General features: G+C 40.5%; 1 protein-coding gene across 3 annotated transcripts; it reads right to left on the reverse strand.

Annotated features, from left to right (window-relative positions):
- Nucleotides 1-4,402: 4,402 nt before the first annotated feature.
- SEMA6A (semaphorin 6A) lies at nt 4,403-120,365 on the reverse strand. Of its 3 annotated transcripts, none has more exons than XM_085305392.1 (19): nt 119,833-120,365; nt 68,788-68,925; nt 65,936-66,053; nt 60,113-60,173; nt 58,499-58,561; nt 57,555-57,656; nt 54,682-54,772; nt 51,621-51,740; nt 50,454-50,542; nt 49,335-49,552; nt 46,011-46,142; nt 43,016-43,171; nt 41,033-41,209; nt 40,153-40,293; nt 39,966-40,046; nt 38,306-38,364; nt 36,479-36,499; nt 28,902-29,066; nt 4,403-6,921 (listed from the first exon to the last, which is right to left on the reverse strand). In XM_085305392.1, the coding sequence occupies exons 2-19, from the start codon at nt 68,885-68,887 to the stop codon at nt 5,732-5,734; spliced, it is 3,084 nt and encodes a 1,027-aa protein (XP_085161518.1). In that variant the 5' UTR covers nt 68,888-68,925; nt 119,833-120,365; the 3' UTR covers nt 4,403-5,731. The 3 variants fall into 3 exon arrangements, with proteins under 3 accessions (XP_085161518.1, XP_085161519.1, XP_085161520.1); XM_085305393.1 differs by lacking the exon at nt 119,833-120,365 and adding an exon at nt 118,246-118,535; XM_085305394.1 differs by lacking the exon at nt 28,902-29,066.
- Between the last annotated feature and the right edge of the window lie 16,205 nt (nt 120,366-136,570).

Raw genomic sequence — 136,570 nt, forward strand, 5'->3', positions numbered from 1 at the left:
GTCCCGGCCCGCGGAGGGAAGCACTGCTCTAATCGCATTAACGGCGGTGCTGCTAGCCTTAATAGAGTTTGTCGGGAACCACTAAGCAGATGCGACAGCGATCTGGGCCGGCCGCTTTTTTTGTCCCCTCTCCCGGCTGCGGTAACTGCTGGCCAGATCAGCGGGGAGGACGGCTGCCCGCCGCCGGCCACGGTCCCTGCGGCCAGGGTGAGGCACAGACTCGAGTAGCGGCAATTCTGATCATCAGATTTGATCAGAATTACATTCGGGTTAAAAAAAAAAAAACAAAAAACCCTTGGCTAATTAAAACGAGATGCAGATGGTACTGCCACCTAGCAATTTTCACCTCGCTCGCTCTGACGCCAATTATAGCCTTTCCCTACTGACTTGCACTGTTTAAATTACAAAGCAGTCAGAAGGTAGGTGACTATTTACCTGGCTCCGCTCATACGAAGCCGCCTAACACTTCGCCCGGTTCCCGCACAAGGCACCTGACGGTGGTCTGAAAAGACAAGTCTCTCTGCTCTTCAGAAAACAGGAATCGAACGATAACGAGAGGACYGGGCAGGGGCCCCCCGGCATCGGCGGGCAGCGTGTGAGCGCTGCGCAGCGCCGTGCGCCCTTTTCACGCCCGCCGGCGGAGCAGGTGCCGCGCTTTGGGGAAACGCGCTTTAACTGGGTAAATAGAAACCGGGCCTTAGCGAAGCTGCCCCAACGCCCTTTCTTCGCTTCTTGTTATTTTTCTTGCGACACGCCAAGGAGCTCGATGGTGCTCCCCGGGGGGCCTCGTCTTCKCCCCCTGCTCACACCAAGCGGTTCGACAAGCAGCTGTTGAGAAGGCGGCAGATTTGCTTGATCCTGCCGTAGGGCAGCGGYGCACACCAGGCGCCCACTCGAGCTCTCCCCGCTGCTTTCAACGAGCAACGGGGGGGAGGCCCCGGCCAGCCTGGGGCGGGASCAGGAGGTGATCCTCCTGCAGGGGCTAACGTTGTGCCGCACCAATCCGGATCTGCATCCCATAAAGGATTTTGGCCACCAGCCCCGAGCTGCCCATGCCAGCGCCCAGTCTGCCTCCCCCCCCCCGCAAGGACCGGTCGGGAGCAAAGCGTTTGCAGAGCGTTGCCTAAACACATTTGAAAAGCTACATCTGATGGAGGGAGGCGAGGGATATGATAGTGGATCAGGATTTATCTACAAAAACCTATTATATTCAGTCACCCAGCTACCTTTATTTACACTTTTTTTGTAAAAATGTGTGTGCAGATTACTGCAGACGATTGGTAAGGTGCGGCTGTGCCTCCTCAGAGAGGCACGTGCTAATCGAGGGCACCGTGAGCACCATTAGTGCAATGAGTGCTGTGYCATTAATTTGATTAAACTGCTCAAAGCACCCCTGTCTTCTCCYGGGTGTCTTCTTCTTCGACCTGTACAAGGCAGGGAATTTCTGCCTGGYGGCAGCGGCAGTTCCTCTAGGCTTCTGGTGTCCTTGGCAAGTTGGTCGGCTCGGAGCGCAGCTCTCCCTTCCCAGCTCAGAGCTGCTGTAGTGGGTCAGCCCTATGGAGACCGAACGGTGCGCGGAGGCTGCTTCGCGGGGCTCCTGGAAGGGCTGAGGTGGGCGGCGTGGCTGCAGAGCCGGCACGGCTCATGACCCCGGGCACCTCCCGTCCCGCTCRCCCGTGGTTTACGGTGCCCTGCCTCGTGCGGGCAACAGCTGCGGGAGCTTTACATGGAGTTTGCCATGGCCACCGCTAGTGCAAGCACTGTCGGTGGCACTTGGCCTCGCTCCTCCGGGCTGAGCATCGCTGCTGGGAAYGACTGCGAAACTGTCCGGAAACAGAACGTGCAGCTCACAGATACGTTCAGCAAGCGCCGGGATTATTTAATGTTAAAAAAAGGGGGGACACCCCCAAGCAAACAATAAGGAATCGAGARCAAGCGTGCCAGGATCAGAACCAGCAGCCTGTGACTGGACAGAGAGGAACAGTGAGAAACTTCAGTTTTTGAACAGTTCCCCTAGGTGCTGCTTACGTACAGGTGGTTTAAACAAACCTAGGCTGGCGGCCTGCAGGGCACCGAGCGGGACGGGGAGCTGCGGGGAGCCTCGCGGCTTCCTGAGGACCCTTGTTAAATCCGCGGCCCCTTCCACCACRAGGAAGACTAGCAGGCCAGCGCCTTCTGCCGAGCCACTGCCAGGATTACGGGTGGCGCGAGGCAGCGGGTCTGGAAGGAGGCGTGCTGGCAGCGCAGGGGAGCCCGTGACGCGGCGCGAGCCCAGGTCGCTACGCCTGGTTGCTGAAGCAACTGCGAGTTCAGCTGCGCTTTAACGCCTTCGCGTAAGTGGGCCACATTTACAGACATTTCACRTGGAGGATGCAGGCATGTTTTACTAACTCCTGGGACCAAGGAGATGATTACACATACACTCTTTTGTTATTTATCTGTTTGCTACAATTTTCTTGCAAAATTGGCGTTTCAGGCAACATCCTCTAAATCTGGCCTGCAAAGCGCAATAGAGTTATGGCTGCTAGAAGAAAACACGGACTCTCCCATTATTAATATGTAAAACACAGAGATGAAGGCACAGCTGAATGATGATCTATTTTGGTGGACCATGCGTGCTTAAATCCCAGCCTTGATCTCTTAAACTATCAAGTCTGCCATAAATACTTGATGATGAACAAGCTCATAAAAAGAAAATGCGGAATATGAATAGAGGGAGAGCAAATGTGTGATTCAATTTTTAATTACCATCACCTCACTCTAAAGTCAAGTTCATCTTCTGCAAGAGATAGGAAATAACGAAGAATTTGCTTTCTTACTGTAGCCTGCTTTAAAAGATCAGCATCACATCTGTTCAGGTTTTGAAGGAAAAGGATAAATCATCATGGAAACAAAAGAACAAGGACACAAGAACTAAGGTAGAACAGTCTGATTTTATTACCTTATGTAATCAAGAGCTTTTCTTTCCCCTTTTCCTTCTCTCTTTTCCTTTCTTATTTTTTTCTTTTTTTTCCTTTTTTTTTTTTTTTACAACATACATTAAGTTGTGAATCAGATGTTAGGGGGAGTGTGGAAATGAAGGGAAACCGGTGACATCACAATATTTTACAACTTTACAACAAATGAGAGTCTGAATCTGTTGCATCTACCAGTGTATAGCAAGGGTGAAAAGCAAAGGCACACGTAGGTCTACGAGCCCCTCAGCCCGGCGGCTGGGGGGGACCGGGGGGCAGGGGAGGGACTGAAACGGAAGACCCACCGAGCACAAAATGAGCATTTCAAGGTCAGCGCGGTGACCGGTGTGCTGCGTATCGCCAAGGCAGATCGCTGCACAAGCTGTTGCAGTGATTATTCACTTCTGCACGGTGACAGAGTGCTTTGCTGCCTCATAGCAGTGGGCTCTGCACATTTGGTACTCGAGGGGTYTGGCGCTCCATAAAAAGGTTGCAAGTTGGTTCTTCAAAAAAATTACCTTGCTACCTACTATTTTCAAAGGGATTTTTGTTTTTATTAAAAACAGCAACATTGCTTTGGATACAGATCTATCTACTCCAGTCTGCATAGTTCACTAAGGGTGAACAAATCTGTTTCATAAAGAAGCCATGATGAAATGAAAGAACATGCAAGCACCCTTGTTACACACTTTGGTCTAGACCATCCAGACTTCCTATATACCATCTACAAGCTACCGGACTTGAAATCTTTCTTTTCAGTCATTCAGAAACAAAACCGAAACCCTGAAAAACAAATGAAGTATAAAATTTAAAAAAACAAATTGAAACAAAACAACCACCTTACTCGAACATACTGTCCAGTAGAGATATATATATATATATAAAAAAAAAAAAGCTCAGAAACAACCCCCCTCATTTTTCTACAGTATGTTGACACAGTTATTGTAACAGATTAAAAAYAAATCTACCTTTGTGCATAAACTCAAAAACTGGAAAAGAACTTGCACACCGGCGCGCGCACACACAGACACCCCCGCTCTGCGCGCACACACACTCGCACGCTAGCTACATGCACAGCCACACTGAAGAAAAAAAGGGGAAACACCCCCCCCACAATTTCCCCCGAAGAAGTGTATGCAGCGTCCTTCCGGCCGGCTTTCGGGCAGCAGGGAGCTGCAGCAGGAGCCTGCCTGCCTGCTCCAGCTGCCCGAGCCCTGCGCCCGTGCCCAGCCAGGGGACCGGGGGCCGGGGGTGCTTGTCGCCCCGCAGCCGTGCCGTAAGTAGGGGGGCAGAGGGAGGCGGGGAGGCAGAACCAGCACCCAGAGYGCGGCGCCGCCACTTGTGGGTGGCTTGAGGGAAGAATTGGCACGACTAGAAAGTCAAACTGGGTACAGCGCTAAGCCTGATTTCGGGAGGGACATGGCRTTATGACAATAACCACTACATCCTTCAAATTGAATGTTTTACTCCAATTCTTCAGGGGGCTCGGAGGGAGGATCAATAAATATTTGCGTTATTCAAAGGGGAAAAGAAAAAGGTTTTACATACTACAGCTCACAATTATACACAACTGAGGGTGTAAGGCACAAATTTACATGTGGAAGAAAACAGGCTATTCACAGATATATTCCCACGAAAAACCCGTGTGATAAGACCATAATTTATGCATGGTAACAGCCGGCATATTAACTAGTTCACACCGTTTGTGGATTTTGTTTGCCGTCTCACATGCAAGGTGAAATGAGATGGCACATCACAAGCTGGTGCCTTCACAGAAAGTATTAGCTACTGACAAAGCCATGTTGATAGCAATGGTGCACAAATGTGCAGCTTTTAAGAGTTTCTCTTGCAGTTGCGTTAGAAGTTATGAACTTGGGGGATTTGTTTGTTGCTGTCTTAGGTCAGAGGCCCAGCCAGCGAATTAACTGAGATTTAAATAAATATTCCCCTTTTTTCAGCTAATCAGACAGTCCAAACACAAAGTTCAGAATTCCAGCTCCATCTTATTTAACTCAGTGAATTTATTGGAAAAATAAAAGAGTTTTAATTACTCCAGTTAATGGATTTCACGTTAAATAGGAATAACTTTCAATGTACTTTTCTGAAGAGCTGCTCATAGGATGATATGCAGAAGTCATTTCCTTAGGAAAAACAAAAGTTGAACAATAAATAATAGGAGTTACTTGCGTTATTAACAGTCACACATTATTCATTAAAAGAGAAGAGTAGCAGAAATCTATGACATAGTTTGCCCAACATGGCATTTAACTGCTATAACCAAATGGCTGTAACACTGATGGGCATTTCACAGTACCTGCACATAGTAAACTTCTGCCATTGTTAAGTCAGAGTTAGCTTTATCAACGGATTCTTTTTTTGTGTTTTTTTTGTTTTTGCTTTTTTGTTTTTAATTGTTTGTTTTGCTTTTCAGAGCACTCTTTCCCAGTTCAGGAATGCACTGTGCAGTTGAGGGGGTGAAATGTCACAGTCATCTTTCACCTGTGTGCTTTTGGCTCAATGTTTGTGATGGAGAGTTAGTCTTTTGAGCAACGAACTGGCGGGCTGTGGGGGCGAGTCCTGCAATTGCAAACCTTTAACCATGGATCATATGGCTCGGGTTTAAAAAAATATTCCACTTTTCCCAGAGAGCAGAATCAACACTTCCTCAGCTTAGCAACAACCGTCTTCTCAGAGGAGTGAGTGATACAGTTGCAGAACTGGCTTTCAAGGGCAACCTCTGCTTAATTGCTGTTCTCCCCCCCCACACCCCACTGTGATTATGTACATGCGTCATTGGGCTTCATGGACGTGGAGAGCGGGGCAAAGGAAGGTTTGGGAGGTACGTCTGGCTTTAGCGAGGGCGTACGTTTCAAGCCCGACCTCGTCAGCGAGTTGTATGCGGTGAGACTAGGCTGTCTAGATACAGTCACAGCCTGTGCCTGAGCAGCGTGGACCTGTATAGAGTCCACTCGCTGCGGGGCAGGCGGGGGGTTGTCACCCCTGCCGAAGCTCTGATTTCGGGAGAGGTGGGACGAATTAGAGGAGTTAGTATTGTTTCTTTTGAGAGTCGATGTCTGGTGACTTCTCGTGAGCGAGTTCGTAGGGTAGTTTCTCTTGTAGTCCACACTGTAAGCAGAGGAATGCATTTCCAGCCTCTTGCTCAGCCCGCTCTGAGATAGAGAGGTGCTTGGGGGTCCCAGGGAAGCTTCCCGCTGGGGTACTTTTGGTGGCATGCTGTCGAGATTTTCCACCAGGTTAACCCCGTGGTTGGGGCTTTTGCTACTGAGATGGTCCTTGATGGTTTTGTACTCAAGGGTGGCATTCTGGTCCTCCACCGCCATCTGAGCCACATCACTCATTTTCGGCTGATCAACATATTCGTGCTGGTAGCCTTGCTGGGAGATGGGCAGGACCACCACGCTGGGGATGTGGCTGGGAGAAGCCCTGAGGGGCAGGTCAGTCGGGATCACGGGCGAGGCCATTGGGGGGATCTCTTTTGTGCAGGCGTTGATGAGGTTCTGGTTTCTTTCCCATTCCCTGCTGCCACGGCTGGGCTTCCTCTTCTGTTGCAGGGTTGGAGTAGACTCCGGGGTTGGCAGGGCGGCCAAGTCCAGATGGTGCTGGTCGGCTTTGATTAGCATTTTGGCAGTGCTGCCTGGGGTAGTCAGTTTGCCATTGTGCATTAGAGGTGTGAGGATAGCTTCAGGCTTTGGCTCCTTGGACTGAGCATCTCCAAAGAGGCCACTGAGCTTGGTAACACTGCTCATGGAGCCGCGGCGGGAGTGGGTCAGCTCCTTCTCCTTCCTCTGCACAACAGCCACGTCTCTGCGGCGATGGTCACAGATGCAGTACACTACGATTCCCGAAAAGATGGCCCCCATGACAAAAGCAAGAATAACTGCAATGGCCAACAGGGTGACCGGCACCAGCTGATCATGACCCTTCAGATAACTCTCGCGAATCACTCCTGCAATAGACAGCACACAGTGGTTAAACAAGTCAAGGACAGGGCAATGCTATTTATCATTAGCTGCTCCATTCAAAGCACTGCCTGAGAGGTTTGCTTGTGGTTTGCAAGGTGAATTTTAAAAGCTTGCCCAAATTTAGAGACACACTTTTGCTTGGGCAAATTTCCCTTAACTTCAAGAGGGCCAGCGCTATTACTTCTTCTCCTCTGATATACTGCTCATCGTCTAATTTTTACTATTGTAAATTGTTCTCACTGAAAAAGCTTTAAATCAAAGAGACAGAAGCTCTACAAACATGAGAGAAGCGCATCCCACGTTGTTTTAGGCTTCTTTCTCTCCTCGTCAGTCTGTTATCATTGTCATGTGTTTTAGAAGTCAGTGTCACATGCCTGAGCTTCAGGAGGATGCTTAAATAACTATATCAAAGATAGAAGACAGTGCTGAAATGTACTGAGCCGTCCAGATTTCAGTTGTCTTTGCTAGGTTAATTTTAAATGTTCTCTCTTGTTCTGGACAGATGAACAAGGTGACCTCTGTGCTGAGGCTTATGCTTTTTCAGCTGAAAGCTCTAACCATGAGGTCGATGACAATGACCACTTTGTGGCCCTGAGCTCAGAGACTACCGTCAAGTCTTCCTCGGCCCTCCTGGCACTCACTGTCAGAGAAGGCATCTTTGGCAGAGTACATCTTTGCAATTTGATGTCTGTAACAGAGCATTAATCAACACCCTGAATTTCTAAAGAAAGTTGTTTTTCTGACATAGTTATGTACTAAGCCAGCAGTGTTAATGAAATATGAGTGCCGAGCATCTAGTTTGCTTTTTTCATTTCTGTTTTTGTTCTTAATGCTGAACAGAGAGCAGTCAGTGCCTKACGAGGAGCTGAAGGAGCATCTCCCCCACTCCCTTCTCCAGAGAGTGTGCAAATGCAAGGGCATTAAAAGCCTGACATGCTCAGAGGAAATGTAAACTATGTCCTTATTACAGGAGAGACACCAAGACAGCAAATGTACCTCAAAGGCCCTCCTGAGACTTTGGGAAGATGCAAATCTTTCATGTCATAGATCAGCTCTTTCTGGAAGAATGGCTTTTTATGTATTTGGCAGACAAGGTATTAGTGGCCCAGAATTAGAACCAAATGCAAAACACTTCTCAGCAAACTATGTTAAAAGAGCATTGAAAAGTTGCCACTGGTTCACTGAAACCTTGGGTAAGTATTCTGTCTGGATACAATATTGCTCCTATAGTATGTTTTTCTCTCTGTTTGATAACAGCAATTTGGTGGACAAGTGCTATTTGCACACAACACAGGAACTTTGTATTTAAAAGCAGCGTCGTAATCCCCTGCTTGTGACATCACAGCTGGTTGCCATGGGAATTCCTGCGCGGCGACAAATCGAGGATTATGGTTTCACAAGGAGAATAAATAGCAAGAGCAGACGACCCCTTAAGAAACTACGATCCTGCCTTCATATAAACGAGTAAAAGAGTAAGGGGAAGAAAATAAACCTCGGATTGGTTCTATGAGTAGAATCAGTCTTCAAATTAAAGGATTCTGTGAGCATCCTCCTTTAAAGCCCAGCAGTTTTTTAAGAGGCAGATTTTTCTGTTCTTTGCCTTGAGCACTTAACACAAAGCAGCAGAATACAGCCCTGTAATTTAAATCTACAGACAATGTTGCTTTATATAGACAAGAAGCATGATTTAGTGGTTAAAGCACCATTAGTGGAACTGCATTTAACTGCATAGGCTTGGTCTCCTATGGCCCTACAGCAGCTATTTACAGGCCTGACTCTCTAGCATTTTGAGACCCAATTTATTCACGCTTGTAAAACTGTCTGCAGTCATTAGCTGGAGAATCAGAAATTGAGAGTCTTGAATGGATGTCAAGGATGGTCAGGGAAGTGTTAAGCCTTGTCCAGAAATGCATTGCTGGGCATGAAATTAAGGAAAGCTTCAACTTGCAAAGCCCTCAACTTACAGTGCCCAACTAGGCACTTACAGTGCCTAATTTCACGGGCATAAAATTCTCAGAGAAATGCCACTTTCAGCACTGAAGTCCAATGTTTTTTGGATAACAAAGACTTTCGAAATCCCTGCTCAATGCCCATCTACTTGTGGAAGTGCTTACAGTCATTAAGAATCTCTGTGTCTGGAAGCATGTACACACTATCCATGTCCCAGGAAGAGGGAACAGGACTTCTAGCTTATGTATTTTAACGTTTTAGTACTCATTTGCAGTTGTGGCACAGAGGTGGAAAACAGCAGCTTTGTTTTCAAAAAGCCACTCTGCCTGGTTTTGCAGAGGAACCCATACGACCTAAGTTACAGGAATGTTGCTCTAATCCCCACATGGGACAAAAGCTAAGCGCCCAGTCACTGAGAGGGAGGTTTCTCTCTTTTTTCTATACCTCTTTCTAGCAAGAGATTACAGCAGAGAAGGCGGCATGCACTCAGGAAGCTCATCCAACCTACTTGGAGCTCAGTCTTAAACTAATAAGCACAGATGGATGCTCCACTCCTTGTGCTTCCTACTGGCCAAGTGAGATTGTTCTCCCTGCTCAGCTTTCACCCTTAGGCCAAGTCCTAGTCTATGATAACATGTATGAATGATAGCATGTAAAATGCAAACTATCATCACTGCATGCCACCTTGGAATCAGTTTCACATTACCAAGGGACTGATTTTTACAACTTGCAGATTGAGTGATCATGTGCATTCAACACAAGGGTAGCTGAAATGATGTAGCTCATGTTGCAGGTGTTTCATGAACAGAAATTTATGAGGGCCTTCAAACAGCCTGATTCCAGCTAGTTCCTCTTGAGTCCAAACCTTCTGGAAGACTATGATGTTTTCTATAATAGACTTAAAAGATATATAACATTACTGGCTTTGCTTTAGGCAAGGGAATCCTCCCTGGACACAATGTCAAGCTAATGAGATAATTTATTTTTATTGTGGATCACATTTAAGTGTCTTTACTTACGTAAGCAACCCCATCAACTTTAACTTAAATCATATGACTTAAGATGGGCAAGATTTGATCCTCTTTAATAATGTTTATGGAGCAGATAAAATTAAGTAATGAAAAAGTATGAGGAATATTCCGCATCCTACTATCATGACTACAGTGGGGGGAAAATCTAATGTGAAATAGGTTGACAATTGCAGTTGCTGCCAATCAACATCCAAAATTGTTGGCACCATTAGTGATTGCCTTCATACACTGGGATGAATAAGTGTGTGATCCCAATTATGCTCCAGAAATGTGCCAGTTTGGAAGCAAGCAGTGTTTGTGTCACTTTACATACTGCACCGTGTGTGCTTTTACAGATCCTGCAGTTCTCAACAGAAAATGCAGTTGCCTAGACTCAGTCCAGCATCATTCATTAGCATTCATTATTCAAAGAACTAAAATAAATGGAAAAACTCATGGGAAAAAATGAAGAGTGTACCTTTTTAAAAGTCAAGTAAAGTACGAAATATTCAGACCCCCAGTTTTGAGGAACATCTATTACTGAAAAATCTTATTGCTGTACGTTTTCTGACATCTTTCTTAGACATTATAAATTGGAAAACTGACTGGGCTGGCTGCATAAAATGGTATGCAACCAAACTGAAAAATCTGATTGATAGAGACACTGTTATTTTTATCATGAACAATAAAACAATTATTCTGAATAAAACAATTTTACTTTTAGAATATTCTGTTTTGCACTTTGCTCTTTGCAAATTGTTCTTTCCAAACGTGAAAATCCATGACATGATTTTATGTGGTTTGAATTTTTCATACGTACCCTTCACTATTTTCTATAGTATATGGGGACATATCACCATAGATAACAACCTGCAGTTCTCTGGAAAGGATACAGGTTTACCTGTATGAACACTGCACTTATGAAATATCTGATAGTAACAGCTGTAGTAAAACTCAACAAGCTCCAAAGACAGTTGAGGTTAAAACTTTGCACCTGTGAGGATCAGAGCTTATATGTAGCTAATGCCACAAGCATGCTGACACTTACATGGCTCCTTGAAGTTTTCTAGTTAAATCCAGCTCTGTCCATTGCAAATTACAGCTGGGCTTACTACTCCATGGTCTTCTCACATGTGATGTACTACTACATCTGGTTACCAAAAGGGCCGGGCTAGTCACCTGATATCCTCTAATTTTCATGGCTATTCTACTTCCTATAAACAACCTGATCCTTCCTCCTGTTCCACTGACCTACGGTAATTCCACCCTGTGTCCTTTTTTCTGCATCTCTGAACATCCTCATTCATTTTCGCAGACTGTATGGCCTGTATTGAAACAGTCTGGAACACGTAAAATCCTCTCTTCTTACTCATCTAATGAGAGAGAAGACCTGACACAGCTCTATACAACTCATTCTTTCTTCTGGCGGAACTTGTCGTAAGGTACAGAAAAGTGCCTTGGTTGAGAGGAGATTAAGAAAAATGTTTCCAAATCTTCAAAGTGTTTCAGTTCTGACATGAGCTTGCACTTGGGTAAATCAAAAAACCAGACTATTGACCCAGCTTGTTCACTAAGATAGCTGGGGAAAAAGCAAGGAGATGTTCATTTTTATGTCAATAACACATACACTTTTTCTGAAGTTCTGCGAAAAAAAAGACTTGTTGAATGTCTCTGGGTGAAGATAAAAGAGAAAAGAACAGGAGTGATACAATGGTACAGATTTACTGTAGACGAGATAATCATAACAAGGAAGGAGATAAGGTTTCTTCTTCTGAGCAACTAACAAAAGTATTCAAAATAATTAGGACTCTACCTGTACGCCTGTTTAAAAGCAGTATAACAATATTTGCTCTGTGCTGAAGGCATTATTGTATGAAAATGCTGATGAAGCTATTCTGGGCATCTTCTGCTACATCTAATTGCAATAGGAAAGAACTTTTGAGGACAGAAATGTAATTAGGATGAAATAATCACAAATGAAATAGAGTTTACTAAAGAATACATAGCATGAGCATAACAGAATAAGGATAATGGATGTTGGAACAGCAAACTTTAATAAAGGATGACAAATAATGAGAGACAGGGACTGAAGCATTTACTGCCTTCCCTGCTTCACTTCATCAAAAATCTCCAGCCTTACCTGTGATCAGAAATGTAACAAAATTGGGCAAAGGAGTGCTGACCAGAATAAAGAAAAGGGGCATGAATATCTAGATCTTGTTGATGTTTAAAAGTGTCTAATGGAATTCATCCAGACTAGATGAGGAACTAGCCTAAGCAAACTCTAGACTCCGTGGAACACCTCGGAGAATGCTGGAGGAAGTACCGGAATCAAGAGTTCTGGAAAAGGACAAACGTATCCATCTTTGAGCTGGGCCAAAGGGAGGACCTGACAAATAACAGATCTGTCAGTCTAATTTTTAGAGTGAAAATGACATTAGAACAAATGATTAAACTATCAATTTTACGAGCATCTGAAGGATAACGAAGTGATTATAAAAAAGCCGAAGTAAAATTGCCAAGAATACTTTACACTAAGCCAGCCAAACTTCCTTCCTGAACAAGATAAATGGCTTACTTTTTAAGGGGAAACATTACTGATGATATACTTTGATTTCTGAAAGACTTTCATTTTCTCAGAAGCAAATGATAGTGGCCCAAAACCTATGGAAAAGTTGCACTTGAAAAGTATTGATCAAAGTTCTACCTGGAAAAAGATTTGAAGTAAAGTGCCCTCCGTAGATTCCCTGCATTAGACAAAAGAGAATCTGAGGAATAACTGCTAACCTGTGCTTAAGCATTTTGATTCTGCCGAAGTTGGCGCAAACTTCCACGAGGGTGTAATCAGCACCAGATGGCGCAAGTATGACAAAACAAAGAACCCAAATCAACTTTGAACAATGACTGAGCAGCATTAAAAAATGGAAAGGTTCCATACAGATACTTATTTACTCTTGGATCACTAGCTTCCTTATTTCTATTTTGGATGAATGTGTTCATCTCAGGAGAACAACAATTAACACGCATCTGCAGAAAGGGACCTTGTGTCCAGAGATCCAGCAAAAGAGCCTATATTCTCTTTAGCACATGCAGTATAAAAAGAAATCTCCCATGCTGAAGCCTAAATTTGTCTCGTCTGTGATCAGGCATAGTGATGGCAAAACATCAAGGAAAGCCCCACAGTCACATTCTTCTAAATCTACGTTCTGGTGTATGCTTTACAGTGAACAAAAATTCGAAGTCCAGCTTATAACCCTCACAACTGCTTGAGGAAAAAAAAAAAAAAAAAAAAAAAAAAAAAAAAAAAAAAAAAAAAAAAAAAAAAAAAGGCTCCTTCCTGGTTTGAATAGTTTAATGTGAGACTGTTTTAGTAATACAATAGGCTGGATGTTGCTCTGTTTTACAACCAAGTTAAAGTTGGTGAGAATAACAAGTGCAGGCCAGAGAACAATATCTGGTCCCATTATTACAAGTTCCTATGTGTACCTGTCACCAAAACAATGTATTTTTGTTTGAGTACTACAGTTAGCTATAGGGTGGGTACAAAGACACCTCTGTTCTGGAAATGAATGATGGCCTCCAGAAGTGCACCCTGGATACTAAGATGACCACATCCCAGGTGCATTAAGACCGCCCTGTGATCATTTCTGCAATGAGCTGTCTTACTCATCTGCAACAGATGGTGCAGTAATAATACAAAATGGTGGCACAAACAAAATTTAGGCATAGTAGGTGGGAAATGAAGAATGATGCTTTGGTAGGGAAGTAGAGGGAGCCACTACCAGGGAAAAAGGTAGTATTTATGCCTAGGCCATACATAATAGCAGGCAGGGAGTGAGAACCATTGCTCTCTTAAACTTCACCTCTCTAGCTAAATGGAAATCAGCCCGCTCCTATCTCCAGTACCTACAGAATCACTTGAGACTTTCCACAAAACAAGTCAGAGTTGTGCAAGGCCTGATAGTGTCTTTGTTGTTGATGTTCAAGGGGAAAACTTTGCAGTTCATTTCTTTTCTCAGAGTAAGCTTTTCTGTCTGATTACATCTTTCTTTCCTTAGACTTCGGATAACTGAGAATGCTGGTATAAACTCACTATGATTGGAGGTTTTTATAGGCTTCAGAATATCTTTTTTAAATACCACTGAATACGTTTTCAACATGTGTCTCCAGGTGTTAGAACAGTGTTTACAGGCAGTCTCATGCTGATAAGAGACTATTTCAACCTCGAAAATCCCTGCAGCTTTCTTCTNAAAAAAAAAAAAAAAAAAAAAAAAAAAAAAAAGTTGGACTGGACACACAGATTTTAAGATTTAAAGTGACAGTAAATTCAGGAATAAGTAGAGTGTCCCATGCATTTCTGAGACTTTATCTCATTACTTTTCTTCAATCAATAATTTCAACTTCTTCACACAAAACAACTGCATTAGAATCCCAATGATTTATGTTTGACACTTCACTGGAATTTCTACTTTGCTGAAACAAGTTAGCAGCCTATCTCCTTCATCTTCCTCCTGGCTAGCAGGGCCTTGTTCTGTTGGCTCAATGCAATTCTACCTGGTAACCATTTTTCTAGACTCTCTTTTCAGTTAGAAAAAACACCATCTCAAAAATTCACTGTTAAAACTGCTGGCAAATGCTTTCCCCTCACCCCCCTGTAACAGCTGGACTGTCAACTTATAAAGGTCTGTAAATGTAAATAAGTTTTGCTGACTGTGCTAAGAAGAGACTGATCATCTCCATAAGACTGTCAAAGGCAACTGCCCAAGCCAACAGTCTGAGATATCCAGCAACAGCAAAAGAGGGTATATGTGCTTGAAGACAAGAATGAATTTAGTACAGAAAAAGCATTAAGTTACAAAAGGCCCATGGATCATTAGAGGTACGAGGAGAAAACATATTTCAAAAATATGAAAAGAAAAATCAGTACATAACATGTCTGAAGTAACATGCAACAAAGCCTGAAAAGGATGTAAGCAATCAGATCAGCCATAACGGGCACTGTCAAGGTTTTCTGGCTCTTAATCAGACTGAGTCCAGAAGCAACCACTTAATGATGGGTTCATCTACTGATTTTTGAAGATGTTATTATTTCTCCTCTGAACTGGTCCAAATTACATTACCTCTCCCCATTCTTGATGGATGACTGTAAACATGACTCTCCATTGACAAAGAAGGTTGCAACTTAATCAAGGACGAGATCAACCTACAGCTTTGCTCACAACAGGAAGAATTAATTCTTGTATTTTTTATAAGCCAGATAGGTTAAGCAAGATAGCTTAAAGAAATGACACCACCACGTCCGCATGAGAGGTAAACCTCCAAGTAACTTATTCAAAACGGATTTCAGAGTCCCATTTTTAGTTCAACTATGGACATGCAGTCTAATTTTTCTGCAAGTCACAGTGGCCATACAAAGCTGTATCATGGTCATACTTGTGAATTTTGAGAGACTAAAAAGAAGCAGCTCTCTTCTGAAAGGGAGTATTATAGACAAAAATTAAGAGCCCTGAACTAGCACTCCATACTCAGACAACGTCCACCTCACCTCAATATGAAGAGGAGACAGATCTGAAAAAGACTGCAAGTAAGCTTGTAAACTTTAAAATAATGGTTGATACCACTAAGCAGTATCTTTCTAAACAAACCAGTTTAGTAAATTTGTAGGTATGAGAAGTTTGAGATACACAACTTCCTGGATTTATTATATAACGATGAAAAAGATTACAGTCCTGCAGCCAGCCTAATTTAATTTGTCCCAGTGGCTAGGCTCAAGGCCATCTCCTGCACTAGAAAGTGCTTGAAAACATTTCTCCTACTGGTAGGGGGTATTCAGTGGCTGTTCATTTTGAACTTTCCTGATTTCAGTACTTTCTTTCACCTCTCACCCTCTCCTAGTGAGCAATGATAATTTTAGATGTGTGTTATGGGCAATAGGCAGACACAGTAGATCCCTCATAAAAAGTAAAACRCATAGATTGCAGTAGTTATAACAAGATGTATAAATCCAAATGTCAAGGAAAATTAATTCTTTTGTAGCTTGTCTCAGTAGAGGCAAACTTTATGCTGCTTTGCATCTTAAAACACAAATTTCCTTTAGAGTCTGCTGCATTTCCTCCGGTGACGTAAAAGAATCTCAATGCATGTTTAAGGACCTTTCCACTATGCCTGGGATAAGCTTGAACATATCCAGCTGTTCTTTATTAGTTTATTTCAGAGGGTCTTTCACAGCTGGGTTAAACCAGATTTACATATGTTTTGTTGAATATGCATGATTTCAGGGCTCCAGAGAAGCTGCTGTAGCCTGCAACGTGAATCTCTCATCTCCACAGCTCCCATTTCACTGCACCAAGCTCCTCTGATGGCATAGAACAAATGGTGGTGTATTTTTTTTTCTTTTCCTGGTGTGGGCATTATGTATTCTGGGCAGCCCAGTGCCTTTCTGGAAGTAGCTTTTATGTACAGTGTCAGGGAAAGTGAAGCTGTCACTGAGAAATTCTGTAGCTCTCCTCCTTTCTTACAGCCTATTTTGAACTATGGCCTCTCTGCACAAGAGAAAAAAAGTCAAGTTTGCTGAATGTCAACATAAGCAGCTCTGCTTAGCAGACTGCTAAGCAGCTCAAAGCAGGCATATGGAAGAAGTAGGGTTAATTTTCAAACATTATGTATATGGCCAGAAACCATAAATTGTTTAATCAGCTCCAATCTTCTTTAAAGATACAAAAATGGAAATGCTAGTTTTAAGCTACTTGTGTAACTGAACATGCCACAGCTGAACTAACAAAAGAGCCATCTATTAAACATCTAGGACATTTAAATAGTAAGACTGTGCCCTATACATCCTATTCCCAGAGGTCCTTGGAAAGAACTATTAAGCTGTCAAACAACTATGTGACCAAGCCAAYAAGGTTCACTCGTATACATAGACCTTCTCTGAGATGGTCCTCCTGCCCACATATGGGCTGCTGGTGCATGTTAGGAACATGGCTGGACCATACGTTAGCTCTGCTCGTATAAAGAGGGAGGAATAAAATCAGTTTGTTCATTCAAATCCCAGCACTGTATATGCTGTGTCAGAAAATGAACACTGTGGATTAATTCTTCATTTCTACAATACTCATGAACACTACAGGTTTAGTCAAAAGACCTGGATTTAAGAATTAAAGCATGTTCCCAGAGTTCAGTAGAAAACAGGACTGCTTCTTGTAGAAATATTGGGAGCGGTGGGACTATACTTAGAAAAAAGCTTTTGTATCTATCTGATGCTTGGTTTATTATTTTTCTCCATCTTATGGTCCTATAGCTTCACCTGCCTTTGAATACACTCAGTGACTGAGGAATTACTATGAGTCTGAAGTAGTGGCCATAAGAAGCAGCATGAACAGTTTTACTGCTAGTCCCTTTTCTGTAGCCAGTATTTCCCAATGGGACTTGACCTGGTGCTGCTATCATCTCCCTCTCTCTTACATAATTTTCTTTCTCCTCTGGTGACTTCTTTCATGCATTTTCTTTTTTGTCGGTCAAAATTTATAGTCCTCTGCACTTTTTTACCTACTTTCTCCCTCTTGTATGCAGTGCTTGCATATTTATACTTTGCTGATGTAATTTAGTTGATGCTTCCTGATTGCACGCATTTTTTAACATGTTGGAGCGTTACACTGGCCCACCTGTTTCCCTAGACGAAGCAAAATYGTAAATTTGTCTCAGGAGACATACCATGGTATGCAGGTACCTGACCTAGCTCCAAGAATGTTAGCCTGGAGCCAACAGCAATCTAGCTACAGTAGCATCTGCAAACCAAATTCATCTCTAACATATATTCAGAGCTCACTCAAGCACCCGCTGTCCAGCAGCAGGCCAGGCAGTGGTACCTGCAGCTTTGCTTTATAATGTACCTCACAGACTGCAGTGTTTCCAGAATAAAACTCCCCCAGTCTTCTGCTCGGTTCTGGTTCAAATCTCTCCTTTTTGGATTTACTGTGATGTTTGCTCATTTTCTGCTTATGCTCTTTACTAAGCCAGTATTTTCCCCTGCTGCAGGTGAACCAAGCAGTGTGCGTAACCAGTTAATCAACATGAAGGTAGGTGCTGTAACAAGGAATCTAACTGGCTCTTTTCATATCTGTAGACTAGTTCTCAAGATACATTTACTGAACTACAGGTACAGAAATTTCTATGTGAGAGACTAAAGCCTCGCTTTCTTTCCTGGCATTGGAGCCTTAACAAATTATAACACAATCTCTTTTCTCTCAGTGATACATTCTTTTTCCTCCTTTCTAAATACAGTGCAGGTGGGGCCAAAACTTTTGAGGAAGCATATTTGGTGTTATTGAGTTGTTTTGCCAAGAATAAGTGGTGATAAACTATTGTCTTTGCAGGTCGTGATGCTGGATATCTGAAAGTACTTGGTGATTTGGCATTACTTAGTTCAGTGGCTGAGAACTTCACACTGAGGTATACAAATCCCCCTAGGGTCCACTGGGTATGGAAAATTAATTAGTCTTACTGGATGAGTGCCTAAAGGCATCGTCTCTAGCTTGGCCATATTTAGACAAAAAGCATATAAAGTGTGGTAGGACTATAAGTTCTCTACAAGGCACTGAATAGAGACTAGTGTTTTATAGAGATAAAGCAGGATGTTATCTACAAAAAAAAAGAGCAATGTTCTTTATTATGAGCTGTGATCGCCTAAACCTCTGGGCAGGCTCTGTGGTGAATGCAAGGGGTTTGACAGAGAGAGGACACAGAAGAGGGGACAGAGGGCACCCCTGCTCTGGGCCCTTCTTTGGGACCATCTGATTGGGAGCCATTCAGCAATGAATACACATGACTAATTGTTGAACTATTTGATGGAAGCTATAAACTGATGGCAGAAATTAAATTTCTCCAGTGCTCATAGAAACTACCAACTGCCTATTCTGCATCAAGTGACAAGACTACTTTTGTTAGTGTCTTTAACGTAGTCAGGGGTGTTCACTCTTTAGCTAGCATTATGACTTCCGTTTCACTCACCCAGATCAGCTAGCCAGACCGATGAGTTTGAATTACTAAGCAGAGGTGGGGAGACAGATAGCTTACTCATTTTTTTTTCCATAATTTCTTACAAAATACATTCATTATATTAACTAATGTGAATGACTGTGTTCTAGATTGGGATTTTTTTTCCCCAGGATTACAATTAGGCTCGTTTCCAAACAGGAACTCAGTGAAGTTTTCTGATTTTAAGAATAAGGAAGCAGTAGTAATATGTGTCTCTCAAAAGACTTCTGGAATTATTTTATTGAGGGCTTGGGTGTGCTGCCATTTGAGAGGTATTTCTCTGCACTCCTAAATTCACTGTCTGAGCTGGTACTGTTTGCATTTAGTAATTGCAGAACTTCAGGCTCTCCAAAAAATCCCTCTGTTTCTTCATACAAGAACATGATGGTGAATAACAGTATCTTTGGAGGCCTTTAAAAATGTGCCTGTTCCCCCCCCCTCTTTTTTTTTTAAACAGCTGTTCTTTTATTTTCTACCACAATTGTGAGTAAGATGGGACAGAGCATTATCACGATGGCATATTACTGGCAGCACGCAGCTGGTGTTATTTTCCAATTAAAAAAAAAAAAAACTTCTTGGGCATATGAAAAAGCTGTCTAGTTTGCACAGTTGTGACAATGTTATCAAGTTGCACCTTCACTGAAATTTTATTTCCTAGAAAATAATAATCCTTGGCTGTTGTGGGAAGCGTTATAACTTTATACCCACGGCTAACCATTTGGGTAGACATGGGAGGCTGGAAATGGTCTGGAGACTATCTGTTGGGACTGCTTCAGAGTATTATGGGTATTCTTGCTGAATGGTATAGCTTTGCCAGAAATGTGTCTTAATATTCCCTAAGTAACTTCTTTATAAACTACCCTAGCTCTCCTAAAGTCAATGGAGCTGTTAAAACTTGTTTCAGCAGAGACTCTGACCTATCTGAACTGCTGGGGCACAGAGCTGTCAGACTATCAGTTAGATGGTTAATGCACTTAGTGGTCATAGCACCAATATGCAATGCACATAGAATTGTTCAGGTATTTACTTGCCAAACTGTGACAAGTCTCTTCTGGGTATGGGCAGACTGACGTTTTTCAAAAACTTACAGCTTGGCCAAATTCCACTTGTTTTCCCCTCACGAGGACGTCAAAATGCATGCTATTGATACAATGATAAATTTGCAGTTACCTACTCCAAAACCTCTCCATAAATGCACAGATGACTTCTTTTTGGCAACATGATAATAACATATTTATCCCCACTCTCTTTCTCAGACACTGACATAGAAAAACTCAATACACGTGATTTAAATCTAGCAAAAGTCACAGCAATAGAAACTGAGGTCCAGAGACTATAGTGTCTTACTAAATATCTATTGCAGAGCTCAAAGTAGCACATACCTAACCACCTTGGCTAAACTAAGGATATTCGTAAGAAGGACTAACTTTCCAAATGGAATGACATTTTTTATCTTTTATTTAATATTAAATAAAATTAAGATGGTGAAATCTAAATTATGCCCTCTTAATTTTTTAATTAACTGCGTGCTGTTAATCAGTAGGCTCTGGTCCATCCCGACAAGAAAGAAGTAAGTTTGTCTTTCTTACAGTCTTAAAGAGAACTAAGTACAAAAAGTAAGAGTCAGGATCCTAGGCAGAGAATGGGGTATTGATATTGTTCACTCAAGGCTTATCTACATGAAAAAAAATGTAAGTGGTATTCTGTACAGAGGCAAGCAACTAATAAACAGTCCATAGATCATACTAAAAGTACTCTGAACTAGGACAGTCAACATTTACATTGTCCTAAAATTACTACAGGACATCTTCCCCATTAATTAATATAGTTATTGAATTTAGGCATATCCTATATAAGAAAAATGAATTATTCAAATATCTTCAATTTAACAGTGTATTGACATTTTAATTATACACTGGTATTAAATTAATACCAAAAGGTGCTTTAGGACTCCTTCAACTCTACGATTTTCTGCTATTAAATCCCTTCAAATTTCATAGCTGTTTCAGAAATCTTTTATTTAAAGGGCTAACTTTTTCCTGCTAATTCAGCATCTTTGTATTGCACAAAGTCTCCCTATATTCAATATAAATGCTATAAAAATGGAACTTGGTGTTACTTAACATCCTGTCCACCAATTATTCTCCGTTATTTCCCGACGGAGGAGTGGCCCTGTGGGGCCAGCATACCCTACAGCAAATTCCCAGCTCTTGATAAATATGTCAGCACGACACAGGTCAGCCCAGAGCGCGGGGCGCTCTGTGCTCCTCCGTGGGGCTGTCCTCTCCGGGTGACTGAGGATGAATGCAGCTGGGAATTGCGTCCGGCAGACAATAGCGCTAATGCCCTGAACTCCAAGCAGCTGCCTTGACAAATTAGATGTGGCCTCTTTTATTGAAAAAAGTAGATCAAGGTCCTGGGGCAATGACAGTTTTTCCCTGTTTGACTAAGGCAGGCCTCTATTGCTCATTGCAGTCTGCAAATGGATAGCCTGACTTTAAATCTACACAGGTGGACAATTACAGGTCAAGGATACCTGCTGTTTCCTGCAGCCACATCTGACATTTGATGAGCTCTATTTTAAGACTTACCCTTCTTATACTTGTAGGATCAAGTAATTTGGAGAGGTACTCAGAAAGAAAAGCTCTGTCAATAATTTTCATAAGCACAAGCTGCACACTGAGACAACATCTTCCATTATCAATGCTGTCCTTTTTTTGGTACTATAKAAATGGTAATAAGGTCTAATAAAGGTCTCTTGCCTCTTGCCTTGCTACTTATGGTTCCACTTCTGCTAGTTATACCTGAAATATGTTGCTTCTTACAGCTCACTGCCAGTGGAGTGCAGAAACATTTTCATTTCTGAAAATTTTAAGTTAGCTCCAGTGATGAAGTGTAGATATTTATGTGAGTGGGACACGCAAACTGGTGTGTTTCGGAATAAACCCCCTTATTATCTTGTTTTCCTGAGCCTTGCCCATCTCCCACTGTGGAAAGTGCTCCTCTCCTTACAATTTCAAAGGATCTTACGGAAAATCTGTGAGTAAATGAGCTGGGGACTTTTTGTTCAAGGCTTGAAATGAAAATGAGCCATGGAGAAGACACTCTAAACCACTGCCCTGTATTCTGTTACAATCCCTTTTTGGATTAAAACTCGTTTAAGAATATGGCCCATGGATTTGGTTTCTGTTACCTTTTCTGTGTGCCTAGCATCAGCCTCTTCTTTGTCTCTTCATTCTTGTTCCCATACAAACTTACAAAAATATAGTGAAAACAGGTTTGAAGAAAGTCTGTTGTCAGAAACATGCTTCCATCAGTCATCATCTTTCATCAGTTTCATTTTCCATTTTATTAATTAGCACCTAGTTTTCTATTGCTGCTGCTTAAGCTTGGGTATGCAATCTGAGATGATTAGCTGTCTCTAGCTCTGGGAACAGACAGCTTGTACATGCAAGACAGAACAGACGAAGGATCAGTATACATTTCTCCAGACAAGTCTGTCATGTTCCCTTAGTCCTGACTGCACAGTCCCCTTTTATATGTCACAGGATACCTGCAATTCCAACACAGCGAGCTCACTGGCCTTCTGACACTTTTGCTGGTTATTAGCCTGGTCTTGTCATATAGCTAATCTGACTACTATAAACTCTACTGAAAAATTTGGTCCCATTTAACTGTTAACAATGGTTTTCTGGTGTTTATCTGACATGGAGCGAACAGGTATCCCACACCAGAGGAGCCTGGTATACCATAATTGGTTTCTGAGACATCCTATTCTTGGACAAGTTGCTCATTACAGTCATTCTAGATAAATATGGGCTTGTTTTTAACAGACAAAAATTTAGTATTCCACCTAAGGAGCTACTGTATGTGACAAACATAAGTAATGTCCCCTCTATAGCGCTGTTTACAATAATCTAATGCTAATTCACCTAAGAACATTTTAAGAAAAAAAATCTATAGGGCTTTGTTTAGCACAGACTCATCCAACCAACCTTTGTTTAAATCCCAATTGGGAAAGTAATTAGGTTTAAATCTAAATGTGGATCTATAAAAGTTTAAATGAACTAAATCATGCACCATTTTGTATCATGTACACGAATCCTTTTGTGGAACACTACAGCTCCAAGTAATCAAATCTCTCACTTTCAATCTCAGAGAAATGATACAGAATCATAGATAGTAAGGACTAATTCCATGTTCCCTTTCTCACACCACTCTTGACTAGACTATCGGCAAAATACTTAAAAGCATAGAAAGTGAAGGATCAGGTCTCATCTATCTTCATTGCTTCCTCAGCACCTTAGAGGGCTACTGAACTGCAACATTCAGCTTTGTGTGGACAATGGTTTGAGACATGGAAGAGGGCACCAACAGTAGTATGTGAATTTGTGTAACTTCCTCCAGGCATATATGCTTTGATTTTACAGCTTTTCCCTGGCCCCATCAATGCAGAACTAACTACAGTGCAGCTCCTTCTTTGATTAGCCTAACACATTTTTTTTTAGGATCAGTCAATTRTTTCTGAGATTGCCAGAACTATGATAGGAATCAAATACAGAATATTTACCTTGCCTTGAAAATCCAACCCTCCCCCTCAGACCTGCAAATATTTACTGAAAAGATAGTCTTGACAAATTTTGTGCCACTTTAAATGCCCTTCTGAATTATTACAAAATATCAGCAGGATAATGATGACTTTCCCCTGCTTCCTCAGATAAAACATGTTTGGAATCTTTCAGGTCTTTTTAGGTGTATGTTTAGCATATCATAACATTTTGTGTAAAAATATACTCTGCAAATGTATTTCCTGGTGCAGAACTCAGCCCTCCCGCGATGAACACCAGTTGTTTAATTTATGCAAAAAGTCTGCAGCTTTGCTTTACCACGGAATTTTTTCTTTCATCTCTATTTGTAAAGTATCTTGTTAAATCAGCACTTTACACTCTTTATCGTAACAGCACCTGAAATTTCACATAATTCTGTCTCACCGGAGCTGAATCTGCCCTCACATTTGCAAACTCTCCAGAGACAAGCATTGTCAGCACTTGGCAAACCTTTCAAGTACTGATAATCACAGAAAAAATTAACAACACTGCCACTTGTGTACAATAAGAAACATTTTCAGGAGTCAGATTTTGAAACGAACAGCCTTTGGGCTCCCCAGTAGCAGTCCTCTCCAAACATGTGAGCTGACTATTGTTAATAATGCCTATGAATTCTGTATCAGAGGAAGGGTTGCCGTTGTTAGCAGAAACGTAAGCCATCAGATTTTACCAGACACAGTAGCTATGGTAGAGTTCCTTACATCCAAATACATCAGCAGCTCTAAACTCTATGAACTGTGTGTACCGTGTCCCGCTTTCAGTCAGCCTTCTACCTTCATTATATGGATATTGACAAAGGGTTTGTCTCTCAAAGGAGAGACCACATTGTAATCTTTACTTACAAGAGTGCTGAGACAAGCAAGAAGACAAGTATTAAGCCTGCTGAGAATAACCCTGCATTTTCACTCTGAATACTGCAGAATAGAAATTGTAGCAGAACTGACAAACTATAAGCCACATTTGCAACCAATTTATCAACACCGTGATTAAAGGGTAGGCTCCAGACATCTAGGGAGCGAGTGAGAAAACCAAACAGTTGGCTATGTTTGTGCTAATGAATCCAGGACTTGAAAAGCATCAGGCATTTCTAAAGAAAGGCAGGACGGATAGAAGACAGTAGAGAAGGGCCAGCAGGGTAACGGCAGGGGAGAGGAAGACCAGCTACACCTGAAGAAAATCACTCCATTTTCTTCGTACCGGCCTCTCCAACAGCTACGTGTGGGTACTTCCAGCTTCGTTAGTAGGACTAGGCTACGGAGGCAGAGTGCCAGGGTGCTGTTCAGAGTACAGGGTAAAGCCTTGGAACATTCCACACGGGGAGCCTCTGTATTACCGGGGAGGGACACCAAGTACAATGGCAGCAGAAGGGAAGGTTAGAGTTGGCAAGGTGAGGACAACCGTTTGGACAGAGGTGAGAAACACGCAATTAACACTAAAAACACAGCAAGAAAGAAAACAAAACATAAACATACTCTGGAACATGTGGGGTTTTTTGTTTGTTTGTTCTGCTTTTGTGGAGGAGATGGAGAGGAAAAGGAAAAGGAGGGTGCAGTTTGCCCAATCAGAGCTGATTTTTCATTCTGCAATATGAAGGTCGGATTCCTTAATGGCCAAAATGAAAATGCCAGCGGGATGGCAACACATAGTTCCCACTCTATGGGTTGCACTACACATTTTCATCTTGGCAAGAAATACGATGTAGCTCAGAAACAACAATCCCAGAGTATATTTAGCTACTAAAGCTGTGGCACACAAATGTCACATTCCCATGAGTCAACCATTTTAAAGAACCCCCTCTTCACACCCCCACAGATATTCCCTGAGATGCCTGCACTGAATTAAAAGTGAAGCATATGGATGGATGTGACATCACCAAAGCACCCATGTCACAGAAAAGAAAGCAGCAAGCGGATTCTGTACAATTAGTACGATCAGTTAGAAGTCTTTTGTGAGGTCAGGAAAACACAGTCCAAAGGATTAAACACAACCAATGAAGAACACCACAAAGCACTTTGCAAAACAAAACGTTAAAAAAAAATATTTTTTTTCTTTGTGAATGTGTGAGGGAAAAGAAATCACAGCAAAAGTGAAAACAAAATCCTCATAAAAGGATAGTAAGTTTAACTTTTTTCTGATTTAATTTTGCATTAAGAACTCTTTCCTTTGCCCTTTTAAAGCAACAAATCAATAGTAATTTTGGAGCTGACCGGCTCTGACTGGGCAAGGTAAGGAGTAACAGCACACAAGTAGATGGTAATGGTAAACAACCATGCGGTCACCTCTGCCGCCATTGTTCTGTGTGTAGACTGCTTCCAGCTTTGTCAATATTCATAATTAGGCATCAAAGAATGCATGATATTTAAATGACCCTGTCAAGTGCTAATAAGGCTCTTTGGTAACCATCACTCCCTAGGGAGGGAACTATTCAATATAAGCCACCTAATCAGTCAGTGTACTGAAGTGAAAATGATTAGAATCCAACAGTTATACATTTATTAATATTTTCACTGCATGCTCCTCTGAAAGCTGCTACTGGCATACAAGATGCCTTTAAGAGGTAAGATTCCATCTATTAAGCACTCCTGTAAAAGATCTGTGGGAACCACACACAACAAACAGCGCCATTAAAATGCATAAACATCTCTGCATTCCTCTAGGGCCAGATCTTCCACTACTGGCAATTTTTGACGCAGCTCTGTGACTGACATCAGCAGAAGACCTGGGCTCAAGGATCTCTTCTCTCCTTCCTCATCAAGTCTGCTTAATGACATCCCTTGCTTTCTGCAGGAGGAGAAAGACACCACTATCTTTTGGAAGAGGGAACACTGCATTTTCTAAGAAACGGCCTCTAATCTCAAGCATTTTGAGTATCAGGTATTACCAAGAGATTGGACAGAAAAAAATGCTTATTTTTCTGCTGTCATCGTTGTCACTGATGTATTCCTCAGAGTAAAGAGGAGTGATAGGTAAACTACATGCCATCTTTAGAAAGGCATACAAGTTTTTTGCCTTCCCTTCTCTGCATACATGATACCTAGAAATTGCTTTTTCTCAATTGCCCATCTGAAGCTGAGGGGCAAGGGCTGAGGAATACAGTTCAAATTCAAAAATAAAGTTGGTATCTCAGATTAGCCTCAGGCAGGAAATAAGAATCTGAGCTTTTCCCTTCAACACCCTCAGTCCCTTGCCACGTAAGTTAGAGTTTGAGCTTGGGTACTGCAACTGCCTAAAATTCTGTTTCTGCACAAGCTCAGCAGCCCAATAGTCTGCAGAATGCTGAGAAGCCTGTGCTTAACTCACATCTAAGCTTGATCTAGAAATTTACAGTCTTTGCCCCATAGTTTTTGCAGTTATCTCCAAGTAAGTCTAAAGGATCAGGCTCTGAAAAATACCTCGGAACATTAGCCACTTCTAAATCCCAGCTAAAGGAAGAGGAGAAAATGGCAGTTTCTCCCCCTATCCCCCCCCCCCTTTTTTTTCCCTCCGCAGGAAGGGCTAATTGCTATAAGGTGGGAAACCTGCCTGAGGGAATTCAAACCCTTGTACCCCATTTCCTGCCACCAAGCCTAAAAGCTAGGGCTTCTACATTAATTGTCACCATGACCTCTTAGGAAATATTCTGGATCTCTTGCCCAATTTGACCAGTCTCCTCTGCTGGAAAATGCTTCATGCTCCAGCCCTGCTGGGTCAGCCAGGTGATATACATCGCCTTCATGGCTGGGAACTGTGAAGGTTCTTTGCAGTCAATCCTGGAGAGYCCAGTGAGAAATCCAGGATATTCACAGGATCATGGGAGGCACTGTGCATCTGGAGCAGCTRTAAATTCCAGGCACTACAAATTCATAGTCTGGATCCAGACTGCTGTCAGCTGTTTGTGCAGCTCTGCTAAAAGCTGTTCTGCAATGTTAATGTGCTTATTACCCTCTGCTTAAAGTCTCCACAGTGCATGTAGAGAATTCAGAGATTCAGTGGGTCAGAGAGAGGGGAAGGAGCATGATTTAGAAACGTAGTAGCTTGGGCAGACAACTCAGAGCAGGAGGTCAGGCATACTAGTAGCTTCTCTAAGAACAGCTGATGCTTTTATCTAATGAGTTTTTCATGTAAAATGCATGAACAGTAGAGACTGGAATCCACATTTCAATTAATATTTTAAGTGTTTTATATAAAGTATTCATARCAGCAAGGACTGAAGCCCATGTGTGTCCTCACCCGTGGTGCATACCCTAACACTCAGCAAGTGAGATTTGCTTATAAACATCCTCCTTCTGGCCCACTGCGTACTTAATTAGTCCGTACAGGATGGAACATCTTCAACATAGAAGAGACTGAAAGAACAGACCTGAGAACACCCTAGAGAAGAAAGAAGAGGGAGTCAAATTTCACTAAGCAGAGGAGCTATATGGATCCAAGTCTCCAACTTACAAAGGAACTATTTTAATCTCTGAAATACTGATTAAAAGGAACTGAGAGAATGATGAAGGCCATGATGGACTGAGGGAGCACCATCATCCCTATTTAGGAGGAGAACTTCTTTTCTAAGCAGCTCAAGTGGCAAGTTCAGGCAATTTTCTGCCTAATTCTCCTCATGCATAGCAAAGGAAGACTGGAGGCCAAGTGACAGGGCTGTCACTTGTATTACACAGAAGTATGCTTCAAAGTGGAACACAGCACTGAACACTTTGAAACAACACCTAAATTTTGAGGCTTTAAAAATGCTACACAGAATCTGTCTCCACCAGCAGTCACCTAAGCTTCTTTTGAAATAAGCTAATGATCTCCTTAGCTTTAATTCTCAAAAGTATTTGATGCTCAGATCTCGCTGAAGACATTGGGACCTAGGTCCAGTTACTAGGACCTGTGTTATTTCAACCTCACCAAGTTAAATTAGTACAGACCTTTGTGCTGCCGTACCTATATCTGTCAGTGAGAGTACTATTGCGAAACTCAGACAGAAATAATGCAAAATTAGCAGAGATCTGTTGYGCTGTCCTGGGAAGACAGACAAAAAGGCAATGTAGAAGTGCACACTTAAGAACTATGGAAAGCCACAAATCTTCTGCAGTCAGACAACGGGGAAGATCAAATATAAACAGAGTCCCCACTGTGTTCCTCCTCTCCATTCACACACACAACACACTGCAAAGGCATACACTCCTATTTGTTTTGTGTGGTTCCCTTAGGCAGTGAGTATCTAGGACTGAGTTTGAGATTGGCTATCTAGTTTCTGCTTTACGATAAGCTTTCAACTATAGCGAAGGAGTTCTGAAGGAGTTTTATTATGTTATTCTGAGCCAGCTGGAAGCAGTTACACCTTAGTCCTCCACCCCCCTCCACCACAGGAAGTCATTTCCAAGGCCTTACCCTTCTTGTCTTGATGATTATGGGATGAAACTGCCACATATGGATCTGTATTTTCAGATGAGTCAACCGGATCCTTCCAATCCAGCATGCGTCCCCTAGTATCATAACCCTGTCGAGCGCGAGAGTCAGAGGTGGTGGTGCTTGGAACTAGTGAACTGGAGTGTCCTGTTTACATTATAAATACAGTTAGGGAAGACAAGTCTCATTAGTCACTTACCACGCTATCTCAGGAGTGTAAGCATTGCTTTTCYTCAGTGACGGATGAATGTCTTAGACTGAGTAATGTTTTAAAAAGTCTTTCAAAGCACTGCCCAAAGGAAGTACAGAACTTGAACCTTTCAGATCAGCCAGACAAACCATTGTTAATAGGTATGCACATGCCTTTGGCGGCAGCTGAATTCAAAGCTGTGTGTTTTCACTCAACAGAGTTGAGCGAGAGCAGAACAGTGTGAGTGCACTTCATTTGAATCAAATATTCTTTCAGCTGAATTCAGTATACAGGCTTGACTGACACTGAAATGTAAATCCAAAATGTTTGGCAATTGTTTAGTTAACAAACAATAAAAAACAATTTAAGCATTAAAATGAAACRACTTCTAATAAGGCCAAAACTAAAGGGGAATGCCAGTTGAACTGCAAAATGACGTCATCAGCTGCTCTCTGCCTCCTGTCCCAGAGGGAATAAAAGGCTGCCCAGAACCTGGGYGTTCACGCTGGGGCATTACCCTTTGTATGGCACACGTACAGGGCCTATCAGCACCTCACACCCACGTGTACGCTCTCCGTGGGTCTTGTCCAAGCAGATGTTCTAAAATGGCTCTGGGATAAGCACAGCCAGCAAGAAACCAAACAGTATTTCTGCTTGAATTAACAATGAAGGCAATACCTTACTACATGAATCTGTTCAAGAACTCATAATTCCAGCTCTATAGCCTTCAAATCACACTTGGCTATTAGCCCTCTTCAGGCAGAGATTTGGCATTTTTATTCTTTCTGGACCCCTTCAAACATTCACTTGCCTGTTATAAGGAGAAACGTTCAGAATCTAATCCACCTTGTATTTGTTACGTAGGCACTGGAATTCAGCGCAATCATCTTGACTGCAGAAGTTTAGGAGAAATTTATAGCCCTGTTTCACTAAATTTTACAGCTATCCTACACATCATTATTGCTGTTCTTAATAAGCATGCTGAAGAAATCCCTTCTGACTGAATACACCCTAACAAACACCATGTTTACAGAACATGSCCTGCGGGAAACACAAAGCAATATTAACAGTGGTTTGGCTTGGGCAGAGAGGTATTTGTAAATTAGTATGTCCTTTACAGCTATATCCCAAGAGGTATGTCAGCACCCAAAGTGTGACGTATTTGGAGTCTAGGTCTCTGAATCTGAAGTTTCAGTCTGGAACTCCTGAACTCCACTAACATCACAACATTTTGACCTTAAAATTCTGGGTGTCTCTGAAAGTCCCCTTTTGGCATGTGATCAAAATGAGTCATTTTCAGCAGGACTCAGATAGCTCTAGGCCTAGTTGATTTGACCTGGCATAACTACATTTCCCTTTACCTACTTTCCTGAAAGAACCGGGCAAGACAGGCACTTTCAAAACATGCTCAGACTTAAACCAACAGAATCAGATTGCTCAGATAGAAATTTCTGATAATGCTTTATTCTAAGATCCTGCTAGATAGGCGCATAGCAGTCCTCTTTTGCTCCCTGCTTCTTTTGAACAGCCTAGCAACTTAATTTTCTTTCCTTAGATGGGAGTCTCCCGTAGAGAGCAGTTCACTCACCAGGCTATAGGCTGCCCTAGCAGGGSGGTATTCTATTCCTTCCCTTATGTTGTACCACTGTTCAAGAAAAAAATTCACAACTTTGTAGGGTAAAAACACAGCAACAAMAGGAGCCCAAATTTGGAACCTCGTGGCAACAACACAAGGAACCCAAATTTGGAGCCTCATGGTGAAGACATAGAGGTGGGAAGGAAAAAGACTATGCTTCAGTATTTTATACTAAAATAGTCACTAGATAAAAATAAAGCTTTGAGAAACTGTATCTAGAAAAGGATGATTTTGGTGGCTTCTGGATCTTAAGACATTCCAGACCCTACTCTGAGAARCTTAATTCTCTGCTGTGCATAGAGGGTTGATGTACCTAGGATGCCCAATTCCATTCTAGCAAAAAAAAAAAAATCTAAATGTTGGTCACCAATGTTGCCAAGCTTTTCGATGCACCTATGCCTTAGTTTTATCTAGCCCTTTTAACAGCTTCACAAGATTGAACTACTAATGCATTCAAAAAAAAAAAAAAAAAAAAAAAAGAGAGAAATGTAGCTTCTATTAAGATGTTCCTATGATTTAAGGAAGTCCTGCTGAATTTTAATGACCTTGGAAAAGATGATGTCTGTGCTCCTCCATATACTTTCGAGGGGCCTTTCTGATTTATTGCACAGGATTATACTCTGAATTGTATTTTGGACAGCACTCTGGACTGAATTTTGCATTTTGTTACACTTTGCARGGCAAGTTGGTCAGATTCACAGTGTTTTCACCATGGATCCAGGCTTCAGATGCTACAGCTGATCATTAACATGATTAACATAGCATGGACCTCAAGCTGAAGGCTTAAACTGACAAGGGCACTGTATCATTCTCTGTCCCTCATGACGGAAAGTGTGATTTTCCACCAGCYGTCTTTCTTTAACACTGCAAATTAGAGGCTGTATTTTGTTTGAAGATGAAGTTTTTTAATGTTGCTCAAACTGAAAAGCAAAGCCAAGCAGATTATCCACTTCTAAAAGGTTTCCATAAGCCACAGAGCATGGCTGGATATAGTGGTAACATTTTGATGAATCGATTCCAATCCAAATTTGCTGCCTGCTCTGCGGCAGTTCCACAGGGCTGCCTGTTTCCAACAGGACTGGTACAGATCCAGCTAGAGAAAGCATGTGCTCTCTTGAAGCAAGAATACGTGGAATGGTAAAGCTTTCACTTTTATACCATTTTATGCTTGTCAACTCCTGTACTCATCCCCAAGAAATAAGAGAAGCAACGAGACAAAAAAYAGGCCAGAAAGTGGAAATTATGAGCTTTCCATGTCTTCTTTTCCCTAAAGACTAAACCATACTGCCAGCATTCATGGGGTTCCAGTCTTTGGGTTAATATCTCATTCAACAACCACAATAATGTGTACAATATTTGGTCAGCCTACAAATAGTGCTGCACTCAACATAAGAAAGYAATTAGTCATAGCTTGATAAGGAAGTAGAGGAGAAGAAAGTCTTGCCAAGTAGCAGTCATATTTTATACATGTGTATGATATGCAGTTTATGCCCATATCTCTGTCCAGACACTTTCAATTTAGGTGCGTTCAAGAGGCAATTTTAAGGAAAAGCCGTAAGTATAGCTGAAGAAAAACATTTCTTAATACAGTAATCTAGAGGAAATATATGCCTTAGGGACACATTTTCTGCAAAAAGATTTCCTGAACCATATGCTACAAATACACAGAGAACTCCTTCGTAATGGAAAGCTAGGACTTTGTGACGATATTAATGTGTACCAGATGGTAGTTAGGTAGAGAAGGGTTTCACACAAATGTGAGAAATCAGACTATACGCTTTATTACTAATGTGTTATTCTAGTACACATCAAGAAACAATTTTCCACATGTATTGAGACAAACTTTCTTCCATTTGATTTACTAGAAAGAGGAAGCAGGGCAGGAGAGTTTAATAACCTTTCTCAGTTGTGTGAAGACCATATTCTGCCAACAGTTACTACTGGGCAGTGGCTGATCCCATAAGCAATATTACTGTGTCCCACTGTGTGAAATTCACCTTTAAGCAGAGTGGCACCACAGATGTATGAGCTAGTTAAGTTACTCTCATAAACAAAGACTGAAGTTGCAGGCAACCTAGTCCTGGTCCTTTCACTCACAGCCATTACTAAACCTTCACAACGTGCTGTATAGCTTGCAAAACGTAATGGACCTGTTTTTCATTACACCATTTTTACCACACTGACTACATAAACAGGCTTTGCTGTAATTCAAGGAGGCTTTAGCATGTGTGAGATGCGGCCAATACTTCTATTTGGCATAGGCTAGGTTTTACTGCACCTAAAGAGCTAAAATAACAATTCTGCCTTTGTTTTAAAACAATCCATTGGAAAAAACTGCAGATACAGTGCTTTCTTCTCCATTTAAAGCAARTATGTAAAACAACATACACTTAAAAAAAAACTGTTTTAGGTGCTTCAATTATTCACAAAACTTCTAATTTGGAATGCTGTAATCACAGTAATACACGGAGAGTAAAAATACTTCATGTCTATGAGCATGGATAATGATTCAAAAGGGCTGCACTACGGCTTTCTGAAGTGTACTTGTAAAATATAAGGAGATTTTTCTTCTGCTTTAAAACAAAGACAGGGATTCAATATATATTCGATAGTTGCTCTAATATGCACAAGTCATTAGGATACTAGAGGTTAAGATGTCCACACACTATCCTATTAACAGCTAGAGCAACCTAATTAGACAATTAGAGGGAAAAGCTAAATCAATACTACAGAGGGAGAAAGGAATGTGGCTAGGGGGTAAAATAAGGGCCCAATTCACTAAGAATTCATATTTCCAAACGTAATTGAAGCTGCTTTCAATTTTGCAGAGGAATCTAGCCTAATCTTTTTATTTTAGTCTGTGGCTCTTGCATCATTTCCCTCCTTCAGCAGGCAGACCTTCAGTATGCTATCTTCTCCTTGGGTGTGAAAAGGGAATGTACTTGAAGAGTCATCTCTGGACTCTGCACTTTGTTGCTTGTTTACAACTGATCATGCGATGTTGCCCCAGAAAAGAGAGCCCATCTGCCAAATTCAGGAGGTGGCCGATGCCAAGAATACAAAGATTAAGGTCTTGATTCTCCTTTCATTTACACTGGTACAGATTGGCAGTAAGTCCACTGAAGTGAGCTGATTTATATCGGTATAAATCAAGTGAGAGGAGAATTAGGCCTTAAGACGTCTTTTGCATCTGGAGTTTCAGATGCCTTTGGATATATTTAAACCACCAGATCCAAAGGCACCCTGAGCATGCACTTGATTGACATTCTGGTATACCTCACTCTTCTGAGGTTTAATCCATTATGAAACACCATTTACTTATGCATTTAATTGTACTCAATAACACAAAACCACCATTTATAAAAATTTAGCTTTCTTATGCAAAARAATGACTCAGAGCAGCCATAACAGTTAGCAAACATAAGCATGTTTACTCAGACTAGTTCACTGAGTATTATTGGCTTTTTTTTTTTTTTTAAAAAAAAAACACCTCATGTGGAAGATGAATAGAGGTGACTAACACATTTTCCTTATGTATTTTGCCTGAGTGCACAGTAGGTGAAAAGACTGACTGCCAGCTATGCAGTAACATTAGAACTGGTATTTCAAACAAACTCATAGAAGAGCTGTCTTGCCTAGTGACCATGTATCATGATCTACCCAAGGAATGTCAGTGAAATCACCTGTGAAAGAAACGGCATGAATGGGAACCAAACTTAATGTTGGCTCAGCATTTCTCCATTGCATCTGGTAGCAGGATCCTATTTTAAGAACCTAATTCAGTAAATTGCATCTGTGTTTGGGCTTGACATGCACAGACAGTAGAACTGACTCCTTTTGTTACCTATGYCCTTTGGGACTGTAACTTTTTTCCCTTTGCCTCTCATTTGGCCATTTTCTTGATTCAATATTCAGATGAAAAGATTTGCTTTTGCTAGAGTCCCTACTACTATGGTAGCAGATGGGATCCAGAACTACAGCCCTACAGCTACAACTGGGAAGGCTGTGGGTGAACTTAGAATTGGAATCCTAAGGCATTCCTTGTACATCATTACTATGCCCAAGGCCATTCACTTTTTCTTCAGATTCAGCAGTATGGATTTTATTATTATTATTATTTAATTACTGCTTTGTGTATTGGAAATATAACAATTTTCAACTGCAGGAAAGTACGAGCTATATATTCAGATTAAACCATCAGCATTCCATACATTACAAAGTCTCAACCTGTCTTTGATTTTGTGTATACTGCCTTCACTGGTTTTCATTATCATACTTGCAAACAAGTTTCACCTGCACATTTTCCATTTCCTGATAATAAAAAAGGGGACTTTTATTTTATTTCTTTTTATCACTGAGCAGTATTACTGTGTCTGCAGCTATTTATATTCTGCTTTACTGAGCTGTTGTTGGTTCTGTTTTGTACTTACATATTTCGTAGGCACAAGATGAAGGGATCAATCTAAGGTGTACCATCACCACTGCACATTAACCTATACTTAGTTATGTTCAGCCAAACATATGGTAATTGCCCCAGCTTTGATGGACTGTTAAGTCTTGTACTGCCTTAAAGAAACCTCTGAAGTAAGCTCCCATCCCACACAGAAATTTGCCACTGACTTCACTGGGAGCACTACTACACATCCTCTCAGTTTGTGAGTGCTTGTCTTTGTTCAGGCTGTCTAAAAAGAGAAGCTATTGCAATATAATTCTAGGTTTGAATTTAAAGCAATTATTTATTCTGCAGTAATTCCCCATTTATGTACTTATTCTGCACTCCAAGTGCCTACTTACACTTTAGTGCAATCCACTTCCAAATAGACAGAGCAAAGTGGCACAAATCTGCACTGTGAGTGCAGATTAACAGTTGCCTGGAGGGAGACTACTTCTCTAGGCTACCAGGAATGCTCCTCTTCAGCTCTGGTCATTTAATCTGCTGTGTGAATTGCCTTGTTCTCACAGACCAGAGCACCACCAAAGCATTAAGATATTGCAAGTGCAGATGACATAAATGACTCAGTCTAGTAGTGAGAGAAACCTTTAGGATTCAAGGCATAATCCAGCCACAGCTGACATGGGCAACAGCTCAATTTTCCTCATGAGATCTATTTCTTTAACCCAGGCACAGTTCTGCTCCTTTCCCTGAGGTAGCTGTGACTGGCTGCTGTCGCAGTAAAGACACCAGCCTGGAGTAATTGTGAGTGGGATCCAAAGTGCTATCTTCTTTTTTTCCAGTGAAGAGGTAAAATGTATCACTATACCTAAGTGTTGTTCTCCTGAGTGTTCACATGAAGCATGTTCTTTATCATGTTTGCTGGACTGGTGTTAAAATTGGCCACACATGACTAATTCAACTGAGTTTTGAGGGAAGACTAAGAAAAGAAGGATTGAAAAATCARGAAGTATAGCTTAATCTTATTTGCAATTAGTGAATCAGGCCCTCAAAAAACTAGAAAAAACAAACAAAAAAGGGTAATGACTATTTAAGGACAGGAAATACTAGCTAACACAAAGATCTGGGGAGAATTTTTTAAAACATCCATAAACTGACCATACACTGTGTTGTAAGACATTTCATGATCAGGTGAAGCAGTTGAAATGTCTATGAAAAAAATAAATCAGGAAGAAACATTAAATAAAACAGAAGTGTGGAAATACTTCAAAGTTTAGTAAAAATGATTCCTCCAGAATTGATTTGCTGACAATAAATAATGAAACTAAGAACTTCCTTACCATTCAGGGCTACGAAGGAATCTGAAAGAAAAATAACAGGGGAAAAATCATTATTTCTCTCTTTTTTTTTTCTTGTTAACTGTTTGCTGCTAGTAACCTTTTATGCTTCAGCTGATATTTATACGTATGTGATCAGTACCCTAAGGACCCAGGCAAAACCAACGTTCAGACATACCTGAAAACAGTGTCTGACCTTAAAGTATTCATGACTTGCCCTGTGCAAGGGATATCAAGTTGGAAGACCATTTTTTTCCCTGCCATGGCTTTCTTTGCAAGATCAGTCCTAATTTAACACGAGGCACATTAAGTGATGCAGCCAACAACGTGAGTCAATGAGGACAAAACTCACATGATATAAGATCACATGAAGTAATAAGATCAGCCGGGTTAGCATGGAGTGAAATCTACCCCTGCGCAATGCCAAGGTTCAATGCATCATTCAGGTCTTAAGAGGGATTTAGGCAGGGTATTGGCTTTGTTGTTCCCTGCGCAGGAGTGGATCTCTCTCCATGAGCACAACTTGCTCTTTCTGAATCATTTCCTACTCTCTTTTCATATATAACTGATATTATGTACACTCTACTCCTGTCTTGGCCAAGAAGAACAGAACTAAGTTGATATCTGAAAAGGACAAAATTGTACCAGCTGGGTACTGACCTGATTTTCGTGCTATCCCATTTTACAACAGGCACAGGAGGGACTATGTGTACACTCCATTCAAAAACCAGAGACTACCCAAGTAATCTTATCTTAGGGTAAAAAAACAGAGGGAAGTATAGCTAAGATGGAGAAATGTAGAGGCTGAAATCCTTGAACTCCCTTAAACACAGTGATCACAATAATAAATAACCCTTGAAAAAGAATGTGTAAGGCATGGGAAGGCCCCAGCACTCCCCAAAGAAGCTGGCCTGCACTGTATCCTGGGGCATGCTCTAGCCCTCTGTTATTTTGCTCTCCATTCCCAAAGTAATGACCCACAGTACATTATCTCTTCAGCTTCAGCCCTTTTATTGCATCTACAGGCACCAGCGCAAATGACACCAAAAAGAATGTGATTCTTGGTGTCATGAAGTTTATAAATAATATTTGGGGCTCAGAATTAAACTGAACCTGGCAAGAACATTTGGAACAAGAGCCGTCTTAACACAGCTGTTGGTATTCTTGAAGGCTCAGAATTCAGCACGCAAAGTTTCTTTGCATACAGGGCAAGTGAGGTAAATASCTCAGTGCAAAACATGACTATTTAAAGGATGCTTCCCACTCACTTTGTTAGTGTCTAGGTTTTATCATTAAGGTTCCTTTGGTAGGATCAGTAGTGTCTCACCCTGAACCTCAGCTTATGTGTAAAATCCAGTAAAGGCCCACAAATTAAGTATTTCCCACTTCTTGATTCTGGATGTGAACCAAAAAAGGTATTCTCACTGTCTCCCTGTCTTGCACGGAAGTGCAGTCCAAGTCACCATCTACAACAAGAAACCAAGCCCTTTCTGCACATCTGCATAAACAAACTAGCTCATCCACTGTGGCTGATAAAGAAAATGAATGTTCAGTTCATTGTATCATTGTTATAATTAATATCCTCTAAAGCTAGGGTTTTCTCACCTCGTAACCATTATAAAGTCCGGTGTTTGTATAAATCACACCAACTGGGATATTTTCTTTAAACATGTTTAAACAAATGTTCCTCTTGAACCTGCTTCTTTAGCCACAGTTCATGTCCCCATTGTGCCTTAGACTGCTACGGCACCACCTGACAGGTAATGGTGATTTGAGGCACTCAGAAGGATTCTGTAACACATAGTAAATGGAGAGTAAAAACTTGCTTACTTTGGCAGTCACCCAGGCCATCTGTATTGCCATGTTCTATGTCCTGTTCAAATGCCAGTCTAAATAATAGAAAGAAACATAATGGTATGAATAACAACAGTCACAGACACTACCAGAAATAAATTATCAGACCTACAACTGAAATGAAGACACAGTGAAACTGGCCACTTCCAAACACAGCCTGAAAAATTGCAACGTAGGCATTTATTTGTCATCTCCTAATTATTCTTTTGCTTCTTATGATGCAACCTGCATTTTCAAGGATATTTAGGTACTGCACTGAACTTAAGTTCAGTGCAAGGCCCTAGGCCCAGATTGCAAAAGCACTGAACTTAAACTGTATCTATAAATGCTTACAGGCTTTTCTAGCTGACACCTCTGAGAGGCTTGATTACTCTCATAGGCACCCAGTTCTGGACTCTTAAGTTCTTAAAATTCCTGTTCAACTGCCACCTACTCCAGAAGGGCACCTAAAGACTGTTCCTGTTGGATAATTTAAAGCTCACCAGCCAGCTTAACAGTTGTTCTGGATTTCCTTCATAAAATCTATGCACTGGATTGAGAGCTACCTGCTTAGCTCACCTGTGGACTGCACCACAGCAAGCTGCGCTGTCACTGTCTTCATGGATGTATTGGTAAATACGGGAGCCATTTTGGTGAGTAAGGTACAGAAATCATGAAAATCTTGCTATGGCAAGTGGGAAAAAACCTCAAATACTTTTCAGAATGCTGGTAAGTTTTTTGAGAAAAACTGGTATACGCGCAGATGGACTTTAACATTGTTTTACCAAATGTTCTGTCAGGAACAAGCCACACTTGTAATAATGCATATATAGATATAGCTATAATATCCACACTGGATCATTAACAAAACAATCTAAATTAAAAGAGCAAATTAAGAATCTCACACAAGCATATGAATGATAACTCATCCATCCTGTTTACTGAAGACCAAAACAGAAGCATGGTTAAGCTGGGCTGCTGTAGGGCTATTGAGACTATCTGCTGTTTACACCACACTTATACTACTGTCTTGAGGAAATATAACCATACCTCAAAGCAGGTGAGTGTGAGGCATGTCAGATGTAGCCAAGAAAAGAGAGCTCTGAAGTAGATCTGTTCCCTACAAGGAGGCTTTAGTAACTGTATTTAAGCAAGCTCTCAGAGCCTTTTGTTATTATAAAAAAATAAATTCTACTGTTAAAGCAAAGGGAGATCCAGCACTTCTCTGACTCTGCTTTCAGCTCTTACCATGCTTTGTGATTCCTCTTAGTAATGCACAGTAAATTAGAAGGACTGGTTTTGTTTTCAGTGGACAAACTGCTTCAGTAACCTAATTTAGATTCTATTGCCTCTTTAATCAGCTGTGATGGCTCCAGCATGGGCTGGTCCAGACATACTTATCCAGTTCCCTCCTTTCAACAACACGTGGCCCTTAGCATGGTTCTTTCATTTTCTTCTTCCTCCTCTTTCAACAGTTACCAACCGAGAGTTAGCATGAAAAAACACCAAGAAATTTCAGAGAATGCAAATAAGGCAGAAACAAATACTTCACACATTTTTCTTCCCTGAGAGCCCCACGTTTCAAAGAACTCTGTCCAAATCTGCCTGGCGCCACTGTTAGAGTCTCACAGTCCATCCAGTGAAAGCCATTACTTACTTAGCACCAAGCACCAGCTGTGTGCATGCCCCGTTCTCCTTCACCCAGCCACAGTACGGGTCTCTGGATGCTATGCAGGCCCTTAGGAAAGAAGGAAACAAGGAGGCATTCTTGAGTTCTCTAGCGCTCTGTACACCTGGCATCACGGCTTCTGACAACAGGGCAAGTGCTACCACAAAACACATACTTTTTACATTTGCCATGACGCTCACAACGTCCCAGGGGAACTTTTACGACACATGTAGAGAAGGCAACATAAAGGGCACTGCTTTGTCTGTCAAGCTGCATACCCATAATCCGCTTGTCTTCCACTCCGTCATAACTGCACCTGGTTTGACAAAGTGAGATAATGTTATAAAGGAGTTCTGCTGGGAAACTCGATGACAACGTCATGACTCCTTAAGCTGGAGAGAAACAAACAAACAAACAAACAACAACAACAAAAACTGAGAAAAAGAGAACTGATCAAGGTAAGAATAAAGAATACACAACAGGCATTAGAAATACCAATAAAAAGATATTTAAGCAAGTGTTAAAAAGGCATGGGGCAGGGGAACGAGAAGTAGTAGAAAGGGACTGCACAAGCTCTCTGAGGACCCTTCAGTTTTTGTGTTTTTTCTTCTCCAGCTCTCAAAAGTAGCTGAAGTGTCTGCATGTTTATGGCACACTTCAAAACCTCCCTTGGCATATTTGAGAAAGGCTGAAATCCAGGAAATTTCCCTTGGAGAGTGGCTTGCTGGTTGGTGAGTTGGTTGGAGAAGAATCAGCTTTTTTTTTTTTTTTTTTTTTTAGGATTAGGAAATTAATCTTTTCTTTGATGAGTTTCACTTTTAATTATCCATCAACTGCTGCGTAGGATGGTCTATTTTCTACACATATTGAATAAAAAATATTTTATTTCCATGTAGAGACTCACAACCAGACATCCCCCCCGCCAATGAACATTTGAAACGACTCAAAACACTCTGTTTCTGTAGCCATTTCCCTTTTCATGGGACAACCTGCTCTCTGGGAAATCGGAAGTATCAAAGTCACCGATACATGAGTACAAAGAATCAGATACACACTTTTCAGGATTGTAAATGTTCATCTCCTCCAGGAAAAGGCTATCATTCAGGAAACCGCTGTTTCCTGTCCGGGCCAAGAACTTCAGGATGATTCCCTTCTCTGATCCCAAGAAAACCACAGTGTAGTTCTGATATGGCCCAGCAGCAGCGTCTACTGCAATTTTGGTCAGGCGGTACCTAGAATAACAACACAGCATTCATCACTAGGATTAGGTTGTTATTCATTATATCACCTTTTTCTACTTCAAATAACTTTGTGATAGCTTTCTAGCAACCACATAACATATTTAAGTACTTTTTCTGGTTGAATAACTGTAAGTCAACAGACTGTACCAGCTGGGCTCCCCAAATGGTGGGGAATTTTCATGTGTGTGCATGTCCGTACATGAAATAGCTTGCAGAAGTGTTTGCAGCAGCACTCCTCAAGCAGAATGCAGAAGGGGTGCTAAGAGTCTGAAACTACTTAGCAATTATCCTTCCAACCAAAAGCWAAGCACAAGCCTGATGACTTCTACAGGCAGGAAAAGAAAATTGGTGCAGTGAAACTTTTTAATTTCAAGCTCTGTCACATTAAAAGCAGCAACAGTGATAACAGATCCATAGTCAACTATTTGGCAAGAAAAGCTGTACTAATGCAATACTGAGGAGCTGAATGTTATTTTATCTGACAAAAAATCCTCACACAGCAGCCACTGAGTGTGTTCAGTGCTGAGATGATACTGAATCTTGGGATCACACAACTGCTTGAAAACAAGTACTGGTGATCTGGTACTGATGATTAAAAGAAAGTTCTCTGCAAAGCTTGGTGCCATCTCATTTGGCTAGAGATACATACCTAGAATACAGCAAGACAATATTCCTGAGCTTGAAACTACTACTGGCTCTTTGGAAATTCCACTTACGATACTCTGGTAGCACATCATCTCAGCTGCATGGTTTACTGTGCCCTTGCAACACCTCACCTTTCCTCTTTGTACCAGCAGTCCATAAAGTACAGAATCAAGTTTTCAGTCTATGCTTCAATCTTAAGATGTCCGAGTCCAGGCCCATCTGCTCCCAAATAATGCCTCTGACACAAGGTAACTGGAAGCTAAAGATCACCCAAGTGGGAAGCAGCTTGTCCAGGGCTAGCTTAAAATCCCAGAATCAATTTYCATAAGAGCAAAACATCACCACTTTTTGCTCAGAGCTCAAAGAAAGTTTCCTCGACCTGACTTACCTAACATAAACACCTAACAGAATGTATATTATTAAAACTAAACCATGATTATTATTACAGCTGAACATGACCAAGCACAAAGTTCTATCCTTGTACAGAGGGAGAGAGGAAAATGCAGCAAAAATTAGTCACATTATTTCATTCACAACTGGAAGGTAAACAAGCAGTATAGTGACCACAGCATTATAAAGGAGTGGGAATATATTTTCAGAGGAAGGAGATGGCATGTCTGAGGGTTGTTGATTTATGAGTCTTTGTTTAAATCTCTTCATTATTATTTTTCTCTCGTTGCCATAGAACGGATAGGGATTACGTGATTATTTCTGCTTGCACACTTGTGTAAACAGTGAAACATACCAGTACATATCCCGACAGACATCTTCATATCCTGTGAACATATCCTGGCAGACATCTTTGTATCCTGTGTACCCTGAGATATCTGTTGATCTTTGCCCAAAGTTTTCTACAGAGCTGTCTCAAACACTAACCCATAAGCCAACAGGCAGGGCAACCTTCCCTGCTCTCTATTTTCTCCAAGATCCGGTTTCAGAACAGCGTGGTTGGAAAGGACCGAGGTTTTCTCCAATCTTGAAAGCTGCTCTGGGATTTCTATGGCATCTACTCAGCACTGTCATCTTTCCTAGTTGGATTTAGGCCCGGCACACCAGGGAAGTTTACAGAACTTAACAGTATTCTAAGTATGGTTATTAGCACAACTTGACAGCATGTCACGATGAGGAGAAGAGTCATTTGGAGGTATTTACCTGACCATCGTTCTGAGGAACCAAGGTCGATTGACAATAGAAGGTACAGCCTCATCCATCAGTGGATGTGTTTTGATGAAGTTCAGAGTATCATCCGGGAACTCATTAGAGGTTACATATTTTTCTAGTGATGTAGAGCCAGCACAGCAACCTGGCCTAAATAAAACAAGAGTAGGAAGACAGAACACTTATTTGACACCTAAATGCAAGTCTCCCTTCTGTAAGACCTATAACCAGGCCCTGTTATGAAATCTGAAGTGATTAGAAGGGCTTAAATGAAGGATTGAGGCATCTGTTGGGACTTTCTCAGCCCCTCAGAGAAGCCTAAAATCCTGCTCTATCCTCCACTTAGAAGTACTTCCATGTGTTGCCAACTAAAAGCACACGGACATTTCTTTAGCAGAAGTTGGACCCAGAGTTTGTAGTTCATCTACTCTTCTGGAACCTAATTATTGTATATACATATTTGGCCTTACAGTTCACCAGCACAGATACCTTCTGATTTTTAACCTATCTTACTGCTGTTTCCTGGAATAAAAGCAGTCTCCCTAATATACAGGAGATTTTTTTAAAAAAATGATTGACATAGCAGTGCTTTCAGTACTGTCTAGTAGAAAAAAGGACCATCAGAGAAGACAATCCAACAAACACACACGTAAACATTGTTTTCACCCTTCTTCCATTTGGATGGGAGAACCTCAGTGCTGTAGCACGAACAGGACTCTCACTGAGATGTTATTTAATTGTTCTTGGACAATTTCAGTACAGATTTACACACTATATTTTTAAAAACTGCCTTGCTCTTCTTAGACAGCTTAACTTCCTGCATGGATAGGTGATCTCTAAACAAGGAGTAACAGAGCTCTTTTTCTGTCATTATAATTTTCTGGATTACTTTCTCCAACAAAAGGTTAATTTACTCCCTTTCTCAGATCAGTGTACTTCTTCAGGTTTTGAGCCACAAGGAGATGGGAGGATGAAAGACTGACCATCCACTCATAAATATGCCATAGTGTCCAATCTTCACATGCTCTAAAGTGAGTAGAACCACTGACATCTACAGAGCAATGCTACCTTGAACAGAATGTAATGCTAGTCCTGTCACATCCACTCCTCAGATTTAGATAAATATTCCAACGTTAGGTTACATAATGTTACGTAGGACGGTAACACAGGATAACACAGGGCTGGAGAGGACTAACCGGGTCACTAAATTTGGTTCTGCACAACTCTGCAGTGGACATTACATACAGAGACTGTGCGCTCTGCCTCTCCATATACAAAATACTTTGGTTTTCTTTAACTGCATATACAATTAGCCATAAGGGAAGAGAAGGAGAAATTAAAGGTATCACCAGTCTCCTAGGTCCTTCCAAGGGCACTGATTCATTAGGTGAAATTCCCAGAGAATTCTAGGGAGCAGACTATGTCTTCTGTTCCTGTGGTTCCTGAGATTTCTGTAAATCTGATCCTATTTCTTTCTAAATCCTAATCACATTATTGGATTAACCCTGTTTTAATCTCACCATTGGTTTAATCGAGTAAACACTAAACTGAGTAAACCTTGTCATCTATCTCAGGAAAAAAAAATAAATAAAGAGAGAGAAGCTAGGCCCCTGAAAGATTCTGGTATGATTCTGAGAAACACTAGCATTGATAGAAGCATTAACATTTCTGCCTTAAATTGAGATATCCAAATAAAAATTACTCTATTTCAAAGGGTTCTTTTCCTCCCATCTCTTGTGAACTTCAACATGAGCTACAAGTAGCAATTACTTCTATTACACAGACTGATGGCCAAATGTTGTATGAAACATTACTCATCAATTTAGCTCATGTTATCTGCTAATGACTTACAAGAAGCAGATTATCCCATCTTCCAAAGTAACTGTTAGCCTGCTATCAGACCACAAACTTGCACTGCAACTTTCTCTTCTCCCTTCCCACTGAAAAAAAAACTATTCTTTTTCCCTTTCCCTGTAAGATCCCCTAAATGAAGATGAGTTCCAAATGAATGGTCTTGGAGCTTGTGCGCAGCCTTGTATTGCGAAGGCAGCCCATCATGTCAGTGAGTTGTTCAAACACTACAAAAAGTAGAACAAAATCCAGGAATAATGCTAGCAGGCGCCTTACTATGGCTCAGGCTGAAAAGAGACAGAGAATTTAACAGATTTTCCAGTTACTTCAAGGTTCTTCTCATGATTGATAATCTCAGAATAAAGACAGCAGGTAAATATCAGACTCAGAAACTCTCTGAAACATGATGGGCCAAAACTGCACTTAGGTAGAAGTCCAGCTGCCACCTCAGAGCTTTAGACTTGTTGAATAGCTCCTTAAGATATCAGAGACAATGTAAACGATGTATTAAAGTGGAGAGATTGACTGAGACATTTATATCATATTCTCAGAAAAAAATCTGGCTGTTGGGTATAAACTGGTTAATATATGACTGTCAGCAATAACTTATATAAAAAGGTTGCTTATAGTGAACACAAAGAGAGTGCAATAAAGGGGTCAGAAACAAACAGGAGGAAAGTAGAAGCAAGAGAAAAACCTGTAGCAGGAATCAGGCAAAGCAAATCTCCCTTTTGATAGAAGGCTGCTCCCCCCCCACCCCGTTGCATCATCTGTAGCACATAAATTGCAAGTTAACCCCAAAACAACAAACTGGTGCAGTAGGCTTTGCTACCAAATACATCTATTACTGAACCAATTTGCAACAGGTGTGCAATTCATACAACTCTTAAGTTACCAATTATTTTGACCAAGTGGATCTGATCCTGCCCTAATTTACATTACAGAGAGCTGACTTAAGTGAAAAAAATCTTACTTGCACCAATACACCTTAAATCCAAATCCAATTCAATTTCTATTTCACTGATACAATACATATTTTCAGTTCTGTCAGTACTTCACAAAGTTTTCAAATTGTCAAAAGCTGTGTGCCCTGTGTAGGAACAGAGCAATCTATTGCAACAATGTGTATGCAACATACCTGGGCTTGGGCACTCGTTCATCAGGAACTGGTGTCCATGTGGAATCTGGAGACTTTTGTTCTTTGAATCTCCCAGTAAATACATTGGCAATGTCTAGCATGTCATAGGCACAGACTGCAGAGCCAGGGATGCTGCAAAGTGACATTTCCCAGAAAATGTTACTCATTCTGCAGTTATGCATAAAATCTTGAGTGAAAAACATGCTGTATAGAAGTCTTCCTGTCACAGGCTACTCAATCCTGAACTTTGTAACCTCTGAGTATTGACAGGAAAAGCCAGCCCCATAGCAAAGACTGAAAAGTACCAATCAGCAGACAGCTCCTGCCAGCACAAATTGTTTCAAAGTCTCTATAGAAAGAAGTAATCACAATAATCTAGAAGGGTAAGAATCTGGGAAACTCTGCATACCACTGGTAATGCATGAAGAGTAATAGCCGATCTCATTTAGAGCATGTTATTTGGAATTTTAAGTTCCCGTAAGTCACATTTTCCCAATATTAATTCTCACAGCCCCTTCCATGTCTCAAAAATATATTCTGCAGACAGTTCAGAGGTTGGAGCTAATCAAACTGGGAGTATGCTGCAATGTGCCATTAGCCTGGGCTTTGCACATTATTACCCCTTCCTCCCACAGCCCGATCTCCATCAGCTTTTCACAATGGAAAGGAGTTAACTATGCTCAGGAATTTGCTTAACTCAACGAGGTGTAAAGAGCTCATAGAAGCAAATTCAATTTTGTTTTTAGATAGCAAAAGTATGAATTTCAACTTTCTGATTATTTGTATGCAACTACATGGCAGCATTGTCTAAACATAATTATACCATTACCTACATACTTACTGAAAGGCTTAAGGGTTTCTCATGGTCAGTCACTTGGAAGCATGAATTATTTATTTCTCTCTCTCTCTTTTTTTTAAATACATGAATTACTGTATTTATGTCTGACTTTCATCACTTGATTTTATCAGATAAACAGTATGAACCCATCTGGCTAAGACTTTGAATCACGCTTTTAGCTAGTAGGTTATTATACACCAAAGAAAAAAAATGTAGGAACAATAATATCATTATATAGTATAAACTCAAAGGGGATATAAATTGATTTGAAAATAATTGTATAAATATGAAAAGATTTCAAAATGCTGAGTATTGAGGGAAACAAGAAGTAGGCAGACAGTAACAGTCCTGCTTGAATCTCCACAGTCTGTTCTTTTCATATGGTCAGAGGCTTAGTTCAGACCTCTACATTAACATGATAGCGCAAAGCAAGAGTTCTAAATGGAAGCAGCCAAAAGTATGTATCTTGACAAGTATGTATCTTGACATACAAGTTGGTTAGGAGTATATTTGGCCATTAACAGCTAACTGAGGGACATCTTGGACACACAGGACCTAATCCTGAAAGATACCGCAAGTTCTGCTTCAGCTAGAAGTTATTGCACTGTGCTGAATTAAGCCTTAAAGTAAGAAGAACCCTAGAAGTTTGAAGCTTACTGTACAAGACTAAAAGAACTGAGGGATGGACTCAACATCCATCTCCACAGTGATGTAGGGAGCATGAGAAGAGCGCAAAAGCTCTGACTATTGAGGACATCAATTTGTTGATCCACAGTGTCATAAACTTATACAGGTGGAGAACTGAGGGTCACCTCCAAGAAAATCCATCAGCCGCTGGACTACAACCCGTGACCAGCTCCCACTCTGGGTGATCTCAGGTTGCACTGAGGATTCTATTCCAGCTCATTCAAATGGAAACTTCCTGTTCCAAAGATCAGAGATATTTTTCTAAGCTCTTCCTCAGTGGAAGGAGAAATGGAGATCTGTCCATGCCAGAACTAGCTCTGTTAATGAGGAGTCTCCAAGTCTATGTGCTTTCCTCTCATCTCCCCTACCTTGCAAAAAAAACAGAGCCTATAAAAAAAGTATCTTAATTTTAAAATACTTAGATTTTAAAAGGTAGGATATAAGAAAAAGGATTACTCATGGCACACCACAGGAAATACTAGCAGAGCAGGACGACAATCTCAATTCAGAGATAATCCCAATGATACAGCCTGCTTTCTGATGTTGATTCTCTGTTTGCTTGTTTTTATTAAATTAATTTGCATAAAAAGAGATCATCCTAATTTAAAACTGTGTTCCCTATTGGTGACACAATTGTTCCAGTACAGCTTCTCTTGCTTTATTGTTGAAAGTGGTGATTAAATAGCACAGGTCTGGGTTTACTCTCATTTGAAGTCAGTTCTGTGCATGACCTCACTGAGGTCAAGCTTTGATGAGTGGTGGTAAGTGAAMAGCAAAACCAGATGAATTCCAGAAAAAAAAAACCAAAGAGCCTGTTTCAGCTCAAATGTTACTCTGTGAAACAATATAATTTTTAATTAGAATTTTTTTTTAACTTCTCTGGGAGATTCAATAACTAGATACAGTTACTTTTTTCTAATAACTTCTGGGGAAACATGTTATAATGTGCAATGGTAGCAATAGATCAACTGATGTTTTTGGAAACCATATGAGCTGAACAATGAAATACAGGTGTTTGAAGAATGAGTCCTCTTATTAGTATCTGTAGTTGTATTCAAGTAAGATCAGGACTCTTGAATATAGGCTCTGTAACAGGGAGATATGTTGATGTGTCCAGGAAAAGGAAGAAACTTCCTACTTAATATGGCTTCTGCTTTCCTCCTTGCTCACTGAACCATTTTGTGAGATGTAAAAGTGTAGCAGGGTGGCTGACTAGGTATAAAGAATTCACTACTCTCCTCTATGACAATAAATGAGCAAAGTGGGGCCTCTTAAACTCTATTCAATTCTTCTGCTTCCCTCTACATGCTTTGGAGCCCTGTTCTCTGCAGCCAGCAGGGCACCTTAGTATCTAGGCTCTTCCAGGAGAGTCAGCAGGGATGTATGAGACAGAGGGAAGAGTACTAAAACAGTTTTTGAGGGTGCAGACAAAAACAGGATAAACTCAATCCTTTCTTTTGAGAATGGAAAATCTTATTTTCTCTTCGGAATAACATTCTGCAAATCACACACTGCAAAGCTTCCTGATGTGCTATTTAAACTATTCCCGTGTAAAGAAAAAAACGTCCAAGGAACATGTCCACATAGTAAATGGTTGAAAGCTGATCTAAATTATCAGACATAAAATGCAGTAAGCAATATCAGGGTATTTTAAAATGAAACATCAAGTATTGGTAAGTGCATGATACATAATTACACTGTATGAGCAATCACTGCTTGGAGCTTAATAAAGTAAAAAGAAACTGCAATGCAAGGTAAATTATAAAGGAAACAAAGTAAAAGGTTACTGTGCCCATTACCTATTGTAAGGAGTGGAGAAGGTTGCTAAAACAACATCCCGGCCATTAAAATGTATAACATCTGTAACGGCCTGCAGTATGTTGAAGTAAAAGTGTGAATCGCCAGGAACTGAACAATTCAAACGAGCCTTGAGAAAGGAAGTCCACTGTTTTTCCAGCACTCTCTGAGATCCTCCCATGTCATTTTTGCAAACCTGAGCCACCCTTGGGAAAACTACCTGGAAGGAACAGAGCAAAAAAAAATAGAGAAAATGAAACGTTTGCTTGATCTGAAAGACTTCATTGGAATTCTGTCCTGAAATCATTTGAAACGACACAGCAAGTGCTTAATTTAATCCCGTGTTTCATAATCTGTGACAAATAACAAACAGAGAAAAATTCAGCTTTTGGAAGAGTGTGCTATAAAAGATAAGGCTGTGGCATTTAATACACAACCATAAATCCTTCAGGAGATCTGTTCTCAACCCATATAAACTCATTTCCATACAGACTGCTTAGCTTTCTATTTCTCCAAACAAAAGCACATTTTATACTCACAATCCCTGCAACCCGCACTGCCTGCTCCAAGTCTTATATTTCCAACAGTTAAAACTATGCAAATCTTGCTGGGCTTTTATTCCTGCCCTTCACCTTTGTGACCCTGGTCAGCTTTTCTGACTGCTAAGTCAGAAAGCTATTGTGAAATTATCAAAAATGCAGTAAGTRTTTAATTACTCTTTGCAAAATGGTAGAGAAAAAAATTCTGCCTCTGTTTACTCAGCACTCCAATTAAGATTTCTTAATGAAAAATATATCTTTGCTACAGAATCCGGGTTTAAAAATAACATGATGCACTGACTTAAGTATGTTTGCCTTGCACTTTTTTTGGTTGACAAAAGAGATTTCAATATATACCATCACCATAAAAACCATCTTGCTTCCTTTTAAGACAGTGCAATGTTTCACTCCAACCAACCTTTTGGCTTCAGTGATAGGAATCTTCTCAAAATGATGACCTTGTCAGCATGATTTATGGTTCTTATTTCAAGGTCATTCCTAACAGCATTGGTTCAGGAGTGGTATGTTTTTTTCTCCCCCTGAATGTCACAAAGGCATTCAAGGCTATGTTTTCCCTCTTACCTTTCCCATGCTGTTGTATTCCACTGCTATTTCCCGGAAGAAGAAGTAAATATAGTTGCCATAGTCCACTGCTTGGACAAAGAATGGTTCTGGAAAAAAGATGACATTCTGTCTAGCCACTAGGTATAGCACATAGCATGCAAATACATTATGGGTGCAGAGAGAAGCCAAATAGATCCACACTAAACATCTAAAGATTCATGCCCACATTAAGCAAATTTGCTCAGTTTTCAGAACAGGCAGCATAACCACCACAGAAGAATCAATGTCTGGAATGCACAGGATACCTGGGGGCAAATCTGCGGAGAATCCATGCAAAGTAATTAAGTACTTGCCACTAACATGTCTGCCCTTCACAGCAGATATAAGAAAAGGCAAAGAGGCAGTATATAATGGTATGCCTGAGGGGGTCCAAACAGGGCTCTTTATGGCCCGGTGGCTGTAGGTGGAGAGAATAACAAACTATGTAGCTGTTTCTGTGCATACATGTCTGTAGCAACAAGCAAAGTGGGACAGTTAAAGTCCACACCAAGCAAAACATTTCTGCCTGCAGAAAAAGCCTTCAAACTGCGGTTTTGCTCACTGTTTAGAATCACTCCAAATGCTAACTATTCATAACGCCTACGTGAAAGTAAACAGTACTGTTCTTAACAATGAAGGTATTTAGAGCACACAAATTGCCTAATTCAGTGGCAGCTGTACAGTACCTAAGAACTATAGAATGAAGGTCCTGTGCAAAATTCCCATAATTTTATTTTTATTGATGAATCTTAACGCTGCAGAACAAATTCTCTACACTTCACAAAGCCTCAACTGTTACCTGACACAGTCCTAGGGAAGGACTGTTTCAAGCACAGGCCGAGAGCACCAAGCCCTGCAAATTCCAACTCTTTCATCCAGCAGCTGTAAATTGACAGAATTCAGCTTGGAAAGCTGGCTGGAATATATTTTGCTCTACTATGCTCTCAGTTTCTGTCAAGTGCAGTAACTTGGGGTCAGGAGCAGAGAAAAAGAGATATATAAAACTGTGCAAGTAGAAGATGTAATTTAATTCTTTCTCTCTGCCAGAAAGTGTTGCTGAAATGAAATGACAAGAGAGGTCTGTCAGGAATACAAGATTCTCATCAGAGATGCTGCTTTTTTGCTTTGTTTTGTTTGTTTGCCTACCTTTCAACCATTTTGAGTCATGTTTAACTGTCCGCAAGGTTGGGCTATCTCCAAGGCTTCGGTATATGACTGCATCTATTGCGAGGAAGTCAGTCACTGTGGCAGAATACAGCTTTCCCTCTGAGGAAGAAGGAAAGAAGAAACAAAAGGGGAGGGGTGACAGAAACAATGTAATTACTTTCTTTCATCAGTCAAATGAAGGGGGACAAATGAAATGATCAAGAAATTTCCTTAGAGACACTGAAGTAAAAAAAAAAAAAAAAAAAAGGCCAGCTAGGTAAATGGGACTGAACACTGAACAAAAGTCATCAAACCTTAAAATGGTAATTTCAGAAGAAATTCGGGAAAAGAAATCCTAAGAAATAATACTTTATCAGTTTATATGAGTCAAACCAAGTTATTCCTTACTTGCATCCAGTTTCTCTGTAAACGCCTCCAGTTCGATGTTCACAAATTCTCTCACCTGCCTAGAAGTCAGTTACCTACAGATCTGAGTAAAATAAATACGGGGCTGCCCCAAAAGAAATGTTAGTTTTAACAGGGAGAGCAAACCAGGTAAGTCTTAGGGACTGCTAGCTAATCGATGCTTATTCAGATTTCTCCATTTGTGAGCTTTAATGTGCAACTCCTTCTCTCTCAAAAATCACTAACAAAAAAAAACAGTGTGCAGGGAGTCCAGACAAAACAGGGATGCAAAAAAAAATGAGGATTTCTCACTATTTTTCTTTCTTAAAATGCATTTTAGATATCTGCCACATGAATTATGCATCCTTCTCTCTTAAAAATCATTGGAAGAAAAATGATCAGAAAGAGTCTACAAAATGGCACCCCAAGGACAACAACAAGTTGCAAAATAATCTCAAGGTAAAAGCATGAGCTGAGACAACAGTTTAAGATGCTATTTGTTGACAAATATGTTTGTGGGACGTGGCAACACAGGGCTATTCTAGCTTGTGAGATACTTCAAACCATGATGTCTGGTGAGAGCACAAACATTGCAATGCAAAACTAGTAACTTGTGTCTCAGTTGCATCTACAAAAATTCAGGATCACTCACATCTAGTCTCACAGAGATTACGCTGCTTATTAGGCCTTGAAGGCCCTCTCATGAGAGGCTTCTACTGGTCAAGTGCTCCTCATTGCAACTATAAGCAACGCTTAATTTCCACTCAAGGCTTTAAAATCAGATTTTTTTTTTATTATTATTATTAGCAAGACTCTATTCTTTGTTCTAAATCCCACAATTGTTATTATTATTTGGCTATTTAAAAATAGGCTCGCTTTCTTAACAAAAACAGAAAAAAATTATAAATAAAGCAGATACTAAAGCCAATTTAAAACAGAATAAAAGGCTGAGTTGTTTTGATAACAATGTCTGAGCTCATGTTAACATAATCACATGTTCATTTTCTTTCCTGACAAGTTCCTGAAGACCATGTGACCGATTACAATTTGCACATATCAATCATAAGAGCCACAGGCTGCAAGAACCATATTCATGTAAGTGCACCCAAAAGACTAAGTCAAACCGGATTAGTGTCCTAAACTTTTATGAAAGTGCTTTTATACTGTGAAAAGTTATCATGGGGAATCAATAAGTATAGTATATCAAATAGTGATTTTCTTAAGCTAGTAGATTTACTGGGTATATTCTGTAAGAATATATCTGATCAGAATCAATCTATATTCTGAATTATCCTAAGAGAGATTGTGATCATTTCTATAAATATTTTCCTTTTAAAAAATGAGAGGACTTCTTTAGTGACAGAGCGGGATTCAGCTCACCTAACTTTAGCTGCATGTTAGGTAAATGTTTAGACTAAGTTGGTCATAAATTCCTTCTCTGGCCAGTGTGAAGAGAAAGGCACTTCCAAAGGGTGATTCAGACTGCCCTAAGATAGAAATCTAAGGCATACGGGATGAATCATTCTCTGAAGATGTCTCTCTACTTCTGTGGTCTATGAATTACCTACACAGAATTTCTACTTTATGTTCTTTTGACTTTAATTAAGAAATTACATATCATCATCATTTTTGAAACAAATGAATTTACACTATTGAGAGTAAAACAATTTTTGCAACCTGCTATAAAATTTCTCTGTTGTAAGGCTGGTCATGTTAGCTCTAACACTGGAGTGGTTAATACAAACACAATTTTCAGTTAAAAGGTAGAATATGTACAAATGCTTAAGCTTTCAGAGGAAAGCCTAAAATATTTCCACATAAGTTACAGGCCATGCTTCCTAGCGACACATACGCTAAAAAGGAGTGACATTATCATAGGYGGCTTTTGTTTTATCTTTACATCTATTTTACAGCCAAGTTTAAGAAAAGATCAGCAAGCTTTGCACTAAGAGAAGTTCAATAAAGAAACAATTTAATCAGGAATCTATGAAGAGGAGAGGTACCAAAATACCATTTCAAGTTCAATAGCCCAAATTAACCCTATTAATAAGCACTCACTTTTTTAACTACTGTAGAAGAAATGAGAGTTAACTGTATTTTGCTGCATGCAGCATAGATCATTATTAACCAATAGATTTCTCATTTGTCTATCACAGTGGTGACAGGATGTCAAGAAGTTTTCTGCTTTAAAATAAACTCACCTTCCCCTTCCTTCTGGATCTAGAAAAGGGGACATCACAACATATTCCCTAACTTCCTTTTGTTAACTTAGTTTGGAGATGTTAAAGGAGCATATCCTGCCCTCCTGCCCCTTAAAGTTCACACAAGCCTTGTCCTTGACTTTCGTAGAAGCAGGATGCCAGAAATTAGGCCTCACAGTGATCTCGCATTATATTATCGTGAATTCAGGAAATACTGAAATATCGAATCAGGAAACAGAGGCTTTAGGCATGTTGTTTATGGTAGTGAAGTTAATCCCAGAAAAGGCAAGGTTTCCTGTGCTAATGATTTCCTTACGGCCCCTAATTTTAGTCATTATCCACTCCATTTACCACCTTTCAGATTTTGGTATTCTGTATTCAAGAGATACAGTGCTATAGCAAGCCTGGGCTGCAGGATAGAAAGCCAAAAGACTATCACAGTCATTCTTCTTTACCTGCGAACAATGCAACATTGGCATGCTTTGCATCATAGGGACACCTGGCCATTCCACTGAATTCATCTCCCAGGAACTCCAGCGTATCCATCTGAAAAAGGAAAGGGAGCTTTTCAGGCAACGAAACAGAACTTACTAGCCAAGACGTGACTTATGATAGTCTTTGTTCATTTCTGGGCAGGGAAGAAGATTGTTTCTGTAACCGTGTTCCTGACTGTGAATTAAAAATCCAATGAAAATCACAGCATYAAATAAAACCAGCCTGGAAAAGCATTCCTATAAGTCAGGCATCCCTTTAGAGGTAAACCCAATACATTTTTACAGAAGTCTGATATTTTATCTGTACGCTAGCTTCCTGCTGAACTGTAGCAGGCTATGTGGTCTGCGGTTCTGGCAAGGACTCAAAATTTACTCTCAACAGTGATTCAACAGAAGCGCTCTTATACACAGCAAAAGACTGCAAGCCATAGCAGCTAGAGGAAACGACACTAGGACAATTATCTGTGTGTGCATTTTTCTCCCTCAAGCCCGGAGATCCTTCTGCTCTAGCCACAACAGTGGTGTTCTCTTCCTTGATTTGCATACTTAGAAGGATGCTCTCCAAGTCTAACTGTATCAGTTGAGTCTGTGTCATGGAGAAATCCTCTTACCATCAGGCAAGAATTAATCTGTGCAGAAATTGCAAAATCTCAGGCTTAAATGTAACTCCTGGGAAATGAATTCACCCTAGGTACTAATAATTACGAAAACATACAGATCAACTTTACACATAGCTCAAGAGGGTTTACTGAGCTATAGGGGAAAAAGTACAGCTCTTATCTGCTTAAAATTCTTGTACATATTTGGGGGGGTAAAAATATTTCTAGCATGTTCAAGTAACTTGAACAGTTTACACTGCATAAATCACATACAGTACAGAATTACAGAGCATGAAAAATAACCTATCTATCACCATCAGCTACTCCAATCAACTCCTAGCACCTCTGTTATGGGACCTAAGTTACTCAGAGGATAATTGGTCATCATTTGTTTTCTGTCATGTCTGTCTAGATCCATGGAAGGGAATTAGTTGTGTTTACTCTAGAGTGGAAAAGCATTTCAAATGGTGGTGAAAGGAAATGAGTTACAGTCCCAAGCAACTTTCCAGTACTGAGCCTGACATTCCAAGCTCATCTGCTCTTTCACTTTACAGTGCTGAGGGACAGCCATATCTTCTGTTTGACACATCTTTAGTGCCTTGTCTCTTCTGCTAGAAATATACAGAGAAAAAGGGCAGGTGTCTGAGTGACCTTCTGCAGACTCCTGGAGGTATTACTATCCAAGCTCTGGCAGCTCAGCAACAGGTGAGGCAGTCTGCACAGGCCATATATCATGGGGAATGAAACATCTGCAGTAAGGGAAAGGAGGACCATTTATATCCCTCATGGATATAGAATGCCATGGAAAACTGTATTTGCTTTCTAGCAAGAGGATTGGTTGAAATTGTTAGCAGCATTAGTTATATTGAGCACTAAGCAATGACAAGCAGTGGTGGAATATTAAATACAGTACTGAAAACAGAAAAGCTAGCTGCATGCCAGAAGCAGGATGTCAGGAACGGAAAAAGAAATGGCTATTAACAGAACACCTATTATCTTCTTGCTGCGTTACAGCAGGTATATGCACCAACGGATTACCATGATGTAAACTTGTACTTGAGTAAGATTCTTCCTTCTCAGACCAAAAGAAAATACTCTGTTGAACTTCTCTAACTTGTTTCCTAGGCTACAGCCCTTACAGTGGGTAAATGAGGTAAACCAGCACGGCTGAAAAAGGAAGAGCAGCAGTCACAAGCAATACTACTAAGGAAGTTGTTTTCCTGGATGTTAGTATCTCTGTGCTGTTTCTTCTGACAACTCTGACACCTCTGATTCAATAAGAACATTCTATGACCTCATTAGAAGCAGCATGAATTTTTCTTCTATCTGAAGAAGGGTAAGAAATGACCTTTGGGACATAGCAGAATCTGGAAAAGCAGAGTCTGGATATCAACAACCTAACTCAATTCATTTCAAAGCTACCTGGAAAACATCCATTGATGGAGGTTATGTCAGATTATATAGGTGCAAGCCTGAGGAAATAGAAAATAGTTCAATAAATGGGCTCTCTTAATATGCAGATGCAGTAGACACACTAGGTCTGAAGAAGAAATCACAGTCAGTGAATTAATGGCCAGTATCCATGGACCAGCATAGTTTTCTACAATGCTCTAGATAATGTTTTGGCTTTGTAGAGTCCCAGCTGGTGAGGAATATATCCATTTCTCCTTCCTGCTGTGCCTTTCTCTCTGGAGATCTGTTGTCAAACACTTTTACAGTACACAATACCGTAAGATTTTAATAGGTTCCGTCTCTGCTGAGTCCCAAACACTAATCGTTCTGAGTTTTACTGTGCAAAGTCCTCAAGTGTCTTGTTTAGAACTGGCTTTGCAATTGAGCAATATGATGGAGACATTTAAAATGCATTATCCCAGTAATAATCCTCAGCATCAACCTATGTCTTAATGTGTCAATGACAAATTTAGGGACATTCTGAGGAGCATATAGGTCCTCAGGTACATAAAGGATCTGAGGATCTCTGCAACTATGGAGGGCAACTGAAAGTGACAATAAACTTCAATATGGAGGAGCTGCAAAGAAGTAGGTCATCAATCCGGCAGCCCTCAGAAATCCAATCAACACTGAGTTTCGTACCATTGAAAGAAACCACAATAAATGCTACAGAATTGAATGATGCACTGTTGAGGGACACACCTCATGCTGTTGCCAGCATAATCACAATAAATACAGCAGAAAGAATGGTTATAAACGAAATCCCACAGACAGATCACATACCTTGTAGTTCCTGCAGGAAGGGTTGAAGGCATTTGTTCCACAGATAAACAATGTATCCTCATTTCTTTTTAGGAGAACCTTAATAAAATTATGACACTCATCCTGAAGAAAAATAATAAAACGTATTACAGCTACTGCATTCTGGGTATCTGCCTTTATTTTTACGCTATTATCTTCCATCGTCAGGTCTAAAAAGAAATTGGCTGGAAGCCACCATGATATTCTGGGCTTTATTTCAACTGTGTTTTAAATGACAGTAAAGAAGATACAATTATTTTCCATTCTATTGTTTTAAAAAAAATGGTTGCAAAGGACTGAGGATTTGATGTTCATATTACAGCTCAGATTTTGCAATTGTTCACATAGATGGATTTTGTTTTAAAGCTGTTGCTTTCCTCAAGAGTAATGATGTGATTTTCTTCCCATCTATGTTGCTGTAAGAATAGTATCACCAATTAAGTTAAAGCAATTCATTGACATAACTAGAAGGGGGAGCAGGTACAAGGAGCCTGCACCTAATTTTGATCCCTCTTGTGTTAGTCATAGTTTACACTAGGGACAATCAGTGTGTGATCAAACTCAGTCTTTCTATACTGGCAAACACTCATGCTTTCTGAGGCTTTATACAAACTTCTCTGTAAATTCCTAGGGGAGGACGGACTGCAGCACTCAGCTGTTGAGGCTATGTTAAGCAAAATCAGTACACCTAGCACTATGTCCAAAATCCCCAGAGCTCTCAGTATTTCAGGATGTTGCTGCAGCTCCTGTCATAATGTTTTATCACATTAAAAGCAAACTATTTTTGCAAATTAAAGCCTTCAGTAAGTTGGTGGAAAAAGCAATTACTAATAAAGAAGTGAACAGCATGATCCATTCCACATCACAGACAGTGGCCTGAGATAATAGTCAAGCAACTAAACTAAAGTGAAATGAAAATTGCCAACCTTATGTTTTCCCTTCATTCTGCATGTGTCTACATCAGCTTGTCTAGATTTCCATGTCAWTTTCTGCAAGGATGAAGAAAGAAATCAATTAGAGCCCAGAGGTTGTTGCATTTGATTTCAAAAGTAAAAGTCCCCAGGGGAGACTAGCTGCTGAACATATATTTATTGAAAGCTTTCTACACCCTTTCTCCATGATTAATTCACCACAACAATGAAAAATCAGTGATGCAAAAACATTCACTTAATTTTGTGTTGCTATCTATTCATTAAACTTGAAACGATCCTGTTTTTTGAAGCCTGTGAACAACTGAATTTAGCAATAGGCCCATTTTAAAAAACATATGCACGTTTCTGAAAAGTACTACATTCTCTCTTAATTTGTTTTGCAAATCAGAATAAACATTTACGGACTACAAACCCTGTCATTATGCTACTGGAATACGTTTTCTGGCAGAGGACATTTTAGATGAGCAGAGAAATCAAATTCAGGTAACTCTTATCACTTCAAGTCAGCTAACAGGCTCAGAGAGCTCTCTACCTATCAAAATACTCCTGGTTTTATCTGCTAACATTGTTCCTCTGGAACACTTACAGGTAAATCCCAGCCTCGATTTTTGTTCGAGTCTCCACTGTATTCTGGATACAGCCCTTTTATGAAGTCATGAAATCTGTGGCAAGTTTCAGAAGTGGTCAAATGTCATAGGCTGATTAATTGTAAAAAAACTTAATCAAAAAACCTGTAGTCTAAGATAATTAATACCTTTGACATTATAACCCTGATTTTGGTCCTGACAACACAGACAGTAAACTGAGGCAATACACATTAATTAAGGGCTTTTAGCTTAAACATTTATCATGACTGCAACAACACTGTTCTTTCCATTACAAGCCTTTGACTTCACTTTTCTGAAAAGTAGCAAGGCATAAGCTCATCTTCAGCATCACTGATAGCTACAAAAAAACCACTCTTCCCTCCTGCGGTGCAATCCATCTGATGGCCAAATTCATATGATCTTCCAGTGGACCAAGGCTGTGTTTGCCACATATTACACAATGTGCATGCAATGCAAAGGAGCTGAAGGGAGACTATTTCTAGTATGTGTATGTTAATGTACAATATGGCCATGCAGGCAAAGGTCGTCTCAGTTTGGATGTAACTTCCCATGGAGATAATGTGAATACATCTACAAATCGATGCTAAAATAAGATTTAGTGAGTACTTGCATCAGTGAATACAATTTGTGTGCATGAAAATATGTAAATGGAATTTGCTTTTTATGATGAAAGTTTCAGTCTACTTAATTGGGATAGTATAGCAGTTATAGAAAGCTGTAGAATATAAATGAATAGATGTTTGATGGATGTTCCAGCAGGGATCTCGCTGCATTTCAGTATGGATTGCTTATCAACTCAGCTAAATCACTTATCAGAAATTCACAGAGGACATGACTGCTACTCTAGCTTTCCCCAAATATGATTAGCAATGCCATCTTACTTGATTATTATAGTTTTTACAGCAGCGCTGGCAAGTTGTTTGAAACAATGTCATCTTCCTATTTATTTGAAGCTTGTTCTAGTGTCCTTGGTTTCTGGATGATGATAAAAGCTACTTACTTTGCTAAAATAAATTTCTTCTGTATGTGATGTGTCCATATCAACAGTATAAATATGGTCCCTGTAAACAAAGGCAAATAAAGTCAAATGGAGTAGTCAATTCATTTTCTATGAAGAGAGGTATCTATTGCAAGATAATCCACAATCCATTCAAAAAAGACCACAGGTTTTACCAGTGAACAACACTGACAGCATTGCCTGCTTTTCCCAGTAAAGCACTTCCATATATAAACCACCTTCCTTCTCATTAAGGAAAGGAAAAAAAAAAAGAGAGAGAGAGAGAGAGAGAGAGAGAGAGAGAGAGAAATTCTACAAAACTGCCAAACAAGATTCTTTCCCTGAAGTGCTTATTTGAACAAATGAGATTTTGGAACGGAGATGAGCCCCGTATCATGTTTGCTCTATAGGTCTTATAATAGATGCTATGGTCTAGTGTGTAGATGTTTTTGCATGTCCTGAAATCCTCCTTAGACAAACTTTGCCAGCTTGCTAGGATAGTAGTCACTGTGCCACATTTAGCCTTTCAGGGTTAAAAAGAGGTTAATGCTTCTCTCTCTCTCTCTCTCTCTCTTTTTTTAATTATGCCTCTAACCTCAGCTGTGATAATTTGATTGACAATATGGAAGGGAAAAGGTTGACAACTGCAGAACTGTTCCCAGAAATGATTCTTCTTTTCACACAATAATGGTCAAATTAAACTGCAAAATATTCCTCTGAAAAAAAGTTTATGCTTCTTGCTTGCATTCACCTTCCTGCTTTCCTGAGAACCTGGCTCCCTTTATAGTTAGCTGCCAATCTCTCCTTGGAAAGAGGAAATAGACTCAGCTGCTCAGGTGAAGAGATATTTTTAAATGTTCTCCTCTGTGTAAGCTCAGAACAAGGACATTTTTGTCTGTAGCCTGAAATTCAAAAAACAAACAAACAAACAAAAAAAAAACCCAAAAAACCCCACCAACCCACAGAGTTATAGTAACAGCCACACAAAACTAGGAAGAAGGAAAGGAAAAACACTGAGCATCTCATTTTCCCTTGAAATAACATTGAGTTTTTTCAAAATGCAGGAAGCCATGCAGCTGGAGAATGATCTACAGCATTGAAGGGCTCTCCACAGGAGCCTGCTGAAAGTAGGATACAGACTATTTCCATTTTAGAAATTTCTGCTGTCAAGATTAGCTTCATTTTATCAGTTTTGGAGGAAACAGTGCTAGTCTCTAACTAAAGCAGACACAAAACACTCTGCTATAAGAAGAATAAGCAACACTTTCCTCACGTGGAGAAAAGGGGCAGCATTGTCACTGGGAACTGGCTTTTAAAAGTCTACCGTCTGCTATGGCACTTGAGGCAGTTAGCTTTGTTAAGATGCCAAACTGAGGAACTGTGGGTTTTTTTCTCCTCTGGTCTCTGTACAAACTGCCATTTACTGTCAAGACAGGTTTAATGCTTCAGTTTATTATTTGTCTGATTTTACTGGCAGAGCAGTGGTCAGGGTCAGTGCTGGAACAAAATTACTTATTAGCATAGCAGCTTCATAGATTACTGCACAATTTCCTTTCTACGTGCATCATTCTTTGTTTCTGTTAGTCCTACTACACAATAAACTAGGTGCTGCAAGACCTCTAAACCCCCCTTCCAGTACAGCTCTTAACTTTAGTTACCAATCTTGGTCCACTGTGGTTAGGATTTTTGTTTTTAGCGGACTTACTTTCTGGTTCAACAAACAATCCAAAGAAATTTCAGATGCTACATTATGGGGACATAAAGAGGGTTAGTATCAGGCAAACTACATACCATTTTCTCATGCCATATTTAAAACATAGTTGCTGACAATCTCAGCAGAAAGCGAAAGAGCTGTCAAATTCGGGGAAGGTTCCCTGACTACAGACAATAAGGGATTGTCCTCGCCCTCCTTTTCCCACTACTGCTTAACTCCTACTAGCTACTAGCCACCATGTGCACACAGCTCCCTGCTAATTAAGTTATTCTAACACAAATTGACTTAATCCTAGGGCTTCCGTTTTTCCCACCTCCAGTCAGCAGAACTGAATTTTGTTGCCATAGCATGATCGTGTGGAGGAAGGGAATTTAAATAATGCCACCGGCTGTGCATGACCCTTGGCCACTCAGTGCAACGTCTGGAAACGTGTAACTGCAGAGCTGAGGGAACCATTCTGATGCTTCACGGCCTCAGCAAACCATTTTGCACATACATATGAGAGGTGACAGATAATGTGAACAAAAGCAGCCACCACACAATACAACGGGAGGAGGAGACACAGCGAACTTGCAAAAGGGTGTTTGCATGAGACAGAGAGAGACAGACAGAGCCCCTTCCAAGGAGAAAAAAGAAAACAGCTGTTTCTTTACGCACTAGAAGTTAGATATTCTAATTGCAGAGCAATATGGCTTCACAGGCTTCAGTTGAGTTAGTTCACACAGGTTGAAAATCTCTATCATGTAATATGAACTGAAGCCTTTCCAAAGTGATACCAAATTTTATTTGATAATAGCCAGTCCGATACCCCGTGTACCAAAAGAGGCACCTGACAAAAAATTTTGTTCAAGGTCAGTCACTCAGTAAATTATTAGAGGTTCTGAGTTTGCCCTGTTTTCCCCACAGAAACTGTCTGCAAAGCAACCTCTGGGTAAGTGGGTTTTCCAAAAAAGCAAGCAAAAAAGCAAACAACAAAAAAGAAGAAAAATCCAGTAATCCCAAATGAAAAGCTCTCAGTGTTTAATCATCTGTTTTGATTGCTTTTCAAATAATTGGGTACACGCGTAAACTCAGTATCACTCTATTTAGACACCTAAAAGACCAGTATGGAAGCAACATAAGATATGATAGCTAAGGGATTTATTCTAACTACAGTTTTCAATTTATCTTGTTACTAAGCTCTTTGAGAGCTTTGTTTCTCTTTGAGAAATACCTTTGGTTGCGTTCAGATTTGCTTCAGTATCTAGGTTTATTATCATCACTAAAGGAGATGCAGTGTTACAGCTATAAACTATCATTCAGATAATTCACTTTCTAGAGTTTATCACTCGAAGATAAAAATGACCTTGAAATTTTTACTTATATCACAGTCTTCTCAGCCAAACCTGGATTCCAGTAACATGTGGAGGGGAAAAAGAATACGCTTAAGAGTTTTTGAGTTACTGAAGAAAGAAAGTGTAATAAGATTTCCTGTGCTTGAATAAGAACAGAACAGATTAGGTCTTTGTCTTTTTTTGCAGGCCAAAAGCTTGGAGGGGTATCTAAGCCCCCTCTTATTATAAGACAACATTTTATATATGTGCATAGTTATATATTACGCTAGAATAAATACACACATACAAATACACATATTCTCCCCCAAATATCGACATTCTTTATATAACTTGTAAACACAGCAGTTGCAGATCCCAAATTGTTTAGCTAGCTTTTCCTGTTGTAGAGTCAATTGCTTGGGCACCGCAACACTGTAATTGCGTCAATCTTTTAGTCTGGGAACAAGCTCTAAGTACAACAGTGCAAAATCTGCAAAGCGGATTTACTACCTTGTCACTGCAAATAATTTGCTAATTTAAAGAAAATAAATAAGGAAAGCAAAGGGAACTCAGCCATGAAAAGAAGGAAATCCTGCCGCCACCTTTCAACCACTTCACTCCCGCCCCCTGCTCATTATCACACTAAATGCAGCAAAAATAACTAAGTTGAGGTAAAGCCTAGAGAGGCCTCCCTGCGGGACTGCCCATTCTTTGTACCCTGAAACCAAGTTCACAGCAGTTCCCTCCAGAAAGAAGAAGATGCAGAGGGCCTGGACGTCTGGCAGTGGCCTGACCAACAAAAATATTCACAACGTGAATACAAATGCCCCACAGAAGAAAAGAAACCACTGCCCTGTGTTGCATAACTACATATTATTCAGTCTATGCACTCTTTGCCAAGATCTGACACAAAGGGAAAACCAGGGGCTGGCCCAGGTGGCTAGTCATTTTAGTCATTTCCTGAGAGGATGCTTTGCACTGCAGAATACCACATCTGATGTGAGCTTTTGGTGGCTTCTGTGCTTGGAAGCTGTGCAGGTCACAGAAGTATGATTGTGCTACCTGGGAGAAGGGAGTGCACATACAAGGAGCAGTATGACAACTTAGGAAAAAGCAGTATTGAAAAAACAGAAAAATAAATCAGTGGTGTTTAGAAAATACATTCTTTGTTCAGAAACCTCAATCCCCGCACCTTCTTGGTTTCAAGACCTGTACTACTCTTACTGTTGCTTTTGAAAGTAATTGCTGTGGAAGGGCAACGTGGTAAGAGAATCAGCCAGTCTTGACGTGAGTGGGAACCCAAAACTCAATGACACAGAGGAAGTACAAACTAGTGTATGTGAAAAGCCTTAAGCACCTGAGCTTAGCAGATAAATCTACAACACGTGGGCACATGCACAGTTAGCACTGCAGTTTTATAGTAGTCAGAAAAGTGACCATGTAAAAATTGTACTCAATGATTTTAGTGGTAAAAGCAGCTAATTACTTCGCCAAGTGAAGGTCAACACGCAAGATCCCCACTGCGGGATACATCCAACCACCCAGAACACAGGGAGTAACTGTTTGAGAAGAAAGCCAGGCAGCTCCTCGCGGCTGCTGAGGACTTTGAGGCCAGGGCCGGTGGCTGCTGCTGGGCAAGTGGCTGCCTGTTGGGCAGCTGCTCCCTCTCACCTCCTGGCCATCCCACCTGCCACTCCTCTCATCTGCAGCAACAGCCTGGCTCTCTGTGGTATGTGCAGAAGGGGGTATTTCTCAGCAGCAGGAGCAGTAGAAATCAGGCAGGAAATAGGCTGCTACTGGAGGGGCAGCTTGTAGGGAGGTCCCAAACAGAATCTGGGCACAAGAGCTTCTGAGCTGGACTACTCACCCTCACTAATCTGGGCCCTTATTGCATTTATCCTGTGCCCATCAGGTAATTCCCAGCCTGAGACTGTCAAGCTCCTCTGGTAAGGGAGAGAAAGTGTTAATGTCTGATCTGCATCAGGCTGGCAGCTACATAAATCAGCATAGCTCCACTGAAGCTGATAGTGCTTTGATGAGCTACACAAACTAAATGGTTGGCTCTATATGCAATTTTTACATAAACGCATGTGTTTGTATCTGCACAGTATAGCTCTCCAAAAAAATTCAGACACCAAATTCAATTAACCTTGCTAAGTACATCAAAAGAACAGCAGCAAACATGTTTTTTCCCTTTTTTGTTTTATATTAAAAATGTGCCTAAAACAGTAACACTGAAGTTTAACAATTCTTATTCAAACATGCATTTGTGCTCCAGCAGAATTATTCCCTAAAATATGTAATTAATTGTGTGCACAAACAAAGTTACAGGCTCCTTTAGGGAGATAATGAGGATAAACTTTCTCCACAATGGTGCTGAACAACTCCTTTGGCAATCTCCTCTCCCTGGATTCTAAAGGAGGCAGAGGAACCCAGCTCTTAAAGGAATGGCTCAGCACCTTGCAAGACTGAGCCTTAGCTTACTAACAAGTTTTCTAATATGTCTTATTAACAGGCTACAAAGGTAAGAAAACCCAAAATCATAGAATCATAGAATCAGTAAGGTTGGAAGGGACCTCTGGAGATCATCTAGGCCAACCTCCCCGCTCAGCAGGGTCACCTAGAGCATGTTAGACAGGGCTGCATCCAGGCGGGCCTTGAATATCTCCAGAGAAGGAGACTCCACAACCTCTCTGGAAGTAAAATGTCTGGCCAAGAGGAGCTCAAAATATTCCGTTTTTTTCTCCTTCTCAGTCTAAAAAGAGTAAGGAGAGAGTGAGGAAGCAGAGGGTAACTGACCTAGCAGCAACATAGAGAGTTCTGTTCATGATCATTATCAGCTGGATGTCCAGCCTGTGCCTCTGTGTGGCGTTCCGTCCCGGCTTGTGACCCATAAACACTGGATACTGTTTTGTATCTGTGGGAAGGAAAAAAAAGGTTCACAAAGAAGCAAGAGATAAAACAGAATCACAAGGTAAAACCATGTTAACATGGAGCATCCCAGTGCCAACCTACTGCCCAAAACTGCAGCAATATAGGTTGGTGCATGAAGGTACAACCACGCAGGGCTGAACAGTTCCTTTAGGGCTATAGCCTGTGTTTGCAGTTGTAAAGGAGAAAGTCATTACCTTTGCAGAAAATGAAAATTGTGACTTCTTAAAACTTAAAGCTGCTCTAGAGCTCTTGGCATACAGGTACTCAGCACCTTCTCAGTTTTTCTTTCACTGCTTGCCGAGTTTAAATGTTGGCTTCTGGCTGCCAAAGCGTATCTGGCAGAATAGAGCTGTTTTACAGTGGCCCTCAATAACCACAAAGACTAGATTGGTAGTGGTTAGAGCAAAAGTCCTGGCTCTGCTCTGTATAAACTGCCTGCTCCATGGGTCTCCTACAGGATCAGGCTGCCATTGTAGAGTGGCTGTGGGCATTTCTGAGAAACTGTGGATAACCATTACTTGAACTTTATAAAATGAAAGTCACTGCATAGTATTTTGGCAATCAGTCTGATACTTCAGCTCTTTTGGCAACCGGACAACAATTCTGACTGGAAGCCCTGTATTGAGTTCATACTATCAACAAGTGAGCTTTTTCCCCTCACTCTATCAGTCAGCAGGAACATTTATTCACTTTCTCACGTGGTTTATTTGGTGAGACCTCAGCATACTCAAGGCGCGCTGGTGCTCCCCAGATGATCTGTGTGTACTGTCTATAACAGAGTGAACATTTTTGTCTAGGAGCCATCTTGCTGTTAAATACGTATACATGATTGTGACACCTAGATGCACAACCTAGGGAACAAGCTAGGTAAAAAAAAGCCAACTCGAAGACAAGAGGAGCATAAACCTCTCATAAGCAGTAAGCGTGCAAAATCATTGCATGTGTGTATTATACAGATTTGACTAGTGTGTAGCTATGCCTGTGCCTTTACCCACCAATATGTACCCAGAAAGATGGAGCTACCTTGAAGGAGTCTGTTTCTTCAGAACCTCAGATACTGCTTTCATGTTTYTAGCTACTGTCCTCTAAAAGCATTCTTCCGTTAAGCTTAGTTAAACTACTGACTCATAGCATGGCTTGGGCAAAGCATTTGAGACTGCCACGTATCAAAAAGCCTGATGATAATACTGGGTAGAAACAAGAACCTCCCTGTAAACCACGYGCTGAGTATTTCTGGAGAAATAAATTAGCAAAGTTCAGCCAGGATTTATGTTCAGAAGCTTAATCCTTCTGACCAAGATTTACATGCAAAGTGCCAAGTTTTAACTTTCAGCTTTCCTCTATTCAATACTGTTTCCTTCACAACTCACTGATCTTACATGAGTAGGGGCCTGTACATTCGTGCAGACTTCAGCACTCTGTGACAGGAAGAAGTTATCCCATGCTTCCATTTCTCCAAAAGGATCAAGAATGGGCATGTAGGGTCCATCTACATTAGCAAGGGTGATTAGCATCACCTGATTGCAGGGTGAAAAAGTTGGTGCTGCACAACCAGCAGTTACAGTAGATATGTTTCAGTGAGGTTTACCTCAGAGCAGCTTTAGCCTTGTCCTATGGACTGAATGCCTATCAGCACTCGGAGCACATTAAGTGTGCCGCTGGAGTCTATCTTTCAGCTTAGTGTTATACAAAAAGGTCTATTTTACATGCCCTAAGACCACCCCAAGGCACAGTAAGCAAAGACCGTCAGGAGATTCACTTCAAAAATCAAACTCCTAATCCAAAGTAAGATGTTAGCATAAACCTACTCATCCACTGCTGACTCAGCAGATATTAGCACACTTTTACAGACCCAAGTGCTTCCTTTTAAATATCCGAACCCTTGGAACTTCAGAAGACCTTTTTTTTTTTTTTTTTTTTTTTGAGTAATCACAATTGCGCTGTGGTAAATGAGGAATAATCACTAATGCTAAGCCTGTTTTGCATGGTCATATGCTAAGAAAGCTCTCCACCTGTTTAGCTACTAAATCTCAATACTGACTTGCAGCTGTCTGTTACCCTAGATTCAGAGAGTATGCCAGTTAACTCTAAGTAGTAAGAVAGAAGAGAGATTCTGTTACAAAAGAGAATTCTTTTTCTTGTTTTTTTTTCTTTTTTAGTCTAATTTTCCAGCAAGCTTTCTAGTCAAAAATGCCTAATGCTGAAGTTGAATCCATCAGGGCTTGAAGAAACTTTTTTGTGTGTGTGTGTGCGTGTGTGCGTGTGTGTGCGTGCGTGTGTGTTGCATCATTGAAATATGTTTTCACAGCTTAGTTTCATTAGTGTGCCATGCTTGATACTCTGAGGTGCTTGGCTGGTTATCCAGAATGTTGTTTTTACAAATCAGGTGAGAAACTCTTTGATCATGAAAAAAAAAAACCTTTCCCTCATTTGCTGCTAGATAAAACAAGAAATTGGGTTTGATTATGTGATTGAAGTGTCTGTCTGAGGAGGAGAAACACTCCTGCTTTTGAGGAACATGCAGCTCACCACCCAGTAATCATAAGTGAACGTGAGAAAGTCTTGCTCTTCTACTAATATTGGAGAACATAAATTGACTGACCTGGGAGAGACTGCGAAAAATAATTTCATTCATTGCAACTGTAATACAATATTGTTAATAGGAAGTTTGCTGATCACTACCACAGAAATTAAGACTTCTGGAGTCTTATACTTACAGTTGCCATGCGAAATACTGATTGGCTCAGAATCTTCTGGGAAACCAGCCCCAGCAAAGTGTAGCAGTGTGAAATATAGCAGCAAGGCTTCTGACCTCATAGTAGTTCAGCTGGGAGACTTTAATTCTGCACTTCACCCTGTGAAAGAAGAACAAGAGCATAAGCACTTTGTATCGATTCAGCTTCAACCAGTGCATACAGAAAACTAAAAGAAGCACAGAATAACAAAGGGATCTTTCCTTCTCCTTAAGCCTCTCACTGTAATCGAAGAGGTATGTTGTATTTCTAAGCAGGAACTGCCCCAACAGGCCATTTCATCTTTAGCCCATGCTGCAGCAGTGCCATGTCTTGGTTGAGGACAGACTTCAATACTCGTGTGTTACTGAGAATTTTCTGTCTCAGCTGCCTGTGCACAATAAAGAAACTTTGTCTCCCGCACTGACTGGTAGCTGACAGGAGTTTTTCACCAAATATTTAGTCTGCCATTTCTTTAGCTAGGTTGACATAATTAGATGATGACACATACCGTAAATAAAAAATACACTACATTATTCATGTTAAAAAGAGATTAGGGGTTATACTACAGGACTGATTCATACCCTGTAGAGTTGTGAATCAAGTGAAGAAACACTGGGAGAACTTGACAGAGCATGCAGAATATGTCACTGGGCTTTACTATAAAAATATGTACCCATAAATTTAGGTGCCATAAAACTAATGCTTCAACTTGTGATAAAATAAGGGTGAACACAACTGTCTAAAACAATGTTTTTTCCCTCAGTTCTATTGATGCATTCACTCATTCACATTTCATGTACCAAAAAAATCCCTAAATCCTGAAGATAAAAGGAACCACAGGGGCCTTTGGATGCAGTGTGAGGAAACAGCACATAATACAATAAATAGCTCATAATTTCCAGGCAAATTTCATACAGGCACTGATCTGCAGGGAAAATCAGTGTAAAAGTGAGGTTTCTTTTCATCCCTTCCAGAGTTTCAAACTTTTGATACCACTTGCCAGAGATTCTTTTTGAATGAAGCTTTTTTTTACAGTAGTCTGTCAATCACTCACGATTTATGGGCAGAAAGTCAAACTTCATAACCTACATAGTCTTTGAAACTTAATTTGGCAAACAAAGTGCTAACTTGCCCTTCTGCAACACCACTTAATATTAGACGCCTGTCTCCTTCCTCTATACCAGAAAAACCATGAATAAATCTTGAGTGTTGCATTTTGACTTGCAATTTCACAGACATAGCTTATTCCTCAGCATTTATCCTATTAAAGATGTCACAATAATTAATTTGCCTTATTGGATATTTGCTTTTAAGTAAAATTTCAGCTCTTATAACTGGATTAGAATAGAGACTTCATTGTAGGGCAATACATTCCATAAGGACTAATGATTTATTATACTCTATGCTTGCTTATTATTATTCAAACACATAAATTGGAAACTTGGCTAATTCTCTGTTTTCATTAATCAAAGCCCGAGTCCAGAACAAATAAAATTTAATATGAGGCACTGAATGACCCTTTAACCAAGCAATGTTAGAAGGATGGTAAAGATAAAATAGCAAGAATAATGCAGAATAATACAGAAACTGTCTATTATATCTTATGTGAGACTGTATACTGGAGAATAGCACATACAAGCCCCCGGAGAAGTGTTCCATCTAGCACTGGTTAGGCTGGTAGCAATGTATGACCACTGACACAGCAGTGCTTGCCTGCAGACACTGTCTTTACCTGTTTCCTCCATTTGTCTCTTTAATCACCTCTTACATGTTGTCTTCGCTATGAGCTCTCTAGGGCAGGAACTGTTTTGTTCTATTTGTTTCTGTGCCCAGCAGAACCTCACTTAGGGCCCTTAGGAAGGCCCAAAGTAGAAATAAACAGCAGACATAAGTGTAATACTTGGAAACAAAATTTCCCTCAAAGGGTTTGAATTAAAGATAAAATCTATCTCTATATTATATACAGATACAAACAGCAAAGGGGTTAATTTCATTCTCTTCACACAAGTTTTTGAAGCCTAATTTTGCTACTTTCAAAATTTTGCCCCTCTAAGCACACTATAAAGTAACAAACTATTTTATCTTAACATAGAAACAGATCTCAATTCTTTCCCTCTTGGAACTACTACCATCCAAAGCAAAATTCTTCGCTGAAATACAGGTGAGGAGCAACAGTTTAGCAGAAGAAACTTATCAAACAATCTAATTCTTCCAGGTAAACCTTATTCACCCACTACTGGTCTGCAGGCTGACAATTCACACCAAACTTGGCTCACAGTGAGACTCTGCAGCAGCAGAATAGCTACCTTCTGTTACTGCCTATCAGCATATCACCCGCTATCTAATAATGTGTGTACACTATGAGGAAAGCATTAAGGTACTGCAGATAAATTTTAGTCACTGCACCAGAAAGTTTTAGAAACTTTTCTAATGGGCAATTCTGCATCATCACTCTCTTCTCATCCAGACATGTGTATCACTCTATGCAAATACATACAGGAGACGGCCTCTGGGAAAATTAAAAGCATCCAACATGCTTATTTTATCTTTTTATGGAGTGGATTTTTTTTTAACCTGAAAAGAATTAACCAACAAATGTACTCTCCTATTGCCTCCTAACAAATTAATAAGACAAAGGTTTTTAGATATATGGAATTCTGTCATTCTTAATGGTATTTTCTGGGAAAGGAAGGGAGGGAAGAGAGAAAAAAGCCTAATTCTTTGTTGCTGCAGTACTAACACAATTGTTGGAATTCATACAAAATAAATSCAAAACATGCCGATTTTGACCTGTCAGTGTTTCAAGCTGACTCTACATCTGTATCAATGCTTGTGTCAATAAAGTAACAGAGAGTAGGACACAAGCTGCATCCAAAGGTAGCTTTTCACCAGGAGGTAATTATTAAACATAGTATGAGTTTTGCTGTCCTTAACAACAGTGGAAAAATCTCTTTTGTTTCAGTGAAACTTCAGAAAGATGCTGATTTGAGCAGGTCTCACTTATTTTTAGTACAAACTTCCTTTTCAGCACATCCTCAACTCTGGTTGGGCTCCTGGGAGTGATGCAAGTGTCCTCACTTGCAATTGTGCTGAAACTACTTCCTAATCAAAAGTGCTTCTAAATGGAGCATTTGATGAAGCACAAGCACAAGTGGGTAGATTCTCCTTCTCTGGAGATCTTCAAGGCCCGCCTGGATGCAGCCCTGTCTAACACGCTCTAGGTGACCCTGCTGAGCGGGGGGGTTGGCCTAGATGATCTCCAGAGGTCCCTTCCAACCTTACTGATTCTATGATAGTGATGCTGAGCAAGTTCAGGTACCATCTCCGAATAATGGTCTTATAAACATTACGGGAGAGAGCTGCAGTCATCGTAAACCGCTGAAGTCCAGTCTGGCTTGTACTGAGCTATTCAGGTTGAGAGAGAACTGGCTCTAAGAATGCCAATTCTTCCTGTTCCAGATGCACTCTCTATTTCTGTAAAGGACATGAGTGATGACACGAGGCATGTTTTTGGTGGAGTTCTTTTACTCATAGACACTTGGAGCACAGCACTGCAAATGTGTTAGAGCAGGTTTTATAACCTGCATCTAATGCAAAACAGACTTTATGGAGTAGTAAGACTTCTTCCAAGTTTCAAGAGCCCAACAGATCTGCTTTTTGCATTCCAGTGATTAATGCAAATGTAACTTGATGCAGGGTACCTCGGTGCTCTGACTTTTCTTTCCGAATTGGATTGCTTCAAATACCTATGAAAGATGACTTGTCATAATTACTTGTATTTTCCACCCTTTCTAATCATTAAATATAAATAAAATCATATGATCCCTTGACTTACATGAAAATCAGAATTTTGCCTTCTTAGATGGGAACCTCTTTGGGTGGGGAGTAAGCTTTCCTATTTGTACAGTCCAGCATAAAAAGCAATCAAGAACTGAGCAGGTATTTCATTACTAGCACAATGTAGTTGCTATTAGTATTACTTAAAGCCTCCATACACACACACACACACACACACACACACACACACGCCACAGTGGTATTTGATTTAGTAAAAATTATGTTGTCAGCATGGAGGAGTTTTTGAAGCTAAGATAGTGATGACCATCCCAATATGATTTCCAAGTCAAACAGAAAGGTCTGATTTTTCTGAGCCGAGTGCTTTCTAAGGTTTCTAGGGTCCGTGGTTACCTAAGACAACAAGAAGCCACCAAGATGAGCTCTGCTTTTTGCTGTCTTGTCTTTTTAGTATTTAACGAGCAGCAGTCTGGGTGGAAACGCATATCCAGAATAGCTTCTTGGCTAAGGAAATGCTCACATGGCTACTGCCACAGTTTTCTAGTAACTAGGCTATTGTGTCTGGAGCTTGTAAGCTCTGGCAAGGTTATATATATTACGTGGAAAATCCTAAAGGGAAGTGCTAACTTCCTGGTAAATGCTGTAAAAGTGTACGGCCAGATTTAATCTTGAGAACGCATTCAACAGCAATGGCTGCCTAGGCATATCTATAAATAGCTATTGGGAAAGACGTTCTTGCATGTTAGAAAATCTCCCATCTAGCTGCTTTAGCCTCACTGAACAGCAATCTAAACTCACTGTAATTCCCAGAAAAATCAAAGTACATAACCATGTAAGAATTTTCCCATGGCACAGTAAGCCAGATCAGTAACGGACAGAGCCTGTTTTATTCATAATTATCACAAACTTTCTTTAAATCATGATGGCACATGTCCATACACAACAGCTGCACTTCGACCCACAAATTATTAAGCTTAATGTGAGAATTATTAGACAAAATGCAATGGTCTGTGTTACACATGAAGCAAGATGAGAAAACTTAATAGCCGTAAAAACGGATGACTGTATTAATGAAAAAAAAATCGTTTGTTTCTACAAAAACGTAGAAATAATCTACCTTTCTTCAGAAAGCCTGCCCGTCTATTAAGAAGGAACAGTATTTAACCAGAGAGTGAGGAAACTAAAAATTTCAGTCTGATGAATCAGAACTACTGCATAAGGAAAACTGCATGGTAAGAAAAAGTAGTAGTCTGCAAACTGACCCAAAAATATTCAGAAAACAGCCCTTCTCATCACATTCAGTAGTTCTTTTTTACACTGGCAAAAATAAAACAACCATGGGGGGGGGGGGGAAATGAGTTGTGTAACAGAAGTAACAAAAAGATTTGAGACTCTCTTGTAAGCATTTTAAGAGCATTCAAGAAACCCAAGTCCCATGTTAATGCCTCACTGAAAGAGACCTGAAAGAGTGAGCTCTACCCATCCACACGCAAACACGTAGCAGTCTACCAGCACATGCTCTGTCCTGGTGAAGGCAGAGTGCGGAAACCAGTCGGCCAACCTGAATTCTGTTCCCTGCCACGGTGCAGATTTGCCATGCAATGCTGGCAAGCATCTTTCACCTCCTTTGGCTAAACCTGTGGAAACCTCTGAGTGGAAGACGCTATTGTTACTGCTATTTACCCCTCTAAATTCACAGTTCCTAGAAGTGAAAGACATAGTTCTATGACAGTCAGAGAAAGGAATTAGGAATAATACAACAAAAAAGAGGAATACAACCTGCAGGCTTCCAGAAAAACAGGAGAGCGAGGCGGGCACAGAGGAGCTGTTCAAGAGAGCATCCTTTGTCCGTGCCTGCTTGGGTGGCGGGCTAACTGCTGCACAACCGCCCTGCCGGCTGCACCTGGCAGCAAAAGGGATCATGCGAAATGCCAAGGCCCAACGGTGCMGAGGGGATCGGGCAGATGTGAGTGAACAGAAGCTCAGTGGGCGCTTGGGGAGCTCACAAGGCAGGAGACGCAAGTGGCTATCAGCAAGACACAGCATGGAGCGCCAGACATTACAACCAAATTGGCACATGGCAAGACCATGTCTGGGATTGGGATGGCCAGCTCCTTCTTTTCTATCTCTTTTTTTCTTTTTTCTTCCTCTAACAGTTGCTGTTCAGTCACCTGAATGGTGGTGCAGGTGGCCACAGAGACTTATGCCAGCTMTGTTCCCACCAACATGATCAGCCTCCAACATCTTTTTGTGACCCATAGTGCACTCATTATTCATCTTTCCCTCTCCTGTCCTGCCCCTGTTGTCTCTACAGCTGGTCATTCATTTCATGTAGCCAAAAAAGCACTTGAGCACTCCAGGTATCTGGCCCCTGCACCAGAGAGACCGGTGTGTGAATACATCAGAGCAAACACTTGCACTTCTTCAATTTACCCAGTGACTAGGGGTCTCTCCTGACTGTTGGCGAGGGAGGTGGAGAAGGGACAACAGAAGGTGGGAGCAGTGACCAAGGGATGCCCTCACTTCTCCCATAGCCCTGTTGACTCTATTTCTGTACTGATTATAAGCTCGCTGGTGCCGGATTTGTCCTTTTGCTTCGTCTCCAGGCAGCATTTCTATCAATTGGATCCTCGGTCTCTGATTTGGATTTCTAAGTGCCACCACAATCATAAATTATGTGTGTAAAGCACATCCTTTCTCAGCTTTTGTGCGTATCAAGAAGTACTCCCTGACCGTAAGAGGAATACATGGGTGCCCTCTGCTATACACGCTTTACTACCATTTTAATTGGATTTAGCACTGCTTACTCATTGCCCAGCTGCTGTGGGCTGCATGCCAGATGTAACAATTAGGCATTAAGAGAAAGCGACCAACGAGCATGATTTTGCCTTACACAGTAAGCCACAGCACCTATCTTCACTAAAGAGAGCAACGCAAACTCTACTACTAGTTCTATGAACCACAGATACACAGACCATGTGGAACCTCCCACTTAATTTTGCACAAACATATAGCTAAAATAAAATTTCAGATAAAATGAAAGGTACCTCTCAAGCGAGTTTCCAGGGTACTTGCTTATTCTGTTCAGGTTTTTATATATGTGAGTCGTTATCAGCTTCTTCCCCCATCACTAGCAACTATACAAGGCCATACATCAGGCACCTATGCTATGCAACACTACTACTTCCTAGTTCAAAAAGAGATAAGCTGAAAAGATTTGGACAACCCCCAGGCAGAACTGATAAGCCTCGGCCTGTAGAACGGCAGTAGCAGGTGTCAAGTCAGTAGGTAAACTCAGCATGCTCAATGCAGGCAACCTGTCTTGTCAAGATCAACATTACTGCTTGTCCCAATGCAGTACCAAAAGAAAACATAAAGAAAAAACGGAGGCCTAAATAGGAGAAACCTTCTGTTGACCTGAGTGAGACATCCCTGACGACTGCAGCACTAATAGGATGCTGTCGTTCAGAGAGGGAACAGTCAGATGGAAGACGAACGTCTCCCAGATGGAATTAGAAGCATCTCAGGCCTATCGATTTTGGTTGTAACCTTTACTGTAAACAGTCTACGGGGGCCTCATCAGCCACCTGTTCAGTGATATTTGCATTGAAATATAGAGCCAACGCAAATGAGAAAATGGCCACWGTTTCTTGCTAAAGCATCTGCTCTGTTCTATCCCTCTGTTTATACATTAACAGGAATAGCGAAGGTACACATTTCAGAGGAAGGGCTAACACAGTGCCACTAACCCTCTCACACAGCAACAGAAACAATGAACACTCCATTTGTCACGATGTTGGTGGTGGCAGTAGTGGTATTATATCATGCAATATTTCACTTTCTAATAATTGCTCAATTTTATACTGAAATCAGGCTTGCCAAAACTGGGAGGAAAACCATCTGTGCCTGGAGGATGACTGCCAGAAACATTTGCAATTTTATTTTGGGGTGATAAACCTGCAGAATGGAAAAAAGGCAATGCCCAAATAACCCCTCGCCCTCATCATTCCCACCACCTAGAGCAACAGACCAGCTGGGTCGCTCATTACAAAGACGTCTTTATTATTTTTAAAAGCCACAGCCATTTAAGAGATAAAAATAGCTCTATTGATTATTTGTGGGACTTCAGCAAACCTCTGTCAAGATTCTGAATTGATTTAAGAGCCAAACATAGCAATCACTGCCTTCTGACAGGAGAGAACACCATCTCTAATACATACTTTGCTGCTTCATCTCAGCATGCTTAATAGAAAACAGATACACTACCAGCAACATCATTACTCTTCCTGACTCTCACTTTGCCTGGGAAATATCAGTGCGAGTCAGCCGACCTTCCATTCTCTCATCTGGTAGATGGAACAAWAATTATGCGGCTCCAGGTGACTCAAAGCTCTAACAGGAATGAAACGTGGCCTTCCTTTGTTTTCCTTTTCTTCTAGATAACAAAGGTGAAACACGCAGCCTGATGCATTTTCACAACAATCTTGCCAATTGTCACTGATTAAAAGTTTGACATAGCCCTGCAGACACTGTCTCAGCTGCCACGCGTCTGCTGTAAACATAACATTAGGATCAGGCAGGAATCCTGAAACAATCTCTCCAGCTCAGGCAACTCTTCAGGTCAGATTCCCTCCGATCCTCAGCATACGCTTCCTTTCACTGTTGGTACACATTTAGATGGATTCCAGCCCTTCTTCGCTCTCTAAGTAGCTAATTGTAATTTCCCGCGTACTTACGTCTGAGTAATGGATCAGACTGATATGTAAGGGAATAGATTAATTATGAAGAAAAATTACGATTCCACAGAACTTATTGCTGTGTTTAGAGCAGCTAATTGCTGCTTAACATAATCATAAGCAACTTTTTTTTTTTTTTTTAAATGCAAGAAATGGGATGTTGTCTCTTCAAGCATGGCCTGGGGCCGCTTTCTTCAGGAAACTCGTCCATTTATTTGAAGTGGAAGTGTCCATTTTTTAATATGATAAAACAGCAAGAGAAATGCAAATTTTTACCTTTAAGTCAGCTGTTAAGTAATCAAAGCACACTGCTTAGCTTCAGTGCAGTTTGGCCAGTGCTGGCCCTAAAGCCATTTATGCAGAAAATCGACTCATTAACATAGCTTCATTTACCTTCAGTGAAATAGCTTTTGTCGGAGTGTTTTTCAAAAGGCACCAATCAACTTTGGCATGAAGTGGTTTGATACAATATCAAACTCCCTGCCCCCCAAACGTGGATGAAATCTGCTGTAAACACTGCACAATGCTAACAAAAAACACAAACATTTACATATTAATTATTCCAGCTGTGGATTCCATAGCATCTGAAAGCCTTACCCTCACAGCAACCTCCAGAGAAACCACTGTGATAGTCTGATCACAGTAATAGTAATATTTAGGCCAAATCTCAGTATTACACTCTATGGAAGGTTGCTCAGCACAAGGAAATGTAGAGATATTGCAGTCAGGCAAGCTGACTTCCATTAATGTGTACCAGAACTCCTACAAGAGAAAGGAAAGGCAAGGTTTTCCCCTCTGGAAATGAGAAAAAAAATTCATCATGATAATTTATGTCTATGCCTGACAGATAAAAACTGCAGGTAAGCAAAGAGTATTCAAAGATACGTATTTCTAATTTTAATCCCCACGTTGTTTACGAAATCAATTTTCTTAGCTTTTTCTGCACCTTGCAGAAGAGCATGGAGGAGATTACTGCAAAAAATAATGAGTAACGTCCACAAAACAGATGTAATCCCCAAGGAAGGTTTCAAAAGCACCTGTAGATAAGCCTAAGTGGGTGGCAAAAACAAAACAAAACAAACTCCACTAAGTGCTAAGAATACAATCAAATTAACTAAGAATATTCACTTTTCAAAACTGCCTGACATCTCTCTGCTTTAGACACACATCCATTGAAAGGTGCCTACATACTCACAGATATTCAACCAAACTTAAAAGGCTCAAATAAGAAAAAAATTTTTTTTATTAGAAGTTAAGACAAACTTCATAGAGCTCCACCTTTCAAGAGAAATTTCACAGATCTCTTATCTTTCATGATTACTTTTCATTGACAATAAAGCCTATTTTTTTTTCTGGTATTTTTGGAAACCTTAAAAGAGTAAAATCTGACTGAGTAGTTTGCTTTTCCTCTGAGTATAATGTTTGCAATAATCCAGTTCCTGCAGTTTGCTAGTAATTGCTAGCTGCAAGTGGCAGTCTCTGAGCTCTGCTCTGCCTGGATTCATGCCCAACAAGTTCCTAAATTTTAAATCATATATTACTTTAACAGCTTTATGGACAGGTTAATACAAGAAAGAACTCTATTTGCAAGAATGCCTTTTGGGGAAAAATGATCACCTCAGTATGACAACATGACACATTTTGCACTCATCTCTTCATTTTCCCACTTTAGGATTATGAAAAAAAAATAGGAGGCAAAGTGAGAAGACAACAGATGTATCAAAAAAAAGCCACTTCCAGAATACTACTGAAATGAATGGTATTGTCTGCTAACCTGGACATAAGGTTAATTACTTTAATTCAATTTATTTTAAAGGAAAATGTTACATGCAGATATCATCAATTAACCACTGAATATAAAAATCACAATTCTTGTAATTAGTAGAACAGTGCAAGATCACTCTAATTACTGGGAAACTGCTATCAAGAGGAAACATAAAATTATCTGATGTGATTTCAGGGGCAAACTTAAAATTGAGGTGCTGGGGATCAAAATTTTTTTTTTTAATACAGTTCAGAGAGAGATCAGCTACTGCACCAAATAAATACACTACTCTCTTCTGCTGACACACATTCACCCATGTACTGTAGAATACAAGCATCCTTACGCATTCATTCACACCTGCATCTTAGCACAGCATGATTGAATTAGAGCAGCATAGAAAGGAAGCCAAAGCAGCATTGACAGATGCCTGGAGTACAGGTTACAAAAGTAAGTAATAGCTCTGTTATTATGTGCTTTATTTCTCTGGAAAAGCTGTGAAGAAAAAGGTTCAGTGTAGCAAAAGAACGGGTCCACAGAGTACGACTGCCTGAATGGGGTATGATGGATGAGCTTCCTTGTGGATAGCAAAAGCCTCTAATCCTTTCTTGGGCTTGTTGGTCAAACAAGGCGAAATCATTCTCCTCTTCTGCAGAAGATCTCTGCCTTTTCGGTAGCATGTGCAGGGTTTTAGCAAAGGCCAATGTAGACTGCCACCCAGATAAGTCAGTGGTCTAGATGAGCCTAGGTCCTGGGCTAGGGCAGACTCAGCTATGGAGCCCACAACACAGCAGTAATGCAAAGATTTCTATATTGGTTGTGGTTTCTACAGTTATTTTAGAAATGACCAGCTACACTCAGGTTCCAACAGCAAATAATAAGATATCAGGAAGAAAAGCCATTTTCACAGCACCAGCACATAACTAACGACTGATGCCGACAACATTATTAGTAATATTCTAGCTAATTTTGTAGAGTTAAAAATTGTGTGCAGCAAATAGAACTCAGGCATCATACCAATGATGAAATTACATCCACCAATGCCAGAATGCGGAGTTTCTCACTTTGGCATTCATCGAAACATGCACACATAATCTCTGCATGCTAGGTTTGGGTCTGAAACRCTAGAGTCTTTTCAGATAACTCAAGATCTTTTCCCAAAGCTCCTGCACTTTTCCCTCTCTCCACTACAACTCACAAATCCTTAAAAGCAGGGGAGCACAGGAAAAGCAATGGTTCATTACTCGAGTGCTTCTATGAGAATTCCACAACAGCACTTCATGACCAGGCATACACAATTATGGCATTTCTCTAAGTCTGCCAGGAGGTTTTGAATCCAAATGAATTCTTCATAGCTTGTCTGACAGGACAGAAAGTCCTGCATAGGAACAAGGAAGAAGATATTGTAGCTGGCAAACTGCTGCTATTATTTATTACTTTGCAGTTCTGCTACTTATGTGATTTATATCAAATGCTGCAGAGAGTGTTTCCTCTAACTTTCAGTTGGCCTCAATAATGTGGACATTCAGCTGATCAGCTGCCAGGAGCTGATCTACAGCCAAGACTCAAATTCCTGCCAGCAGATAGAGGAGAAAAAGCACAAAAGAAATTAGATCAGAAAATCCAATCTCTTTTTAGCGAGACTGAAGGCTGTATGCACGGACTGTGCTGAAGTAACTGGAAAAGCCTGAAGAACTCCAGGCTAGCATCAAGGTGTGATGCTCTCAATGCAACTACAGCCCAGGAGCCCCATGTCAAGCCATATCTGCACGTACGAATGAGATCTCAGAAACTTATGTCTTCTCTTATCAGAGTAGTGATTGTCCAGGTGGTGACAGAATCATGCAGTGGCAGTTCCAATTAAAAGGCACTGGCTTGTTGCTGACGACATCAGTGGAAATGCTGCTGCCACTATTTGCTGGTGGTGCAGTCGTGATTCCCACTGCACTTCGGAACTCTGGCACTCCCGCTGCATCATACTATGTGCATCAGCTAACACACGATGTTGCCTTACCTAATGACAAGCCTTCAGCTTACAAAGAACTGTATACATTTAATACTTAAATCCTTACAAAAGTATATCTTCTTACAGGTATAGAAATGTGTCACATTCTGCTAACTTCATACAGATTTTGGCCAAAGTCTCTCAGCTGAAGTGAGAAAAGTGGCTACACCCTATTCAAAGTTCCTGTGAAATTTCAGGTTACTCWTACTTTTTTGAAGAAAATCTTACTTTGGTTTGAGTTCTTTCTCTCTTAGAGTAACTGAATGAGGTGCTTTTCATCATATTCCATGTCATATTTTTTCCTCACTAAAATCTGCCTGTGAGCAATTCAAAACAATCTCATGGGGTTATTGTTCTGCGGTAAATATCACCACATTCGTTTTAAGTAAAACACTATTCATTCTTTTGCACACATATGCACCAATATTCAACTGATGTTTATAAAAAGCTCAGTTTTGCAGTATCTATGACTATATACATCGACAATTTCTGGTATCCTGAACAACAGGATAAACATCAGTTACAAAGTGGTCTGTGATAGTTCAGTGAAAAAGCTTTCAGATCTAAATACAGCATGGTCAATACATCTATTCAAAATAGTTTCTCTTTAAGACTCACAYTTAACAAACATATATACATATGTGRATGWGTGCTATGTAGAAAAGATGACAGCATACCCATTCATCTTATAGAGCAGTTTTTTGGAACTGAAGGGACTTTTGGAACTTCTCAAAKACTTGCAGTAACAAAGCGGTGCGAAGGACCTCACCCAAGCACTTCCCCTTTTCTAATAGAAAAAAAATCAACTTTGAAAGAAAGCATTTAGCTTTGAAAATCTTTTCTGGAAGCTTTGAGCAACTCTGTTACCTGACATTTACTTTACCTCTGAGTTCTCAGTAGTAACTTTTTCTGGATACCAGTCATACAAGTACCCTAGTAGAAGAAATAGCCTGGGACTTTCTGACACTCTTGGGCTCATCAGTTTGATGAAACTCATCAACAGTGATGACTTTACAGATGGCTTTGTTGACTTGGCACCTGTTCTACGCAGTGTCTGGGTTCACCCGCAGAATGCAGACCTTACAGGTAGTTTACTTACCAGTTAGAGCTATGCTTAGTCAGTATGGATTTAGTCATAAGCTACAGAACAAATGGCACTCTCAGAACATGCTGACTGACAATTTTAAATAAGAAAACAGTTTCAGATGTAGAATATATTTTCATATATTTCAAAATCAGGAAAGAAAGAAGGTTGAAATTCATTGATAACGTATGATTACTTTGTTGTATACTGGGACACAGCACAACTTCCTTCCTTAATTCAGTGCTAGAAACATGTGTTTTCCTCAGCAAACCACTCGGCATTTTTTCCTCACGTCCCGAGAGGATTACTTACTCTCCCAGCACAGTGTGAAACAACCTGTGCCAAGTCCACCTGAAGGACTATGCAGTGAGGCAGGGACATCTTTGAAGAAAGCAGCATAGGAACCTACAACTAGCAAGACTGAGCTGCTCTATAAAAAACTTTAAGATCAGGTTTGTTTTACAAAAATGAACACTCTGGTGCATCTCTAGTACAGATGAAAAGAAAAGCTTGTATATTTCTCATCTTAATCCTAAGGAGTCCCCACAATCTCTTCCCATCACCACAGTCACGTACAGTGACTCTCTCATAAAAGGACTTGGCTTCCCTCACACAAGAACAGATGTGGCTTCTCTTACACTAGAACAGATTACTCCCTTTACTCATACACACCCTTACATTCTCCAAAAGCTGAGAATGTATTTTTGCGGCAAGCCTGTGGGGACAGATGGTATCTTCCCTCTTTTTTGGACAGTTTTAAAAAGATAACTAGTGCTTCACATAAATAAAAAACAACTCTTGATGATCAAAGGAACACAAAACATTGAATATGCCCTTTAATGTACATCAAAATAAAACTGACTTGTGACATTACTTCTCTTGGATGGATGMTGGTAGACTCTAAAGACATGTTATAAGGAGAAACTGGGATAGAGATATGTAGTAACCCTGAAGGGCAGGACAATGAAGAGTAAGGAGAGAAAGTTGTATCCTCCTGGAGCCCAGCAAYTGTGTTCTTTCTTTTTTCTTCACGGAGATAAACCAACAGCCTTTCTCTTCCCCATACTCTGTAGAGTGAGGCATCCTGCTTTCTCTGGACCCATCAAACAAAGATCACTGTTTGCCAGATCTGAGTGTGTAGCCTCTGCTCTACCTTCTCCAGGGGCAGGACACAGTAAGCCAGAAAAGTTTTGTCTGACTGAAGATGCAAATAGAGACAGAAATCTTTCCCAAACAGCTACGCTTCTATCTCACCTGTTGCCATGCAAACTTACAAATGCATGACGTCAAACATGGTAGGAAAAAAATGCCAGGTCAACATACGCTCCACAGCGTGATTTAAGAATGCTACTTTTTGCTAGCATTCTCCTTTCCTAGATTTTCTTGAACACAATTAATTGTACTGCATGAACCAATCCACACAACCTTTATATATATATATATATATATTTTACACACACACACACATATATATATATATATACACACACACACACACATGTATACAAACTTTTCATTTCTGATATGCTGCATTCAAGGTATTTCTAATGTAAACACAGACAAAAGGTATGTTTTCTTTTATGACAGGCCTGAAATAAGGCAGCTTAGATAAAACAGATATGACTTCAGAGGTAAGACAACTCTGAATGCCAGAATAAGAAAACCCTCCCCYGAGCTTATTCAGCAGCAATCTCCCACCTTTCCTTCTTCACAAACCCCTTTTCTCCTTGACTCTGCAAATCTATACAATAAGTATTTGATTACTGATTGCTGCTTTGTTACAAACCAACTGCACATCATCTATAGTCAACCGATGTCCTGCATTAGCTGAACAAAGCACTGCAGTACGTTGCCCTGTCTATGCTATCACTTGTAATTTTTTGCTGGAACCAACCATAAAGTAGAAGATTGTAACCTAGTTTCTGTCACTGGCACAACTACAAGATTTGGGCTACAACCTCAATGTCGAAATACTGCTGACAACTACAGTATAGAACTGGATCAACAAGGCTAACCAAAAAAAAGAAAAAAGACACTACCCTACTGAAACTCCCTTTGGTTGTTCCTTTTATAAACTTGGATTTTATCCCAACAATGGTCAATGTTGTGCATCTTTCAAGAAAAAAAAATGCATATCCTGAAAAGTTTGCAATGCACAAACAACATACACTTACATATGTTGAGAAAGAAGGGTTTAATTTTTACAGATACAAGAAAAATGGTTCCCAACTGCAGTTCTAAAGATTCAAATGCAGAAGTCTTCTTTAGCCCTGTTCTTTCTTTAAGCAAACATTTAAACTATCAGACGGTAAAAACATTGATGCAGCTTCTATAGCATAAGGCTCCGTAATAACTGACTTCTCAGATCAACAATGTTTTAGGCTCCAACAGAGTCAGCTACTGACCTTCCAGCCCAGCACCAAGTCCTTCAGAATTCAACTTTGCACGCATGCACACACATGGATGCATCCCCCAAAATAGATGAGTTATTGCTTAGGGTTTGTGTTTTGGCAGGGACGTGGTTTCAGAGCACAGTTTTCCAGTTCAAGAAGCACAAACATGATGATTCATCTCACTGGCAATATTCATCTCATAATCAGGTATCTGTTTAGTGTTTCATCATTACTAACTCATCAGTCAGAACTACATTTTTTTAAGATATACTTAAAAGAGCTACCTACGTAACAAAAGGATTGTTATCAAATCTTCATCCTAAACACCAGACTTCGGAAACACCGATGTCTGAAAATTCTGAACAGGGTCCAAAAATGGACTTCAGAACTCACCATCAGTCTGGGTTCAATAACAATGGAAATGATGTCTCTTATTTTTTTCAGTTGTCCTATAAAAGTTGTCTTTTTCTCTGGCAAATCAGTCAAGTTAAATCAGTTTATTAGACTTCAATAGCTTAATTTAGCGCAAATACTTCAATCATCACTACAAATTTGCCCATAAAAGCAAACTTCAGTCATGCTGTCTTGGAAAAACTTAAGGTTTAATATGTAAACAGCTACCAGATGACTCAACTAAAGGAATATGGCTTCAAGAGTCAGGATTCATTCATTTTTTTTTAAGTTTCAGTTCTAGCAGTCATGAAAAGGAAGATACTAAATATTATCTTTCTTTCTCTTTTGAAGAAAGAAAGAGAGACAAAAAGTCAGTTTTGAAGGAGGACAGTGTCCTGAGCACGACAGATAACAAGAAAAGAAACCATCTCAGCACATTAAAGCTTTCTGTTAAAGTCACAGCCAACTCTTCACAATATAAATAGCAGTAGCAACTCCCTTGGGATTGCAATGTTGTGTGAGGCTACAAACAAAACACTTCATTGATGTCTCAGGGACCAAGGGAGGTTGAAGGTCTATTTTAGCTATCTATTCTAACCCTCCATTCCCCTCCTCTGAAGACCACACTTACCTTCCTCTTAAACCCTAYGAGCAGCAAGAAGTCTAGGTACACACTGCTCTGAAGAATTTGCACGTAACAAAGCTCTGCAAGTTTGACTGCTAAGTAGGAGTGACTGAAAATATACTTTATAAAGCTTACTGGTCTGTACCTCAGGTATCCAAAAGCAACGAAGGCTTCTGAAAGACTTTGCAGGTATCTCTGAGTAAAGGAATAAACATCATCACATCTCAGTTCTGCACTGCTTACCATTTACGTCTTCCCTTCCCCTCATTCTCCTGACAGCAAGATGGACAATACATGAAAATTTGATTCTTAGGTAAGCTGAGTCATGTAAATTAGCTTAATGAAATAGATGACTTTGTGTATGTCCCTTTGATACTGATTAAGCTCAAGTATCCACTCAGCTAATGACTAAAGCAATACCATGACAGCTCTAGTGGAAATATCAYAGCTATACTTTTTTTTAAAACAATCCTTTACTCAGCACTTATTTCTCTCATATCCCCAGGCCATGAAAACAGGCCAGCTTCCAAATAGCAGACAGAAACAGTTAACAATCTAAGACATGAATGACATGACACAAAGATCTGCAGCTACTTTACATAGCTTGGACCTCAACTTATAAAGGAGATAAGCCTTTGTGTCCCCAATTTTCAAAGCAGATTACCAGCGCACTGCAAGAGACTGCTTTGACTCTGCAATTATAGTCATCTTAATAATGATCTGTTCGCTGACTGCCTACTGCTGGTGCCCAGACAGTTTAATCACTATGCATTTTACTGTAGAGAACTAGCTACCCTTCCTGTCATTTGAAACATGGGACTTGTTGTGTGAAGGCAGCACAAATGAGTTTCTTCCGAACTAGCTGGCTAATATACTTTCATTATTTAAAGCCTAAATTATAAAATATACCAGTAAAATTGATAATGTGTTACCTCTTATTACAAAAGGATGTTTCATCTCAGTTGTACTAGATGAACAGTCACTCCTTATTATGTCTATACATGTATTATTTATTGAGCACCAGCTGTGTGCTCGGCCCTGTATGGACATAGGGAGATGCCGTTCCTGCTACTGGGAAGCTTTATATAATGGGAAGTGATGAAGTTTGGCAGTCATTCTGCATGTAGAAATCCCACTGGCTTCACTATGGGGAGCAGTTGCAGAAGCAGGCATTAAGGCATACACAGAAGTCAGTACAGCCTCAAGTGGTAGATGCAGTGAGAGGAAATTAATGCCATGCTCTTATTAGACTTCGTGGAAACAACTGCAAATAGTGACAAAGAAAAGCTATCAATGTACCTGATCACATGTGAAGATGCAGAAAGATGACGTAGTATTACAAGTTCCAGTAACTATTTGTGCCGATGCCAGCTATTTCTTTCCTTCATATCCCGCTGTTGTACAGTTGCTGGCTTACTCTGTTCTCATGCTATCATGCTTTCAAGGCAATATTGTTCCAGCAATGTCCATCAGTAGAAAAACCAATGTCCAAAGTCCTACAATGCCAGGGATTTGTTAAGATTCCTGGGTAAACACTAGGAGTGAACCTAATGCAAGACAGAGACATGAACTACCACAACCTCCAAAACAAACTTTATACTTGAGATGAAATCCTATTGTCAGATTCATGCAATTATTTCCCACAACAAATGTGGAGACATCTGAAGGTAAAGGTACATTCAAAARTGATAGACAGAAGAATCTGGAAATAAAGCAGAAAAAAAGTAAGACTGGAGTGAAAAAAAAAAGCAAGTAGATCTGGGTAAAGGGACTTGGAAAGGGAAGCAAAGAACAAAGAATGCTCAAATGGGGAAGCTGAAGGTTTGGAGAGGTGAAGCAGGCTAGAGAGGGAAAGCCTGGGTGACATATGGGCATGGAGGAGCATAAATGACTGGCCACATGAGGGGAAGATAGATGGAACAATATAAAGCACAGGTAGAACATTTCAAAATGAAAATAGCTGGAAGAAGAAAAGTGGGGCAGAAGGGTAGAGCAGATATGTGTAAAGGAGTCTTTACAAATGAAAAAAAGGGAATTATGGGCAAGGGGAAGAGAAAGGGAAAAGATTCATATGAGATTCAACAAGAAAAGGGAAATAAGAGGAGGACTTCAGCTGGATGCAAGAAATTGAAAAAGTGAGAAAATGCATTATTAAAACTACTGTTACATATTTTAAGCATTTTCTTATGGAGTGCGTGGTTGAAAATTGGCTCTCATGGATGGGTGTTAGTTTGTTCCTTTACTAACTCACTGACTTTTTGACCTTACAGAAGTAAATAAAGGAGAGGGAGCAAGACAGGGAAGGAAGTCTTCTGAAGTCACCTGTGTACTGACTGACACTGTATATCAATGAGGCAATGATGCTGCCCTCTCAGCAGCTGGCTCCTAGCAAGACTACAGGTAGCAGTACTATGGCTGTATATTAACACAGTTTGTGTCCTGTAGGTCATGACTGGACCAAAAGACACTTCCCTCTTGCTTCTGTTGGTATCTCTCTGGTCACATGCCATTGGCATACCCTTTTCTATCAGCTGCTATATCAAATAAAGAACAGCTAAAATATATTAAATACCTACTTGAATGGACTTTTCATGCAACTGTATTTGCCTCAGGGATGCATTTTGATCATATGCGAAAGGAGAAGCAGCCTTTAGATCAGGACTAGGAAGGCAGGTGGTCCACAAACAACCACTTCATTCCTATGAGATTGAAACTAAAAAAAGTTGGAGACTTACTGAGCCAAGGGAATTCTGCCTGAGCATGAGAACTGGCCTTATGTTTTTAAAGATGAAGGAACTGGAGTCTGGGCCCAGCTCCCTGTGTGTACTCATGTGTGGCTGTGATTTATACAGTAATTGTGTCTGCTGCCTGCAGCACATGGACTTGTTATAAAAGCACAGAAAATGTCTTCCCACAGAGCAGTATCGTRCACCTCAGAGAGCAGCTGCACAGGAGAGGACTGACAAATGGTCCATAAGGAGAGGAAGACATCCAGGTCTCAAGGTGGAATGGAAGAAGAGCAAGATGAGGAAGACAGAAATATGAGTTTGTGGAGAAGCACATAGTGGGAAGGGAACTGGAAGAAATATGAGGAAGAAGAATATACAGAAAGCCCAACATACCATGTATCTGACTTGTATCATTGGAATCAGTGAAGTCTAAATAAAATGGACTACCATTTTCATACAGCTGCAAAGATAAAACATTCTTCCCATGAAACCATTATAAACCTGTAATCTTCAGGGCTGATTCAAAAATTTTAACTCAGCTGTTCTGATTTGTGTCGGTTTGGAATTTGGCAGTCTCAGATATCAAATCAATTCCAAATGAGAAGAGGATCTATAATACCTGATTTTATAGCTTGAAATTATATTTTCAGGGGTTTCAGATGCTTCCTACATTGCTCCAAAGTGAAAGAATGAATAGGTTAATTTTAAAACTAGGGTTCAGTTCAGCTGTCATTACAGTCAATGGAAAGAGTCCCACCAAATTTAAAAGGAGCTGAATTTGGATTCTAGTTAGAAACATAAATAGCATGCCTTCAGCTTTCTTCCTCTCAAAAACCCAACCAATCAATCAAAAAAGCAACAAACACAACACAATGTTTAAGGTTAGAACATTTAAGTTCTGAGCATGTACAATAAATATTTGACACTGATACACTCCATACCAGGCTGCCATGCTGTTATGCAACATGCTGCTGTTTCTTCCATTCAGTCATTCACTAACGTCCATGCATTTTTCCATGCATTTTTTTCCTAATATTATCTTGTTTTATTCGGGTTACATCTTCTGCACAAGCTTAGTATTCCATATGGCAAAGATCAGGAGTTCTGCACTGCTATACATTCAAACTGTTCAAAATATGCAAACTGTGGATATGGAYTCTGAGAAACATAGGCAGACAAAACTGCCATTTAATTTAATAAAGTCAATGGGAGTTTAGCCAGCAAGTCAGACCTTATGAAATTAATATTCTGCATTAGCTAGCCTTCTAGTTTATGTTATAGGATGTGCTGGGCACTGTGAAATGCAACATACCAAATTCACCCTCATACAACCCTAGAGCAGGAATGTTTTATTTATTTATATGGAAATGTTACTACTAAACAAGCAGTTCCAGGAGCGAAGGAACCAGTGAAGTCTGGATTGTTAGGAATTTGTGTCTTGATGCTGATGTCTTTAAAAGGATCGAGTCCCCTACATCCTTTGCCTTGCTACAGGCCTCACTGTATTACAATACAGTATATTACAATACACTAACCTGTCTGCCTAGTTTCATGAAATTTGCAGGAACCTGGGGAAACACTATTTTGCGTGCAGTGTGGATCTAGAGTCAGCTCAAAAATTCAAAAGTTACCAGGGAAAAGCTGACAGCTACTTGCACACAGACAGTACGATCACACAAGCCTTGTTTCTTTCGGAAACCAGGCTAAAAATATAGCCACATGCATTAATTGCTAAGAAGAATTTCAGCTCTGACCTATAGAGGGAATTGTACCCCCAATAGCTCAGAGCCAGATTTAGCCCTGGAGATCGAATAAGGCTGAGTTCTCTCCAAATTCCTCCTGTTCTGTGGGTTTAAGACAGTTCCTTCATGCTGTCCTCACACAGTTGTTTGCATTTAATTAGAAACAGCTRAATTTTCTGTTAACTTGTAAGCAAACAAAGCACCCTCTCCATGAACACTGGGATTCCTGCTCGGCTGACTTTAAATAGATGAGACTGACCAGATACTGACCGTGGGTTTGTAGAAAGAAAGGGCCCTTGTGCGAGAAAGCCACCCTCCTGGGAACCCGCTCAGCACAGCGTGGCCCTGAAGACTCCACGCGGGCTGAGGCCAAGCACAGTCTCACTGTCAGCTTTAGCGAGGTGGGTTTGAAAGACAAAAAGCACTCACTGTCAGTACATTGAGAAGACCTCATCGCACAAAAATCCGTGAACAGATGCTGGCCAGCAAACAAAAAAATGTTACTTATTTACACAGATTTTAGAATGGGAACAGGGGCAGGAGGGAGAAAATACCTTGAGTTTCCACACAGTAATCTGGCAAAATCCCAAACCCAGCTCCTCCTGAAAAGCTCAGTGTGTCAGTGTTTCCTTCAGGTACTACACTGTCGACAGCAAGATGTTCTCAGCAGTAAAATACCAGCTGCACAATACAAGCAGCAACTGAATGGTTGAACAGCTTTTTATACAGGCATGGTGTGATAAAAACCTGGTGTTCTTTTGTGCTTCACAAAGCCTGTACTTTGCTGACTCCAAGTTCAAATCTCACGGGCTATTAGGAGAAGGAAGGAGGACAATGCATTAACATGCATGACAGAAAAGAATATGCTTTATTCTGGAAGCCAAACCTGTACTAGGAGCTGTGTTACATCCTAAATACCAAGCCAGAAGCAGCTTTCATGTCAATTAGAAGGTAAGTATTTTGGCATGCAGTGATCAAGCATTTAGTCACAGCGCAATTCAAGCCTGCTGTACATGCTGAGGTAAAAGTGGACCATTTTCCCCCTCAATAGTTGTGCTCTTCAGTAGTGGCAAACATAGGAGATACAAAGCCATTGCCAAATGGCAGCCTTGTAGCAGATATTTTTAAAGACTGGGAAATGTATTATTTTTCCCAATTCCCAGCCACCTCTCCCCAAAGAATAAATCACTGTCAAATAAATCAAGAGATGGGAAATTCCTGTTAGACTACTGAGTAAAACCTTGTGCTAGCAGAGGTGGTTAAGCCATGACGTGAATTCACCATTCTCCTAAATAATCCAAACTGCACTGAACAATAGAAGAAACAACATAAAGCTTTAGAAGGAGAGGAAAGGGTTACAGTGGCTGTTCACAGTGGAAAGCTAGTGGCCATCTCAAATACTTGAGCTCCAAACTTTGTCTTTTAAGACTCTTTACTTTCCTCCTCTTCATGTTCAAGGGTAATTATTTTTTCAAGATATGCATGGCAACAACTTTTAAGAATTAAGACTGAACATAGCAAGGGTGGCTTGTTGATAGTAACCAGTCCATAGTATGCTAGCTTGTCTTTGCTCCCCTTTCCAAATCTTTTCCTGAGGGTATTTACAGCATTGCTGCAAATCCTGATTTTATGAGATCTCTGTTTATCCATGTGCAAATCAGTATCCTAACATAGTACCTGCCTCACAAGGAAGTTAGGAGGCCACATTAATTTATTATAATGCATTTCAAGATAATCAAATAACGGATGCTAGGCAATGTTATTGTTCCCTGGAAATTCCCCCTTTTCCTAGTTGGCACATTTCTCCTTCCTCCCTGCTTGCTTTTAATCTCTCCTAGCCCTTGGGCTACACTTTATCGCTCTGCCTGTATATTGGGGCCAAAAACTCTTTGCAAATGTAATTTCCACTAGCAAAGTTGAGTCAGTATCAGAGTTTTTGGTGTGAACTATGGTAATTAAAACAAGCCACACTGACAGTAACATAAAATTTGGTTCCCTTACCCTTGCTGCAATAGCTCTTTACGAAGCTCTCTAAAAGAGGACAAAGTGCTTGAAGGTCATCAACTGGATTTGTGCCATACGTACTTGAGAATGAATATCCCTATGGGAGGGCGGATGCRGAGCGCAGTGAGAGAAAGTGCAACAGCTGAGGAAACTTTGAATTACACAGTTGCCTTGCTCAAGTAAATTACTAATTAACGAGAATTAACTTAGTCTAAAAATTCTAAGCTTGTTGGAAGCAAAAACAGACACCACAGTCCTTGCATCCATGCTCTGAATGAATACTATAGGATGGCATACTGAAAATATAATAGAAATAACTACTAGAAATAAGATTACTGTGGATAGAGCAAAGGGTTAATTATTACATCTTGATTATGATTATTACCCATATAACTCTCGTCTCTCAGTATTTAACACATACTGCTGTCATAACAGGTTGTTCAAACACAGACTAGTAGTTCTAGTATACTTGCTGGCATCTTACCCATGGCTGGGTATCTAGGACAGGCAAAAAGTAAGGTCTGTAAACCTTCAAGAAGTTTGATTTATACACACGGGAATTCTCATGCACAGCTATACTATGCCCTAGTTTGCATGTTTGTTGCTTTGTGCAAGCTCCATTGCTAAATTAGTACTCTCTTATTTCAATGAGTTATGCCGCTCTGCCAGATTTCATAAAATGCTGTTTGATCAAAAAAGACACAGCATTCAAAAAAGTACAAGAGCTTCTACACTGGAGAATTGCAGAAAGTGCTTCTGAACACTTGTGCTCAGTGGCTCTGAGGATGATCTTAGCCTTGCAGACATTTTTTCAATGAAACTGCACTCTTTGTAGAGAAACAAACCAAAGTACTTTAAGCTTCATTTTACTGAAAAATATGCATTCTGCTGGTCCCACTGAAGAATACCATTCTAGCAAGAGTAAGAATTATGTATGAACTCTAGCTGTTTAAATTATGCTCTGCAGGAAAACTCCACATTACTTTCCAACCGAAATAAAAGATTTGTATCTAACTTCCACCAGGTTTATTCATATTCAGCAATAGTATTGGCTTCAGTGGTATAATTCCAGATTTCCTCTGCTGCGAGAGTGAAATGAAGTACAACGCTCTTTTCACTATAATTCAAGGAACTACTAACTTCCATAGTTCTAATTAGAAAGCATATATTTTCAGCCTTTGAAGTCCTTAGTAACATCATGTTTTGCTAAGTCAGCTTTGGGGGCCTTTTCCCCTGAAATAATAAATATAGTTTATATTGTCTTTCTCCCTCAAATTCCAACTTACTTTTTATTTTTCCTCTTTGTCTAATGAACTGGAAAGCCCAATTTATAAATGGCTAAGAAGAATGCACAAGCTCAAATATAAAGATTTTTTTTCAGAATCACATAAAAGTCAAGGCATTTCCCATGTCAAGGTATTTTCAGAATAAATTAATTCTCCCCCTACAGATTGCAAACTTATTTTTTTGCTTTTTAAAAACATTCAGTTAACCAGTTACAAGACTGCCATCTCAACACCTTCTGCTCTCACATTTGTTGACTCTTCTTGTAACGAATAATCAACACATTAAAACAAGCTAATAAATCTGAGTTTCCATAAATGAAAAGTCTGAGTGTGACTGCAGACCAATTTGAGCCTAGATGGCCTTTCTCTTTGGTCCAAGATTCTGAAAGGTTGTGCAGATGAAGCAAGGGGAAAGGCATACACCTTCATCTTTTAGCAAAATGTTATTTCAAAGGCAGTGAAGATGATGAAAGGTTTGACTAAGTGCCAGCTGCAACTGGCACACCTTTAAAGAGTACAAGAAAACGTGYTAGTTATTTTTTTGGTCAGACCTGAGCAACCCTATCTTGGTTACGCTCCTTGTTAATGTACTGAAACAACCCTCATCACTAGGGATTCTAACTGGACTACTCATATGATCGCTTGCAAACTGAACCTGCTACAAGGAAGGTGATCTGACCCTTCCCATTTTTCTCGTTCTCCATTTCTATTTCTACCTTTCCAGAGCTTATTTTCAATAAAAGGATGACTTCCATCTCTACTTCCACCGTTGTTCAACATTAAATCAATAGAACAAATTGCCAGCTATTTACGCACCAGAGTTAATATAACAATGCTTTATACTGTCACACAGACTTCCAGTTTGAGAAGCAGTATATACTGCTCTTGGAGACACACACGCCATGTCTGCACTAGTATTTTCTCAGAAGTCTAGCTTTCATGCCAGGAGACAAAGCAGCCTTGATCCAGATAAGAAGGGAAGAGAGAGCTGCACCAGAGAGCTGCTGGTGTGCTACCAATTCACAGAGCAGACAGTATGCACTGCTTAAGCAGGAAGCAATGAAGGGGACTCAACCTATTTCATACCCTGATAAATCYACACGTGTTCAGAATAGCCCGGCAAGAACTTGGAACAAAATCAGAGTCAGTGAGTTTTGCCATTGACCTACAAGAGCTAGTACTTCTCTCTTGAAGTAAGGCTCAAACTCAATCTCACTGATGCCAACAGAAAAAAGAACCTGGTCTTTTAGGATGAAGATGCCTCTGATGCGTATCTCCACCTACTGTGTACACAAGCCATTAGTTAATGCCTGTGACTAAACAAAAGGTTAAAAAAGTACAATTTTTGAAGCTATCCATGCACAAAGACTGCAGATGTCTAGTTCCTTAGGATGCTCATTCCCAAGCACAAACTGTATCTAACAGTTCCTATAGCTGCAAGAACAGCAATTATTAAAAATGATTTAATTATCAAAATGGCTCTCCTAGAGATGTTCAGATTGTCTTAGTAGGTTATTTATGTTGATCAAAGTATTTTCAGTGATACAGAAAAATGAACTCAAGTCTCTTCCTTCAAGACAACATTAAATTTGGGGTTGAGCTGGGGTGGTTGTTTTTGTTTGGGGAAAAATTAAGAACCAGCTGGAACTGGAATTCCAGTTCAAATCCTAAACCTAATCTGCATTTTCTTCACATCTGCATAAGTAATGCTTCATTTCTACACCAGGCGCACTGTTTATGAGAACAGTATCTTTATTACTATAATACAGGGATCACAAATAYAAAGGTCTCTGCTTTCTGTGGAACTCCTAAATCTTACACGATTCAAGCTTCCCTCAGGAACTGCTTGTACAATGCATCAAAGAACCTGAAGATCAGACCTCCTGAGATGTTGCCACATTTTGGAAGATAAAGATAATGAGAGGTAAAGAGTCAGAAACTAAGAAAAAGAAAGTAGAATATGGGGGAGCARGCACTCTTACAATCAAGACACAGAATGAAAAGCAACTGAAACTATAGCAAAGAAGGGAGAAAGGCTTCAAATCTGAATCTTAGAAAGGAGGAAAGGATTTGGTTGAACTGCAGTGAAGAATAGGAGCTTGTCAATACTGAGACTCTGAGAAAAGCTAGGACAACTGAAAAAAAGATATAAATTTGAAGTTTATTCTTAACACATTCTAAGCCGCTAAAGCAAGCAGAGTTAAGCTGATGTAAGGCCACTTCAGAGTAAGATCATTCACACAGGGATCAATGCATTTTAATTAAAGAATGGTGGTAGCAAATGAGTCTTAGCTATGCAGGTCCTGTAGGAACAAGGACAAGGAGATAAAGAGAAGGGAAGATACAAGAAGATTAAGGATACAATGAAGAGAAGAAACCTGGAAAAGATTGTTTGGTAAAAGAAAAAAAAGAAAACTTCATCCTAGTTATCCACATCTTTGACCATCCTCAGCTGTACTCAGTTTCTTCAAGATACTTGTATGTAGAAGCAATATTTGACATTGCTGATAAGCTCTAGAAGATTCTACTGCTGGTTCAGCAAGACATCCTATAAAGTTCTTGTGGACACTGTGAAGATCACAGAGTCTGCTAGAGCTAATCAGCTGGATATCCGGTGCATTACTACAGGAAATAATGAAAACAGCAAAAGCATTTCAAATAAGAGCACAGGATGTTTCACCTCCCTTGTTCCTGTTATTTAATAATTTAGCTGAGGCAGTAAGACTGCTGGACTTTAACACACAGTGGCCTGTTCCTTCACACGTGAACTTGTTTCCCACTTTGATCCTGCCAGCAGTGATTTGCAAGTTCCACCAATTCCTTGCCAGCTACCCATATGACATCTACATACACAAGGTGTTTGTTTCCCTTGGTCCTTTCAGACAAAAGCTTTTTGAGATGTTTTTCAACTGCACCTACAAGAGCTCATAGAATAAATAAAGTACCTTTTCTCAAGTGACTGTAGTTGAGCACACTGATAAGGATAGAGCTAATCCAAACAGCCTGATCTGGGGTAGTTCTTCCTACCATTTCCAGTCAGCAAAGTCTGGAGTCTCTGTTTACCCTGATAGAATATGGCTCCAGTCATATCAGTTAAGAACTCAATACTGTAGAGTGCAGGTGTTGTATTCCRTAAGACAAGCAAAAATGCTGAGGCCTACTGTAATTAGTTTTCTCATAATGTCTGGCAATTTTATATGTTTTAAGGTTGATGAGTAATGAAAATAAAAAACATTCTAAAATTAATGAGTTGAAAAAACTATGAAAAGAAATATTTTCTTATCTATTCTTGTTTTAAGATCAAGAATTATTTCTTCTTTTGAGCTAAAGCACAAGCAGTGCTTTTTCAGCCAGCTCATAGGACATGGCTTTTGGTTGAAATTCTTCAGTGTTCTTGTTCTGACTCCAAGCATAACCAGACCCGAACCGATACAGCTGAGCTGCAGGAAGTTTCTTTCTGAAAGGATTTATCTTCTGATGTTGGCACAGAGCTGCCATGTTGTGTCCTGAACTATTGCTACCCAAGACACCACTGCAAAGGAAATAATGAAGGGAAAGAAGCTGTGAACAATGTGCCTATATGTCCTACTGTTTTCCAGGAATAGCATGGCCAGTCCTGCCTGTGACACAGCTTTCATACACCTTGCCCTAGCGTATCCTTGAATCCAGCTTATGTAACTGATCGCTACTCTCAAGGCTCAACATGTGTCATATGCAAGACTGCTGTATAGCTCTGCCAGTCTCAGGTCTTGCAAGCTAACTTTCTTGTATGTCTTGCATGTCATATGCAAGACTGCTGTATAGCTCTGCCAGTCTCAGGTCTTGCAAGCTATTAAAGGCAATTCTAACTTTCTTGTATAGAGTCTGTAGTCAAATTCTATAGTTCCCCCCCCTTCCCTTTCAGACCATGAAAATTACAGTATTCTTATTTCTCTAAAGCAAAGAGTTCCAAAGAGCTGCAAATTAGCTATGTGAGAACAGGATGAATAATATCTTCTAACCACTGTGAATTCCAGTTAGGAATTAATTCCCACTAACTGACTTCTTTGAAAAATGTTCATACAGTGGCAGGCTGCAATAAAATCTCTTAGAAATGATCCACTGATACGAAATCCACAAAATTTGCCAGAACCTAAAATTTCAATTTCTATGCATTTTTAGTAGATCTAAGTTCTATATGAATGAAAAAATGAGATATTTTTAATATCAAAAGCAATTATCAAATATTTGGTCTTTCTGCAAAGAAACTTATCATCAATTTAATATATCTACTGTGTATGGAGGCTATACCCTTTTTTTGGAAGTAGGTGCAAAATTCTTCATCCCTAAAATCCTTAGCTTATTCACTTGTGATCATCACTGGGGGAAAATACCAAAAAATATTTCTGTACATCGCTTTTTTTTTTTTTTTTAATCTTCCTTTTCACTTTCTATCCAGAAATAATCCAGCAAATGAGTTTATTCCCTGGGACATTCTATAGAAACAGTAAGCAAACTGACTGTTCCCACCACTGAGATCTGTGCAAGCTTCAAGTATATTGGTCAGGTAAAACAACAACGTGTCTACATCAAGTAAGGGAGTTTATTACAAGACCCCCCAAAGCACAGTTTATTAACCCTGGCAGAAGCCGGTGCTAACACAGCTGTAACACTTTTGCACAAAACATGAGAGCTAATTCGAGCAGCTCTGCGCACTGAGCCATGCTTACACTCCTCCTGTTTCTACACTCCAGTGCACTACATGCAGGAAGGTTAAGAATGCTGTTCCTTGCCATTTTGCTCTAAAAAAGCATCTAGCTGGTGCAGCCACAGAGCTGCTGCAAATCCAGATGTCCTGCCCGTAGATGTCCTTGCAGTAAATTTACTGGACCAATTCCCNGGGTCATTGCTAGATGTGCTGGTGACTGAGGGACTACCCTCACTCTACTTAGACTGACCACTCCTTGCATTTTTGTCTGGGTCAATAGCCTTGATTTCTACTTTCAAATAAAATAGGATTGACAATCAGATACAAGCTCTGAAGACCTTAATGTTTTTTTTTTTTCTTTTTTTAAAAAAAGTTTATTGCCAGATAATACTACTTTTCTCCAGTGGAAATCTGACTGCTGATGACAGCCTAAATTTGTTGTATGAAGTTCAAGAACTGAACTTCAATGTTACTGCTCCTCATACTCTACATAAGCTCTAGAAAACCTACTTGGTACAGTAATCATGCCTTCAACTCCCCTAGTCTATTAATAAACCTGTTTAAAGTATATTTTAGATCCAACAACTAATTTGCAAGAAATCCATCACTAAAACCAGGGCTTTCCTGAAGTCTCAAAGCACACCATTAGCTTCACATTGTGTTTGCTCATAGGAATGTCTCCTTGTTTGTTTTGAGATAACTGACAACGGGTGAACAATAACACAAAAATTTATAAAGTATTTGTTTCTTTATCCATCAAGTCACCTCTTGTGTAAAGTGATAGCTGAAAAAAAACATTTTTTTGAAGATAACTTAAGAATCACCAGATTATTTGCCAGTGCTAATGCAACATGTATTTATATCTTCAAAGCAAAGTTTTGGTATTTACCAGTGTTGCTAATTCTTGCAATTTTTATCATAAGGCTGGTAACACTAGGTATTTTCTTTGATGCTTCAGCTTTTGGAATCACCTTACTAAATGAATTTCCAGGAGTAGGAAGATTCTTCCCCTCTCTAGTGTGCATTTTAAGCTTGCCTATCTCATCATTTTGAAAGCCTGACCTATGGTTCCTAAATAGTGGAGTATAATACACTATATCTCTTTGTAATTCTAGAGATCTCAGAAAAAGAGAATTTTATATTGAGATGTCAGGAATGAGTCAGTGACATATTTTACTGCCACCTGTCAGATCTATATTTAGAAATTCATTCCACTGATAAAAATCAGCTTTTTGAGTACCATTTCTTGCAGACAAAAGCAAGTTTGTTCTGCTCGTGCTCCGAGATGGTTTTGAACTGGGAACAGGGTAACTGTGCTCAAAACAGCACCCACAGCTAACAAACCCAGGCAAGAGCTTAGATTAGTCCAAAAAGGGACTCATCTATTAAAGTCTTTCTGAAAGGAACAGTAGAAGGGGGTAATGGACTCCAATATCSCCCCTCTTTTTTTAATATTTCTCTTTTATCAATTTATCCAATAGAAGGGCCTGAATCCATAGTCTTCATCCCTGAATCATTCAAAGGTCCAAGAGAACTACGCGTAAGCAAGAGCAGCAGGATCTGGTTAAAGAAAATATTTGTGTTACCTATTCTGCAGCCTGGCTTTCAAAAGGTATTGTGCACCTTCAATTGTTACCAACTTCACCAGGAAGTCTTGAATAATCAGCAGCTCTGAAAGCATGATACCCCCTTAAAGCCTCCATAATTGATAATTGCAAGCATGCTGAATTGTAAGAGYAAATCCCTATAGAAACTACAATATAAAAATCTCTTTACTTGTAATACTGGGAAAAATATCAAGTATATCTCTAATAAAACATTTCCTTAATAACTGAAATAAATGATTAATAATAATTAATCATTATTATTAAGCAAAAAAAAAAAAAGATATCTCTGTAGCCTTTCCACTAAATATATACGTCAAGCAATTAATGATTACATCTCTTCATGTCCCTATTTAAAAAGATTTTTTTTCAATTCTGGAAAACTGRAAATAAGACACAATATATTTAGTGACTAGACGAAAGTCATGTAATTCTGCATCTGAGGAGATTAGAAAGAAAATAACTTTATATACAGCACTTTAACTGACAGTACAGCTCTCCTATGCATAGCATGTAAATAAGTCTCTGACAATTAACTCACATTCCTCTTCTACATAAATCCTACAAAGAAAAAAGATCCAGTCATATTTCCATTTCACTTTACAATGCCTAGACCAGTTCTGATGCATACTGAATATTAATAAGCCAACAAGAAACAATCAGGGATCATTCTGTATAACGTACATCTATCCTTCAACAGCTTTCCCAAATACACATTTCATTGTCTACAGACTTTCATAATCTCCCTAATACAATTTGCTCCTAATGACAATTTCTAAACCTATAATTTCCTCATAGAAAAGACAGAAACATAAGCAGCACTTGTTTTCATTTGATGAGTACAACTTAAATGAACTTCTAGCCTGATGGTCTGCCACAAATTCAACAACACTTACAAGGATTGCCAAAAGGTTACAGAAAGGCCTATACTCTCATGTATTACTTGATACCAGCAGATCTTCAGTATTTTAATTCTTGGGCTTGAAATTAGCATTATGAAGTAACTGAACAAAGTCACTAAACGGTGACATTATTTTGCTATTTGAAAAGTCTACAAAAAACTCTATGCTACTTCAGTGACACAGTGTTATCTCATCTTTTCCTTTATTATGCTGCTGACCCCAGAGGGGCTCCAAAGAGTCAAGTAGTAACACTGCTTTTTTTTCCATTGAGTCAGCCTACAAAACCTCTTTCAACAACTGTTTCGCCTAACAGCAGGCCCACATCTGAAACTGCCCACACCAGCAGAACCCAAGAACGGCCACATTGGAGATTCAGACCAAAAGGTCACTTACCTGGGAATATCCTGTCTTTAGCAGCAGCCATAAATAAACCCCCAGAGAAGAGCCATGGACAAGAGAAGCATTACTGAAAGCTTGCAGGGCTGCACACATTTAATTTACCGTTTCATACCATTTTTGCATACTTTCATGAATAGCATGTTTTAGCTACCTAAGAGGAAGGAAAATACAGTAATTAATTCAAAATTATAAGCCTCAGAATGATCCATTAAAAAAAAATTATATTTACAAGTGGTGCATTTCTCCTTGTAGGTATGAAAACATCCTGCTCTGAATACTGCAGAGTACTGACACTTGATAGGGAGCAATCAGTGAGCAGATACAAATCACCTGAGTTTTGCTATCTGCCTCTAACCTCACCAGATCAGAGGATCTCAGTTTTAAGACTATTTCCTACCTCAGCAAAAAATGTCCTCTATTTTAGCAAAATATACTTCCAGACAGGAAATTCTTCATCTAGTGGGTAAAGAGGCAACCTTTCAATACTGGGCTGCTTTTTCTTTTAAGCAAATGGCAGCTGCCTGAAGCTGCTCAAGGAGGCTAGAACACTCAAGGAACCTTGAGGGAGAAGCATTTGCAGGCGAAGTGCGAGGGAGCTGGTCAAAAGTGCGTAACAAATGCTATTTAACCTGTGACTGTCATTCATCACGGATGTCATAGAACATATGTGGTACCTACAAAAATGTTAATCAATTCCAAAAAAGGACTGTCCCACATGATTCCCTTTCCTTCTAAATAGTAAGTTCAGTCTGGCTTCTGTTTGACTTATTTAATTATGTTGTGTTATCTGGCTTAGAAGAAACAAAACAATATTTTACAAACTTTATTTCAATGTTGATAAAGTATAATATACACTCAGCAATTGCTTACCAAATCTCTTCCCTCAAGACCACCCTGAAACTCTAAACAAGTCAAAAAGGCCACACTGAGAATAAATATCAAAGACATTGCCAACTTCGTCTTTTTGTCTAATTAGTAGACAAGCTCATTAGTGTACAAGTCTATAGGAGATTATGCCTGCAGCCTTTGCTCACATCAAGAATTGCAGAAAAGTAGGTTGTAGTCACACATGCAGAAGGCTGCACAGTGCTGGCAGCAATAGCAACGTATGGGAAAACTGGAGACTGAGAAGCCTGTTGCCCTAATGAAGTGAAAATTCTACAACACACTGTGCTATAAAATGAGATTTGGCATCTTAGKGAAAGAACCAAACAATAGATTCAATAGCTCAGAGCACTACTGACGGAGCATGTCCCAGCTTCTTTCATCAGGGCTGTTTTCTATGTGAAGGAGGAACGGGTGGGAAAGTAATCAAGGTCCTTAGCATTCGAACGCTACCATGTTCCATGGAGCATTGCACCATGAATGAACCAATTTAGCCATGGGTCATAAACAAACACTATCATTAGAAAATATATATGACAGATGTGTGTGGGGGGGAAGGGAGGGCGAGTGTTTGAGTGTCTGTATATGCATGTGGCGGGGGTGTGTGTTAATTTATAATGTAACTATGATAGCCTGCCTCTGGGTTCAAACAGTTTGGCACCAACCAGCATCATTTAATAAAGCCAGATTTTAGTACTTGTTCAACACACACAGGCAACCAATACTAAAAACACTGATGAAATGCACTAAGAACTGAAAAGATAGTTTGTGTTTGAACCGAAGACCACTGCAATCTCTCCAAGTAGGAGTAAGTCCATCTAATTATTAATGGTACATTGTAAGATAAATTTTAGCCAAAAAATAAAATCAAAAAATTCTTTTAAATAATTTGAGGATTTTTTCAACTCTTATTAAAAAAAAATTGGGGAGATGGGAGAGTCACAGCTGTTACAAATCAAATTTATTTAAAAGGATAATGTGAAACAGCATGTTTGGGAAAGTTCATGATCATAGCAGAATTAAATCATTTTTACAAAGCATTTATTTGAAAAGTTCAGTACACAAACTTTGAATACAGCAGAGAATGTTTCCCTTGTAGTTTAGGTTTAATTTCATTCCTGGAAACTGCTATAAAACTTTTGTTTGCTACAGAGAGATTCTTTATTTATGCTCATTTTTAGTTTTAAGACCTATGACAATTACCAGATTGCTCGTGCTCATCACAAAACAGATAGAGCAGCCACATATATTACCCTGCCTGCCTCCTGGAATTACTCAGCCAGCATGCTGCACTCTTAGTTCTTTTTTGAGCAGCTAGTTCAACAGTTCTTTTCACTGCTGACATCTAGCCCTTGAATTTGGAAAACAGTATTTTGAACTTTACATGTGTGTTGGCACATCACCATCTACAGCAACAGCATGACACAGATCATGATACCAGAATGAGAATCAGGTGTAATTTTCTGCCTGCTACAAGACAAACTCTATATTCATTGGCTTTACAAAGACAAATCTGCTTATTTCAGCAAGAATTCTGGGTATACCAGAAATGCCAGACTGGTGCCTGGGTGCCTACTGTCTCTAAAGCCACTAGCCTCCCCCTCCTTCTTCCCCTTCCAAAAAACCTCCTTCTTCAAAAACAGGGGCTACCACTACTTAAAAGGAATGAAATATCAAACTCTAACTTCTAATAAATTTAACTTCTGTATCTAGATAGGCCTTTGCTGAGGCTACTGATAATTATCTTAAGCAGTGCCAGGTGGAGTGTTTTTTTTTTTTTTTTAAAGGAAGTTTTATTAGTACAGTGGAAACTGGACAAAAGCCATTAACTTATTTCATACAGTTGACCAGTCAGCTGTCCAATAGTAAGGCCTTCCACTTGCAGTCGTAACAACGTGAACTCAGCACTGGCCTAGAAGTAAAAAGATTCTGTATTCCATTACTAATTTCCTTTAAAATTCATAAATTGTAAATCCTCTTTCCACCTATTTACTCAGGTTTTAAGATTATAACACAATTGCTTACTGTACTTCTTCCGTTGGTTCATGATGAGATACTACATTCAAATTTTAAAAGCGACCAGCTTTTAAAACTAAACGTCTCGCTGCAAACCACTGACTCCGACAAGCCTCACAGCACACACAAAATGCTTGCTGGAGAACAATGCCTCTTCTTGCTGCGGTATTATGTATCAATCTCTTTTCCCCACAGAAAAACATCTTTCTAAACCAATCACTGGTAATGCTTGGCAATGAGGGGGGAAAGCTTTCTTTTTCTATCAACAGCTTGTTAGAAAAGTTAAAGGAATCTCATGAGATTTCCCAGTGGCAAGAAATAGAGTATGGGGACAGAAGAGATTGCCCTTTCAGGCTTTCTATCCCACCTACAGAATTTTATATGAAGGGTAAAGGAATCAGACAGACAAGGCTACTTTTATCTTTTCCCTGTGCCATCTATTTTTTCACTTCAAGCTTCCTAAACACCTTTGACGGGGACACCTCATCAGAAAGCAATCACCTTACAGCACACTGCAGGTTTGTAAGGCAGAGAAAGTAGTGAAGTAAAAGCACATTCCTCCTGCCCTCTCCTCCTGTACCTCTGTCCTTCCTCCATTCATGTATGCTCCAGTACAGACACAGGCCTATATCTATTCCCTTAAACCCTCTGTTTCTAGAAGCCTTTTGTCCCTCAAGCTTGAGCTTACAGCTACTTTGCTCCCTATAAACTCTTTTCCTTATATTTTTCTCTACATTTCTGTATTTGTCCCTCCACTTGTTGGTGGAGTTGGGATGAATCAAGAACAGTATGCTACCACAGCCGCACCTGCCCATAATTTCAAGGTTTATGGGCTTCTTGTTGACTTAGTCATGATTTTATCTTTTCAAATAATGTTTTTTTAGAGATTACACATGCTAAAAGCACTGATATGCCTCCATAAACTTAACTTCAGCTTAATTGACTGGGGAGTAACTATTAAAAATACCTTTCTTTTCACTGAAATACTTTGTGTGACGCTTCATTCAAAAATGTGGTCAAGCGATAGTCTTAACTGTTTTGCTATTAAAAAACAATTTTCTGGAAATTATAGCTTTCTTAGAATCTCTCTAGCAAGCTACAGAGGAGAGACTGAGTTGACATATAAACTTTTCTACATACTCTAACCACTTCAAAGACATTGCCAATATTGATGTGGATAAATTCTGTATTACTTGCCTCCAATATATCCTTCAACAGATAACAGTTTCCCATCTTTTAGCCTGCTCATAGTTAATGCTGAAAATATGCATCAGGTATGAAGTACTCAGTTCAAGAAAAGGGTCTCATTTACACTGAAAAAAATTGGGATTTTTCTGCAGTTAATAGAACCATTTTGTCCTTAATTTTTCACTTAGTCCTGCAGGTTCCAGAATGATGTTTTATCTTCTTTTATCACATACTCTAATATAAAGGTACAATGGAGTTTAAGGCACAGAATGACAGAACTGCCTTGAAGATGTCCTAGTTTTTCTAAGTTAAAGCCATGGCCAAAGACAGTGTCCTCGTTTCACATCTGTTGACATCAACAGAAATACTGCATGTGCTTCCAAGAAATCACAGGCTTCATCACAACAGTGTAACACAGTATTTTACGGAGTATCCCACCCATTTCTTAAAAGATGATCTGCCTAGATAACGAGTCTCGTTTTTACTCAGTGGCTCCTCTGTTTCTTCCTAACTGCACTGCACAGTCACAGAAACCACCTTTCCTTACTATCAGAGCCTGTGACACCTAAACAGTGGGGCTGGAGCCAACACCATGGCTGCAGTGCTGGGGCTGCTCTGGTAGCGCTCCACAGGAAGCCTGATGCTGTGACATGTTCGTCCTCTTCTCACCTTCTGTTGGTCACATTGAAAATCCAATGACCTTCTCAATATACAACCTCCTTATTTTCCAAACTCTTCAGGGGGCACCAAAAAAGGTTTGGGACAAATACCTAGAGAGTCTGTGGTTTGTACTGAGGAAAAAAAAAATGAGGCTGTTTCAGTCTTAACTTCTCCAAACCCACAGCTAGCACAAAGTGTAAATCTAAACAAACAAACGCCTGGACTGAAAAGTCTGATTTACCAGCAGGAAACAGGTATGAGTGAAGCAATCAGGCAACACCCATATTTGCAGATGGATTTCCCTGCCCTAATGCATCACCTTCATGGTGTACCCAGAAGGAGAAACTTGGAGGTTTTCCCTTGGCACATTTGATTTACTTAGGCACACATTTGCGCTGTTTCTGTTCCAAGTCTCTCAACATTTTAGCTACAGCATGTTTTAAACATAGACAATACATTTTGTTTTTAAAAAAGTGTGACCTAAGCAATGAGATTAAAGAATTGAGTGACTGCTTTGTAAATGTATCCCCTTCCTACCACACAGAAGGCCAGTTGCTTGCCAGCAGCCTTCTCCCCATGATTTTGTCTAAAACCACCTGTGAGCTTACAGATGTGTGATTGAGGCATGGACTGAGTGGAATGCCAAGGTGTGAACCAGGCCCATAAGCAAGAAAATCTCCTAAACGATCTGTCCCTAGAGCAAGCACAGGATATGAACACGGACATATCACATTCTAAAGGGTCTTCTCCAGCTGGGAATCCACTTCTGTGGGACAGTCTGCAGCAGTGGCCACAACACTGTACCCGGCAAAATGGATTCAACGAAGACACCGTGCTAAAGTCAAAGGGCAAATAAAGAGGCGCAGCATCAGCACATGAACATAGACATCGTGAGTCTGTGCCCTTCTGCAGATTCTTAAGAGCCTGTGTAGATCTCAAGAGATCAGCAGGAGTTGGAGCAAAGTACACCAAAATATAAACCTCTCTGTGAGGATCTTGCTTTGGTGCTTTGGAAAGGAAAAAAAAACAAAAAAAAAAAAAAAAAAACAAAAAAAAAAAACAGCTAACCCCTCCAAGTCCTTTTGACTTGAGTATGTTTGGGCTTGAGTCCTGAATGCTCAAAGCCACTACAGTCTGGCTAAAAGAACCACTACCTTAACCTTCATTTTCCTGTTCCAGTTCCAACATATATCTATATTTAAGAAAACGACCTGCACATAGGCTGAAAGATGTTGCATCTCAGTGAGACACAAATGAAATGTTTAAAAATAACTGAGTTCATATAGGATTGACTTGAGGCAAAACCCAAATGCTGTTTCTCATGTAGTTAAAACCTGGATTGGAAAAATGAAAATTAAAACAGCCCTGGATATATGGGTCAAACCAATCTCTAGTTGAATTCTAAATTACATTTAAAGCGAAGAATTACAAGAACTACCATTTCTTTATTCTGCTAAACACTTATACTATATACAGCTGCTGTAGTCTATGCTTCTGCATCTTATAAAAACTTATATATAGCGAGCTTCCAGAATTTTGAAAATATGTAAGACAGTAGATAAATACTCTTCTAAGCTAGGGAAAACTTAAGGGGAAGTGTTAGAGACTACGGTCAGAAACCAGTTAATAGCTCGGAGAAATTTTAAAACTCCTGAGCAGAAAAAAAAAAAAAAAGTTTAAAGTACTTGGAATCTCTATATTTCCTTCTTTCTCAAAAAAAAGTCTAATTTGTCTCAATCTATGCTTTTAGACTCCCTTTACTACTATTTTAATAATTATAAAAAAAGAACCAGAGCTCAGGACAGACTGAATGTTAACCTGAGAAATTGTTTTTGCTAATATGCACAAACATGGTTTCCGCACAGTGCAAATTGTATTATTTTGCGTTCAACTGGTTGCACTTGCACAGCTTGATTGTCTTATCTATCCTGTAGGGCTGAGCAAAACTGTGCAATGACTGAAACTAAACATGAATTTGTTTTCTGTAAAAGCAGGACTGAGACGTGAAAACTGAATAAGAATCTTATTAGCAATTCCTCATGTAGGTAGCATGTCTCACTTTAATCATATGCTTTATGGCCTTTACCTATTGCTGTGAATTGGCTGCTAGAGCTTTTCTGCACATCCATTTTGCTAACCCACTTTCAAATGTCTTTATAGAAGAAAACTGTAAACTGTATTGCTTCTTATACTGTAAACAGCAAGACAAGGCATTTCGGGACCTTCAAAGAGTATGGCTTGTCTCTCTCATTTCCTGTTTGTTCCCCACTATTTTCAAGTAATCATGTAGCTGCCTGAAGTGTCTGCACTGAGATTTATAAACACAAGAGGGCAGGCTACATATAAAAGAAAAAGCATTTTCCTGTTAGCTTTCACAACGTAAATAGCCCAGCAGAGAAAACTGTATACAAAGTTAGACACTCACTTTTTCACTTTCAGTATAAAAATGTGGCCAAGCCCTGCTTCTGTTTATTTACRCAGTATACTATGAGCTGTAGCTTTATCACTGAATATAAGAACTGTATCATAACACGATAGTTTATTTTTTCTTGAAATCTGTAGCAATTTCTACGGCCATTATAGAAGGGTAAGAAAAGCTACTTGCCCTCTTCCAGATTCTGCAATACAACTAATGAAAAAATGTAATGAATTCTAGGTAAATTCTGCTGGTAGAAACCTTTAAGAACCTCCCCCTACACACACCCACACACTAAATGCATTTATGTAAATATATTTGGTTCATTCCTATGGAACCCTTTTTTAAATCTAATTGTCTTACAACAGGTTATTACAAGATGTTTGTCCAGAAAAGGAAAACAAAATTGTGGAGTAGCATTCCAGTCTTGCTATTATGTTTTCTTATGTTTTACTTTTGAAAAAATTCCAGCCCTAAACACAGGCTAAAATACCAGTTCATCAACATACCCTTGTATTCTGTAGAACAACGCCTTCTTGATGATTTTGATATTAATTTGTTCATGAGCTGAGTTTGTCCGAATATTTTAGATTTCGGGAATTATCATCAACTACTGAAGTCAGAAAGTTCCGTCATTGATATGAATGAGTTGCACTGGGCCTTTTTAGACAAATCCTATGCCTGGTGAAATAAATATGGATATGTAATCTGAAGCAAAACTGCCCTCATTTTGTCTGTTTGATGTTAAGAGATCAAATGTTAAATCCTGCTAACCCATATTTTCATGCCCCAACCCAGCAGCTCTGCACTTACTTACTTACATGAGTAATGTAATTGGCTCTGATGACAATACCCCTGTAACTTAAGGCAATTTGTTTGAATAGAGTTTTATAGCACTGAACCTCAATATTCAGATCTTAGGAGTGTGGCACAAAGGAGGAGGTCAGAATTAGTCCTGAAAAAACAGGTGTGAGTACCCATATAGGTGTTTCAGGTTTTGAAAAGCTCTTTAGGTTGACTGTGACAACAATGAATTCTTTAAACTGTTTTATACTAAAACTGATTAGAGATAACTTACAGGAAAAAAAAAGTCTAAGGAACTGATTTACTACTCAAGGTAAATCAGTGCAAGTATTCTTACAAGTCCCTTCTCTGATATTAGCAGTCATTATACAACCTACATTTTCCACCCCTCTTCAGCACATCAGCAGCATTTAGTTGCAACACCATGTTACCAGAAAAGGTCAAGCTAACTGCCTTTCTCACATAAACAACACTTGAGTTGGGTGCTGTATGTGTTTTTTGCAGATGATGTCACCTCCAGGATTTCAGCTACACAAGACAGCTTACTATCTAAAAAAGATGAACACCCCCCCCCCAAAAAAAAAAAAAGGCAGACAGAAGTGTAAAGGGTGTGCTGAAATGGAATCAGAACTTGTGTCAGAGAACTCACTGCATTACAGATACTTTGCTTTATATTTTTAAAATGTTCTGAAAAATCAAAATAGCATTATTCTCACAGTCAGCCAGTCAGTCAGCAGCCTTCATCTAACACCTTCAGGCTATTAGCTCCAGATCAGCTAAATATGCCTTTGGACTACACATGCTATCGGGCAAGAACAGGGCCCTCCCTCCCCCCTTTTTTTTTCTTGCACATCTTGGGAAAGGAAGTGTTCTGGCAGTATCTCTAGGTCTTATGCTCAGAACAGGATAAAGCAAAAAAAGAAGACACCACCCTACAACATATGCCTCTCGTGACGGAATTAATCAGTGTATCTGAACATGCTGAACTTCCCTGCAACAGAAATAAAAGGAAACACCTTGCAGATAATAATGAAAAAGCATAGTAGCTCATGCAAAACTTTTCCTTTTCCCACAACAGCTCTTTAAGGATTTGATTCTTAATTTCTTTGAAAAAGAAAAACAAAATTCCTATTCAAGAATCATTTCACCAGGAAGGAAAAGCATTTGGACCCCAAAGAATCACTACAAAAAGTTTGTCTTCTCACTTCTTCACAAAAACTGAAATGATTCGCCTCTAATTCTTTTCCAGGTGGAAAAAAAAAAAGAAAGAAAAGAAAAGAAAAACAGTCCTCTGCACAACTTATTTTTATTAAAAAAGAAAAAAATCTTACTGAGTGGACATAGTTCTGAAAAATAATGTTATATAATCACCTTCCTATAGCAGATATTAAAAATAAATTTAACTTAGGTAACTTTTCATTAAGATAGTTAAAATCAGCAAGCAATAATTGCAAAAGCTGAACACTCATTTAAAAAATACAAATTGTTTGGCAGCTGATCRGTTGAATGCTATTCGAAGTTTATAGACATGGAATCAAGTTTTTGTTCATACAGAAAACTAAATTCAAAAGTTGATTTTAATGTTCTATGCCCTGCTTTTCATTAGCAAAGATTAGAATTACCATGAGTAGTCAGTAGTATAAAGAATGACCTGAGCTTCAAGATTGCAGTTAAATAGCTTGTGATCCTCTCTATATAACTAAAAAAGGCATTTTGAATCCAGTATCAGACCAGATTCAGCCAGGCTCGTGGTCTGCAATACTACTCAAGATAGATAACCCTGTTAGGTTTGCCATAGCACACGAATCAAATGACAGATTCGCAGCTATACTCTGTGTGTAGGGCAAATGGAAGAACTGCACCTCTGCAAGGCACAAAGGCATTCTACCTTTTTTCTTGCTTTGGCATTTAAGGATGGGATGTAGTTCCTGCTTCGGCCTGTGCCAATTACAACTGCACTATTTCCCAAGCAGAACCAGTTGCACTGGCCAAAGCACTGGCAAAGCAGAGCCAAGGCAAAGGCTTCAGCTTCCCTTCCCATCAATCCTCCCCATCCATTGGCCTCAAAGCAACTGAAACAAATGTGGAGAGCTCAAGCATTAATACTGCGTGCACCAAAGTGACGGGATACGTCTACAGGGGCGCTCTGTGGCTGAACGAAAGAGGGCCTTCTTCCTTCTTAGATCTATTCATAAGCATGAAATCCAAGTCAATTTTCAGCCTTCCAGGAATATTCAGGCAGTAAGATGCTATTCAACATGTGTAAGCTTTGCAAAACAGAAAGATAAAAATGTAATAGTCTCCCAAAAATAATTCTTGTCTTTTCTTTATGAGCTCAGGAGACCTGTTGGTAAAATTCAGCTGCCTCAGAATATAGATGAACTCTTAAAACCAACTATAAATTGAATGAGCTATATTGAACTGTAAACGGAATAAGGGTTGCTGATGAGGTGTCGGCAGAAACTCTACTTTTCTCTACAAGAGGAAAAAGAACAGGCCTCTATACTGACTATGCAATCACTTACCACTACACACCTCAGTATCTTGGATGTAAAAAATAAATAGTAAGTAATAAAAACATTAATGTTAACTGAAAGAACAAAGGTACCTCAGAGAGCTGCTTAAATTCATTTCTGAACAGAACGATTCTACATCTAACCTGAAACTAATTAGAGTACTACAAATGCTGAGAAAAAATATGTAACTGAATCTGCACCTCTACATCTTTTGACCTAAGATATTTTTCCTTAGTAACAATTTGCTTTTGCAACCAACAGTTCCCTTCTAAAGGGAACTGCAAATTGATCGGGGCATATTATTTGCCCTTTCAGATTGTTAAACTAGCACATTGGTAGACACATGCATTGTGAGTTTAGCAGGAAAGTGTTTCGGCTTAACTTCATATAAAATATGCATATACAATAGAATATAAAAAAGCCAGACCATAAAAAAGAAGCTTTGTACTATGTAACAGTGCAAAATTTCAAGTAGGGATGTTCTGTGTGTTTACCAGTGGGCAAAGCTTTGTTATCTTCAAAGTTCACATGAAATTCCTGGACTTTGAAATTGTTCCTTTGGTAGGACTCCTGAATGTCAATTAGAAATAACAAGCACACATTCCCAAACCACTTATTGATCCAGTTGGAAAAATGACAAGATTGGGTAGTAAAATCCCAAACCGAAGCGTTCAAGCTCATCTTTGAAAGAGAGCTAACCATATGAAAGAAAGAAAGAAAAAAAAAAAAAAAAAAAAAAGCTAATTTTCCAAATTAGTTCCAATTATATTGAATTCTTTAAACTGCACAGCTTTTAACACGATTCTCTGCTTGTGTAAATATTAAGGGACTTTTTTGTGACCAGAAAATACCTACCAAGCTCATCTATACGAGAACTAAATTGCTTTATTAAAACTGCAGGGAATCACTTGATTCTTGAGACACTGAAAATTAAAGTGCAGAAGAAATGAGATTTAAGTATCTGCATACTCCAGGTCACACGCAAGTGACAAAAATTTTTTTTTTTCAGTGGGGAAAGCAGAAGGACCATGATATGCTTAGTGAAGGATGTCTGTGTGTTATTTTATATTGTGCATAGTTAACAAAAAGCTATTAACATTCAACACTACATGAAAAAAGTCAGTCTTCCAGCTACTTTCTTATTAGACCCATTTACTACTTTACCACTTCTTTCATTTGTCAGATGAGCCACTCCTGCCTACTTACAGCTCTGCATTTCAAAAAGTATGCATGTTTTAATGCTAAATTTGTGAACGGATATTGAAACATTATTAAAAAATACTACCAATTCCAACACAGTGCTGAAAGAGCGCTAATTCTGTTTGACAAAAGTTTACATCCCCTTTTCTTCTTTGTAATTCAAACAGCTCTGCAGCGAAAAAAGGGTACTTACTGTCTTTGGACACTGAAAAAAGGCTAAATTTAAGGTAACAATGGAAACAATAAACATTAACTCAGTCTCAAACATGATGTCATGTTGTATGTAGCTAGGTTAAAAGAGAATGTAAAACAAATTACCTGGACTGTTTAGGAAACCCTAAATGCCCTAATTTACCCAACCATTTATCAGCAGTACTAATGAAAAGCCTTTCTTGCAGTAGATAAAGGTAGCCATTAGTCTCTGAACTGTACGGTTTTTACCAGCAAGACAAAACAAGAAGCAGATCTTGGGAGTAAATATCAGCTGGATGTTCACATAACAAGGTCCAGAGAGACATAACCAGAAGTTGTCTCTTTTAATCCAACTCTGAATAATGTTGGATGCTGTTTTCTGWTCTTTCAGAGCGCTACTACTGCCAAAATAACTGCAAGGCTTGCAAGTCCGAGTATATCTCGAGCCTTTCCCAAGGCACCCCAACACTATCTGAGGCACTGAAACTATGGCAACCGAATAAGAAAGCAGCTTCCATGATTAATAGATGAAGATCCCAGCGACAGTGCCTAGCTAGGCCATAATTCAAGAACGTAAGAGGAATTAGCATGGAATCAGTCTCAATCTACAAAAAAAGTAGATTTCAAAAAGCCTCAACAAAACAGCAAATTTTTTCTTCTGAAAGAAATATTCTACAGAACCATAAACYGTCCAAATTCCTGTTAACATTACAATGATCAGCTGCTTCCAACACAAGTAATGGATAAATACTCATTAACAATGAAGGAATCGATACTGCGAATTTCCCACCTGACTGTATCAAAGCCATACCTAAGAATGGCTTTGTAGGAATGGCTGTGTAAGAATACTCAGAACCTAGAGCATCTGAGTGAATCTGAGGAGCCAGAGATAAAGTCAAAACAATGTTTTTTGCAGTCAGAATGTATCTGGACACAAGTTTTCTCAGAGTGTTGGGGATTCATATCAGTGAGTACTTCTTCACTTGCTGAACTAGGACACTCATTTTCACTACTAAAAGGCCCTGTGAGTCTGTCAGAGCCATTGCAAAATTGATGAGGGGTTAGGAACACTTTTTTTAAAAAAAGTGCATAATACAATTTCCATTATCATCTCCAGTAATAATACTAGTATTATGGTCTTCATCCACTAGGTGGTTTCAGACTAAGGTGAAAAGACGTAATAAAAATATTCTGTGTTTTCTTCCACTTCTATAAACATGAGATTTTCACTGAAGGCAACTAGCTCTAGACACAATAAAGATATAGGAACTTTAAAAAAAAAAAAAAAAAAAAAAAAAAGTAGGGGTATTGCCTACAGAAGGGGCATGCTGAAGCATGGATTTACCTGGAGAGGATGAGGGAGAAGGAGCCAAGGGCTTCCTTTACTAAGGACTGTGCACATGCTGCTGTGTCACATGATATGCTATGCATCTGTCCCTGGAACCTGTCTTTTAACTTCAGCATGGCATGAATGTTTTAAAACTACTACATGTATTTTTGTTGGGAGTTCCTCAGCAGCAGTTTGGTCAGTAGCTTAAAAAATGGCATGGGATACTCCATTACATGTGCATTTCAAATATCTGGTGTAAATACTCCATATAGAAATGGCTATTATTAACGATAGTTTTAAAGGAAAGGTCATCACTGAATGCACTGAATTACCATATGTCTTCACTCTAGAGATACAGCAAATGGCAGTTCTGTTAATAGCTGGTTTATCTACTTCATTTTACATCTCTATTTCAGCCACTACAGAAACACTTTGGGGATTGGGAAACATTCCTTTCATACAAAAATGTCTCTGTATTCACACACAGTACAGTATTCCCCTCCTTTTGGCTGATAAATAACTGCAATTCCATACTGTGGAAGACAACTATCCAGAGGTTTTGCTGCAAATTATGGGATAATGCATGCAAGGTTTTTCTCATTTTCATCTTCCTGTTTTAAAAGTGGTATCTTCCATTTTATAAAAACTATAGCTGGAGCCAAACTTTAGATTTTGGAGGTCATAAGTCTGGCAGCCTCATTTATATTCATCTGGTGCACAAAAGCTGAGAATACGATTATTTTATGGGAAAAGGCACAGATATTTCATTCCCTTTCCTATTTCCTGTGGCCCGATAATTAACCATTAGTAGTTTTTATGAGTCTGAAGTGACAATACAGCAAATACCTCTATGCATATCTTTTAAATGAACCACTTCCAAGATTTTCTGAATATTCCAGTGTGCTGTATGTCCACCTCTTTTTTTCTAAAGTTTTCTTCTCAGTTCCTATTCAGTTCTCACTTTAAATTTTAAATCCTTTGACATCTTCCCTTTGCTAAAATGGGATAGGCAAGTGAGCAGCTTGGAAACTCAAGACAACATGCAATATGTGTAATTACGACACAGTAGGTGGCACTCTTCCCTTTAAATCCTTAAGCAATGCCTTGGTGCTGTGCTGCCATAATTGCCATGTTCCAGGCAAGACCTAAAACCAAGGTCTTGCTCGCAGTGGACAATTAAAGATCCTGTAACACTGTATCAATGCTAACATTCAGTTACTTCCACCATCGTGAATATTGGTTCAGCAGAAGAAAGCACATAAGGAGAAAAACAAAACAAAACAAAACATGCAAACCCTGATCTCCCAAGGTTACACCTGAAGTAGGAAGTTTGCTTCTGCTTCCCCAGATCCTACACACATATTAGCTGTTCAGTGAAGCTCCTAATAAAAATATTCCTAAAGAAAGTTTTCAAACTTAGGCCCAGAGTTTCCCCCAGCTGCTTGATTTTGTCTCCAATCACTGTTCATTTTTGCTGAATATTGTTGGTCAGCAACTGGACTTCCTATTAATATTGGCTGTATTTTACTGCCAAGATTATCTCCATACATGCTACAACCACCTCAGAGTAATGCTGATAAATAGAAATGATGATATAATACTGAAAGGATCACCATTAGAAAGCATTGTCTTTTCTTCCATTTTTCTGTTGTCCTGCCATGCAAAAGATGGTAGGAATTTTGCCACAATTTATTGTAGGCCTGAGTCAGATACCACTTATTCCAGAACACACAGATCTAGGTCTGATTAATTAACATTAAAGGTCTGATCCACAGCAAAAGTACTTGCACCATAGTTTCAGGTCCTCTGTAAGGATTCTCACCAGAGAAAAGTATTTTCAGGCTAGGACATAAGCATGAAGAACCTTCCTTATCTGAAAAATACTTGAGCACAGCCTCTCACAAAATTACATGGGGGGTGGGGGGGGGACATACACCGTTTACTTTGGTAAGACTTAAATTTGAGTAAGAGTTGGCAAGTAAGAACTATGAATATATCTCCTTAATGAGGAATAGTAGCAGCTAAAATATTGCAGGATCTGCATCAAATGAGGATAGTGAGAACAGCTGTTTCTGTACGGTTCAACTTCCTTCTTGCATACACTGGGTCTGAAATAGTAGAATGCTGTTTTCCAGGATTTACTCTGTTGTTTGTTTTCAGCACTCTACTATAGTGGATGGGAATCAGGTACTATACAAAAAAAACGTTTATTTGCATAGCGTAACAATGTGTTCCTGCAAACAAGTTAGATGCGAGGCATGTATTAGCTCAGGTCAATTTAATCCTAAAACATTTTGTGTCTTCCCTGCTGTAAACCATGTGAACTCCTTTCATGTGTATTTATGTATGGCTCTTCAAAACAAGATGACAAATTTCCCCTTCCCTTCACAAAACATGCACAAACAAGTTCACAATCACCTACTTCCTTTTTAATGCAAACAGTTCTATTCTGGATTTATCACAGGTCATTAATTTGATCTTTCTCCTTTTCTCCCTCTCCCTCCACCCCGATTTAATGAAGGCAAGTCCTTATTTATCCTTAGCCTGATCTACCTCCTTCCTCAGCCTCAAACTACAGTAACGACACTCCTCAATTCACAAATATTAAGAGGGAACTATTGCTAATCTCTACTTTAACCTTCAAGTAGCTAGAGGTGTTAACTACGTATGTTTCTTGTAGATGTTACTGCCCAATTGTTTTGCTTCAACTAGTACTGTTTAGCTGGTAAGATTGATTTTGCCATCAGAAGTAAACATATACAGTTTTAATGTAGACTAATTGAGAATATACAGAACACCTGTGACCATGTAATTCGTTTTCCTCAGAATATTCACCCATGCTTCAGGCATTCAATACTACATGAAAAGCAAATGTCGCAAGTGTACTTAATACTACTAATTGTTAGTGTTAAATCCATTTTGCTTTCAGACAGAAACCTCAACTGAGCAGTTTGCTCCTGAACTAAACTTCCATTAAGTCAGAAGATTTTCTTCAGTAATGAGGGGCAGAAAACTGAGATCAACATTTTTTATGCATAGGAAATTGTCTGAGTTTAAAAAGTTAGGATATTTTCTCTTCTTATTATATTTTATGGGAAGTTATATATTAAAAATGAGTTCCTTTTGGATAAAACTATAGCACAGACAGTGAAATGCCTTGGCAACTATAATTCTCTTTAAGGGTGACAAACCTTGATGTTACAGAAGCTAGTATTTCCATTCAAACATGTATGAGACTATTTTGTGAAGAAAGGGGTTTCCTGGAACAGACCCAATTTTCCTTACAATACACTAGATCTGTTTTTTTAATGAGGCTAAAGTTAACCAGAGCAAGATCCTTTTGCTTTTCAAGTCTGAAAACAAACAGCAAAGGAAACCCTGAACATGATAACAGTTGCATAGATCTTATTCACAGAAAGATGCCACACTCTCTTCAAAACCTCCATGAGTTATGTGATTAAAGGAGCCTGACTCTGCTGGACTTTCTCACGTCGATGCCAAAGGATTTACTCAACAAGACTACGCACACAAGAAAGGGTCACTGAATGACACTTAGATGAAATGAATACAAACCAAATACAGTCACTGGAATTACTTTTGCAAAGACAGAGTAGCTAGATATGTGATTTTTCCCACCATATTTGAGGTCCGATTAATTAATTAATATTAGTGCTGGATGATACTAAACACAAGTTAGCAGAATGTACGTCAAGTAATAAGCTACTGCAAGCAGCTCTGTGACAGAAAACGGTTGGGGAGATTTAGCTCTTCATTATACCTACACCTGCAGCCTGTGTGCAAGTATTCACCTTGCAGAGGCAGGAATTAGCTCTTTTTACAATTAAAGCACAACTAAAGCCTGTATTTTTTGCAGTTCTATTAGCAAAATAATTTTGTGTCTAGAGCAACAAAAGATACGTACTACACAGCCGCCAGCATCAGCGCGCAGGTTTACAAACTTCAAAAGCAGCAATAAGCTCAGGAGAGGAAAAAAAGCGAGAAGATTTCGCTCTAAACAAGTGGGCGAGAGCAGCGAAAGAAAATCCCAGCCTAAGGAAAACCCAGCAATTACTGCATTACGACTCACCCTCAGCACAGCCATACACGAAAAACGCTGCGGTCACGGTTAAAAGGAGCCCTTTCCCCTACAGCAGCCCAGGCTGAGCCGTGCTTTCTCGCTCCCTTTAACCCTCCGTCTGGGTGCCGGCCAGAGCCGCGGGAAACAGCCGCCGCGAGCGGGGCGGCGATATGACAGCCAGGCCCCGGCAAGCAGCGGTACTTCCTCACACGCCGAGACCCAAACTTTCCGCCGCCCGGGCCGGGCCGGGCCGGGCCGGGCCGGCGGTGACCGTTGGCCGGCGGTGACCGTTGGCCGGCCGTAACGGCTGCGCGCGCCGGCGGCCCCGCCACCCCCAGCGCACCAGCGGGCGTTGCAGGCTCCCGCTTCGGCTCATGCGACCTCGCAGCCAGAGCACTTAACGCGCGTTACTCCCAAGTGAGAGCTTTCCACGCTCGTGCACACGGGGGAGAAAGGGGCGGAAGAAAAAAAAAAAAAAAAAAAACAGGTCCCTCCCCTGAGCGGGCTCCCGGCGAGGAGGCGCCGGCCGCGGAGCGCGGTGCCGCTCGCCCCGCGGCGCCTTCAGGAGGGCTGGCCGCGCAGGAACTCCTGGTGCCCCTGTCAGCCCCTTTCAGGAAAACTTTCTTTCCTCTACCGCTTCGGCCGGTTCCCGCGGGGCCGGAGCTCAGCGGGAGGGGCCGTCCCGGGGAGCGGCGGGGCAGGGGCTGGGGCGGCGAGGGGCGCGGAGCTCGGCTGCCCCGCGGCGCTGCCGCTCGGCGCTGCGCAGGCAGCTGGGGGCGGCCGGCCCAGCCCGGCCCGCTGGGCGCCCTCTCCCGCCGCCGCCGAGCGGGGCCAGCGGGGCTCGCCCGCGGGCAGAGCGGCGGCTGCCAGCGCTGGGGAGAAAGGGGCGGGAGCAGCCCTGCCCCAGAGCCGCCCTTCTCCGCGAGCCGCGCGCAGGGAGCGCGGCCGCTTCCCGCACACCGCTCGCCTCCGCGGGCAGCGCGCCGCAGCCCCGGGCGCAGCCCCGCGCCGGCGAACAAAGCCCGCGGCGGCGCAGCGCGGCCCCCAGCCCCCGGACGCGCCGCCAGCCTTGAACAAGCGGCGCGGCGCGGCCCAGCCCCGCTCTCCTCCGCGCGAAACGGCAGGGCCCGGGCTGCCGGTGTGGGGTGCGCCCTCGTTGTCCCCCTAACAAAGACTTTCTCCGCCCGCCCCGACCCAGCCCACACGACGGCCCCGGCCCGGCCCGGCCCGGCCCTCCGCGGGTGCGGGAGCGCCGCGCCGCGCATGCAGCCCGCTCCCCTCGGAACCTGCGCGCACGGCCCGCGAGAAACGCCAGTACATGCAGCGCCCAGGGGGAGGAAAAAGAAGGAAAAAGAAAAGAAAGGCGAAGCCACGAGATGCCTGGGAAGTGCTAACAGCAAGCGCAGCCTATGCACTTGCAGGCGGCTCTTCTCCTCCTCCCCTAGGCGCTACAAACGCTGTCGAGACAGAAAGCAGCAGCCAACCTTAAACCACACACCATCCTCACTCCTCCCGAGCCTGCCAAGGCGACCCAGAGCCTTCCTTCCAAGCAACCCCGAAACATCAGATACAGATACGGACAAGGGAGTACTGTACCTTTTCGGTGCATGTATCTAGGCAGCTAGAGGACAGAACTAGCTGCTGTAGTGTCCCATTTAGTAATCCATTTAAGGGGATCTCTCTGAGAAACTGGAGCCACTCTCTCCTTTGCAATCCTTTGTCATTACTACATGTGTGCTTCCTGGGGGATGGAACATTTAGTATTTCTACTTTCTGAATTGCAAATGCAATTTGTTCATTTCCAATGATGGGAGAAAAGGGAGGAAGGGGGGAAAGCGTTCGCAATTCCTCTGCAAACCCAAATTCCACTACGGTTCCACTCCAGTAAGTCCCCTTCAGTCGTGTCTTAGGAGGTAAGTCATTTCAGGGTCTTGTGCTGCTCCCTTTCTACCAAAAGTGCTCCTGATGCGAAGGCTGCTGCAGGAAAACTCCTAGGCTGGAGGCACGCCGGCGCCGGGCAGAAGAGCGGAGTCGCTGCTAGCCCGGGCTCGCGGTCATGAGCGGCGGACGAGAGCGGGCTGCGCCGTGCCGTGCCCTGCCTCCCTCCACTGCCGGGCTCCCCGCGCCCTGTCACTGGGACGCGCTCCGCCGCCGGGGGCGGAGCCAAATCCCGGACTGGATCGCGCCGGACGGGCGCGCCCCGCCCCGCCCCGCCCGCCGCGCAGCGCCGGGGGCCGCGGAGGGCGGCAGGGGGGCGCCGCCGGCCCCGCGCAGCGGGCCGGGAGGGGGGCGCCACGCGGGGCAGCCGTGGCGCTCCGGGAGGCTGCGAAACAGCAAGGATTTGCTCATCGATTTTCTTAAATGGAGAAGTTTTAAGGARCGAGGGTAAGTGAATTCCTCAGACTTTGTGACCGCCGCTGCCCCAGCGGCGGCTGGGGCAGCACCGCACCCGGGGCACAAACGGCCTGGAAAGTATGCGGGGTAAAAATAGCCTCGGCACGAAATACTCCCCTGCAAGTATGTAAATATAACGTATAGATGATCTGCAAAGGACAGGCTATGCCAGCGACATTACCAACGTATCTGCTGTGATAGTCTGAACATTATGTTTGAAATTTTGTATTTACACGCAAGGGCTTTTTATTTATTTTTTTAAATATTGGCAACGAATATGCTGCCAATAAAACCACCCCAGCAAGCTACCGGCACGAGACTATTTTTAAATGTTACCAGGTTTATTTTGAGCAGGTGCAAACGAGTAGGAGGGGAGGCGCCCTTCCGCTCCAAGCCTTCCAACTGTGGAAACTTGCCAAAGGCCAATAAATTTTTGCACCTCTCCATCCAAGAGACATAACCTTATTCCTGCTCCATCTGTAGATCCGTATGTCTCCATCAGATTTAATGCTGAGGCAGCCATAAATACCGAGCGCCGACAATGGCATTTTAAACCATCGCGATGGTTCCGCGTCCACTTAAAAAAGGGGGGAGTTTTATCTTAGAAGTAGCAGCGTTCCGTTTAAGACAGGGAGACGGCAAACGGGAGAGAGCAGCTGCAAAGAGCAGTGGCGTCGGTCTGGGCATCGCGGATCGGCGGCAGCGCAGCGCAGGAGGCACCGAGGGAGGCGTGTCGGGCACCGCTGCGCACCGCACGGCTCTCCCGGGCGGACCGCAGGCGCCTCCCGCCGCTCGGGCCGAGGCCGGGGGGGGGGGCCGCTGCGCCCGCTCGCCGGCTGGCCAAACTTGCCGAGCTGCGGCCCGCCCGCACCGGGGGCTCCCCGGCCGCGCGCTGCGCCCGCCGGCGCCTCCCCGCACGTAGCTCCCGGCTTGCGTTTTACACGGGGGAAGAAGAAGAAAAAAACCTGCATTGTGTAACCTGCTAATCGCATCTCGGCGCTCGCGGAGCGCACTAATCCGAGGCACCGGGACAGCAATCCCTCGTTCCCTTGGGGAAATGGGAACAGGGCTGCAGCGGCGCGCAGCCGTCTGCTTTTCTCTTTTTTCCTCCCTTAAAAGGTCCTCCCCCCCGCCTCCTCCGCCCAAATCCCCCTTCGCTCGTTGCTCGCTGGGTTAATCCGTCCCTGTCTCGGAGCCAATCAGTCCGGCGAGGAGCTGGGGCCGTGCTAATAAATTAATCCCCTTCCTCCCCGGCCCCGCGCCGAGACACCCCGCCGCCGCTAATCCCCGGCTGCGGCTGGGCCCGGGCGGCGGTGGCGGGCTCTGCCTCCCCTCGGCCGGGGCGGCGGCCGCTCGGCCCCGCGCCTCGTTTACATCTTAATTGTGSCTGGGAAAACTTCTCTAATTGCCGGAATCGGGCAGAGCAACCGGATTGCTTCACGGGCTGAGCCGAATTACGGCCGGGTTCAGCGTCCTCCCTCAGCGGCGCGCTCAAACGAGCTGTCGCGCTGGCCTCACCGCCGTGGCAGCGGCGGCAGGGAGGCAGAGCGCCCCACCGGGCCGCGCTCCCCACGCTGCCGCCCGCTCTGCGGCTGCTGGGCGTGAGGCGACCGCGGCGGAGCCCCGCCCGCGTGGGAGGTGCGGGCCCGCCCAGCGCTCCCGCGGCGGGGCGGCGCGGCGCGGCGCGCGGGCCGTTAACGGCCGAGCCCTGCCGTTAACGGCCCGCGCGCCGCCCCGCGAGACCGCCCCGAGAAAACGCGGTGACACCGGCTGGCATCGGCGAGCTGAAAATCGTTGCCAAGCGTGGCCGCCCTCAGGGTTTTAACTGTAATGTCTGTGCTCTGAGTCTTGTTTGAGCCGCGCTGCGAGGCGAGGCTGCAGTTACTCCCCCATGAACATACCTATTTTCCTGAGGATTCATTTACAAGTGCGATTGTCTTAAGTTGCTTTATAGACATACATACATACATACACACATACATACACAYATATATATATAAACAGATTAAGTGGAAGAACATACTAACAGGAAGGATGTACTATCAGGCCAAGAAGTGTGGCATGAAAATTAAAATAATTACTTGTTTATGACAGCTCTTTTTCTGCCCTTTATTTTCAGATAATGAAAGGACTCTCAGAAGCTGGTTTTGGTCCGGTATTTGATTTAGGATCTAAAATTACACACACATTCATTCAATTTCTAGTTGTTAGATTACAAGGGAAAACATTCTTCGGTATCAAGTTTTTTCTTTCCCTTCAGACAGTTTAAACTGACTATATACTTAGGGTAATTTTCCAACCAAAGGAACTGAGACTTAATATATATTATCTTTTTTTTTTCTTTTTTTTTTCTCCTGGAAATCTAAAACAGAAGAGAGTTCTGCACTAAACAGAATAATTGCTGAGGACAGATAAATTTTAGCTAAACAAACTTACTCTAGATCTGAAAGCAATTAGAGAAACTCAACAAGTACAAATAATTTCTGGGTACCAAACCATGTGGCAGGGGGGGTAAACCAGATGAATGGACCTTGATTTGCCAAGACCCCTAGCCCCATTTCCCCAAAGAGGCACCAGATAATCTCATGCTACTTCTTTCTCCTTGACAGGAAACAAGAGTGGAGACAAAATACAGTCTGAATTTGCGGGCAACATCCATTCAACAATACCAAATGCTGTCATTCAATCATTACATTGTGGTTAATCACTATGTACATTTTGAGGTGTTCAAAACTTCCACTGACTTTGTTGTGGGCTTGAGTTGTAAGCAAATCTAGATTGGGCCCTCACTGTGTGCTTCACATCACAAATATTTCTGAAATGCTGAATAGTTTATTTTACACTTGCATTTCTTCATTAATCAAAAAAGGCTCTTTGACAGAATTTTTTCCCCCTATATTTAGGGCTTTGAAACATACAGACCGGACTTTTGTATTATAAAAGTTTTGCAAGAAGCAGAAAGCACTAAAACCTCCTCTYTTCCATATGTTGGTATTAGACGTGGCATCAATTGCAAGAACTTACTATTCAGGTTCTTTTACAAAAGCGTTTTCCATTCACCCACTTTCCATTCTTTCCATGTTTAATTTCCAAACCTACATTGACTAATTTCTTCCTTTAAGTCTCACATTAGAACTTTTTTGGTTTTTTTTTCTGCATTTAGCTTTCTTTTAGGAGGAAACTTGGCTCTCCTGTCCTTTATTCCCTTACTGGCTCAATCTGCAAAATTGCATATGTCTTCATAGCTTGAAAAATCCCCTTTTACCTGATTCCATGTTCCCTTTCTCTACTTACTTCCTCCTCCCCCCAGTCCAGTAACTATTTTCGTCTTCTTTTCTTTGCCACCAAATGATTTTAGGATATTTTCATGGAAATTTAGAATCAACCTCAATTTGTAGTGCAGTCAGATCATCTGAAAACAGAGACACAACCTTGCTCATTCGCCCAGACCTGTTAACAACTGGCTGAAGCTGCTCACCCTGGCGTGGGGAAGGAAACTGTTACCCATACCAGCTAGCACTCCCTAGCTGTCTTTTGGGAGCTGCCAAGGTAGAGTGCAGGGGGTTTTCAAGTCTCAGTCCAGCAAGATCTCCGTGGAGCTGCTGGAATTTTGCATTTTAAGCACCTTATCTGGAAAATCCACACAAGCCTCAGAAACATTCTCCAGTTCACTCTGGCCTTGCTTCAGGTTCTGTCTCTACCAAAGATTCCACTTGGGTTTGTAGGAAAATATTACCTCTGCTCCTGCCTCCTAATTACATACAAAATATGTTGACCTAAGGTTAGTGGGACACGTGGCCTGAGTGGGGGAAGGGTGCTCGAGCCTCTGCAGAGCTGTCACTGGGAGCARCTGGCTCTTTTAGATGGGTTATTCAAAGCTGGATGCCAACTGACATGCTGAGCTGCACGCTAAATACATACGTATTTTCTGCTCTACCACCTTTCTGGAGCCATGTGACAGTGAGTGGGGCATTCCGTTAAATAYAGCTCTAAAGAGCTGGGAGACTGGGCCGATGCAGTGGTACTGCAACGCTGGCCATTTTCTGTACCTGCTGTTAATACTGGATTCAGTTTGGTTTATTCTTGCCTCTATTTCAAAGATTGGAAGTGCAGCAAAGTTTCACATTGACAGGTAACAACACATGAGAGTGGTGGAGCTCAGGCTTTTGACAGCTCTCTGAGAAACACTAGGGGCTTTTGCCCCCAAGGAAAGTATGAAATGGTTTTGATATCCATGAGACACAGGAAGGCTGTAATCCTAGAAAGGGTTTTATCTCTTTTTTCCCTGTCCCACTCTGGCAACAGAGGAGATGCCTTTACCTGTGGGGATATGTCTTACCGCAAATGAAAATAAAATGCTGAGTGCAGAGACATCTTAATATAAAGAAGTGTTGACATCTTTAATCTTACAGCAACAAGGAACGCTCATCAAACTGTAAATATGATTTTTGTCAAGACAACATTATTGAAAGCCTGGCAAAGTAATTACTCCTACACAGAGAAAAATAAGAGCCTTCTGTTAATCAGTTCAGAGGAATTCACCAAACTCAGCTGTACTCTCAAAATGTGGTTGAAAGCTAGCACTTTTTCGTCAGCATGTAACTGCTCTTGGGCACACAACAGTTAAACAAAAGACCACTCTTAAAAAACAACAGGGACCCAATTCTTGGCCTCTTAGTGTAAGACAGCAATAAGTCTTTTGCCCAAGTAACTCCTGCAGTCAGGCACATAGTTTAGAATTTATGAGCACTAAACATTTTACAGACCAATGTAAACACATAAAATGAGATCAGATTAAGAACAGGTAGGCCATGGGTTTCTGCTACGGCTGTGATTTTTAATGGTTTATGAATCCCTGCAAAATTCCTTCTGTAACTAAGGACCCCACTAGTAACGCCACATTATTACATTGCTGGCTAGCATGTATGAATTTCCTTTTCTTAATTGCTTTCTTCAGATATCTTCCAAATAAAACATGGATCCCCAGATGACCATAGGCCCATCTAGCATGTGCTCATCAGGGGAACCCAAAGTATTAAGGAAAGTAGTTCAAGATATTTACTAGAAGGACTCCACAGACAGCTTTGCCTCTGCCTGGGAACCCCAAAGGATTCTCTTTGCCAATTCTGTGCAGGTTGGTCTTTAAAACTATGGAGAATTTTGGAAGCCAAAAAGGCAGGGGAGCAGATGTTTTATGCAAGAGGCTGCCCTGGTCAGCCCCTGCTGTATTGTGCCAGAAAAATCAGCAGATACTCATGTTGCACTGTGAGCAACATTTACATGTCACTGTGTCATCTAGTTCCCAGAAGAGGAGAGTGTTACATGATGGTGAAATAAGCAGTGTACTGTGGATAGTGGCTGGACCATATGGCAAAGGGAGTGGTTCCCTATTCAAAACAAAACAACTGAGCACAGACGATCAATATGGGAAAGTACTGCAGAATTTAACAGTTGCTAAAATCAACAGAAGTTTGTGGAGATTTATTATCAAATTACTCTAAACACATATGGGCCAGATCCTCCTCTGGTGTAAATTAGCGTTAAGTCCCATTAATGTCAGTGCATCCATATTGATTTCACCTGCTGACAGTCTGTTTTGTAGGATTTCACTGGGAAGGGAGGTGTACAGTAATTTTAAACTATCCTACAAAGCTCTATAGCAGGAACATAATTGATCTGTTGAATTCCATGGGTAATTCTTTAAGTCTCTAGAAAAATTATTTGCTATTGACCTTTATTGTATTTTCCATAAAGGGAAGCTTACTTTCTTCACACTTCAGATGTTGACGATCTCACATTAGTCTCTTCCAGTTAGAGTCTCTCTTTGAGAGGAAAATTAATCAAAAACTGTGGACAGAGAACCTTACAGATTTTTCAGTTTGTTGTTCTTGAGAGCTTTAATATAGGAAAGGAAAGTACACTCCTTAGTTACTTCATGGTAGTTCAGTTCAAAATATTGTGCTCTACATTTTTAATTTACTGTTTCAGAAATTCCTTTTTTTCCCTGTTATCTTTTCCAGCATTGTGCTTAGATGTTGCTTCCTTTTTGAGTACAGCAAGGAACCAAACAGAACAATACATTTCTTTGCTGCTGATTATAAGATTAAGGTTTGACACGAGCTCTGTCTAGTTGTTTTGGGGACACAGAAAGAGGTGTAGAGGGATTTCCCCCCCCCCCAAAAAAAAAATGCAGAATATATTTTGATTGGAAAGTTAAGCCAAATTCATACAATTTTCCTGGGGTAAATGCTCTATTCTCACCAGAATGCCATGAAATCAGAGTATCAAGCTTAAGGAAAACAGTAAGAGAAGAGTAGATTTATTTTGGCTTTGCCTGTGTTCTTACAGTGGATAAATGTGGTCCAAAGTGAACCATTACTGTGGCTCCCAAAATAGCAGTGTACATTTCAGATCTAGATGGGGGAGCTAAAGAAAGTGTAAAATTATCATAATTGAAAAGACAGCACTGAAAAAGTCGGTATTATAATAAAAATGTTTAAAATACAATTATAGCATCAAACTGAGAGCAAACCCAATTTAAAATAATAAAAAGTAGTTAGTTAAATAAGTCAAAATCATTGCGTTCAGTGTCCTTTCTGCTGAACTGAGCCCTTAGGAGCACTCAGTAAGTGGAATTGCTAGGCAATACAATATTACCAAAGAGAAACCTTTAATCGTTTCAGTAGCTGAAAGAAAGAGGCTTTATTCCATCCTCCTCCCCAACACACACACACTTTAATTCATAACATTAAACCTCATACAGCTGACTTTTTTTTTTAACCCTCAAATTGATGGTAGTGGGAGAAAGAAAGGGTCTGCAACTGACAGACAAGGAGGAAGGAGAAGGACAGTGGGAAAAAGGGCAGCTAGGACAAAATGGAAGGGACAAGAAAAAGACCTCTAGCTCAGAAAATTTATGAAGGAGTGGGTGCAGTGGGGGAGAGGGCAAGAAACCAGAGAGAATGAGGAGGAGACCGGAAGAAAGAGAACTAAAGAGGGAGGAGAGTAAATAGTCTCTATGTGAAGCAAAAGATTAGCAAGATACAATACGGGAATATAGGAAAAATGGGATTGGTTAAATCTTGACAAATAAGCAGCTGATGGAAAATGATCTTTTAATCAGGTTTTATCCTTTGACCCTGCAAGATCATTGAATTAAAACAACAAGAAATAAGAGGCTGAGTTGCTATAGGTTTGCACTTGCTTTTAGATAATATGAATATTTTTACATACTAAAGGAGAAATTAATGTCAAACACATTATGGTATGCTAAAATACAGAAGAGTGACTGAAAATGTGTTGAAAGAGATGACAAAGTATTTGGGAAGAAAATGGCATGTCCTGCTTTTGGCAAAGCAGCTTTCATTAGTGTCAGCTACCTTCCCACACAGCCCGATGAACTATCTGGATCTACTTCTGTGTGGAAAAACTGACGTAGGGTAGCCAGGAAATAACAATGCTATAGGACACAGGTCAGGCAGTTGGGTTGGTTGGAGTTTGGCTCCTCTTGGCTGTTATATCAAACCTATGAGCAAGTTGAAAACACAAGTGGAAATACAGCTCTCCCATGTTGCAGCGTACCTGCCGTCACGAAGAAAGAGCTAATATCCTTGATATCTCAAAGGGAACAGCAGAAAATGATTCCCCTCCAAGGGAGAACATGAGAGGAGTTGAACATTTGTAGCACAGTTTGGCTTTGAAGGGATACAAGCCATGGGATATTGACGAGGTCTTTTCGGTGATTTCAGACAATGCTTTAGATTTAGCAAAGATTATTTCAGAAAAAAAGAGCTGAAATCAGTATTTTCCTTTATCTGCTTGTCCATACTCCTCTTCCTAAGACTAAAAGTAACAGATGGTGGTTCTAGCACTAGTGCAACTAAAAGGGATGTAGTGGGCTCTCTTTCCCTTTCCCTGTACTGCATTACGCCAAGAAAAGTAATAATAAGCACAGTGGAGACTGAAATTCAGTAGCCTAGATTTTTCCAGATAACTACTCTGCCATTGGTACTTGAATTTACTAGTGCTTTACTCCACAAGAAGCTCCACTGAAGCTAGTGAAGCTACTTGTGGAGTTAGATGTTGCTTACCTTGCAGAGGTGATTGCTTCTGGCCCCTATGCGAGGATGATGATGACAACAGCATTACTACCTTTCCCTCTGGGCTGATTGTAGTCTGGAGTTTCCTGGCGATTATTAGAGCTGAAAAGCACTTGCTAACGAAGGCTGCACTATTACCAGGGAGCGAGAGAGGAGACTTCCTGTGTTTGCTCATTCCTGGGACTCATTAACCAGGTGACCTCTCCCGTGTGTGACTGGCCCAGGTAAATCACAGCCCAGAAATTCCAGCTTGGCTTAGGTAAGTTTCAGTCACTCCCCCGTGCCTGATACTAATGTAGCAAAATTGAGAGGAAGTGAGCAAAAGCCGCTGGGAAGATTTGTCATTAACCCAGCGCAAAGGGCAAGAGACTACGTAGAAGCTGACTGCTCAGAGGAGCTTGTTTGACTCACCATGAAATGGGAGATTTCCCATTGCTAGGAGTATTTGATCTCTGAGTTAAACTTTGTCCTTTCCTTATCCATTTTACTAAACATAATGTCCAAGAATGTAATTATCATTGCATGTGTGGAAGTTTAGTAGATAAATAAGTACACCTCATAGACACAGAAACAGTAAAATTATGTATAATGAAGAAGAAATGTGCGGAAAAATGTCAACTTGCATGAAATAAACTACAGTCCTCATTTATGTGCTGTCAGTGATGAAACTCCATTAGCTGAAAAATAAATTCACATATTATTGCCAAGGGTGTCATTTATAGTAATATTTTTGGTGACTAGATCTTTACTTGGGCTGTCCTGAAGACAACATTACTCCCTTTTGGCAGTGACTGCTTGTGGATGTTTGGATTTTGCATTCAGCCCTGTGTGGAATATGCATTAGTGTTCACAGAAAGCAGAAAAACTGTGTGCTTTTTAATATCTGCTTACGTCCTATGTGAAAGACAAATAAAATTCAAATAGCCCTAGATTTAACAGTGTAAGTTTTTACCTGGGCCTGTATTTTACCAGAATTTTTAATTCAGATTTTGAGTTGAACAAAGGCCAAAGTAGATTTATAAATGAGCTATATTTGATATGGGCTAAAGTACCTAGGGTAAAGAATTGGCCTTACAGAATTCTTTAGAAGTATTGCTACTGACTTTAGTGAGACTAGAAAATCACCCCAAATTGCAAAATACATTGCATTAACCAGTTTGTGACTATTCTTCCTACTTGTAAAAGCAGAAAATAGAGAAAAGCGTAATCTGTGAAATATAACAGTCATTAAACTGGAAAGCCTAGTTCAGTTCTTGGTCTCCCTGGAGCCAGTGGCCAAACTGGAGCTGACTTTAGTGTAGTGGGATACTGATCTTCAAGTCCGAATCCAAATTTTAGCACTGATTAGTCAGATAAGGCATATACAAGCCACCTTTTCCCACAGTCTGCTTGATGCTAATGGAAAGAATATCCCATTCCTGCCTTTTGGGAACTTGATTTCACAGTGACTCCCTCAAGACTTTGCAGACTCTACCTATATTATTTGGTCTCAGAGCAGTGTCTGACACCAATAGATAGCTGTTTATTTGATTTTTTTTAATGGTATTTTTGTCACTTTTTTTTTGTTCTGTCTAGAATTTAAAAATAGTCAGAATACTGTTTCCTCCAATGTTATATAAAACAGTAAAAAATACTCCTTGGCAGTACATGCTTATCCTTAAATGTTCCAGCAGAGTTATAAACCCCTGGAAGTTGGGGGCTTATAATGAAAACTCTCCTGTGACCTTAATGATGGTGGCATACTACAATATACAAGTTGCTAAATGTCTAGTTAATGAATATCAGTAGGATTAGGAAATGATGAGGGCACTTTTTAAGGTCTCCATGCTGTGATAGATTTATATCACTAATTACAATGAAAGGTGCATAGGAATGTATGGACATTGCCTCCTTCCTCCAGAAATCGGCACTGTCTCTTATTAATTAAATTGAATATAGAACAATATAAATCTCCCAGTGCTTATTCCACTCATGTCATACATACTAATGAGGATGAGCTTCTGAAGCTGGTGGTTGGAATCATTTATTCAGCAGTGGGAAAAAAACATCAGGATTCAGACCCCCTGCTGACTTTGCACACTGTTCTGCTAGATTTATATTGGTCTACTAATAAGTAACTGAATACATTAAACAAGGCGCTTGTCATTGCAAGGGTTACAAGGGACTCCTTGTTTTTCTTCCTTGTGTATTCTTTAGTGAGGAGATTAGGGGAGATGGGCCCATTATGTAAGTCTCCCCTCTTCGTATTTCATCCACCAGTTCAAAGCCCTTCTTTCCAAACAGAAACTAAGCCAAACTTCTCATCAATCATTAAAAGTCCCAGCAGTTACAAACTCACTATTCCTGATGTGAAGTGCAACAGTCCTTTTTTTTTTTTAACATAAGAAAGTGAATCGCACTATGCCTAGCATTTCAAACTCTATGTTACACTGTATGCATGATTAGTGAAGACAGAAAATACAGGGTATTCAGCAGCCACAAAAATGTCCCTTTAGAGCTGCTCTTTGGAAGGAAAAACAATAGACCAAACAAGTTGGATTGCTGCATTGCTGCATACACTGCTGCAAAAATAACTGGGGGAGTCCTCTAGACCCTCATTTAAGTTTGAACTGATAGACTAAATTTGTTAACCTTCTAGATTTAGGATGAAAAACTAGTACACACTATACTGGTAGACAAATGGTTAGTATTACAAACTTAAAATATGACAACTATCACCACAGGCTGTAGTGAGCGCTGTGTCCACGTGTGTAAGTTTGGTAAGGAAGCATTATAAACAGTATTGTATGTTGACAGGTGATAAATGAGGGCTTTTAGAATAAATCTGTGACTGTTGTATTTCTCTGTCCACCAGTTGTCAGAAGATGGACAAAATGCACTAGGTATTTAGCTCAGTGGACTGGTCCCTTCTGCAGATGAGTTCAGAGAGTGACATAGGAAACTCCATTAGCCTTATCAGCACAGCTTGTGTAGCGGCACGGGTAATTAAGGGTGGCCATCTCTTTGAAAAATCCCAGCTACACTCTTTGGCTGTACACAAGGGGGTAGGAGCATTTAGCATATATGGGCAAGCAGACCCATGGAGAGCATCACTTTCTGAAGAACAGAGATTATGCTGGATGCATGGGGGCTCCTATATAACCGTTGTCTCCAAATTGGCTAAATAATTTACTTTATTTGGACAAGTTCAAGAGAGGGTTCAAGTACACATCTAACTGCACTCAAATTTTATGTCTGGAAAATCAGAACTGAATGAATTCAGCGGTGAATGAAGAAGTAAAAAATCAAGAAGTAGTAGAGATTAAATACAGTCTATTCTTTATTTGTACTGTGCATACCAATATACAGATAAAGATACATAAGAGAGTTAAATGAAATAATCCAGTTGACTTTGTACCTTGCATAACCCCCTTCAAAAAAATAAAAATGAAGATAAAATTTCTGCAATTTTTCTTTTTTTTTGCTACAGAAGTTTCAGTATCAGTGTTGAAAATAGCTATAAAATTCTCCAGAGAATGAGAAGTGAAAGTTCAGCGTTGTATATCATGAAGGAGATCTCAGTAAATTAACTTTCCATTTTTCCATATTTCTTGCTTACATTTCCTTCCACCCTACAGCTCTTGTTGGTGACCCATTTTGTGAATGGAGCCACCCTTTTCTTTGAAGTCATAATTTACCTTGGAAGAACTATCCAGGAAGCACTCTCTCTCTCTCTCTTTTTTTTTTTTTTTTTTGTTGGACCTTAAAACGGGGTGAGGGTTGTCAGTCACCTCTGACCTTGTGGATAAGTCACAAATATTGCCTTTTACCTCAGGGACTCAATTTTGTATTGTAACTTTTTCCTTGAGAGATGATGGTCTTGCACACACTTTCCTATTTACAGAATTTAACATCCCAATGACAGTGCTAAATATGATTTATTTATGACATATAGTGTTAAATGCTAGCATGTGTAAATAGTAAATATCAAGTAAAACAGCACTTTTAAGAATTAAGAGAAATATATACAACTTTCAAATCACGTAGCTATGCTGATATGAGAAAGATGTAGGGTTTTTAATGTAATATGTAGAACAGATCCTATCTCACTGAACTTATCTCACTTATCTCTGTTTTTTTTTTTTTTTTTTTTTTTTTTTGCTAACTCTTACAAGCCTCTTTTATGTGTGTAAAATTATATGAGAGAGACACTTGGTAATAAATGACTTTTCAAAACCATGATCTCTTTGTTCTGGCCCCAGCAGCTGTAGGACAAAATTTTTATAATGCGTTGATTATACACCTATGAGTAAAGAAATAAAAACAACTCAAGAAACTTCTGTTAAATAACGTATGTATACTGAATGTGGAAATGGAAACTTAACATCTTTCAGTTCACCAGTCTTTTCTTTGCAATCTTAAGTCAGAATCTACCAAAAGTGGCTATAAGTGCGTCCCTAAAGTAAGAGGCAGAAGAAAAGAAGGCAGCTCTATGGATGAAGCAGAGCTGGAAGTTGCTATGGAGAGTCTGTAAGTAGTTCTAGGAGCCTGAAGATCATCTCTGGATGGTTTCCAACTTTGGGATGCAAATTTTCCTGGCTACAGTTTACAGCATTCAGAGCCTAAAATTATGGTTGATACTTAGTACTTTARGCTACTTCCTACTTGGATGTCTGATTCCTAACATCTTGGATCACATCTAAAATTACACCACTACATTGTGAAAATTATGATCCATTCTTTGTTAGAAGGAGGTCCATTGAAACTACGTATGTTATCATTAATCACTTAACATTTTGAAATCTTCTAGAGCAGTGCAGTATTTACCTTTTGCATTACAAATATAATGAAAAAAAATAGCATGGGGGGATTTGCTCAGCAAAACAATTATCCTATGTAAATAGCACAAAATACATATACATGATAGCTAGCTGGAGTCAGATCCAGAAAGCAATCTAGGTACCTAAAATGCAATTACGATACCAAACCCTATGTCTGTGATTCTGCTTCCAAAGCAGGCAACTTGATTAGCCACAATGATACTAAATGTTGCCAGCTTTCTGTACAGTGAAGCTGGGATTTAATTCACAATTTTCCCTGGGGGAAGAAATCATACAAGAGAGTAGTCAAACCTAAAGATAAGGTACAAATGCTGAAATCCTGTGTTTTAGATCAGAACTATGATAAAACAAAGACTGTGCAGCAAAGATGGACCCAGACTTGAGCTATATTTCTGTAAAAGAATAACCCAATCCATATAAACATCTTTGAACAATTTCTGCAACTCAAACATACTGTAATCATTATCAGACTTGTTTTGTATGGATTTGAATCTATTAAATTCCTTGGCATTATTCCTGTTTTTCTCTGTAATATCTATTAGATTATTAATATCCCATATTGGAGAAATGGACTGTTCTCTCTGCCTCCTCTATTTTATGTATATGCATATATTAAAGAACTTCCAGGAGATATGCTCCTTTCTGTGGCTGATACAAACTCTTTAGGCATTACAGTGTGACTAAATCTGACTGTTTATTCAAGCAGCGGTTGCTTTGCTGGTTTAGGTCTCCTCTTTTCGATGCCTTTTTTGCTCTTCCAACTCTCATCCTGGAAGGATGAGATAGACAGCTCCTCTCCTGGCCCTACTCTCATTTCTCCTTTTCTCAACGATCAGTGAGGTAAGAAAGCAGCTATGTGCATAATGAAAAGGTCTCGCAGGAATGAGGTGCTCCAGCTCCATGAAGTACATAGTCTCCAGCAGCCTGGGAACTGGGGCTGTTCCTAATATAGGTCATTTGGGTATGACCACAAAGCAGGCATTCTGGACTGTCCTCCAGAAATTGATTTTTGACTGCAGCTTGTAGCAGAACACTGTCAAACTTTCAAATGATTTAGTAATGTTTCTGTAGAAACATTTAAAGGATCAGATCCATGTTCTCGTTAAATCAAACATTCCCATCTAGCTCCAGAGACATTTGCATCCCAGATCTGCAATGTTTGCTTATGCTTCTATTGTTTGATGTAGAGCCTTAGATCTTCAATTAATATGCAATTCAGTGCTCACTGAGACAATGGCAGGATCTGCTCAGCAGTTTGGCAGCTTGTGAAGCTCAGATAAACTCTAACCTTTGCCAAACACAAAGGATGATAAAAGCACAAGTTGCTCTTTCCAGCTGAATCAAAAATAAACTGCCAATGACTTTGTAGTCCTCCTCTTTTTGCTGCTTTGCTGTGGTAACCTTCAGCTGGCATTGCATGGCATCTATAAAATGCCCACTGCAGAATTAATAAATAGAACTGTAGCAGCAAGCAGGTTGCCACAGACACGAGCAAAGTCTGCCTTTGACCACTTTTCATCCATTAGATTCAAAAGGAAACTTGTTGTTGGATATCTCTAGGCTGACCCTGGCACAGGTAAGGAGTCCAACGATACTAAAATCTACCTTACCCTGCCTTTGAATTCAGTGGAACAAGATTTCATCAAGGCTGTTAAATGGGAACAGTTCACTATAGCATCATGTAGATCTTTTCATGTGCATATCTCAGGGCTGAATTGTTGAAAAAGCCAAGTACAGAAACTGCATGAAAATTTCTTTTCCTGTAAAATTATTTGAAAATTAAAAGGTCACTATTTTCTGTAAATAAGACAAAATATAAGGCATTTTTTTACAGGAGAGATGTATATAGCACAAAAATTAGGAGGAAAAAGAAAAAAGCAAAAGACCTAAAATATGCTTAAGGATTTTTGTTGTGCATCTTAATGAAAACCTATGCATATAATCCTGACACTTTGCGGCTAGGTCTCCGGGCTGAAAATCATCCATCTCCTAGATCAACTGTGTAAAATAAGACAGTATATTTATGATTACTTTTCTCTCTCTTCACCAGACATAGGGAAAAAAAGAAAAAAGAAATTCCCATGACATGCTATTTTTAGTCATTCACAAAGTCACAACAGTTCCACATTTCTCCAGATTACTGCAAGGTCTGTTTTGTTTTCGAAATATTTTCAAGGAAAATAGGTGTGAGAGGCCCTTCTGTGCTTCTTTAAACGGTGTTTTATCTGGCTTAAGCAATCTGAGTGGTAGGGTTTTGCCAGCCTGACACATCTAGATTGAAATACATTAAAGAGAGAATCACACAAACAGCTCCCCTGGCAGATCGAAGAGGATGATAATCCAGGCGAGCTGCTGAAAGTTGACCTCCAAAGGCTGGGGAGTTGGGGGCAGGGGAGGGCACTGAATGATGGGGTTTTTAAAAGACCAGGTGATTAACCATGGTCATAAGAGAATGTGCATCCCAAGGTTAACGCAAGTTGGGTTAAAGCCTGGGTAAACAGGTTTTTAATAGTAATGCATTATCATTGCTGTAGTTGCAGCAGCATCTTCATCCATCTGGTAATTTGGAATTCGTCTGTTTAACAGATCTGGTAAGGCTTGGATTCAATTTTCTTCACTATCTGAAAAGAAGCTGAGGCTGCAGGCCCCAGGGGAGTGCTGTTGGCACTGTGCTCCTGGGCGTGCTAGGGTGAACAACTCTCAATCTTCTTTATGATGCTATTCCACTTCACACGAGCTATCCGAAGAGTCATCACACCAAGACGACTATGAGGCTGATGAGATAGAAACAGGGAGATTGATCATCCTGGAATAAACTTTGGCATGTTGATAGAGGCAGTGTTCTGCAAGAGACGTAGGTTCAAATCCCCGTTAGGAAGAAAGGGGAGCTGAACTTGGGTGAGTACACAAATCACTAGACCATAAGATGAAAAGAGGGCATAAGTACATTAATATCTCGTCCTCTGTTTTCTGAAGCCTAGTTTGAAGCTTTTTTTTTTTTTTTTTTTTTTTTTTTTTTTT

The sequence above is a fragment of the Rhea americana genome, unplaced genomic scaffold, assembly GCF_003343005.1.
Source record: "Rhea americana isolate MKP2758 unplaced genomic scaffold, rheAme1 scaffold_22, whole genome shotgun sequence".
In the NCBI taxonomy this organism is placed as follows: Eukaryota; Metazoa; Chordata; class Aves; order Rheiformes; family Rheidae; genus Rhea; species Rhea americana.